General features: G+C 45.2%; 1 protein-coding gene across 2 annotated transcripts; it reads left to right on the top strand.

Moving 5' to 3' along the window:
• Nucleotides 1-28,397: 28,397 nt before the first annotated feature.
• Nucleotides 28,398-129,077, top strand: GATD1 (glutamine amidotransferase class 1 domain containing 1). 2 transcript variants are annotated; one of them, XM_085644865.1, is made up of 8 exons: nucleotides 28,398-28,683; nucleotides 40,154-40,230; nucleotides 63,979-64,084; nucleotides 67,733-67,840; nucleotides 72,160-72,254; nucleotides 79,417-79,510; nucleotides 111,956-112,067; nucleotides 128,704-129,077. In XM_085644865.1, exons 1-8 carry the CDS (start codon nucleotides 28,587-28,589, stop codon nucleotides 128,852-128,854), a joined length of 840 nt encoding a protein of 279 aa, XP_085500991.1. In that variant the 5' UTR covers nucleotides 28,398-28,586; the 3' UTR covers nucleotides 128,855-129,077. The 2 variants fall into 2 exon arrangements, with proteins under 2 accessions (XP_085500991.1, XP_085500992.1); XM_085644866.1 differs by lacking the exon at nucleotides 128,704-129,077 and adding an exon at nucleotides 116,450-118,129 and having other exon boundaries at nucleotides 28,485-28,683.
• The last annotated feature ends 15,102 nt before the right edge of the window (nucleotides 129,078-144,179 follow it).

The raw sequence follows: 144,179 nt of genomic DNA, 5'->3' as shown, positions 1-144,179 counted from the left end.
ACGTGTCAGTGGATGGCAAACCGGCAGGAGAGCATCCTTTGACATGAAGACTGCTCGAGGGTATCCAGATGGTCAAACTCTCTTGTCCCAAGTATTCAGAGTTATGGGATGTGTCCTCCGTCCTGAGATTCTTGGATGCCTGGCCTTACAATAAGTATTTGTCAAGAAAATAGCTATCTGATAAATTGACCGTGCTACTCTGCCTAGGATCATGCAAAAGGGTCTCAGATGTCCGCGCTTTAGATCTAGCAGGTTGTAGGTTTTCCCCAGAGGGTGTGACTTTTGCAATTACAAAACAGACTAATGTAATACCTCTTCAATATCTTACCCAGCTTTCCCTAACAATCCTAAACTGTGTGTGGTACAGTGTTTAAAAGATTATGAGGTGAGTACCGCTGAGTTTCGGCAAGACATGAGGGGTCAATTGTTAATTGCGCTGGAAAAACCCTTTCGTCCAGTGACTCCAGCTACCTTGTCTAGATGGATGCGTTGGCTCATGAGTGAAGCGGGTATTGATGTTTCAAAATTTGGAGTCAGCCTCACAGATATTATGAATGCAGCTGATAGGTCAACTGAAACCACGTTTAAATCCTTTTACAATAAGCCTATTGCAGATGTGGCATCAGTAGTGGTGGCTAAGCTTTAAACAAGCATAATCGGAGCCTCCAGTCCTGACATAGAATTCAAAATTTGCGAACATACGTGACAAGAATTTTCAATTCTTTTAAGGACACGGAGGCGAGGATTATCCCAAACCAAAGACATGTATTTTACATTGTAAATTGCTCTGTATGGCTATTTGAGTATCTTCTTACTGCATACATGTTCTTATGTTTTCTTTTTCTTTTCTGATGTATTGGTGAGATATCAGAGGGTGAACGCTGTTACAGTCTTATCCTTTTCATTTCAGGTGCTGATCTCAAGTAGAGCATGATGGTCCACATTATTGGAAGGTCTTCATGTTTCCACGGAGGTTAATGTGACGCGTTGGTTCAGGAACCAGGTCTGGAATAAGGAGCCCCGTTGGGCTGCAAGTTATCTCTGCTAGAAGAGGTTCTTCTACGTTAAGGATGGTTCTTCAAGATCAAGTTGTTGTTTATGGATTTAACTGTTTGATGTTTTATCAAAGAAAGAGGATACGGTCAACAGGACTGGAGATATTATAGGGGATACTCTGTATGGTTGGTCATGTGACCGGAGGTGTATTAATGGGTATTGTAGTATTATTGGTTACTTTGTTTTTATTGGCTGCTGAGAAAAAAAACAGTAAAGAAATGAGAAGTATAATCCTCGCCCCGTGTCCTTAATAGAATTGAAAATTCTTTGTCACGTATGTTCCCAAATGTTGAATTCTATGTCAGGACTATGCTTTTCATTTCTTTACTAGGAAATGCTCAGCAGACAATCAGCTTACAGTAAAAAATAATAATACTACAATACCCATGAACACTCTGGGTATCACCTGACAACCATAGAGAATCCCCTATAAAGGGACCATAAGAGAATACTACATCCTCTTCCTTTGCTGCTCCACAGCCAGTTAAGTGCTTTACCTTACTGCTATATTGTTCTTGAGATTTGCATTTATTCACTTTATTGAGATGTATTTGCTTTGAGCCGCTTCCTGTATCTGTTTCTGCGCTCTGTTCGCGCTCTGCCCGCTGTGGTGCTGTTTGGGATTCGGAATTGTGCCATTTGCGCTCGTCGCGCTTTCCCCATTTCATTTTTTCCTCCCTGGCGCATACTCCGCTCGTTTTGTGTTCCTCTTGCCCTTGTTGCAGGTAGCGTGTGTTCGCCTCCCCGGTTCGGGCACTTGGCGCCCGCGCTTTTACTTTGTGGAGAGGGAGAGAGGGGCTGAAAGACTATGCGTGTCGGTCGCGTAGTCATTTCTTTATTGTGATTCAGGTGGCCGTTACCGCGCATGCGCGGACGCCATTTTGTTTGTTTATTTTGTAGCGAACATTGCGAAATTAAGCGCGGGAGCAGCGCTTTCCTTGCACTTTGCCCACGGCCTGTTTCTAGCCCCATTTTACGTCCGCTGACATAATATTCAGTTGGGCTGTATAATAGAGCATAGGCTTTGCCTAGAGTGGCCTCTTTATTGGCAAGCCCTCCCTCCACACTTAATTGACTTCTTTTTTCAGGTTACTTTGTACCTGTTGTGCTGGCTTGCCTTAGGGGTTTTGGCACTTCCTCATTATACTTGCCTTTGGCATATTTGATTGACAGTGATTATTACTTCTTCTTGTGGGCATTATTATCACTTTGGTGTAGCTATGGCTGATTATTATGAGGAAGATGAATATTATTATGATGAAGGAGCCTCTGGCTCCATGGAGCAAGATTTGGTTGAAGCTCTTGACGTGGGTGTTCAACATTCAGTGAATAAGGCGCTGATTCATGCTATTGAACCCTTAAAGCATCACCTGTCCAATTATGCTTTGCAGCAGGGCTGGCTGCCTACGTCTTCAGGGCATTTTTCAAAGTCTTCTAAAGTTGCGAATCCTCATAGGTCTGACTTTGTGAAGCTTGCCAAGGCTCTCTCTACTGAGCATTCCTATGGTCAGTCTTCTAAGGAGGCTCTGGCCTCTCATGCTCGCCAGACAGACGATGGTGACACATCTTCTACCTCGTCCTCAGATCATAACGTTTCTCCTCCTCCTCCTTCTAAGAAGACTCATAAGGAGCATTTTGTTGATACGCCGTCACATCCCCAACTCCTTACTTTTGATCCTTCAGACATTGTGCACCCTAATTCTTCCTCTTGGCTTCCGTCTCCGGAAGTGGCGGTGTATGTCCAGACTCATATTCGTCAACCATTTGACAAGGACGTGCGGACCCGTCTTCGGTCGGAATGTCCACGACCTGATTTAGCGGACAAATTGGCTGACACTCCTGAGGTGGATCCAACTATGGTTACATATCTTAAAAAATATACTAAGGATTCTAAAAAAGGTATAGATAGAGCATGGCGCTCGTGTCAAGACAAATTGTTGGACTTACTGGGTCCTCTCAATTCTGGACTTAGGCTTTCGGGCCAAGGAGTCTTCCACCGCCGTTGACCCGGATGAATTGATTGGGTGGTCTCAGAGGGCAATTTGCCAACTGGGAAACACCAATTGTGCCATGTTCTGTGAGCGTAGACGCTCTATCCTGTTGAAATTGGACCCTAAATTGGCAGAGCTGTCCACTTCTGAGTCTAGCCCTTTGGCTCAGGGTTTGTTGTTTGGTCAACCTTTCCATAAGGAGTTAACTAAATTTGTGGCCACTTTTAGTGGGCTTGACAAGGCTCAGTCTTCCCTTAGACGGGCTTTTCGGACGGTTTTTGGTCGGGCTGGACGATATAGGGGACGATCGTTCGGCCGTGGGTTTAACCAGAACACCCAGCGTGGCTATCAGTCCCATCGTGGAGGAGGTCAGGATTCTTGCTACAACAACAATAAGTCTTCCTTCTATCCTTCCCGCAAAGGAAGAAACCAATTCCGGAAGGGACGCTATGGTGGTAATCAAGGAGGACATCATGATTCCTCCACTTCAGTTGTGGTTGATCTCGGCTTCAGAGGTCGTGTTGGGGGTCAGAATTCAGTTTTTCCTTCCAAATTGGCATCTGATCTCGAGCGATGCATGGGTGTTGGAGACTGTCAAAGGTTACAAGATGGAGTTCTTCAGTTGTCCGAGTCAACCCCATCCTCCTTCTCCCCTGGTTTTTTCCCTTCACGATCAGACGGTAATTTCCGCGGAAATAGCTTCTCTTCTACGAAAAGGGGCCATAGTCCGGACTTTTCGTCATCCTCAGGGTTTCTCCAGCAACGTCTTTCTGGTCCAGAAAAAAGGGGGCGGTTCCAGATTAGTTCTCAACCTCAGGGATTTCAACGGCTGGGTTGTATACCACCACTTCAAGATGGAGGGCATCCATCTTCTAAGGGATCTTCTTCAGGAAGGGGACTGGATGGTCCGTCTCGAACTGAAGGATGCGTATTTGTCGATTCCCATTTACGGTCCTCATCGCCGGTTTCTGCAATTCCAATGGCAGGGAGCCTGGTTCGAGTACAAAGTCCTCCCTTTCGGCCTCTCGTCAGCACCTTGGTGCTTCACGAAAATTCTGAGGCCTGTTGTGGAATCTCTGTGAGTCTGGGGTGTTCGTCTGATAATTTATCTGGACGACATTCTCATCATGGCTCATTGTCCTTGGCTGTTAATGATCCATTTGGAGTGGTCAATAGATCTATTACAGTCACTTGGATTTCTACTGAATCCTCAGAAGTCTGTTTTCCTTCCCTCTCAATTGATGGAATTCCTGGGTTTTCTCATCAATTGATTTTACACAAACAGCTTGTGTCGTTGAGATCTGTAGCTCGGATTGTCGGTCTGTTAGCTTCCTCGATCCAAGCCATCTTCCCAGGTCCTCTCCATTACCGAGCACTTCAGCGACTAAAAATCCGCCATCTCCAGAAAGGCCTCCGGTATTCAGATCAGATTCCTCTCTCAGAGGAAGCGAGGTGGGAGATGTTGTGGTGGTTAGAACACATGGAGTCTTGGAATGGGCGAGCCCTGTTCGGAGTGTCCCCGGAGGTGGTGATAGAATCCGATGCCAGTCGGTGGGGATGGGGAGCCCGTTGCGGTGAGATGTCCACGGGAGGCCGGTGGTCTCAGGAAGAATTGTCTCTCCATATAAATTGTCTGGAGCTTTTGGCAGGGTCTTTTGCAATTTGTTGTCTGTCTCCACGCATGACAAACTGTTGCATACTCCTCCGCATGGACAATGTGTCAGCGGTTCGGTATGCCAACAAATTAGGGGGGACGAGGTCCAAGATTCTGGCAGAAATGGGCAAGGATTTTTGGCACTTTTGCCTTCAGAGAAACATCACAGTGATTGCAGAGTATCTTCCGGGTCACAGCAATCATATTGCAGACTGGAATTCTCGTCTCCTCCGGGACTTCAGCGATTGGAGGCTTCATCCTCGGGTATTCAGGTCCCTGTCTCGGTTATGGGGTCAATGCCATATCGATCTATTTGCCTCTCGCCTCAACACCCAACTTCCAATGTTTTTCAGTTGGCGTCCGGATCCGGAGGCTCTGGCCACTAATGCATTTCTGCAGGTCTGGCCGTCCCATCTGTGTTATACCTTTCCCCCGTTTGTAATGGTCCCCAGGGTCTTAGCACGCACGAAGCTTGATCAGTCGGAGTTGATTCTGATCACTCCTCTGTGGAGGGCTCAGGCTTGGTTCCTAGTTCTTCTGGAGATGAGTTGTGCATTGCCGCTCCTTCTTCCCCAGCGGTGGAATCTGTTGCTGGACCCTCTCAACACTCCCCATCCACTGATAGAGTCAGGTCAACTCCTTCTGGTTGCCTGGCGGGTTTCGGGGATCGCTGGCAAATCCCAGGCCTTTCGCGAGACGCTACCAGATTTATCAGCGAAGCTTGGTCTCCCAACACACACAAACGTTATGCCGCAGCCTGGAAACGGTGTAGTTGGTGCGATCAACGGGAGGTGGATCTTGCTTCAGCGGATGTATCTTTGATTGTGAATTTTCTGGCATCAATTGCTTCTTCCGGTCTCGCATATAGGACAGTTAATAATTTTCGATCTGCCATTTCTGCAGGCCATATAACAATCAATGGCAAACCTGCTGGTGAGCATCCTTTGCTTTCTAAGTTACTCAGGGGTATCCGGTTGGTCAAACCACCTTGTCCAAAGTATGTTGATTTATGGGATGTTTCTATTGTCTTGCGTTTCTTGGAGGCTTGGCCTTCCAATAATTCTTTATCCCGCAAACAACTTTCTGTAAAATTGACTATATTATTATGTCTGGTTTCTTGCAAACGCGTTTCTGATATTCGTGCTCTGGATCTTGCAGGTCGCAGATTTTCACCTGAAGGAGTTACTTTTGCTATATCCAGGCGCACTAAGTGTAATACTAACTCGGTTACTTACCTGAGTTTTCCCTATAATCCGAAACTTTGTGTAGTACAATGTATTAGGGATTATGAGGTAAGTACTGCTCCATTTCTACAAGATATGCATGGTCAATTGTTGATTGCTTTGCAAAAGCCTTTTTGTCCTGTGACCCCAGCTACTTTGGCAAGATGGGTGAGATGGCTCATGAATGAAGCTGGTATTGATGTTGCCAAATTTGGTGCACATTCAGCGCGTGGAGCTATGGCTTCCAAAGATTTTTCAGTGGGAGTGAGTTTAATTGACATTATGAAGGCAGCTGATTGGTCATCTGACTCTATGTTTAAGACTTTTTATTATAAACCTATTGTGGATATTGCATCTGTTGTGGTGGCGCAGCTTTGAACAAGCATAATCGGAGCCTCCGGTCCTGACATAGAATTCAAAATTTGCGAACATATACGTGACAAGAATTTTCAATTCTATTAAGGACACAGAGGCGAGGATTATCCCACCCATTGTTTCTGTCTTTCATATGATTATTTGCATTATCTGGTTTTCTCGCATATATATATATACCATGTACTATGGATGTATTCCTTGTTTTTTCCCTCCCCTATTACTATCTTTTCTACCATGAGGGAATGGTGTATTACGACTCTATGTTTCTTTTCAGGTTCTGATCCTAAGTGAGGCGAGTTGTTTTACCTCTATGGACTGTCTTTTGGATGCCTGCAGTTCCTGTTTCTTCTCCTGATTCAAGCATTGATTCTTCTATACCAGCCCGTTGGTCTGCTGTTTCCGTGATCGCGCTGTTTGGCTTTACAAGTTTCTTCAAATGTTGGACTGTGTTTCTTCCATTAACTGTTACTTACCAAAGAAAGAGGGTGTAGTATTATCTTATGGTCCCTTTATAGGGGATTCTCTATGGTTGTCAGGTGATACCCAGAGTGTTCATGGGTATTGTAGTATTATTTTTTACTGTAAGCTGATTGGCTGCTGAGCATTTCCTAGTAAAGAAAAATGAGAAGCATAATCCTCGCCTCCGTGTCCTTAATAGAATTGAACATTCTTGTCACGTATGTTCGCAAATTTTGAATTCTCCAGAAACATTTTTCAAAATTTCCCCTTTCTAGTGTCAAAATGTTGACATGCATGCAAACGGCTAGGATTTTTGTCTCAGAAATGCAGCAACTCTTGAAGGCAAGATGGCCGCTGGTGGTTTGCAGTGAGTAGTCGCATCTCACTCCTCCTCCTGACTACAGAAGAGATGGGATAAAATCCTCCCAATACGGAATGAGAGTCGGGTACTGGCTAGGAGGAATTGACCTCAAGAACACTTTGGCTATATTTAAAAAGTATGCTGTGGGCGGATTACCTTGGAAGATAATTCGACTATTTCGGGGGAAGCCTACGACAGCGACAGCTTCTCAGTGGTACAAAATGCCTCCCCGTATCATCAAAGGGAGTGATGTAAGTAAAGACAGCAAAGACAGCACGACGAAAGAGCAACCCAACCGGGACAAACATGAGTTAAAATTAACAACTGGGGCAGCATCGCGAGCCAGCAATGCACTTACCGCAAGGAGACTAGCTGGAAAGAAGACTGGTGAGTTGCAAGGTACTGGTGAGCTGCAAGGGAATCCCGACGGGTCGACTGTCTCTAGCGATCCTCGCGACTCGAGAAACCTGCGATCCAACAAGGCGGGGAGAAAAGAAACGCTATTAAGGCAACCCTCGGTATCAGAGAGTTTCCCGTTAAAAGGTACGGGTCGCCAGGATCGAGGGAACACCGATAAGCGAGTCAAAGAGAGCGGCGCTGAGCCGTGGAATCCCCGCGAAACAGAGGTCGCTAGGCAACCGGACCAAGCGTCAGTGCTGGAACTGACGTGCACTGCTGTGGGCGGCACTACCGAAGAGGAGCAGGCAGAGGTCGAACGCCTGGAAGAATCAAAGGAAAAACCCAACTCGGGCTATGAAACTCTATCGACAGAAGAAAATATTAATATGAGTCAGCATCTGGAGGCCATGGAGATTCCTATAATACAAGGACATGGTGAGTTGGGGGATAAACAAAATATAAGACAGGAAGCGGGCGCTGAATCTGAGGTATCTCTGGAGGAGGATACTCCAGTAGACTTGCTGACTAGGGAACCAGTCGGGGGGGGGTGCTTCACCAGATTATTTTTCCTCAGTCAATGAGGACTCAGAGCCTATAACTCAAAGTGATGATAGTTTTGATGAGACCTCCGTCTCAGGAAGTAGTTCTGCGCCCCAAAAATGTACTTTAAAGAAACGGAAATCACGTAGGAAGCTGAATTCCCTAGGAAGCCCACCTGACCCCACGAAAAAACTATCATGGGACTATTCAGCTACCTCACAGACATACCATGAGGCTACTAATATGGCTGCTCCACCTGTGGGGGAGGAATCACATCAACCAAAATCACAAGAAACCTCAATGGATTTGCTATTCAGTACTCTTAAAAGTATGCAGAATGAGGCAAGGGCTGAGGCTCGGAGGTCGAGCCAAGGGCTGAATAAAATCCATAACTCACTAAGGAAAATGAATAAACTGTACGAGGAGGTTTCTGAGAGAGTCACGCAGGTGGAAGAAAGAACGGGGAGACTTGAAGACGGTTTGAGCAGTATACGGAGATTTAAGGAAGAGCAAAGTAAAGTCTCTGAGGACATGCAGTGGAAGCTGGAGGACTATGAAAATCGGCAGCGCCGCAATAATATAAGACTTTTGGGGATGGAAGAGGGGATTGAAGGCCAAGATGTCAGGATGTTTGTGGTCAACTTGCTAAAAGGCGCTTTTCCAGAGCTTTCTGCATGGCAATGGAAAACCGAAATTCAGAGAGCACATCGGTTTCCTTTAGTGGTTAGGAAAGACCAGAATCCAAGACAGGACATTAGACCTAGAGCTATACTTTTGTTTGTAGGCAATTTTTTACTAAGACAACAGATATTGGAGAGAGCAAAGCCAGATTCTAAGCGCACATTTAATGGTGTAGCTTTTTTTGCAAGGCCTGACTTTTGTCACGTCACCGTAGAGCGAAGATGGAGGCTGAGGCAGTTGATAGCACCAATACAAGCCTTAGGCTCAGAAGCTTACTTACTTTACCCCGCCAAACTAAAGATAATCACTAAAGGCCAGATGAAAATGTTTTTCTCTGAAATAAAAGTTAAAGAGTATATGGTAGAGGTTTGGGGTACAAGGACAGGGGGGGTCAGTAAAAAAAAAGGGGGATAAAAAGTCAGATTGGGAGGACATGAATATTGATATTGGGAGGAGGAGGCGACAACTGCATACTTAAGCGATCACACATAGGTCATGGTTGACCTATTTGCCTGTAGGGGGGGAGGGGGGGATGGGGGGGATAGGGTGGAGGTGGGTTGGAAGGGGGGGCACACGAAAAATACAGCATATTTGGTCTTTTTCAGCACAGCATAGGTTGCTTTTTGTTCGGTTTGATTATTTCATTAGTGGTTAAGATAAGATTAACACACGGGGTATTCTAATGACATGCAAAATAGCTTCAATTAACATTTGTGGCCTCAACGATGTCCATAAAAGATTACGAGTATCGGCCCTACTGAGAACAATGAATTTGGACTTAGTATGTCTCCAGGAGACACATATAGAGGGGGGTAGGGGATTTCTGTTGGAGCTGTTGGGGTTCTTTTTATTGGCTAACACTAAGCAGGGGACTAAAACTAGGGGGGTTGCGGTGTTGGGTAAAAACAGGGACATGATAATAAACAGAAAAAGAGAAGATCAGTGGGGCAGATGGGTGATATTGGAAATTATATTTAGAGGGGAAAGGTTCACGCTGGTCTCAGTTTACGGGTCCACGGAGGATGATCCTGAAATGTTTCAATTCTTAGATACAGAACTAGCTTTGTGGCCGAACCGATTATTTGCTGTGGTGATTTCAATATTCATTGCCAGGTTGGGGCAACGGGATATACTGGTAGGAAAAAAAAATCCTATAGGGCATTAGAGGACTTGACAAAACATAATTCATTGACAGACCTTTGGGCCACTGCTTATCCTTTTAAAGACGGTAGCACATTGTTCTCCGCACCTCATAGGGTCTTGGTCAGATTAGATTACTTTTGGAATTCTAATTCTTTGGTTAATAGATCGCAAATAGAAAAGCATCCTCGGATTGTATCTGTATTGTATTGTATTGTATAAAATATTTGTATAGCGCAGCTATCACCCCACGGGTATCCTGGCGCTTAGAGACCATGGTGACATAAGGCAAACAACTCGATTAGGCCGCTAAACAGGAAACCTACTAGCTGTTTCTGGCAAATAGCCAGGTCTTAAGGTTCCTCCTAAACATCAGTAATGAGTCGACTTGTCTGAGGCTTAGGGGAATTTCATTCCAAACACAGGCTGCTGCCGAACCAAAAGCTCTGCCCCCCAGCTTTGTCGAATTCACTCTGGCAACAGACGCCAGGCCTTGGCTGGCGGACCTGAGGAGTCTTTTGGGCGCATACCAGGTAAGCCGTTCTTGTAAGGAGAGCGGACCTGAGTCGTGTAACGCTCTAAAGACAAGGCATAGGGATTTAAAACTGACTCTATCCTTGATAGGAAGCCAATGTAGGTCCCTCAGTGCCAGCGTCGCGGAAGAGTTACGCTGTCTCTTAAGGGCCAATTTAGCTGCCATAGACTGGACTCTTTGCAACCCCTGTAGAATGTACTTGGGTGCACCTAAATACAAGGAGTTGCAGTAGTCCAGTCTACTCATGATGATGCTGCGGACCACCAGTGGTCTCACTTCACTAGATAGTAGAGGAAGGATCTGGCGGAGGGCTCTCAATAGTGCAAAACATATGTCAATTGTTTTATTGGCCTGGGTTTTCATTTGGAGGTCTTCATCAAACATGACTCCCAGGTTGCGAACCGTCCTGGATGCCACTATAAGGGCATCCTCTGGTCCGAACCTAAATTCACCCATTAGTTGTCTGGACAGTCTCGCTGCACCACAGTACAGCAGCTAGGTTTTCCCCGCATTGAGCTGGAGAGAATTAGCTCCTAGCCAGTCTGAAATCTGCCCCATACACGCCTGAAAGGAACTCATGGATACTGCATGCTTTCCTTTGGTGGAGAATGACAATTGAATGTCATCGGCGTAGTTGACAACGTCAATCCCAAAAGATTTTATGATGGGGATCAAAGGGCTAAGGTAGACATTAAAAAGAATCGGGCTGATTGCTGAGCCCTGGGGTACTCCAGAGCATACTGGGGACCAAGAGGAGACATATGGCCCCATACTGACCGCCTGCTGTCGACCTGACAGATTAGATTGAAACCATTTCAGGGCACATCCCCTCACTCCAATGCTCTCTAGTCTTGCCACCAATACTGCGTGATTGACCGTGTCAAATGCGGCCGACATATCCAGTAGGACCAACACTGAAGAGGTCCCACTGTCGGCTCGCATTCTCAACTTGTCCATCACTGTGATCAGAGCGGTCTCCGTCCCGTGTCCTGGACGGAACCAAAACTGGTCCCTGTCCAGGAGAAGATTCTCCTCTAGGTAACACGACAGAGACCTACTGACCAGCTTTTCCAAGATTTTAATAGGAAAAGGCAACAGGGATATGAGGCGAAAACTAACTGGCAGCGAAGGATCCAGAGATGGCTTCTTCAACAGGGGGGTCACCATCGCTTGTTTCCAGGCACCTGGTACCGCTCCTTCTTTCAAGGATTGGCAACATATGAGCCGTAAGGCCGGAAAAAGGATGGGGCCGTACTCCTTCCAGATTTTATGAGGAAGGGGGTCAAGAGATGATCCAGATGAGACCTCCAGTGCTAAGCTGTTGAAGAGATCGTCTGTGAGGGGTTGGAAATGTTCCAGTGAGGTGGTAGATCTGTTATCCTTAATAGTTGGTGGTGATCCCTTAGTGTCAATATCAAAGCCCCCCACAATTTTGGCTACTTTGTCAATAAAGAAAGTGGCAATCTCATTGCAGAGACTTTGTGATGTCTGGATTCCATTAGCCGTACACCCAGGGTTACTAAGGTCTTTAACGATTTTGAAAAGAACCTTAGTACTGTTGGGCGCCTGTAAGATGGAACTGGCATAAAACTGTGCCTTGGCTCCCCTGATGGCTTGATTATATTGGGCTTGGGCTAATCTAGACGCTGTTTTATCTGACTCAGAGTATGACCTCCGCCATCTTCGTTCTGCCTGCCGGCGGACAGAGCGGAGCTTTCTCAGCTCCTCACTGAACCACGGTGCAGAAGGTATAGCCTTGATTTTACGTCTTTTCCTGGGAATGCAGCCATCGAGAGTGTTGTTTATGAAATTGCCGTAGCTAATATAGTTCTCCTCTACTGAGACATCAGGGTCATATTGATATTGCTCAGTGAAAGGAGGGACTAGACTCTCTTTTGACAATTTTGACCAATCTCGGCCCCTCCGAAAGGAAGTTTGTTTTTTCCCTATCGGTGAAGCTCTGGGTATAGTAATCCTAAAGCATATCAAGAAATGATCTGTCCAGCTTAGCGGGGATATGTTAAGCACCTCAAGCTCAGACTGCTTGGCGAAAACCAAGTCAAGCACATTGTTGTATCCTTCCTTATTTCCCACCTTGGTACCTTCCATCCACCCCCGCACCCCTTCTCCCCTTGGTATCACCTGAAGCTTACCTTAGAATGTTGACAGGCTACTCGCCAGTGCGAGAGCGGTTGGTTTGATTAAAGGAGTTAATCTTCACCTCGGCTTCTGGCTTCATTATTACACTGGCGACGATTTTCCTGCGTGGGGGGCAGGTCAAGCCAATTCCCCTTTCCTGTGTGCTCTCGAAGTACTGTGCAGCAAGAAAAAGCGGAGCAGGAGTGGACAGCACGGAAGGCAGTGGTGTCTTTGTCATAGCATACGGTGTTCCATCTCCGGGTGAAGAGAGAGCTGCTGACGACTAGTATCCTGATAAGCGTGTTGTACCTGTCACCCGACAGATGACGTGAGAGGATTGAATTTCTAGTCAGTTTCGTCGTACAACGAAACCGCCTCTCGAAGACCTCTCAGCTGACAGGATCTGAACCCTGTCAGTTCCGCGACGGATGGTGAACGCCTCCTCACAAGCTGCCTTTCGAAGACCTCTCAGCTGACAAGGATTTCTCTCTGTCAGTTCCGCGTCGGACGGCGAACGCCTCCTCACGCCCACCAGTAGGCGGAGTTCGCAGGAAGTGCAGGACGATCTTCTGGATTGCTTCCACACGCCCATAACGGGCGGAGCTACCGTGTGGTGGGTGACGACGGAAGATTGGAGGCAGTCTGCGTCCAGTCAGTTCATTCGCCCACCTGCGGGCGGAGTAATTACGGCACCGTAGGATCGAGCGACAGCTTCCCCGAGCTTCCAGTGGTAAAGTATCGTGGTTGTCGAGTTCTGTTGGCTGTCGCTGCTGTGAGGTACCAGTTGCCACTGATGCTCGCTTCTACAGGCGCTGACGTACAGCGGGAAACAAGCTAGGAGCCACGCGGATTCAGCTGGTAGGAGATCTGCAGTGGGCTGGAGGTGATCGGTGCCGCACGGGAGGAAGGTGTTGTCAGTTCCTTCCTGTTTTTGGGGCATACACCCTCGCTGCTGCAAGTATCCTTTATATTTTGGTCCCTGGCTTCTTTATGTGGTGGTATAAATTACTTCACCACTTCTACTAATCCTGCATTAGCCATTCCATTACCGTACTACTGTGCTTTATTGCGGAGCTGAGGCATCCGCCTCCCTCCAGCAGTACTTTTTCTGGCCAATCATCGGGCTTTACCTTCCCAAGGTATTGACAGTGGTGGCATGACTACTAAGTAGTGCTACATATTAAGTACTTACAGCTGGTATCTATATTCATTTGCTTGCCTTGGACTCCCGAGGGCCATTCTTTGATAACAGGGGCTGCATCTTATTCCTAGCGAAGCATGGGTACTCCAGGAATTTGCCAACCTCCCTCATTCCTAAATGATAGCGGGGATCCCGAAATTCATTGGAAGGAATGGACTAAATTATTTGAATCCTACTTGATTGCAATGGGTGGGGAGAGATTTTCTGCTCTAAGGAAACAACATCTTCTCCTTCACAACATGGGTGTTCATGGGCGCAAAGTGTATGAAACCTTGCCAGAGCCCGAGTTGGAGGAAGACGATGACCTGGATGTTTATGACATAACTATGTTAAAGTTAGGCAATCATTTTGGGGACAAAATAAATGTGGTCCTAGAACGTCATAAGTTCTTCAGTAGATCTCAAGGGAAAAGTGAGTCTGTGAAAAACTACATAGCAGTGTTGAGGGGTCTTACCCAAAGGTGTGATTTTGGAGATCTTAACGACTCACTCATACGCGACCAGTTGGTCAGGTGTACAAGTAACTCTAGGATTCAAGAGAAATTGTTATCCAAAAACCCTTCATTGGAAGAAGCTATTTCCATAGCTCAGTCAATTGAGCACACTGCTAAATGTATGAAGGAAATTAAAATTCCTGAGGAAGTGGTTGCAGCGATACAAGTTGATGCGTCTAATAAGAATGGTACTAAAGTTAGACATAGGGGAGAGTCTTCTACTAAGTTCCCTAGAGAACAAAATGATCTCAAATGTTATAGGTGTGGGAGTAGTAATCACCTAGCTAACAACCCCTCATGTACGGCTCGCAATGCTCATTGTAAGAAGTGTAACAGAAGGGGACATTTAGCTAGAGTGTGTAGGGACAACGACTCTCACCAAGTTAAAGCCATCAATGCACCTAGCGAAGACCAACCTAGTTTTGTGTTCCAAGTAAAGAGTCCGGCTGGTAGCAATTCTAATGATTACCCTAAATGCAACATTGTAATCAATAGGGAGACTTTTGAAATGTTTGCTGACTCCTGCTCACCATTTACTCTGTTAAATGTGAATGATTTCAGAAAGATCGATGGGGAACCCAACATGGTTGTATCTACACCTGACATTTCACCCCATGGATATACTAAAGATCCTATTCCGTTGGTGGGGATGGTGGAGACACAAATACATTTTAAAGGGAGGTCCACGGTGGGTAAAGTATACTTAGTCAGCTCTGGATCCAACCTCCTAGGGTGGCGTCACCAAAGGGAACTTGGCATTATCCTTGACCCCAACAGTAAGGAACAAGTCAAAATAATTAAAGAAGTTGCAGAAGTGTCGTCCCTCTGTGAAGAATTCCCCAAACTTTTCTCTAATGACTTGGGATTGTTGAAAAACTATCAACATAAGATAAAAATTAGACAAGGGGCCAAACCTATAGTCCATAAAACACGCCAGGTTCCCCTACTACTAAGACAACCTTTGAAGGAAGAACTCGACAAATTGTGCCATTTAGGGGTCATCTATCCTGTAGACGCATCGGAGTGGTTATCTCCTATCGTGATAGCCTCAAAGGCCAATGGACAAGGCATTCGTCTTTGTATTGATTTACGCAGCCTTAATGAAAACATTTGGGTAGAACGGTTCCCTCTCCCCAACATTAATGAAATGTTGAGTACCATGGGGAAGGCCAAGTTCTTTTCGGTGATAGATCTCTCCATGGCCTACTATCAAGTTGATCTTCACCCTGATTCTAGGCCACTAACAGCATTTTCTACTCCTTTTGGTACATACATGTTTGGTAGAATGCCTTTCGGTTTGGCCTCGGCGGCAGCCGTATTTCAAAAAATGATGCAAAGGGTACTGGAAGGAATCCCTAACAGCATGTGCTTCCAAGATGATGTGTTGGTATATGGTGCGGATGAAGAGGAACATGATTCCATTTTTAGGAAGGTGTGTTCCAGGCTTACCATTGCGGGACTCACTGTAAAAAAAGATAAATGCAAGATCAAAGTTACTGAGGTGGATTACTTGGGTCACAATCTTTCTTTTGAAGGAATAAAGCCTAAACTAAGTCTGGTTCAAGCTGTGGAAAATGCCCCAGTACCCACGAACAAGGAAGAGTTGAAATCCTTTTTGGGTCTTGTCGAGTACATGGCGAAGTTCATCCCCAATTTTTCAGAAAAATGTGAGTCCTTACGAGAACTGCTGAGGAAAAATTGCGAATTTATTTGGGGAAAAAATCATTCGGAATCTATAGCTAAGTTAAAAAAAGAAATTATCAGTTCACGGGCACTAGGCCCGTTTGACCATAAGAAGAGAACCATTCTATGTACTGATGCATCCAACAAAGGTCTAGGGGCCACTCTAACACAGAAGGGAGAGGGTGTAGAAACCATCATAGCTTTTGCTTCCCGCACCTTAAGCCCACCAGAACGGAACTATTCCGTAATTGAAAGGGAAGCTTTGGCATGCTACTGGGCCATTAACCATTTCAAGCTTTTCCTTTGGGGTTGTGCTTTCACGGTCCGCACGGACCACAAACCTTTAACACACATTTTTTTCATCCAAAAAAGTATTGTGTGAATCCCCTAGGATAGCTAAATGGGTCCTTGGGCTTGAGAAATTTAATTTTCGCATTGAATACCTCCCTGGTCAGGACAATGTCCTTGCAGACTATTTATCCAGATCTCCCATTGCAGGGAACAGTGAGGCTGACCCGTTAGACACTCCTGTTCTTTCCATTCTCACACCTTCCGTTTCTAAGGAGGAATGGGATGAGGAAATGGAGAAGGACCCCAGCATGAAGATACTCAAAGGTCTTATAGTAAACGGGTGGCCAGAAAAGTGTGGTGAGGTCATGGAGAGCTTAAAAGGGTTCTGGGAAGTCAGAAATGAGCTGAACATCCATGGGAACAAAATTTATCGCAATTCAAAAATTGTGCCACCTGTTGCCCTCAGAGATAAGTTAATAGACCTTGCCCATGAAGGCCATTTGGGAAGGAGCCTCACCAAAAGTAAAATGAGGAACAGTTTCTGGTTCCCAAAGATGGACTCAATGGTGGAACTGAAGGTTAAGGACTGCTACAACTGTGCCAAAAGTGACAAGGTAAAGTCCACTCACAAGGTTCCTCTTTCCCCCGTGGAGGTACCTACTGTTCCTTGGACAAAAGTGGCCATGGATATAATTGGCCCAATGGATGCCCTAGGTCCACAAAGAAGATTCATGTTTGTGTTGGTGGACTATACTTCTCATTGGGTGAACGTAAAATTTACTCCCTCCACTACGACCAAGAACCTCATCGCTTTTCTAAAGTCAGTATTTTCCTATGAAGGGGTACCTTCAACGTTAGTGACCGACAATGGGGTACAATTTACTTCTGAGGAAATGGTATTATTTTTGAAGAACCTTACCATCAAGCATGAGAAAACGGCTCTCTACTGTCCCAAGGCCAATGGGTTGGTGGAGAGGATGAACCGTATGATCAAAGACCATATCCAACTGGCAATGTCTAATGGTTACAACGTAGACAATTCTCTTAGAGACTGTTTGTGGGCCTACCACACGGCGCCCAATTTAGTGACGGGTATATCCCCTTTTGTGGTGTTGAGAGGGAGAGAACCTGGCACAAAGTTGTGTCCCCTGTGGCTCGAGGGGGGTAAGTCTGTTGTCTATGACAGAACTGAAAGTCAGGAAAAAATTCAGCAACATCAAGCCCGTTACAAAGAGTGGTATGACAAGAAATATGGTGTGAAGAATTTAAAAGCAAATGTCAATGATTCTGTAGTGATAAAGAAACCCACTAGGGTACCTGTGGGACAGAGCAAATTCCTCCTTCCTACAAGAATAAAGAACATGGGGAGAAATGTGGTGGAGTTGGAGGATGGGCATGTATGGAGCGGGGATCGAGTTGTGGTGTAATTCTCTCCTCGTACTTTGTTCCGCCATTTTGGGGGTAGGAGATGTGTTGTATCCTCCCTCTTCCCGGTTTCCACCCTTGCTCACCTTAGATTCTCGCCACCCGCTAGCTTTAGCGGAGACAGTGTATTGTGTGATTCTTTTTGCCTTGCTATTCGTTATGTTGGGTAAGGAGATGTGTTGTATCCTTCCTTATTTCCCACCTTGGTACCTTCCATCCACCCCCGCACCCCTTCTCCCCTTGGTATCACCTGAAGCTTACCTTAGAATGTTGACAGGCTACTCGCCAGTGCGAGAGCGGTTGGCTTGATTAAAGGAGTTAATCTTCACCTCGGCTTCTGGCTTCATTATTACACACATGTCCTCCCTGATGAGTTGGCTCTTGGATGTGTTGAAATAGGCCGCAGTTTTCACAGGTTTGACTGAGAGCTTGAAGTTGATTCCCCAGGCTCCCCGTCTCCCAGAGATTGAAATCACCAAGTATTAGCAATCTAGAATGTGTTAGTGCTAAGTCGGCAATGGTGTCGAGTAGGGCCTGTTGTTGATGATCAGGGCCCGGGGGTCTGTAGCAGACCAGGCCAGTCAACACTCTCCCTTTGGGTTCTTGTAAAGTAAAACCCAAAAGTTCGTGCCCAGCTATCTCGTTTACCTGCAGCGATGCACAGTCCCATTTCTCTTTGAATATTAACCCTACTCCTCCTCCTCTCCCCGTTAAGCGGGGTTTATGAAGAATTTTGTAGCCTGGTGGGCAGGCAAACCCAATTTCCACCAGGGAGTCTGGGGTTATCCAGGTCTCGGTAATGAATAGGAAATATAGGTTCAGATCTTCCAGCAGGTTAAAGATCTCCTGATGATGCTTTATCAGGGACCTGCTGTTGATCAAGCCACTTATCAAGGTCAATAGAGATCCCCCCCGTCCAACCTTACCGATATTGAGCAGACTGTCCCTCGAGTAACAGATCCGACCTATACTGGTTAAACCAGCGTGAGGGGCGCTTAGCGCGACCGAGGCGCGGACGGGCGCAGACGGGCTTGCCTCTGGCGCGCCTCTGGCGCGCCATCGGCGCCCGATGCACGCGCGCGCTGCGCGCTTGCATTCCCCTTGTTAAAATAGGGCCAGCCACTAGACCGCTAACAAAAATGACGTTCGGTGGATGGCGCGTTCCTCGGCCGTTCCGTGACTGTCTCACCAAGCGGTGAAGTGAGTAATCTTTTTTAGTGTGCAAGTAAGTGGGCAGAACAGTTTATTTATATTAAAATGGCAATTCTCAACAATTAAACCTGTGTCACTAGCCTGGAATAGTGATGCCAAGCGTCGCGCTAAACAGCCTGCCCTCCGTCAACAGGGAAGCAGAGCGGCAGAGCAACAGCTAAGTATGAATTCCGGTAGAGTGTCCTGCAATCTGCACCCTCCGTTTACCTTGCTAAACGTCTCTGATAGTAGCGCTGCGTGCTTGCATTCCCCTTGTTAAAATAGGGCCAGCCACTAGACCGCTAACAAAAATGGCGCTCGGTGGATGGCGCGTTCCTTGGCCGTTCCGTGACTGTCTCACCAAGCGGTGAAGTGAGTAATCTGACCATAACCCCCTGACTCTAACTGTTAAAATGGGCCACCTGCGGGGAAAGGATTCTGTTTGGACATTTGAGAGGGCCCTGTTAAAGGAGGAAGCATATATTCTTCATATGAAATCCTGGATTAGGAATTTTTGGGAAATTAACAGGGGGACGGCAGATCCTGGAATGGAGTGGGATGCTTTTAAGACAGGTATACGAGGAGAAACGCTGAGTTACTCATCACATAAACAGAAAAAGGAGAGGGCAAGGCACAACAAAGTAATCATGGAGTTAGCTAAAGCGGAGGAAGAACTATATTTAGCGATACTGGCTCATCAGTTAGTGGAGCAGCAGGGTTTAAAAATAGTTAGCTTAAAAGCGAGAGTAGTTGAGAACATTGCTAGCAAGGCGGCAGCCAGATACTTAACAAAGAGAGAGGATGCCTATGAGTTGAGTGAGAGAGTGGGGCATATATTGGCTATCCGTTCTAGACAAAAAGCTTCGGCGGCAGAGATTAAAAAGATTACGGATGCTCAGAGTAATATGGTCACGGAGCCTGCGGGGGTAAGAGAAGTGTTTAGGCAGTTTTACGAGGACCTATATAGATTAGATAAGGATTTAGCCTCGGGGGAAATTTTAAACTATCTTAATAATATTAGGCCAACGCTTCTTCCTGAGGAGGACAGAGATTTGTTAGATGTACCAATCAAACTGGAAGAAATGATGGGTGCACTAAATAGTCTTCCTGCTGGTAAAGCTACGGGTCCAGATTTGATCCCAGTTGAATTTTATAAAGTATTCAAGGAAGTAATAGGCGCTGAACTCCTATTTATTATGCTTCAGGCACAGAAAGGGGATTCTATTCCTAATTCATGGGGGGGAGCCGATATTGTTGTTATTTTGAAAAAGGGTAAAAATCCATTGGCACCATCCTCATATAGGCCCATTACCCTAATGAACTCAGACGTCAAGGTCTATTCTAAAATACTCGCGATGAGATTGGCGGCTATAATCGAGACTCTGGTTAGCCCTATACAACATGGCTTTATTCCGGGTAAGGGCATGACACAACATATTAGGCAGATACTTACGCTCTTTGACGCCGTGGAGATCCCAGGAGATCCTATGGCGGTACTGTTACTGGACGCCGAAAAAGCGTTTGATAGGGTCTCCTGGGAATTCTTATGGTCTGCCTTGAAGTGGTATGGATTCGGCGAGAAATACATTAGAGCCATTCAGACCCTATACAATAAACCTTCGGCTAGAATTAGGGTTAACAGAGGTCACTCAGCTATAGTGCGAATAGAAAGAGGGACAAGGCAGGGGTGTCCATCTTCCCCCCTTTTGTTCGCGCTGTATATGGATCCTTTTCTGCGTAGATTAGAAGCTAATGCTAATATCCCACCGGTAACAATTAATAACTTGGAAATTAAGACGCAGGCATATGCGGATGACGTCGCAATTATTACAGCTAACCCCACCCTCGCTATGAGTGCAGTAGAATTGGAAGCTCAGTATTTTGGTCAGGTAGCAGGCTATAGCCTCAATAAAACAAAAACACAGATTGTAAGGAACTCACATGTATTATGTGATGATAATAGGGTAGTTAGCTGGGCAGTATATCTGGGAATAGAATTATCGGCAGATCTGGAGAAAGTAGTCGAGCAGAATATAACTCCCCTAATGGCGAAAGTAAAATTAGATCTAGATAGAATGAATAACCTACATCTTTCTTTATTGGGGTGCACGAATGTTATTAAAATGATTATACTGCCCAAATTTCTCTACTTATTTCGCGCAATACCATTGTTTTTTGGGGCAAAATGGTTTCAGGCTTTAGAACTGCTGCTAAATAGATTTATTTGGGCCCATGGAAAGACTAGGAGGGTGTATAGATTTATGACTCTTCCAAGGGAAAGAGGTGGGTGGGGGGCTCCTGACTTTAGGTTATATTATTTGGCTACAGCATTGCAATATATGCAGGGATTGATTGGCGGCGGGGTACATCCTAGAATTTCTAGAACGTCAACCGAGGTGTATGCAACAGTTTTGGGGGCGGAGGCCGAGAATTGTTTTTTGAACTGCACGGATTTCTCTTATTTTAAAAGAACGAGGTTTAAGACAGTCATTGCCGCCGTTAATATCTGGACAGCTTTCCTGAAAAAATCTGGGATGGGTAGATATAATAGATATACTTGTTTGTTTAAGAATAAGTCCTGGCCAGGGGACATATTCGCAGACTCGGTCTTTGCAACTTGGGAACACAAAGGGATTAGAAGGATAGAGGATATTGTCGGGTCGGAAGGAATTGTGCAGTTTGCTGATTTAGTACCTAAATATCAAATAGACAGTAGGAGTATTTTTAAATATTTACAGGTGAGACGTTTTCTAAATACTAAGCGAGGAGGGATTATAGGGTTTAAGAATAATGAAATATTGGATAAGATTGAGAAGGGGGGAGACTGCAAGATACGCAGTTTCTATGCATGCCTCGCAGCTGGTAAAAAAGATGATCTTGATAAATATGGTAACAAATGGGCTATGAAGTTGGGTATTGAGACTGCTTGTTTTCAGGAATCATTGGATCTGGGACATACAGTGCTCTGCTCGGCACCATTACAATCACAGCATTATAAAACCCTATACTGTCTGTATTATACACCAGCTAGAATAGCACAATGGGGTGGTACTTTAGGGACACAATGCCCACGGTGTAATCAATCACAGGCGGATTTAATTCACATTTTTGCTACCTGCCCTCAACTTTCTACATTGATTAGGGAGGTGGGGGATTTCTGGTAAGGCACGTAGGAATTCAAATTACAATTACACCTACTGTGGCTCTATTGGGAATAATAACAGAGAGTGAGGCTACTAGTCGAGAGTTTATCTTTGTCGCTATGGCAGTATTTTGGCTTGTGATAGCAAGAGCATGGCTTGATAAATTACCTCCCACAAGGAATCAATGGTTGTCTAATCTTCTGTCAGCCTATAATTTAGAAAAAGGGATTTATGAGCGCAAAGGTCGAAAGGGTAGGCAGTTGGGCTTGAGAATTAAAAATTTGCTAACATTCGTGACAAGAATTTTCAATTCTATTAAGGACAAGGAGGCGAGGATTATGCTTTCTCATTTCTTTACTAGAAATGCTCAGCAGCCAATAAAACACAGTATAAGAAAAAAACTACAATACCCATGAACACCAGGGTATGACGTATAACCATAGAGTCCATTGTATATATAAGGCAACATGGCAAGCACAACATCCTCTTTCTTTGTTAAGGAGAACAGTTCCAATAGTAGAAGAAACAGATGAAGAGTCACAACGACCAACAGGAGGGACCACCAGCAAAGGCCGCAGGAGTCTGTAAGGCAGAACGCACATCACTGGAGGGCGACAGGACTCTGGTAGCCAGACGCCATCGGATGCAGATGAAACCAAAGGATGCAGTAAAATTGTCACTTCGGGTCAGAACCTGAAAAGAGACAGACTGCCGTAAAATACATCCAATATAAGAAAAAATGTAACAAGGGGGGGAAAAATATCAGAGAACAATATAACAGCAGAAGATACATAATACATATGCAAACATCTGTGTAAATGCAAATTAATACATGAGAAGGAACATAATGGGTGGGATAATCCTCGCCTCCTTGTCCTTAATAGAATTGAAAATTCTTGTCACGAATGTTAGCAAATTTTTAATTCTATGTCAGGACAGGAGGCTCCGATTATGCTTGTTCAAAGCTTATCCACCACTACTGAAGCAACATGATCAATAGGTTTATAATAAAAAGCCTTAAACATGGAATCAGAAGACCAATCTGCGGCCCTCATAATGTCAGACAAAGTCACACCCAAGGAAAAAGCTTTAGAAGCCATAGCTCCTCGTGCAGAATGAGCCCCAAAAATAGATACATCAATGCCTGCTTCTGACATAAGCCAGCGCACCCAACGAGCTAAAGTAGCCGGGGTAACAGGACGAAAGGGTTTCTGCAAAGCAATCAACAGTTGACCCTGTAAATCAGAACGTAAAGAAGCAGTACTTACCTCATAATCTTTGAGACATTGGACCACACAAAGATTGGGACGGAGAGGAAAAGAAGGATAGGATATCAATGAAGTATTCGTCTTGGTACGACGAGAAATTCGAAAAGTGACACCCTCAGGGGTAAAACAACGACCAGCCAAATCTAAGGCCCGAACATCAGAGACTCGTCTGCACGAGATAAGGCAAAGTAACATGGTCAGTTTGGCTGACAGCTGTTTGCGGGAAAGCAAAGGGTTGGAAGGCCAGGCGTCCAAAAAATTCAAGACAATGGAAACATCCCATAAAGAAGAATATTTAGGACAAGGGGGAGTCGTTAGGCGAATACCCTTGAGCAATTTAGTAATCAAAGGGTGCTCCCCAGCAGGTTTACCGTCAAGAGGAGAATGGCCTGCCGAAATGGCAGAACGGAAGTTGTTAACGGTCCGATAAGCTAAGCCTGAAGAGGCAAGAGACGCCAAAAAATTAATAATTAGAGAGACATCCGCTGTAGCGGGATCAGCTTCCCGTTGAACACACCAATCACACCATCGTTTCCAAGAACCTGCGTAGCGTTTGTGAGTGTTGGGCGCCCAGGACTCGCTGATAAATTTGCAAGCGTCGCTTGAAAGGCCTGGGACCGACCAACGGTCCCCGAAAGTCGCCAAGCCAGAAGACGGAGAGAGCCTGACTGGATTAGGGGATGCGGATTCCCTAGAGGGTCCAGCAACAGATTCCACTTCTGGGGAAGAAGGATCGGCACCGCACAACACATTTCCAGAAGAACTGGGAACCAAGCCTGAGCCCTCCACAGAGGAGCAATCAGAATCAGCTCTGATTGAAATCGCTTTGTTCGAGCTAGGACTCTCGGAATCATCATGAATGGAGGAAAGGCATAGCACAGCTGGGCAGGCCAGGTCTGGAGAAATGCGTCCGTGGCCAGAGCCTCCGGATCCGGTCTCCAACTGAAGAATCGGGGAAGTTGCGCGTTGAGGCGAGAGGCAAAGAGATCTATGTGACTCTGCCCCCAAAATCGACTGAGGGAACGAAAGATGCGGGGATGAAGTCTCCAATCGCTGAAATCCCGAAGGTGACGTGAATGCCAATCCGCAATCAGATTGTTGCGGCCCGGAAGATATTCTGCAATAACAGTGATCTTCCTTTGCAGACAATAATGCCAAAAATCTTTGGCGATCTCCGCTAACAATTTGGACCTCGTGCCGCCCAACTTGTTGACATAACGAACCGCGGACACATTGTCCATGCGGAGAAGAATGCAACAATTGGCCTGAAGAGGCGTGAGACAACGAATCGCAAAGGAACCCGCCAGGAGTTCCAGACAATTGATGTGAAGAGACAACTCCTGCGGGGACCAACGACCCCCCGTTGAAATCGGACCGCACCGGGCTCCCCAGCCCCACCGACTGGCATCTGACTCTATCACTATCTCCGGAGAGGAACCGAACAGGGCTCGACCATTCCAGGCCTCCATGTGGTCCAGCCACCACTGCATCTCGCATCTCGCCTCGTCTGACAGAGGAATCTGATCGGAATAGCGAAGACCCTGCTGAAGATGACGGATCTTCAGCCGTTGTAATGCCCTGTAATGCAGAGGACCTGGAAAGATCGCCTGAATTGAGGACGCTAATAGACCGACTACACGAGCTATAGATCTCAATGACACAATCCGTTTGGAGATAATCGACACCAACTCTCGTTTGATATAACGAATCTTCTGAGAGGGCAACAGAAGTTGACAGGTGAGTGAATTGACCTGGAAACCTAGAAACTCCATCACCTGTGAAGGAAGGAGGACAGATTTTTGAGGATTCACCAGAAACCCTAAGGATTGGAGAAGATCGATCGTCCAATCGAGTTGCAGGATCAATTTGTGAGGACAATCCGCCATGATCAGAATGTCGTCCAGATAAACAATCAGGCGGAGACCTCGCGCGCGTAAATGTTCCACCACAGGCTTCAGAAGTTTCGTGAAGCACCATGGGGCCGACGAGAGGCCGAACGGAAGGACCTGGTATTCGAACCAGCTCCCTTGCCACTGGAACTGAAGAAAACGCCGATGAGGCTTGAAGATTGGGACTGACAGATAGGCGTCTTCGAGATCGAGACGAACCATCCAATCTCCTGCTCGGAGAAGATCTCGCAAAAGATGGATCCCTTCCATCTTGAAATGTCGGTAAACCACTCCGCCGTTGAACTCCTTTAGATTGAGGACGAGGCGAGAACCGCCCCCTCGTTTCGGAACTAGAAACACCGAACTTACAAACCCTCTGGGATGGCGGGTAGTTTGAAGAATAGCCCCTTTCGCGAGAAGAGAAACGATCTCCGATGAGATGATCTCCTGATCCTGAAGAGAAAAGATCAACGGGGTAGGAAGGAGAGGTTGAGGCACGGGCTGATAAAATTCTATTTTGTAGCCCTGAACAGTTTCGAGAATCCAGGCATCGCTGGAGATTAGTTGCCAATTGTGTAGAAAAAACTGGAGCCTTCCCCCCAAAACCACATCGGAAAAAGGAATCACTCTCACCTGAAGTATTGGAGTCGTGATGACCTCCTTGTTGTCCTCCGAAGCGACCCTTCCGGAATTGTCCCCTTCCCTTGCGGGAGGGATAGAAGTTTGAACGGGTGGAGAAGCCGGGATCCTGTCCACCGCCACTGTGGGACTGAAATCCTCGTTGAGAATTTTGCTGTGATCCGCGGCCGAACGAACGTCCCCTGAGACGTCCGGCCTTAGCGAAAACCGGCCGAAACGCCCGCTTCAGCGAGGCCTGGGCTTTGTCAAGGCCACTGAAAGTGGCCACAAAACTAGAAAGTTCTTTGAGGAAAGGTTGTCCAAATAAAAGCCCCTGAGCCAAGGGACCGGCCTCAGAAGAGGAGAGCTCCGCTAACCTGGGGTCGAGGCGAAGAAGGATGGAGCGGCGTCTTTCGCAAGAAAGCGCACAATTGGCATTACCCAATTGACATATGGCTCTCTGAGCCCATTGAATGAGTTCATCCGGGTTGACAAGAGCCGATGATTCTTTAGCCAGAACACCCAAATCTAACATCTTCGTGAGTGGGCCCAATAAATCTAAAAGTTTATCCTGGCAGGACCGCCAAGATCTATCCAAACCCTTTTTAGGGTCTCGTGCATACTTCTTCAGGTAGGTGACCATGGTAGGATCAACCTCCGGAGTGTCGGCCAAATGATCTGCTAGATCAGGACGGGGACATTCAGATCTCATACGTGCCCGGGCATCTTGAGGAAAAGGTTGGCGAATGTGGGATTGGACGTAATCCGCCACCGCTGGGGAAGGTAGCCAGGAAGTGGAATGGGGATGCATAATCTCTAAAGGTTCAAATGTAAGAATGGGAGGAGTGGAAGGCGCGTCAACAAAATGCTCTTTGCGAGCCCTTTTTCTAGGAGGTGGTTCAAATTCAGACGAAGAAGAATGTGCATCATCACCGTCAGGATCATGGGAGGATGAAAAAGAAGTCCCAGCCGCCCCTGCAATAGAAGACGTGTCCGAAGACAGCGTCTTAGCCAATCTTTGAAAATCAACCTTGTGAGGATTGACAGGGGACTTTGACGCACGGGACGGTAACCAACCCTGTTGCTGTGCATACAGAGACAAATGTCGCTTCAGAGGATTTATTGCGCGCACAAGCGCCTTATTCACGGAGTGCTGCACCCCTTGATCAAGAGCTTCCACCAAGTCCTGCTCTAAAGAGCCAGAAGGATCCTCCTCATAATAATATTCCTCCTCATCATAGTATTCTGCCATGCTGACACAAAGTGTAACAGTAGTCAAAGCCCACAAAAACAAATCAATAGTGGCCAAAGGCACAATGCAAGGGGGAGTGAAAAACCCCACAGCAAGCCGAAGTGTAGATAAAACTAAACACTTCAAGTAAATAAAATTCAAATGTGGAGGGAGGGCTTGCTGGAAACAAAAGCTAGCACTCTAGGCAAAGCCTATGCACAATTATACAGCCCAAAACCTTTAAATAGCAAAAATGGGCGTAAATAGGGGGAAATACTGAAGCAGTGGGCTCTCGGCGCGTAGCGACCGTTCTGACAGGCGAGACACACCTGTTGTCAACAACAAATATGGCCGCCGCGCATGCGCGGTAACGGCCGCCCAGTATTTTCAAAAAACGGAGCCCTCGCAGTCACCAGCGCGAGTCTCCGAGCCCCTGACTCCCTCTCCACAGCAGTTGAAACGCAGGCGCAAGGCGCCCGGTAACGGGAGGTGAACCACACGCTCCCCGCACCTGTAATGACACACGCGGCGAGCGAAGGTTACGAAAACAACAGCGCTGATAAAAGAGGCAGCGTAACCATGACAGCAATGCGCGCTGAAACATAAAGCGTGGCAGCGTACAAGCAATAAGAACAAAGCTGCAACAAAGTTACAAGAAATGCAATAAATAAAGTCAAAAGCACTTAACTGGCTGCGGAGCAGCAAAGAAAGAGGATGTTGTGCTTGCCATGTTGCCTTATATATACAATGGACTCTATGGTTATACGTCATACCCTGGTGTTCATGGGTATTGTAGTTTTTTTCTTATACTGTGTTTTATTGGCTGCTGAGCATTTCTAGTAAAGAAATGAGAAAGCATAATCGGAGCCTCCTGTCCTGACATAGAATTTGGGATCCAATATGGAGATGGAAAGACCAAATGGTGTAAATATTTTGCTATGTTGTTTCGATTACCCTACTTGAAAGAAAGATTGAGGTATCATTTAAGCTATTTTCTATAATAATCGCATCTTTTTTTTTTTCTGTACATTTGCCCTTCTTTTTTTGTGGGTATTAATTGATGGATTCTATGCTGTGCTGTATTGTAATATCCGGTATGGAGTTTTTAATAAAAATATTTTTTTTAAAAAAGAACCAGGACACTTCTGCAAGTAATACTGTCGCGGAGTTACGCAGCCATTTCATTACATTAGAAGTGCCAGCTTTTCTCTTGCATGCCACTGCGTCATAATGTTTGAGTATGGACATGCTAGATTATGAAACATGCCCTCAGCATCCCATAGCAGTGCAATACACGCACTCTTTTGGCAGAGCATAAACGTTCTGGCCGATTTAATGCGGTCCTCACGTCCCATCAACATGTGGATGGAGCGAAACCTCCTCTCTTAAAGCTCTTTCCTCGGGTTACCACATCATATATCACAGCTGTCAAACCAGACCTAAAACGGCCACCAGCAACAGAAATGAATGTCAAATCGTCTCTATGGATCCCTGCGTGATGACGTAATACTGGCGCGCAAGGGCTGTGTCTCTGATAATAGGAAAGGAGGCGGAACCCGGAGAAAGGAGTCGCGGCTTCTAGAAGGCTGGTACTGTCAAGATGAAGAAGCAGATTGGTCCAGGGTCAACGGTGGCCGCGGACCGGCTCAGTGGGGCAAAACCAACCTGCCTAATTGTCGCTAGCGCCGCTACTGAAGGTAAGCCTCCTGTGGTCACGTGATATAACGCCCGCAACCGTGGATTGGACGGAGAGCGACCGGGTTGCTCAGTAACTTAGTTAAAGATATAAATGACGGACTGTCTCACAGCCTATCTCAAACTAAAAAGATGGACTATGCTCAAAGGATTTCCAAAAACATCATGCTCAGATATAAAGAGCCAAACATCTCTGTAGTGCACAGTTTCACGGCTAGAATGTCGCGCATGTCCTTTATTAGACTTCAATCTCTTCGGAAAGGCAAAGGGCTGCCATCTTAAAAGCCAAATAAAGCAATTATAAAATATGATGTAATATTTCTACTTAATAAATTGCAACAGACCAGATTCATGCAGAAGACTTCCGATTTTTGAAGCCAAAAATATCTTGATTTTAGCTGCCTCCCGCCTGAAATTTCCTCTGCTTCACACGAAGTCTATGGGGAAAATCAGTTCCTGCATGTACACTGTGGACGTGTAAGGTAGATGTCTGCGCTCTCAAATTTCCTGGTTTCATGTGAGCAGTTCATCCAGTCCAGATTTTTCCTCTGGGATTTGTAGTCCTGCTGATCCAATTGTAAAACCAGGACTCCAACTCCCAGAATACAAAGAAGGAAACTTGACTGGCTGATATACCTAAACATGGTCCGGGAAACGTGAGTTCTCTGGTTTAATGTAGAAGAAAACTGCGTAGGCCAGTTTACGCTCACCACCTAAATGAACAAAAAAACACAGTGTGCAGTTATATTAATAATGCGTTTTCTTGATGTCACTGAAAAGCAGAACATCTTTTTTTACTGATGTATGCATCATTGTATTTGTTATGTTATCAGCAACGTTTCTCCCCCAGTTGCCAGGTAAACTAGGTGTAATGTGTCCCTTTTTCAAGACATTGAACACAGAACAGTACTTCTAGGCAAGTCGCAAATTCTATTGCACCAAGTTAAGTTTTTGCAAACTGTCTTTAGGGTTGCCACCTGGACGTGTTTTTGACCTACGTGACCAGTATTTTAATGTCCCAGCCAATACAAAAGCGAGGAAAATTACTAAAAGGCGGTATTTCCCCCCCTTATCATAGCACATGCATTAAACAATAAATTTAAGATAAAACACAAATGTGTTTCAGGGTTGCCTAATAATCACTGACTAATAATTAAAGTAAACAAAGGAATAAAGGCCATGTTAAACGTGAACAGATGGTTTTACATAATGTTCCTTCTAAGTATCATGTCGGGACCTTTGCAGAATCTTAAAACATGAATGGCAGATATTTTTCTCTGGGAAAGACGAAACCCCTTCCTGCTTGTCATTTTGCAGTGTGTCCCATATATTAACAAGTTGCATCACAAAATTCCCATTCTCAGGGGATCGCAAAATGATCTGCCTAATAAATTTGGCGTGTAGCTATGTGCGATTAGCTGTAAATAAAGGGTGGGTGCCTATGTGAAACGGTAGACCCCTCCTTTATGAGAAAGGGGCTGCTTAAAAATGTTTTCCATTTGGTAATACATTATGGGAAGCTGGCTGCGGCCCCCTGGACCACTGACTCCCTCCAGAGAGAGGTCATCCAACACAATTCCCAGAGTGAAAGCGGTCCTACAGGGATGTCTTTGTGATTGTTATCTTTATTGTTACTGTTATCTTTAAAGACTGCAGTTGCGGCCACAAATTGTCGATACATTTCATTATGAATTGCACTACAGAGGTAACACCTCTTTCACTCCTCCTCCTAATTGTGCTTCAGAATGAGTCGTAGAATCCCTTTTGTGAGTGGGAAATCCTTTTCTGACTCGCAAATGTGATTCTGTACATTGTAAAATACACTTTTGTAGTCACAACCCTGCAATGTTGCAGAACATAAGATTTGTGACAGCAACAGTGTTTTGTACATCAAGCCATTATTAATCACACGAATAATACCTAATTGGAGAGGGGCATGGTAGTACTCATTCTGTATATTAATACACAGATATATTCCAGGGGGGAGATGTCTCTGCGTATATCTTATATGTTTTATTTCTCAGCCTTCCAGGCATGTACACCAGTTCTCTGTGCAATCATCATCTTGAATGTACATTTAGTTCATACTGAGTCGCATGCCCAAGCGACAATGCCAAGGGAGGAAGCGCACCAGAGGCAACAGACCAGCATATTACTTTTTCCTAAGAGGCCTGGCTTATAGCCTACCTCCTTCATCAGTGACAGCAATTTCTCTTTTGTATAAAACACTGCTTAATAAAATTCCCAGAACATTGGTGAAACTGAACTTGATTTAATCTTCACCTCCATTTTGAAAGGGAACTGCCTTGCTTAAGTGTAGTATTCACACCTTCAGAAGTCTTCCCCTACTCAGTGGACATTAATTGAGTTTGACAGGAACCATGCATTTGCAGCGTAGCCCACCAATGGCATAACAGAGTTAGAATTGAAAGATCTATCTAGTTGGCATACCCTATTCATGGAAGATTTTGCCACAATCATTTTGGTCTTTATAAAAAGTATGCATGATAGCGTCTTATCAATCTCACTCCCCACCCCCAAGTATTTGTATTTAGATGTCGCCTCTAGGTTGCACCAGTATACAATATATTTCAAGTTTATTCTTAATCAGATATTGATATAATGCTTTCAATATGAGCTACAAATCAGTTGATGTATGTTCTATAGCTACCACATCACGTGCTGTAAAGCATGCATACTCCTAGCTCCTTGTTAGGTGTCACACCTCCTGTTCTTTCTAGCTCGCTTATTAGATAACAAATGGAAACTGGAAAGAGCAGGGAACTATTTTCAATAGCATCAGTCAGGAAGGGCGTGAAGGAAAATATGGTGCAAACATAAAAGATAAAATACGTCAAATAACAAAAGCCATCTTTACAGATTTATTGGGAAGGCCCAATATAAATGAAACTCTGTGGAGTGATAAGGGTAATATTAAGATTGTAGTACTCAAATTAGGTTTACTTCAGAGATATCAAAGTTATCAAGTTGGGGTTGAAAATAAAATTAGCTTAGTTCCTCTTCTGATGGAAGTGTGCAAATAACTCGGCTTGCTGCTCCACATCCATGCCTCAGTTGGGGTTTAGAGGATTGAAGGAAGGACCCCCCCCCCCCGCCCTCATCCTCCCACCTCCACCCCACTCTACCATGTGGTGCAGAATCGAGCATGTAGTGATGCAGAGACCCTGAGCACAAATGGTGGTCCGCGAGGTAGCTGGGAAGGTTAGTGACCTGCTACTCCTGCTGAAGTGACTGAGCTCTACAGCGTGTGGGCTCAACAACAGAGTGGGTGGCAGGGTGGTGGTACATCCTCAGAGTTGCAGTTTGGGGCCACAGGTCCTTGAGGCTTGAGCACATATCCAGGAGCACTAAGAGCAGGAGGAACCTGGAAATAGGAGTGTGGCAACGGGGATAAGACTGCATCATGAGCCCTTTAGAGAGCGCTCCCTTCCTTTTGAGAAGGTGAAAGCTAAGCCCCATAAAGAGAGCTCACCATCTGAAATGGCTGCAGCTTGCTGAAGACATTAGGCAACTTTAGACTGAGTATTGTAATGTAACTTATAAATGGCCACTAGATGCTGTACATCGGATCATTCTAAGTTTTAGGTTTACTTGTATAGAGTACATCCACAGGAGCATCTTGGCACTTGAAAACCCACAGCCACCTCCTAATGAACGAGACAAAAGTAAATTATAATAAGCTAGTTTTCAGAGATTTCAATGAAATTATATTGACATGAGAACAAAGAGCAAGGGGAAGGTCATTCCAAGTTTTGGCAGCTGGAACTGAAAAAGCTATAGCCCCAAATTGACAGGTGAATGAATTAGGGATAGTGAGACAAAAAGCAGACCTTCAAGACTGGTGGAGCTGAAGGTAGATTTTGAGTAATCGCTGGTCGTGGGGCGGCTGTGCTCACGTCGGACATGGGTCGAGGTAACGCGGAGATTAAGCTGGTTATGCAAACCCAATAAATCGAAATAGTGGAATGCCAACTGGAATCTAGTAAGTAATTTGAACAACTTGTGCATGCCCCCCATAGCATAGGGAGAATCACATACGCATTCTTTACTGGTGAAATGTGAAGACATAGAGAGCAGACCCAGGCTCGGAGGGTGACATCTGTGTATGCCTCCCTGACATTTTCCGTGGAGGGTTGAAAACCAACCCAGAAAGCCAAACTGGATTGTAAAAGCACTCGGGGTAGGGAAGCATTCCAAAGAACCAGTTGCAAGACTGAGGGACATTGTAGTTGAAATATGAGTCTATAGGCAAAAGGAAGAAATCCTGTCTCAGGCCAAGCAAATCAACAGCTTTCACCATTGAGGGATAAATGTTGTATTCTTCCAAATCCTCTTTATTACAATACCTCAGAATGAAGAGAATTTTAGCTACCTACCTCGAACTAGCCAAGATGCAAGTAAGATTCGGTTGGACTTGTGACAGGGTAAATAAAAGACGATTCATGAGTTCAAAGAGGGTGTTCGGCTACTGAATCTGAAAGAAGTGACTGCTGCACAGACCAGGCTTGATGAAAGATGTCGAGCACACAACAATGGCAGTGTATATAGAACAGTAGCAGGGAGTTCTGCATGTGAGGCATTACAGGGCTCAAGTATTTAATCAATATCGGCTCCATCCACAAGGGCCCATCGTTTTGTTTTAGAAAATGCTGCAACAATTTTGATATAAAAGAAGCATTATTTGGGACATTACTAATTTGTGAGGCTATTAGGGTCTTCGGTAGACTGCTCTGTGAGGAATAGTGGGGAATGAAAATTCCCAAACTCAGCTTTCTCCTTGGACTCATAGAACTTAATATCCTTCTATGCACGGTTTCATTGACACTAGTTGACATTCATCCACATATGAGCTCTGATGGGTAATGTTTTTTATTCATACAAAATTCCTAATTGGTGATCTTAATTTAAATGTGGGCATCATCAGCATGTCATTGTGTGCTGAGGATGAATCTGTTTAGAAAAAAAGCCTATTTATAAGGACAGGGGACATAGAAGGAACCATTGGTACTCCACTGTCAAAGGTCATACTTTCATATAGAATTATCAATCAATCATCAGATAGCTAGGCACTGCAGTCACACTCCTCTTCTTAGCCAAAGTTCTACAAAGCAAAATGAACTCAAAATGGTGCTCAAAGGTAGAAAAAAGAGGCCACCTAGAACTTCGAGAGACTTCACAAGGATTCCTATAATAAAAAAAGAGATCCCCGAGCGTCGTTACCTATGAAAAACGTTCATTGTCAAGTCCATAATAATCCTGAGTTATTTATTGCGATCTTCAGAGCAGATGAATGGCTTCTTGTAGCCAAAGCCCACGTTACTCCATATCCACATTAAGTCAACACATGTTTCGTCGTTGCAGCAATTCACCTTACAATTCATCTGGGTTACAATCAAACATAGAACTCTTTAAATAATTTCCTACTTAGTCAATTTCATCATCACTACCACAAACTCAAAATAGCGCAATAAACTATGTGGTTGTTGAGAACATGCATAGCACATTCAATAATTAACGTCCAGGGAAAACCTAATATACACATGTGTAAAGGGAGCAAAATACTTGATAATGTTATTATTATCCAATAAGATACCCCTAATTGTTGATACTCCTCAACTCGAGACCCCATCCATTCATGCTCAGAAATAAATAAGTTAATTAGACAACCATGTGTATATGTATATTGTTCGTTATCGAAACCAAAATACCTTATTCAAATGCGATCTCAGTGCAACTTATACCTCTGATTCAAAGTGAGAAGATTTGAAATAATATTAATCTAACGATTCAGCCGGTAAGTGTCACATATATGAGCTCCACACATATCTAACAATACGTACCTAATCATTATAAAAATATCTTACTGTTGCTATTCGGGATATTAATCAGCAGTTAAATTTGATGATTGGCTACAGAAAGGTTTTATATGTGAGGTGTTCTATTGATATTTTAATTATTAAAGGGATTTAGGTGTTAATCGTGTTTACACGAATTACTGAGTTATCATTCATCTACTGTAAAAGAAACCCTGAGGGATGGATTATTTTCATAATGATAAGGTACGTATTCTTAGAGTTTTGTGGCTCAGCTTTGAATAACCATGTTCTACATTTGTTATGAAACTTTCAGAGTGGAGGCTTACTTCGATAAAGCAAAGGTATGGCCTTCATAATTTTTATGCTATGTCTTCTGGAGGCTCTTCCTCCGCCGTCTCAGCAGCTTAGACTTAGAAATGGTGGACAAGTGATTGTGGACCTAAAGAGCGACAAGAGGCATAGCTTTGTGAACTTGTTTATCTTATATCTTAGCCTTTGGTATTGGAAAATATAGTATATAAATCATTGAACATTATTTGTTTCTTAAGTATGGCTTGTACTGAGCTCCAACCGTATGAATATCAGATTCTAAGTATGGTTATTCACAGGGATGTGAAATTCCTATAGCCTGGTGCCCGGGACATATTGTTTGGGGTCAAGGGCAACAAGTTTACATGTGTATTTTGTCCTTGGGATTAGGCCAAACCCCCTGCAGCCCAAACCCTTTGGCTGCCAGTTTGCAGTACGACATTATGGATCAGGGAAGGGTACTGTCTGCAGTTAATGTAGTATTTTTATCCACATGTTAATGCTGTTCAAACTTGTATTTATGGTTCATCAATCGAAAGCCTTTATTATTAGGGTGAGTGCTCTAAGTAAATGTTGTAAGCTCTGGCTGCACTACTGACAGTCGTTCCAGTATAAAAATGTATAAACACGTTTTCAAAGTTTTTAGCAATATGCGGCTATTCATAATGTTCTCAGAATGCTCTCTGATTTGGTGCAGATATTTGCAGAAGCTTGAAAGCAAGATTGATGATTCTTTGCTTTCAAAATACAATGTTGATAAAAAATGATAGCAGGAAAAAAATATTTAGCTAAACTACTTACAAAATTCAGGTACATTTCTTTGCAGCATCAGTTAATAACGTGTTGATGCATGCTAGTATTTCCCCAAAAAATTCATAATGGAAAATTAGTGTAACCAGTTTCAATTAGATTAAGGGAAACAAAAATAAACAAGCTTTGGCAAAGCCAGTAGGTCTGAAATTGGTGGTCAGTTTTTAGTTTTGTCAATGTGTGACTTGTTTTGGCATGGTTTTTGTAAAATCTTATTGGTGTGGGAGCTGCCGGGTCATCACCATTATAACAAACATTAACAAAAGCAAAAATTGTTTTTGGTCTTAAAAAGCAGACACTGCCACAGTAGTTACTGGCACTGAACAAAACTACTTTGTGTGGCGATATGCTCCTTGTGAAAGAGCAGAATAATGTCACTCACAGTGAAGCCAGCAGATACAGAGAGAGAAAGACAGAATTTAAAAAAAACGCAAAAGGTCATGGTCAGCGCCAGACCAAATTAGGGGCCCAATTATTGAAGAAAGTCTCAAAAGTGCACCCATGGTATATGTCCTTGCATTAAGTGCAGCTATACGGCTTTCATAATTTCCCAAGCATTTACAGAAGTAGGACAAGAAATAGTACTCCTTGTAAATATTTGTGAACTGCATTTTAGCATGAGCAAATATGAATGTGTAGATTTGCTTGCGAAAATCTGAGTGTTTGCAAGTTCACTTTCGCTCCAACCACTTTTTCCCCAACTCTGGAAGAAGGTTTACGTCTGCCATTGTCAGGAGTAAATTTCCAAAGTTTCTTAGTATGGAAAAAGATTCGAGAAGAGTTATTGAAAATCCTTAAAACATGCAAGTTAGTAGGTTTGCACAGATTCAAAATGGCTTTCTAACCCCGGAAATACTGTTTACCACTACCTTCAGCCCCAGTATGTAGATCTGTGGAAACGTGGCAACACAAAGGGATTGCAAGTATTCAAACACTGCTATGGTATGAGCCCTGGCATAAGCAGAGAGGCTACAGCAGAGCTCTTATATAATGAGATTGCTGCCATAATATGTCGCCACACTAAAGGCTCCAAAGGGACAAGTGGATTTTGTTACAGGACAAGTAGATTTATGAAGCAATCTGTCCCATGGACAAGTAGATATTTTATTAAACTCCACACCCTTTCTTTTTGCATTTAGAACATTAAGGTGAGGCCATGTTTTTTACGGCTAACCATGTGTCGCTTTAGAGCAGTTAAAAGCAGGGACAGATGATCAGGTCGATATGCAAACATTATAGATGGGTATAAAGTGAATAGCGAGGATGTTTTTATTCTTGGGTTTCTGAGTGGCATCTTAGACTACTTGAAGTTCGCGCTTGTTTTTCTTTGAAGTCATTCACAACCCGGTGGTGAAAAAACATCCCTCAATATTTACTGTTGCTTATCAGTAATTTTATTTAAAATCCAGATTAACCGGTAATCTCTGTATTAAATCCCACCTCTAATTTTCAAATTGCTGTTTAGTTGTGACGTGGCAAGTCACCTGAAATACAAAAATGACATATCTCCACAATTGTAATAAATTATTATAGTTGAGTTGTGACGACACAATTCCTGCTGCCAGATCAAAGAGAAAGTAGAAAAGGTCGTAGAGCAGATTGTCAACTGGTTTTTAATCAATGAAAACGATAATAAGCTTTTCGGCTCTTCTGACCTAGTTTGCTGAAATAAGGTCATTAGCAGAAAGGAAAGACTTATGACAGCATGTTTATTTTTTGCACAATTGTTCATTACAGGAAAACAGGGATCTCTCTATTTTAACGACAATTTATTAACTGTCGTTAAAGTGATTTACATTAAACTGCAGTAAATTATTAACTGCTTATAGATGCATTTAATATCATACTACAGATTCTGTATTTCAACGGCATATTTGCAACCATACTCAGTAGTATGAAAGGGAAAGAGACCAAGAATTTAATCCTTTTGAGGGAAGAATAACCGTGTGTGACTATGTTCTATGAAAAAAATAAAATATCCTGTGCTGTACATGAAAAGAATATTGCAAGTTACGTTGGGGTTCCATGACTGTACAAAAGTACTCTGGGCCTTATTTAGAGTTTGCCGGACGTGATACTCCATCACAAACATGGCAGATATCCCGTCAACCGTATTGTAAGTGCCATATGTTATAATGCACTTGTAATATGGCAGACACAGTATTCTCCATGTTTGTGAACGAGTTCTCAATCCAACAAACTCCAAATAAGCCTGCTGTGTTCTGCCTCTTTCCTTCATATGCTCATGAATCTCCTTGGTGACTCTCCATATAATCCACTGCTGCGGGTACTTTATTAACCAACAGCCCAAATACGATAACATTTTTTTAGACTTCCCAAAATCAGATCAGTGCAAGACTGTATAAAAGCATTGATCTTCATTACACTGTGAGGGACGGAGAGAAAGTAGCGCACTCAACCCAAAACCTTACATGGTAAAACCAGATTTTTCCTGTAAAGCGATCTGATGCGAAAAGTTAAGCACAGCATCAAATAATATGCCCAAGTTCCTGAGAGCCTGGTCTGGCTGAGGGTAGAGACACAGAGAATCTTATCTGGCCACAGTCTTCAATCTCGTACATTGGAATGATGTTTAGTAAACATGATCTCCAACTTTGATTCAGTTTTAAGTCCTTTAATGTCATCCTTTCAGGAATAACTTCACATGTTGTAGAGATTTGGGCTGCACCACAAGATCCTCTCTGGGTGTCTCCCACATCCTCTCTGGGTGTCGTCAGCAGATAAAGGAAACCATGTCTTGAACTGGTGAAGTTCATTGGCTAGTGCTTGGAGATACAAATGTAAAATCAGAGAGGACAATGAAGATCACTGTAGAACTCCCCAGAAGAGTATTTTTGGGTGAGAAGTGAAAAACAGCCATCTGGACTGATTGAGTTCTGTTACTTATGACGTGTCCATTTCAGAGCATCAGATTACTCTGCCAATATTTTAACCAGGACTGGTATTGTGTGAACATCAGTGAAAAGAAATGGGAAGATCCGTAAAATCTAATTTATTTCTCACCACAATAAAAGTAGAAAACATAGAAATGTCTTTAAGCTGTTATATTTACAGATTTAACAGCTTTTTATAGCACTTATAAGTTTAAAAAGTGGAGCAGTGAAGGATTCAACTACATGAGTGAACAGGAGCAAATCGGAACGAGGAATGCCAATAAGAATAGCTGACATGAAATAAAATATAATTGCGAGATACTCCAGTGATAGACCACTTCTGGTTGAGGGACTTTTAAAATTCACTTAACTATTAGTAAATCTTCACTACTTAAAACAGAGCCAGAATTAATTCCCATGGAAACATAAGAACAAGAGGTTTCGAATTAATTTACAACCCTTTAGCCCTTCCAGAATTTCAAAATGGAAGCAAATGAACATGAGTTTTATTTTTCAAAGAGGCACCCCTAAAGCCACTGGTATAAAATGCTTATTTGGTGAATAAAACTGATGGGGTAGATGGCTGCTGACGTCTTTATGCGTCATGAAATATAAAATACCTGGGAGCAGGCGGAAAAACACTTAAAGCCGGTCAGGCCCCACACACTAGGTGTCTACATAGTGCTAGAGCAGTAATTTTGGCGGTGACACACGCTAGGTGTCTACATAGTGCTAGAGCAGTAATTCTGGCAGTGACTTGAGAACTATGAGCAAGAGTATCTCATGAAGCAGAGACCGGATTTCTGATGAATGAGCCAACACATTTGAGACCAGAACCAAGGCCGATCAGGGGACTTCAGTCATTTATGTCAATGAATTGTGTTACATTGATTGGATGGCATTCTTTTGATACTTAAAAATACAGATGGTTGAGATGTGAATATACCTTAAAATACTCAAATCGCTGGTGCAATTGGAATGACATTTTTTTCAGGTATAATTCTATCAATAAATAGTTCTATTTTCAACAATCACTGAAACCTATTGACATTACACGTAGGTGCACATTTTTTTGTCTTGCGTTCTAACAAATTAGCGTTATGGTTAAAAGTAGATTTTAGTGCCTTTGATGTGACATTGTAACATTTTGTGGGCAATTTTAAAATGGCCATCTTCGTTTAATTTTTTGGTTACTGTAAAGTGCAAGGTCTTACAAGGTATACATAACTATATAATTAAACTATCCAGTAAAATATGTAATAGGTATTATAATTTGTTTTTTATTTTATTTGTGCCACCACCTTAGTCTGTGCACCTAGCCCTAGTGCTCTACCTCTAGTGTCACTGACAGTTGTTACTGCTTGTGGCTTCTTTTAACCATTACATTTATGGGATCTAATTTTGCCTTCATTGATGGATGATAGGAATTCATAATAAGTCTGTACTCTGTACCTGCTTACTATTGTCATCAAAACCTTACAGATGGGATATTGGCATACGGCGTTAAACTACCAAAATCTCTGAGTGATTTTTAACCCCCAGAAAGTGAAAAAGAACAACTTCCCCAGTCAGAAGCTACAAACCAGCTCCTTTACTGATGTTTCTCCTTGTTTGATTTGTAGGTGTGTCTGCACAGTCATTCCTGAATGCCTTCACTCAAGGAAGTTCAGTATTCAATCTGCAAGTGGCTACACCTGGGGTAAGTGACCACATGAGAGTCACTTCTTAATATGCTCATCACTTTGGGATCACCTAATTCTGAATCCTGCATAGATTTCATAATTTTAATAGATAAGGGAATCAAGACACCTATAGATAATGTGATTTGCCCACAGTCTTACACATATTCATAAGCAGAAGAGCTGGGATTAGAACTTTAGTCAGGGGAATTATAATTTATCCCCTTCTCAGAGCCTTATTCTTTTTCATATCTGATGCTAGTTCCTTAATGTCAAGCTTTTAGAAACGTTGCAATTTTTATTCTTCACCCGGCACGTCATGTCTTAAATATTCTGAGTCTAATTGGAGAAGATTTTGTATGATTAAAATCCTTGTTTCTCATCATAAATGAAATAATACCCCCAAAACAATGTATGTATTTTATTAAATCGGTTTTAGTCTCACTGTTTAATACAATCTTGAAAACATAATTTATGTAGTACAGTAGAGCAAGTTTTTTTATACATTAGTTTAGCATGGCACACTCATAAACATCTTTAGGTTCTTGTGTATGCGTTTTTGAATACTGTACATCTGGTGAAAAGTTACAAACTAAGAGCATTTGAGCCTAAACCTAACGACAGCTGTGTTCAGGAGGGAGAATATGAACTTTGTGACTAAATTCCAGTTTTAATACATGGGTTTCTCCTGAGAATGCTAAGAGGGTACTTGATGCCAATTGTGATAGGGTATTTGTATAGTTTCAGAACCCTTTGAGGCATACAACATCTTGAAGGAACTGATTTTTGAAAGTGCCAAGCCAGTTCACACCCAGTCTACCCCATCCTTGTACAATTCCTAATCAGCAAAGTAACAAACATCAACAACAACAACATTATACACACTTTTCCCAGCTCCTAGGGTTGCATCAACCATGTATTCCATACTCCCATCATAGTCAAGCATCTGAAACCATCATCTATGGCTAATAATCCATGCTATTCCCAGACTCGTGGATGTTATTTGCCAAAATGACAGTGGAAAATGGAGTTCATGGGCCCTTTGACTCCTAACTAATTCACAGTGAGTGGAATAGCATGATTTGACACCTATGACATTACAGAAAGAGATGTGTGTCCTTTTACCCTAACACAGAATGCTAAAACAACTTCAGTAAGTGTCATGTTCATATGATAACTAGAAAGTAATGAAAGCGGAATCTAGTGTAGATGCAACCTAATGACTAGATCAGACGCTGTAGCCTTATCTCAGACACTAAAGCTGCATTGCGTGTTCTGAATGGGTTATGAAACAAAGCATGGCATCTGTGAGTCAAGCTAATTTAAGATGGAGACTCAGTATCTGTGGCCTGAAATATTTGGATTGTTTTTGTATCCTCTAGACAAAGGGCTTCTTTGAGAGCGCGAACAGCAGCAACTGTATTGTAACAGGACAATACCTGTTGATCTTTGTTTTTGTGCTTGGACTCTGAAAGTCATGATATATATCTATGGTCTGGGCACAAGCTGGTTTGCTCCAACAGTCTTGTAAAAAATGTCCATTCAGCTCTATCAAACACTTTCTCAGCATTAACTGAGAGTAGTGTCAAGCATGTATTGGTGCCCTCTGCTATATCAGTCGCAGTTACTGAGAGGCCAGTATTGTCTATTTTAACAAAGTCTGACCTTTCCAGATGGGAGTAAGGTGAGTCATTAGGATATTTGTAGATTTCTTTCATCTTCATTCAACAAGGCTCTTTGTCTTTGAATCTCGGTCGGGTTTCATGAACAATATCAACGTAGACTCATAGACTGCACCTATATGTAGGATGTGATTGAAAACTTAGGCCAGAAGAAATACAAGCAGATTTTGACACTTTTTATAGAACAAGGTCTGGACTTGAAGCTTTGTTGCCAGGCAGCCTCTTTTTGGCTTCCACATCTGAAATAAGTTATTCAGATTGTGAAACAACTTCAGTGTCGATTGGAGGAAATTCTAAATCTGCCAAATAGTTTGCAGGGTTGCACCCTTAAGTTGTGTTCAGGAAAATGTAGTCATGGATGCTTTCTATGATATCTGACATTGACCCCATCTTATGCTATTACCATCAACAATACATTTGATGTAATTTGTTTGCACCTTTTTAGGTTTATGTGCAAGCAGATGATCTGCCTTATCTCCCCTTTTGTACTATATTACCCTTTCAGGGGGCTTTATGAGTTGCCTACCTACAGTCAGTTTTGTCATGACTGTAGGTATTGGGCTTCCAGATCTTCTTACTTTCCTAATTGCACGATTGTCACTATACATGAAATCTATGCCCACCATCCTCTTTGTTGCATCCCAGACGATATTCCAAGATACCTCATTCTCAACATTTTCCTGAAAGTATTGGTCTAAGGCACCTCAGATAGAGGCTTTCATACTGAGTCCCGAAACACAGTTTTGTAAACTTCTCCTGGAGGCTTTGAAGCTAGGATCTGTTGATTGCAGTCTAATCTTATATAGACTAGAGTATAGTCTGATAGGATTACTGTACTGTTGTGGTATATAGAACTATCACAGCCAGTGAGTGATTGATCAAGAAGAGTTCTGTTCTTTTTTAGAATTAATGCACATTTGAACAAAATTTGTAGGCCCTGTCCATTCTGCCACATATGAACCAAAGTCAAATCCTGTATACATTGAAACAGAGAGATTGGTGTTGGCAGTGAGTGTTGTCTAGAGTTTCGAACGATCCAAGTCAGGATTTGGCAAGATACTGGAGATGCCTCTCAATGCGAGTTCCTCTCTGATGAAGAAAGGCACAGTTGAAAATAGAGCATTATAAACCTCTTCCCTCCCGTCGTTAGGGGTGTAAATCAAAAACAGTGTAATCCTTGTCTGATTAAGGACAACCTGAAGGCCCATTTTAATATTGTGCACCCAGAGAAAAGGAGATGTCTCTTTGAAATAGTATCCAGACTCCATTGCTCTTGGTAGAGGCATGATTGTAGAGCCAATATGACCAGCTACTCTCCCAAAGTCATGTTCACAGCCCCCCATGTGACAGGAGTCCGAGTTCCCCACTTGCCACGTAGTGCTGCCCACATACATCCCTTTACAAATAGTTTTTCCTGCAAATAGATGCTAAAATAGTGAATTTCTTCAATATGTATGCAGACTGAGAAGGGGTGACACAGTCAATACAAGAAACAGATATTGTTCTAATACACAAACCGGTAAAGACCCTGAAGTATGTGCATCATACAGGCCTTTCTCCCGTCTTAATTTAGTAGTTACATTTTTCACTCAAATCTTTACCACCAGATCAGAAACCGTAATTTGTTTTCTAATTGAACAAGACCTACTGGATTTTATTAGAAGTAGAAAGAGGAGGGTGGAACATCTGTTGGAGAAGGCAACAAGAAAGTACATACCAATTCTTTTGATGGCATCAGGTACATAGAAGTTGTTCAGCAGCTTGAGATGGCCTTGTCTTAGAGCAGTCCTCAAAGAGACAGGATTGGGGCCAACATGTTGGTTTAGGTACTGGCTAGCTACAACATTCTGAGTGTTAGAGTTAGTCAGTGGAAGCTCATCAGACAGCTTTCTCCTGACATGAGGGTTGTGGCAGTGATCCCCACTTTCACCCCAGGTATCCGTTGTGGCGGTGGCATCATTAGCTATAGCACTATAGGATACACACCCATAAAAGGGACGGATTTCAGCAGAGAAGCATACAAAATAAGCCTCTACACTGCGGATATATTAATCATGCCGACAGAGCAGGAGCTGTTCACACCCATATTGTTGGGCCTAGCAATTAGGTTGTATTGGCTGCCAGAGAACAGGCTTAAATATCATAATGCAACCCACCTTCAGAAAATAGCATATTGGTCTGCTAAAGAAACTGAGACAAATGACTGTTGAAGGATTGACCTATAATGGCCAGGTGGCTATGGGGTATAGCACGGTGGGGGAAAAAGGCATAGACCACACAACACCTGTCTGGCCATGCCAGTGAATACAGAACTAGAGGTGTCGTAGAGCTGACATTGCTTCCATCGCACAACATATTTATCCTCAACAACCTCCACTTCTTGGCAGCAATAGCAGGGGACTCTTTAAAAACTGGAAAAGGGGGAGTGCAAAAAGGTATCATACTTCATCCCTCAAGCCAAAATCAAGACATTTTGAGAATGCAAGTCTCATTTCATTGTCACACAACTTGATAGACTACAATATTTACAGATGTGCCGCTGGGGCCTTTATCAGACGAGCAATGAAACTGCAACCAGACAATTAGCTAAATATGAAACTTGCATTAGACAATACGACGACTCTACAGACTTAATATCAGACATGTACAACATTCTTCAAGACAGTCAGCATGTACACACTTATGCATATCAAGAAAGATGGAGTTATATCTGGCTAGTCCTCCCAGGGTTAAGGACTGGTCTCAAAATATGACATTATTCCATGCATGTTTAGGAGCATATAGGGAGCATATGGGGATTCAGCTTATAATATTATGTACCACTCATACCTAACCATGTCTGTATAGGATCTTTCCTTCAGTGTCTGACAAATGCTGGAGATGTAATTTTAGGGTGGGCACCTTCCCTCACCTATAAAGGTAATGTACATACAATCCACTGTTTCGAAAAGAGATTCTTGGGCACATCAGGGTGCTTTCCAATACCAATTGATGCTGATCACTTTCAACTGGAAGTTAAAGACACCTTGAGCCATAGCACAATTGTTTTTCACACACTGGCAGTTGATGGAAATGGAGAAGCTTCCTCACAGTCTCATGGATACAGATACGAAATGTGGAATCCATTAATCACACATTGCATGAAACTGAAACGTTCTTGTTTTGCTCCTGTAGACCTGAAAGCCTTTCAGATATTCTTGTAGCCACTTCATGAAAGAAAATATAGTAATGAATCTGAGCAAGCTTCAGATATAGGCCTTAAAATCTTAAAAATAATGCTAGACCTGCAGATCAAGTGACTTGAACTATCTACTCAACCTAACTGCGATGCACTCGACCCACGAACTGGTCTCACAAAAGTTCTTCAAAACATTTTCAGCACCACCAATCCAAGAAACTGTGGCCCACAATATTGCAGGCATTCCATGTTAATTGTAAATATAACTCTCTGTACATTACATGCTATAAGCATGCATACCTCACATTCTTAGCTATTTCAAGAGAGTGTACCTACATGGCTAGTTACCCAGTCAAAAATGTTTGATAATGAGCGTCAAGCAACTGTATTGCCAATTTTTCAGGCTTCGGTAATACAAGAGGGCATTTTTCCCAGATCAGAATCAGCAGTGGCTAAATTATTACCAGTTGCACTGAAAGGTCACATGGATAAGAAGATTGATGTCACATTACTACTGCAGCCTCAGGTTGGCTACATATTTGGTGGATTTCACACCCGGTATGGCTTTTGGGTGGTTGGGAGAGTCAGTCACATGTTGGACGACTCCAATACCAGTTCTACCAATGATTCAGAGGCATTAGCCAAAAGCTATTTGTACAAGGCATACATTTTCACACAAAGAAGAACGCCTTCATAAGCGCTGCAAGACCAGCAGTCCAGCTGGTTCAGATTTGCTTTATATATTTTTAAGGCCCAAGCAGCGTCGCTCATGAGGCACTCCCTCCAGATCACCCACCAGACTCCAGACCAAACAGAACTCCGCTGCCAGACTCATCCTCGACCTCCCCAGACGGAGCCACATCAACCCCACCTCAAAAAACTTCACTGACTCCCCATTCAAAAGAGATGCCAATTCAAGCTGATGATCCACGCCTACGAAGCACTGCACAACCAAGGACCAGCCTACATCAACCATTGCCTGAACTACAATCACCCTACCAGACAACTACGCTCTGCCTCCCTCTCACTCGCCCTCACCCCCGCATCTACCGAAGCAACAGCAGAGGATGCTCCTTTTCCTACCTAGTGGCTAAAAACTGGAACGGCCTCCCTCTGCAGCTATGGACCACCACCTCTCTACTGGAATTGCAGAGAGCACTCAAGACCTGGCTGTTTGAGTCCCCTGAACCATCAAATCCCCCAAGCACCTGGATACGCTCTTGGGTAATGAGCTGTGCTATATAAATCCACTTGATTGATTCCCTCTCCCCTAAGGCTTATCCACTTTCTTAGGAAGTTCTACCAGACATTAGGTGGTGCAGGCAGGGTCTGTAATTATTCACACCTGCCACTTCAGAGAGTTACCAAAAACCTCACCTTGGCTTTGTTGGAAAGCAGAAAAATAACAGGAGCTGAGCCATCATATTTTATCAGTGGGAGCGTTGTCTCCTAATCATTACCACCCTAGGGATGGTTCAGTAAACCCCTTGCACCCTTTTTATTAGTGTAGTAAGTAAAACCTCACTTTCCAATGCCTGACAGGTGCCTATTGGTACATGACATAAGAAAACAGTTGCGCCAATGGCACCCATGTGGCTTTTGTATAATGAAAAGGTTGTCTGAAGCTTCATTAAGAACAAAACCTGGACTACATGGGGGTCAGCAGTACAAGGTCTCCTTGCACACCCGCACACACACCCTACTCCTACCCTTCAGTAGAAGCAATACAAGTTGCCCCAAACACAATAAATACAGCACACATAGAATGTTTCCAGTCCAGGGAGGACCTGACCTGGCAGTTCGGGCTGGACTGTTCCCATTGGACGCAGGGTCAAGACTGATTTGCATATGGCTGGGTCCAAACTGGAATGGCATGGTGAGCAAAAAAAAGCGATAGATTTAGGCCCAGATCTCTATACTGGGGTGAATTACATTGTTCTGCATTCTGTCCATCAATTCTTCTTTTTGCATTTGTCACCTGAATGGGACGGGTATGCCCAGACGTGGGTCCCGTGCTCTCCATGCCACTGGAGTCAAGCTATCCTGGCTGACGAGGGCTGAAATCCCGAAACCGGTCCTAGGATGCTTGTTTCCAGTCCAGGGAGGACCTGGCCCGGCAGTTCGGGCTGGACTGTTCCCATTGGGCGGAGGGTCAAGACTGATTTGCATATCGCTGGGTCCAAACTGGAATGGCAGGGTGAGCAAAAAAACGATGGATTTAGGCCCATATCTCTGTACTGGGGTGAATGTATGACATTGTTCTGCATTCTGTCCATCCATTCTTCTTTTTGCATTTGTCAAACCTGGGTACAACGCAATAAATTGTTCTTGGTTAATCCACCTGGAAGGCAGAGGAACCAGAGGTGCCGACGAACACTCGCACCAGGGTCAAGGCGCCACTGCACCCGCTGCTCTATAGCTGCACCCTTGGATAGAACAATTTTTTTTGTGTGCCCGAATATGCTTGCACAATATGCGAGAACGTCGCCCGCCCCACCATTTGTGCCCTGTCAGTAATCATTAGGTTGGTTTAAATAAAGTGTGTGTGAACCATATTGGCATGGCAGGTTGCCCCAGAACAGAGATGACTATATAGGAAAGCCACAGCAGAGAGCTAGCAACACCCGAGATGTATTGCTGCTATCAGTTGACAACATCTATGGGGAAACAGTGCATTCTCACATATAGGAACCTTCTGATACGTGCTTGCAGCGTACAGAAACCTCTCATGTTTAATTTTTAAAATGTTGATCCAACTGTAATATTAATCAAGTCCACATATAGGGTACACTTGTCAAGCAACCTAGCACTGAGTGTTAACATCCGCAGAATCACCTATGACCAAGGGCGTAGTCTGATCAAAGTTTAAATAAATTATTACAAGTTATGATAAAATCTATAGAGACAAATTGTTAAAATGGTTAGAGAACCATGCTGGACAGTTGATCAACCAATGACTGTCTCCATTTTGGAGACGGGTTAATATAAATATTCATAAGGAAGACAACGTTGTTTAATTGGACAACGTTTTTAATACCAATATAGCTTTGACAAAGGAAAAAGAAAGCTTTATGTTTGTTACTTTAAAACTGTGTTTTGTCGAATTGCAGGATGCCAGGCCCCAGGCTGCCCTGAGAAGAATGTTTAGAAGCAGGTACTTATAAGACTCAAAGCCCCAAAAGGTGGAAGCAGTTGTTAATCACGTTTCTTGCAAACACAGAATGTGACGTTTTAGAGAGGTGGTGCAAACATCACTATCGAGTGTACGTGTTTCGTGCTCTTGACATTACACAAACATAAGAGAAGCTCGTGCCCGCATGTACATGGTCATTCCTCAGAGCTGATTGAGCCCCTGTAGGCTGAGCCAGATGACAGTCTGGCTCAAGTTGAGGTCCTCCTCCAATCACAAGCCAAAAACAACCGAGATTGAGTACAGAGAGAGTGTTTGTATGCTGTGTGCGTGACTGTATGTGCGCGTGAGTGAGAAAATCCACATAATTGTGTTTTATATGACTCTTTTCCATCGCTACCACTTGTGATATGAGGGCTCTGCAGTCCTTAGCACCATCGCCGCAGGCTCTGTTTGAAGTCCTGTAGAGAGGGTAGCCCTGCCATCGCATACTTGGCTCAAAGACAGCTCACTGTTGTACGCAGGCTAGATCGAGGTATTCCTCAGAGGGTCCACTGGGGTAAGGGCGTGTACAGTGGTTACAGGGAAACTATTTCTCTAATAGCATTGCCATAAGGCTCGGGGTAGAGTGTTTCTCATCAGGGCATTCTTAAAAACACTCACTTTTACTCTTCAAGTAACTGATGAAGGTGAAACAATTGCGCGTGTTAATGAAATAAACATTCTTGAATTTCAAAGGCACGTTCTAACATGATGTTTTTTGCATTATTTCATAATATGCCAGCTGTTTTAGCAGAGGCCACCCGTAGGAGGCCTCACGGGCCAGCACAATAACAGTCGTCGGGGACCTGAAAAAAATGGTTTGGGCTGCTTCAGTGCGCCCAACCGCAAGGGAGGGGGGGAATATACCCCTCCCTGGGAAAGTGCGTGCACCACAGGTGGCACGAAAAGACCTGGCCAATTAGGTGATGTTTTGAACTCACTCCCCTCCCCCCCCCCCTCCCTCCAATGGGGGAAGCCGCCGCATGCCAGAAGGGGACAATGTGAGGCTATAAGCGCACCGGCATCCCAGCAGAGGTTACTTTTGGAAGCTGGGTGTGGTGCGCTGAACAACTTTCGGGAACGCTGTTTATCACCCTGTGAGTGATCGTGTGTGGACGTGCGAGGTCCGATACGTCTGGAAGTCAATACCTGGCGCAGGACTTTCTGGTGTTTTCTGTGGATGATGGGAGGGCATGGCAGCTAAGAAGGGGTACATTTGTTGGTGAGGAGGCACACCGGCAGGGTGGTGTTCAATAGGAAGGCCACTCAACTTATGGCAGGGTGAGTAGGCCGGAAGGGGGGAGCAAGCGGAGACGCCACTCGCAGCCCAGACCCGCCGAATGGCTGGGCACAAAATGGACAAACAAGGTAGCGAGTTCGGGCCTAACTCCAGGGAGAGGCTATCCCCCCCCCCCCCCCACGCAATCAGCATGAAAACCAACAGGGAACTTTACGACCCCATAAAACAGCATGTATAATGGCCTGAACAAACTATGATGTGTCACAAGTATGGTAGACAGATAACAGAACATGATTGTGATATGTCAGAAATGATTTATGAACTGTCAGCCATTGTCAGTTATGATCTGTCACGTGATTTGCAAGCCTGTCAAACTGATTTATGACTGCTAAATAGATGGATTAATGAACTGTCATGTCTATGATTTATTAGCTTGTCAAAATGATTTAGGACATCCCGTGACGTTGGTTCATGGCCTGGTCATAGCGGGTTATGACCATGGTTCTGTAACGCAAAAAGTAATTCGTACATGTTGCAAAATAAACTGCGGCCAACATATACCACAAGAAACAAGACACACACATGTTGGCAAACTTTATTGGAAAATATATGTGAAGAATGACATGTATAGCAGTTTTTGAGTGGGCCCAGTGTGGAGGATATAGCAGAGGCCACCCCCGAAGGGGGGCTCACGGCCGGCGCCATAACGGCCGCTGGGGACCGGTGAAAACCGATTTGGGCTGATTCAGTGCGCCCAAACACAGAGGGGGATTATACCCCTCCCCGGGAAAGAGCATGCACCAAAGGTGGCATGAAAAGACCTGGCCAATAGGTGCCCAGGTGATGTTTTGAACCCTCCAATAGGGGGAGGCCGCCGCATGCCAGGAGGGGACAATTTGAGGCTATAAGCACACCGCCATGCCAGCACAGGTTACTATTGGAAGCTCGGGCCGTTGTGCTGAACAACCTTCGAGACCCACCCACCCACTGCGAGCGGCTAAGAATGGGTACATTTGTTGGTAAGAAGGCACACCGGCAGGGCAGTGTGCAGGAGGAAGGCCACACACCTTGGGATGCCTTACGGCAGGGTGAGTAGGCCGGAAGGGGGGAGCAAGCAGAGACTGCGCCCGCTGCCCAGATCGCCCGAATGCCAGGGCTCAAAATGGACAAACAAGGTAGTGAGTTGGGGCCTAACTCCAGGGAGAGGCAACCCCATCACGCAATCAGCGTGAAACCCAACAGGGAACTTTATGACCCCATAAAGCGGCATGTATGATGGCCTGAACAAACTTTTAGGTGTCACAAGTATGGTAGACAGATAACAGAACGTGATTGTGATATGTCAGAAATGATTTATGACCTGTCAGCCATTGTGAGTTATGATTTGTCCATGACGTTGGATCATGGCCTTGTCATAGCGGGTTATGACCACGGTACTGTAACGCAAAAAGTAATTGTATATGTTTTAAAATAAACTGCGGCCAACAATTACCACCAGAAACGAGACACACACGTGTTGGCAAGCTTTATTGGAAAATATATGTGAAGAATGACATGTACGGCAGTTTGGGAGTGGGCCCAGTGTGGAGATTATTGGCTCTGCTCGAGCATGGACTCTTCCAGTCCGAACCCACCATTGGCTCGCCCTGTTAATTTGTTGGCTTGCCCACCTCTATGCCCTGGGTCCTTCTGGTCTGGAGCTGCAGGGAGGCGGCCACTGTCTCAATGCCCAGGAGGAAGAGAGCGAGTTGTGGCGGCTAGTGTGCTGCTGTGGATGACTGTTGCCGGCATTATCGCCACTTATGAAGTGTGACACAACTGGAATATGGCGCTGTACGATGCTCAACCAGTTTGAAACTCCACCACAAATCTGTACGTTAAGGTGACCAGGCGTCCATGTTTTTCAACAGTTGTCCCGTCAGATTTTATTAAAATTGGCTCATGTTCCGGTTTTTTGAGAGGGTAAACTGAAAACAGTGAGAGGCACTTCTTCAAGTGTGTCAAAGCACGGCTAGTAAGCAGCTGTTATGACTAAGCTTTTTAATTAACAGGTATGATGCTGTTTTAAAAAATTACATTTTATTTATTTTCCTAGTGCCTCTTCTATGTTTCTACGAGGATGAGGGCTGTCATTCTTTGCCACTTTAATAATGTAGATTTGTAGTCCTTCCTCTATTTTTGCAAAATGTCCCATTTTTTGGGTCGCATGATCTGGTCACCCTACTATACGTGGTTCTGGAATCACCAAACACAAGCGCTGGTAAAGGCAATTTACACGCTTCTCCTGCTAAATATCCCGCTCTGCTTCATTGTAATAGGCCAATCAGAAGCATGTAAGAATGCCTTTTTAAAGAACACTTTATCCACAAAGGAGAGTACAACTGTGAGCTGTCATATTCAGGGCCGTCTTAACAGCATTATAGGCCCCTGGGCAAAGCAGTGTACTGGGCCCTGTCTACACAACCACTCAGGAATAAAACTGTTTAACGGAAAATTAGTGTTAAATTCTGCATTTGGCCCCTATGCTTGTGGGCCCCCGGCAACTGCCCAGCGTACCCATGCGTTAAGAAGGCACTGTTCATATGGTAGGCTGATTGCAACGGGTTCAGTAGCCTGAGCCACGCTGAAATTACCCAATCAACACATTGTTCTTTCCCACCCTTCAAAGTTTTAATTATATTTTTACCCTGCTGCCTCCCAGACCCTTACCTGGCACTACACTAGCTGCAGTAAGTTGGCTATAGGTGAGTAAGCATGAAAACGGGCTCGTCCTGAAAGAAATTGGCTCGCCATAGCGAGTGAGCGAGAAGATTTTTGGAGGTCTGAGATACCATCAAATGGCAACTGGCGCAGTGAATTTTGGAAATACATGTCAGTTATGCTGTCTCAGTGGAGGGGCTGTGTTGCATTCAAGGGATAGGGGTGCACTTGCAATAACTTGACAGAATGATAGCAGCATGTGTAAAGTCGAAACTTTGATAAAGAGAATTTCCTGAAAAAGTACATTTATTGCCAACAAAATCACAATAAACAAGTATTGGCAATGCCAATATGTCTGGCTTTTGAGTGAAAGTGCCTCTTATATCACTGATGCGTGTAGACATTCAATAAGTCTTCATACACACAGTCTGTCACTCATTTTTGCACTCATGCATCCATTCAACAGTCCACTGCCTCATTCTTCCATCATACACAACCACAATAAATCACAAACAAACTCAACAACACGTGCAAGATAAATTAAAAGAATACAAGTAGAAAAAAGAAAACATGCTGACTTCTAAACACGGTGGGCATCTGTTTGCAATAACAAAACTAAGCATATCAGTGGATGTCTATCTTGGAAAGGTATTGTAAAAAGTAAAACAATCCTACACCATAGTTATTTAATGATCTCTTGGTTTAGATGGAGTGCCCATGTGGAATGTGGTGCACTGCAAATGAAATAAAGGGCAAGCAATTAACTTGTTAGCACTGCCTACAGAAGTATTAGACTAAAAAGAGAAGCAAAGAAATGAAAGGGGAACTATAAAAGGAGAAAAAGTACAACTAAATTACTGGCCAACCAGTCCTTTACTGAAGCACACTAATTTTCAGGTTGATATACACACGTGATCAAAAAATGCCATTAATCACAGGACAAAAGAGCCAATGACTGATGCAGACTGAACCATCACCTCATGCAGTTCGCAGTCATGGATGGAAGCAGAGGGTAAATGGCACTGAAACAGACCAGTAGCAGAACAGAGTGGTACCAAAGGCCTGTTGATGTTATCAATCACTTATCACCATAACCAACTGAGGGCTCCTGTACTGAGCATAAGCTTTCCCACAAGACAACTATTAGGCATACAGTCATAAAATGACATATTATACAGAATTACCGTTGGCAAAGCAAAATGCTCCTAAAGGGGCCTAACACGGATTCTGTCATTATAAATTATTCTTTTGTCAGAGGGGGTTACAAGCACCAAAATGCTTCCCTACTATGGTAATCTGTGAGATTCTGTGTATGAAAATACCAATCTGTAGGGCTCAATACAGATTAATAACAATCTACGCTAAAATTACTATTGACTTTTAACATATGTTTTTCACATTCAGTATGTCAGGCCTATTGCTTTTATCGTAACCTTTCATTATAAAGACTAAAACCTTTATCATTCATTGGCTTATCACCATAAGCAACTCAGACCTATTGTGTTGGTCCATAAACCTTCCCACAGGTAATTAACCATCAGGTTTAAAATAATGACATTACCAATTTGTACAAAATACAGCTGTCAAACAATACTAAATCCCTACAAATAGATCCTAATAAGGATGGCCATCGTACAAGTCATGTATCCACATTCTTTGTTTAGGTAAGATCACCAGCATCAAAACCCTTGCCCACTACAGTAATCTGCGAGATTCAATGTATCACAGTGCCTTCCTACATGCTATAGCACAGTGTAATAACAATCTACCCTTAAAAGCTGATTGCCTTTAACACATACTTTTCAGAGTAAGTAAGACCTACTTGCTTTATCACAACTTTTCATTTAAAAAGATCACGCCTAAAGAATCTGACCTAACTATTTCTCAGTGTACCGATACAGCCTGAACCTTTTACCAATGACTTGACACTATATACAGCACTATAGAAGTGTGCAGAAGCTGCTAACCATAAGGCATACATTTATAAAATTACTAATATGTACAAAATTACAGTTGACAATCGGATTCAGAATTGTGTTTATTTAAACCTTGCCCTATAAACCATCAACATAGTTGTATACATAACGACATCCTAAAACATAGTAAAAAATAGTTAAAAACACTACATCAATGTGCATACAATTTACAATTGATCAAAAGACTCATGCCACCCCACTAGTCCCTTGCATTTTAGTTGGGAGCTCTCTGAAGGACTCCTCTAGTGCGATTAAAAAATCCCTCTAATGCACATACCACATTTAAGCAACTCGTGTTTATCAGCAGAGTGATGGCTTGATCCCAATTAATAATTGTATTGCTGCTAAAAACTGGCTTTAAAAACTGTTCTGTTCATCTAAAAACCACAATCTGTTAAAACATGTAGCCCATTAAATTTTACTTTCAGTCCATATGTGCATAAGCCCTGCTCGTCTACATTACTGCTTTCGTCTTTGTATCTACGTAACACAAATTGAGCTCAACTCTAAATCTGAACACGGCATTCCTTAGCTTGGGGCTTGGAAGGGCCTCCATATAAGGAAACACATCATCATTACTCCAGCCCATGACCAAAAACTGGGTACAGGACCTCCTCCAAATAAAGCAGGTCCTCCTCTCTCGTGCTATTCCTTATAATGGCACGCTTAGGGATTGATTGCCCTTCCTTCCACCAATCTGTTTCCAGTGACAATGAAGCACAGAGCTTCCCTATTATACATTTAACTTGAAGGGTCCAGTTCAGTTATGTTTTTCGCTATCTCTTTTTTGCAAAGGTATGATATTTTTTTAGAATTACCTTCCGCATTCAATCTCTGCCAAAAGTTTAGCATAGCTTGCAGCACCTGGTAGCTCCAGGCTGTAAGTTGGCATTCTACCCTTATGGCCTTTATCGTTGTTGACGGTGGGAGAGAAAGGAGCCGTTTCATACATTTACTTTCCTCAGAATTCCAGTCCAGTTTGCCACCTAGGGTTAGCACTTCCACCACATACTGGAGTTGTGGCTGTATCTTTGCATTAAAAGCCGATAGTCTGGGGCGTAGGGACGGCCCTCCATATTTCCGGCTAAACTGTTTTAGGCCCCAGACCAACCATAATGCGGTTGATTTTAATGCTCCTATGTTGTCTTTCCAGTTCAGCTTGGTATCAAACCACATGCTCAGATATTTATATTTATCAACAGCATCAACTTTGTCTCCACCCAGGTGCCAATTAAAGACCTCCTTTCCTTTCTCCAGTCAGTTTTTTTCTTTAAGCAATAATTATGGAAGATATCCAATTTAGTTTGGAGTCCCAACTCTGTCATATCCTCTGTCACCAGATTGTCTGTGTATAATAGGCAAGAGTAATGGGTACTGCCCGTCTTTGGCCATAAGCATCCAGCTTTGCGTAGTGTGTTTGGTAGGTCAGACAAGAAAAGGCAGAACAATAGAGGGAGCAGGACACAGCCCTGCCATAGGCCATTCCTTATCTGGATTCTCTTTGATAAGGTCCCTCAGATATCTATGATCACTTGGGTCCAGTTCTGTCTGTACAATTCTTGGATAACAATATACAGTATCTTAAAAGGGTCTAACAACAATCATCATATTGAAATTGTACTCCCAAGGTTTGTCAGATTGGGTGACCAACACTATAACTCTTGCCTACAATGCTAATATGTGAGTTTATATGCAATCAAATATCTTTCTAGGGCATGTAACATAACGTTACAAGATTACAGTTTTAGATGCCCTTTGGCTTTATCATATGCTTTTCAGAGTAAATAAGCCAGGCCTTCTGCTTTGTCATAACGTTTCATAATGAACAGGCCAGATCTATGGCATGAGGCATAATATTTCACTGCACCAAACAAGCCTATAGCTGTTAACCACATAGGTTACAACCTTCCTCATATATATGCTGCTGCCAGAGAAAAACACTGTAAATTATCTAGTTATCTAAGTCACTTTATTAGCAATACAGTGTCACGTGTGTCCCTGAAAGTTAAAGCTCAGGCAGCTGGATAAATAACCAAAATGATCACAGCTGTGTGGAGGGCAAACACTTTTTCTGTGGAAGCATACAACGTCAGCCCGATCAAAACATGTACCCCTGGCTCCCAAATGTGGGAGGAGAGAAACCCCCTGTCCTGGTTGTTCTCACATAATTGGCGACATCTGCGTGTCAAGCCAGACCATAAAAGTGCTGTCCAATGAAAGACTAAAAAAAGACAAGCATTTGCAATGCAATAGGTCTTGCATTATAAAAGTGTGAGCAGTAGGCATTGTTAATATTAATGCAACACTAGCTATTGGCATTGTAAATGATAATGGCATTTATTTATGTTTGATAAAATAGATTAAAAAGGCATTGTCATGAACAATGCCAATAGCTTAAACTTTTGCAAATGCGAGACCTAGTGCATTGCAAATGCTTATTTCAGTACTGCAGGCTTTCTTTAAAAGTTTTAGTCACTACTCAAAATGAAATCCATTTTATCAGCGTTGCCAGTGCTCCTTTATGTTTAATGCCATAAATGAAGCACAATGTTCTAAGCAGATTGCTAAATATCATCTCCAGCCCCGATCACAATGTCTCACTTCATGCTGGACAGTGGGCACCCTGTTTTCATGCCGCGCAAAGACGGGGTGAGCTAATGCACAGACTGAGGTCTGTCAGCCTCCGAGGCTCAAAGCATTCCTTGCAACAGTCCGCTGTGTCAAGGTATTGCCATGTGTACAGCACACACTCTGCAACAGCAAGTGGTTTCAAAGTTGGGGGTGACTTCCCAAACTTTCCCGCGGTGTTCATAGTGTTTGGTGACAGCGTATTTATGCTGACAGCCCAAAAAACTGTTTGTGGTTGTGTGTGTGTGTTGTGTGTGTGTGTGTTGTGTGTGGTTGTGTGTGGTTGTGTGTGTGTGGTTGTGGTTGTGTGTGTGGTTGTGTGTGGTTGTGTGTGTGTGGTTGTGTGTGTGTGCATGTGTATGTGGTTGTGTGTGTGTGTTTGAGGTTTTGTGTGTGGGTGTGTGTGTGTTTGTGGTTTTGTGTGTGTGTGTTTGTGTGTGTGGTTGTGTGTTGTGGTTGTGTGTTGTGGTTGTGTGTGGTTGTGTGTGGTTGTGTGTGTAGTTGTGGTTGTGTGTGTGGATGTGCGTTTGTGTTATTGTGTGTGTGTGGTTGTGTGTGTGTGGTTGTGTGTGTGGTTCTGTGTGTGTGGCTGTGGTTGTGTGTGTGGTTGTGTGTTTGTGTTATTGTGTGTGTGGGTGTGGTTGTGTGTGTGTGTGTGTGGGTGTGTGTGGTTGTGTGTGTGTGTGGTGTGGGTGTGGTTGTGTGTGGTTGTGGTTGTGGTTGTGTGTTTGTGTTATTGTGTGTGTGGTTGTGTGTGATTGTGGTTATATTCGATTTGATGAGAGTTAAGCAGAGATGTCTGCATTCAAACCACTAGCGAGTAATTGTAACTTTGCATCTACACATATCCCTTGTAATAAATACAAGAGGAACATTTACGAGGCTGGTAAATAAGATATACTTTCGACAGTAAGGTACTGTCATTTCTTTCCCAGTTAAATAAAAGGTGAGTACAAATATGTGCATGTTATAAGGCAAAACTTAAAGGCCAGATACAATTGGGAAGCAATCTGGTATATTTTGGGAACCAAAGGAATTGTCAGAGTATTCCCCGTTTCCTTGAATGGACAAAATAGATGCACCATTTTTCTCACGATTGGATTTAAAAACCATTATGCTTGCGACTTTGAATCTAGATAACCGTTGTTTTTTTCTTAATTGCAACAAATTGTAAGATGTCATTAAGGAAGCTTTTACGGAGAGGTCAGGGGTTCGAGAGTAAATCCACATGCAAACAAGCATTGGCTGCGCGGCTCACTGAGAACATCAAAGTGGCCGAAAGGGGAGAAAGGAGGGGTGAGTGCAAGCCGAGGTGACAAGAAGGGCTGGGCGAGAAGGGAGGGGTGAATGCCAGCAGCAGAGGAGCCTGATTAAAGCTGACGAAAAGGGAGGGGGAGAAGGGAGAAGGGAGTGCGAGCAGCAGCTGTGCACGTGCAAGCCATTGTGTACTCAAGATTTAGGCCTGGGTAGCACTTTGAAAACCTGTATACTAAATGCTCTCCGAGCAGCGCATGCGTGCTGGCTCAGCGAGACCTAAAAAGCTATATCAACTTGAAGTGCCTCTACATTGATCATATAGAACAGCCACAGCTGCGAGGCTGTGGCACCAAAGTAATATTAGTAATAAGCATCACCAACGCAGCATGATTTATCACTCAAATGTCAGCTTTAAATATATTTTTGCAATTAAACCATTTTTCTCCTAACATCTGCATTTGAGGTCTGAAAATACACATTTTGTCTCTAAGATACTCTTTTCAATTATGGTGTACATATATTATTTAACCAAGCTAAAGCTTTTAATTTAGTGGGCTTGGCTACACACAGGAGAGCTACATACAGGTAGCTGGAAAGCTATCAGTAGCTCACAAGCTACTTTTTGGAGAAGCCTGTTTTACACAAACTGTTTTACTCTTGGTGATAGAAAGGGCAGTGTTCATAAACTAGCGTACCTGTGCTTTAACTGAAAAATAGATTGACGAAGTCAGAGAATGTGGTGGATTATTTAACCTTCAGCACAGTATGTGCTGCATAATTTGTATTTCATTGTGGTATAATTTAGTGAACCCCACACATAATTCGACCTTCTACTACCGCATAATTCCAGTGTTCCCAAAAGTAGGCTATCCTCTCTATACAAGGTGTACCTTCCTAATTGTTTAGGTGTTTCTTCATGTTCACAATAGGAAAATGATTATAGAACAGTTACGTATTTTATAAACACAAGTGCTTAGTTTGCATTAAATAGCTGCAAAATTTTACTCTGAACTTTGCACGCAGTGTATAAGATGTGCTTTGGTGCCATGTTTAAGACACTAATATAGCTTCACAGCCCGCTGCCGCGGGCTATACCACTTGTTAAAGGCCCTGAACCCGAGTCACACGCCTGAGCCGCAACTGAGGGCCTATAACAAGAAAGAGGGCATTTAACAACCAGTATAGCCCAAGGCAGAAGGGCTGTAAGGCTATTAGAACATTCCACCCACTGAGGATAGAATGTTCCAGATTAAAACAGAAAGACAAACATTGGAATGTTGGAGCAGAAGATTTATACCAGCCATTTTAAGTCCAGAGCTACTCCATTGGTTACAAAGGTGCTCTCAGCATTCCAATGTTCTAATGCCCCTATATTTACTTTATTGCTTTTTGAAAAGAGTGTAATTAGAAGCTTGACAAATTGAAATCTGCTTTGGGGTGAGGCGCACAACCAGGCCTCCTTAAGTGACCGAAGTGGTGCTGAGGTGGTGCGGGGAAGGGCAAGAAGCAGAGAGATCCTGTCGACATTGTTTGGGAAAAATGGGCTCTGTCGCTTGGCTAATTGTAACCATCCATGCACGTGCGCTCGGCGCATTTGTAAAGCGTGCTTGTCTTGTTGAATTCTTGAGACTTTAACCTCTTGGGATCAACACTTCAGATTTCAGTGGGACAGGAGGAGGGGAGGCAGTCGTGAGGAGCAGCCTTTCCCATTCATTCCCTTCTAATCCCTCATTACACACTACTTTGCCGCCTGCAGCGCCTTGTGTGATGCCTCGGGCAGCCTTCACCAGAACACAAGAGATTACATTGAGCTAACTTCACATTTTTGTGTGGGGGATGAGGGGGAGGCAGGTGTCGGAGTTGAAGGGAGGTGGTGAAGTGAAAAGGTGAATTGCTTGAAAACGTGAACGAAACACTTTCGCCTCAACACAGAACAAGCGCTCGCCATGACGTTTGGCTTTTTCTGCCATCCCACTTGGACGGCCGCGCCTGTTAAAAGGTTTCTTATCTTTATGGGGCCATGTGTTTGTCCCCATAAAGATAAGAAACCTTTTGCAGCAGAAGGAAGGCAGGCGAGCCCGTCCAAATGGGACGGCTCAAAAAGCAGAGCAAAAACGTCACCAACAGCTCTTTCCCAATGGCTGGCCGCTGTTTAGCATAAATGGTGACGCCGGCCAATGGGAAAGAGGGGCGGGGCTCAATGCCCCTTACTAAAAAATCCCATAAACATTCAATCTCGCCAGCGAGACTGCGCATGTGCGCAGCCTACGCTAGCGAGACCTAAAAAAGCAGCCAAATCATGCTACAAGTATAAGCAACAAAACAATTGAAACATTAGTTTCGCATATCTAAGTGAAGGGAACACCTCCCTCAGTGTCTTTGGGGCCCCCAGCGTAGCATAATTGTACAGAACCTAGGCTCATAAATGTGAAGTCGCAACAAGTGGTGCTGTGTATCGCTTAGGTCGTCTAATGCTCCTCCAGTAGCCTAAGCAAGAAGCAAACCAATACAGTTGGCTTATTCAATTAGGGAACCAGGACAACTGCCCCAACCAAGAATACTTATCAGTCTTCATCAGATAGGCATGGAATGGATCCTTTACTTGTCTTCTCTACCATGGGTCGCTCGCTGTTCTCTCTGTATTTCCTACATTCAGATGTGCCTGTGAGGTATAGATTGTTCCATGGCTTGATCGTCGTCTTTCAGGAATAAGATTTGTTTTACCCCCTACGCAGGTCGAGCTGACTGTGCCTTTCCATTAAGGGAAACATTATGCGGAAGGAAAAGCCCCACGTGTAGTGGATCTTTATGCTGTACAGGTGTGTGGGGATCAGTTTCACTTCTCAGTGGTGTCACCACCTATACATCTTGATAAAGGGATATTATGATCAGCAGTCAGATATTTTTCAATTTGAATATATCGGCAGACCTTGTGAGCGAGGCCTGGAATAATGTTACTATCTTCGATGTCCTGCAAGATATGTCAGAAAAGCTGTTGGACATAGGATGTCAGGTCAGCATTGGGGATTTCATATTTTATTTCACAAATGTGGCTGTTATTGTGTCTAATCTTGTACTCTCCGTTATGAACCCTCTCCAGGAGAAACAGATGTTTACTTTTCAAGTGCATTGCTCACTGTGCCAGTTTGTCTTGGGAATGATCCTGTTCACCCATGTTCGTTTCCACCTGATCTGAATGAGTTTCTACTTCTTCCAGGAAATGATCATGATCTTTCAAGGATTTATTAGTCCTGTCTCATGGCTAGTAGTGATTTCTTGAATTCCTGCATGATGAACTGTATATTCCCCTACCGTGAGGGTGCTTGTTGGTGTGGGGTTTCACACCAGAGAGCAGAACAGTCCGCCTCAACTCTCCTATTGGATTTCAAGGATTATAAGTGAATTTTGATAGATGTATCTCAGAGTTTTGGACTTGCTAGCTGCTATTGTACACCCCCCAGCTGTGAGGTGAGTAGAGGGTCAATGTGCAAGCAACATCAACTCGTGGATCCCTAGTGAGGTTAGCGATCTTGGGCCTGCGTCAGAACAACCCCTCCAGGAGCACTCATTACCACAGGATCTGGCTATAGAGAATTACATCTGAATTGGGGCTCTCATTCGAATTATCAATGTCATAGGTTTGCCAGGAATTAATAAACTAGCAAGCAGCGCAGATTGAGCCCTGACCCACTCTTTGTAGAACTGCTGTAGTCCAGTTGCTAAATTATAGATGGTCTCATCTCGCTCTTTCAGCCCCATGGAAGGGGGGGGATTCATGCTCCAGGCGTGAGCTTCAGGCCTTGCTGATCTTCTCTCTCTCTCTCTCTCTCTCTCTCTCTCTCTCTCTCTCTCTCACTAGTATCAGTCATGAAGGATGGACCATGAAAAATCTCCAGAGCCACCTCCCAGTTGGTGATGAGGCAGCACACCACCAAGCGCAATCCGGCTGACTCCCACAAGCTGCAGTCGTATTTCGCTATTCCCCAAAGCAGTGGGTGAGGCCTTTCCCAGGCAGGGTTCAAAAGCTAGATCCATGGGAGCACTCCCACCACTCCTGCACACCTTCACATGCCACTTCGTTGGTCGAGGGTGCAACACATTGAATTCCAAGCCAATCACTCAAAGTGGAGATGGCATCGCTAGTGGCAGTTGTGCTTGGTCATCTCGGGTTCAGCGAGCCACATGCCAGGGCGTGGGGGACCTGTGCTTCTGAAGATCCCTGTGAGGTTTTTGACTCATCCCTTCCAGCCATGGTTTCCACTGGATCCCATTCGCTGCCTTATCATAGCAGAGTAACAGCTGGCATCACCAGATGAAAATTATAGGTAAGAAACAGCCATGCCGGCAGCCCCAGCTTGGAGCTCTGCAGACACATCTTGCACTTGATAATGTTCACCTATCTCCACTCTGGAAAACCTCAGCACTTTCAAGCTTGACAGCACACAGTTCTTCCTAAAGCTAGTAAAACAATCAGACACGGACACGTCACAACTTACCTAAAGCTTGAGGGCAACAGCCACTTCGCATTCTCCAGGGTTCCAGCCTCTAGAGCTCTTGTGTTGTGAGGACACAACTATGCCAGTGAGCTTTACATTTGGCTCACAAGACACTTATTCAGCAAATTACAACGGATGCAGAATGGGGCAGCAAGACAAGTGCTACTGTTTGTCGGCACAACCAACCCCTTTTTGTCTTCAAGGCCTTGCACTGGCTCTCTGTTACTAGAAGAATCTCATTCAAAGCTTTCTGCATTGACTATCGGGCGCTCCAAAGAAAGCAACCCATCTCTCCTCAACAGACTTGCACGCCCTGGAACACGCTGCTGAATAAAATAATGATAATGAGCAACCAGCTTGAGATTGAAAGGTTTATAAAGATCTAACAGTCTGCTAGTCTGTACTTAAACTAGTCAGTATATGCACGTCTCTGTTCTATTTCTCACACTCTTTTAGCTGCAGCCCCTCCCATAATACTGCTCTACATTACTTCTCAACATGCTTATGCACAGTAGTGTTCAACACACCGTGCCTACACTGTATCTCCAAACCTCACCAAGCACTTCCCATAGAGGTCAAACTAAAACAAACTCACTATTAACCATGCACTCCGAAGGGCACCCAGGAACCCAATACAAATTAGAGATGTTCACAGCTTTGGCAGGAATACAAAGCATAATATAAATCATACAATTGGAGTAGCTGCTTACGTGACCATCTAAAATGCATTTTGGTCCTGCCAAGGGGTGAGAAGACGCTATACAAATACCAATAAAGTATAATGCACACAGCTCATTCAAGCAGCTGGGCTCTGCCTTTTTTCAGCCCATAGTTGGGACTTTTGTCCCAAAAACCATTGTGCAGCTACACATTACATTTGCAAGGTACCTTGTGAGATGACTCGCCTAATGACAGATTTAGTACTTCAGTGCTAACATCTGGTTCACTTGGCAGTTCAGCACTGAAGTCTGTCCAGCAGTGTAACATTGCTTCTTTTCAGTCTATGTGGTGTTTTCCCCACATGGTACTGGAAAGAAGCATTTAACAAAACCTACACTCACTGTTTTCATTTATGGTTAGCTTGCACAACAGTCAAATAGGCTAGTTATTTAGCCAAAACTCTTACTATTGTTTAGGAAAAGGCACCAACTGTGTTTAGTGGTCCACCTGCCCCTGGGTCCAAAACTCCCGCTATGTAGTTAAATCAGTTAACTAGGGGTACATGTGAAAAAGATTGTTTTCCTACAGTCATACTTTGCATGTCATAATCCTCAGATTATCCTAAGAAGTCTGTTCTCTTGGCCCCTGTGCATCACTAAACCTTATGTCCATCAGCAGGCCTTGCTTTACATTGGTTTAGCATGAATGTGTTTGGTTGGAGTTGAAAACTGTTGACATCAAACATATCCGTGTGTGTCTCTGTTTATTATCCTTTGTAGGGAAAGCCAATTGACTTTGTGGATGTGAATGAGGGCAACTCACGTTGGATCCAGGACTTCCAGCTGAAACCATATGCCAGCCCAGCCAAGTTGGAGTCGATTGATGGTGAGTAGTGTATCAACAGTGCAGACTACCTTTCTCTACCCCTCGTGGTTACAGTGAACTGCCAGCATAGCAGTGTAGCATTTGGCCTAGGTAAAGGGGATATCCCACCTAAAGTGAAATCAAAACAGGCTTGAGCACCTTAATGGGCAACCTGTGGGTTAGAAAGACGATCAGCCTAACTGAACCCCCAGCGAGCGGGGGGCCTTTCATTACTCTGCTCTGAAACAGAGAAAGCTCTTGCAGCGATGCAGATTTTTTTCTGTGAATATTTCCGAAGAGAGCAGTGCATGACATTCCATGTTTCTAGATAATACTAGAAATATGTATTTATAAGATGTTGTTTGCTATAACTGTGCAGAAGTGAGTACTAGAAGTCAAATCAGAAATGAAAGTCTTTTTCCAACATCCGCAGCCAAAATACATACTGATGGCTAATGTATTTTCTCAGGTATTGGCAAATCATTTTGTTACATCACAAATTCATTTGTCCAAATAGTAAACCAAAAACAATTGCACCGTCACTTTTAATGTGGTTACCCCAGTTGACTGTAAAGTATTGTGTCCGACAAGCACAGTCTTGCTCCGTTCACTCTTATGCTCTGAGTTTCAGTCGACAGCACTCTGCCTCTCCCTACCTACTAGCAGATGCATTGGCAAAAAAAGTGATTGAATATTTACTTGATTGCGTTGGGAAAGTAGTTTTCCTGCTCCTCAATGCAGCGCATGCGTGTGATGTCAAACTTTGAAGGTCCTAGAACATAACTTGAAGGATGGCGATATGAATGGTGTTTTGTATGATGTTTAGAAGTTGTGTGTACCAGAGCAAATGTTTGGTGCAACCATTAGGGTTGCAGTGTTGCTCACTTAGATGTCTTGGTTATTCTCTGTACCAAAATGTCCCTGTAACACCAACCATGCCTTTGGCAGGCGACCTCTCATCTGTGTTGGAAGGATCTCTGTGGGATGTACACGAAAGGCAGAAGGGGGTCCATTGGTGTCTCTTACACAATAATAGGTGCATTGAGGAGCATTGCCTCAAGCATACTGTCTGTTTCACTAGTTATTATTCTAAGAGTGATGCGTTTTAAATTGTTACTTATATCATGATGTCCCTGTTTTATTACAGTTATCTCTATATTGTCGTTCTTAACACTCAAAACGGTGTAGGCGTCTTGCTTCCATGCTTCGGTTCCCTACAGATTTCCTCCTTTTAAAAAACAATATATATCCTTTTTGGTGTCTTCTTTTCATCGTTGAGATTGCTCAATATGAGCATTTATTAGGCAGTGTAGCTATAACCCCTGATGTCCAGGTATTACCTGGTCTCCCTGTCTTGATGGCACTTACTTCATTTTCATGGAGAAGCGAAGGGTCCTCCTTTTATCTGCGCCTTACACATTTGTCATAATTTTACTGTACCTTTCACGCTCTGAGCAGGTATAATTTGCATTAAAAGGGCAATTGTTCATTTTCCTCATCAAAACTGTTTTCGCCAAAAACGTTAATGGCTAAACATTGTCTTTCTACTTTTTTTTGCTGTTTATTTGCATTCATTTTAGTAATGTTTTCTTTAGGATAAATGTAAGTATATTTGACAGAATGACAACAAAGTTGTTATCAGCACAAGCCCTCCAAAGTGGCCAGACAAATGTTTTCTGGAGCTGCCTATCTATGCCACTGGGACTCCACCAGAGACACCACAGACGTTTTCAGCAAACCGCTCCTGGAGATGCTCAGTGTGCCTCTGCACATCTTGCCTCGGGGTTCAGACCTGACCCCATATTCAGGGTACCTGCAGACCTCTTCCAGAGGCTGTGCCTATCTTCCCTACTTATTACCTGTGTTTCCTGCCTCTTGCCCAGGGGTTCAGACCCCATATTCAGGGTACCTGCAGACCTCTTCCAGAGGCTGTGCCTATCTTCCCTGCTTATTACCTGTGTTTCCTGCCTCTTGCCCAGGGGTTCAGACCCCATATTCAGGGTACCTGCAGACCTCTTCCAGAGGCTGTGCCTATCTTCCCTGCTTATTACCTGTGTTTCCTGCCTCTTGCCCAGGGGTTCAGACCCCTTTATTCAGGGTACTTGCAGACCTCTCCCAGAGGCTGTGCCCATGTTCCCTGCCTATTACCTGTGTTTCCTGCCTCTTGCCCAGGGGTTCAGACCCCTTTATTCAGGGTACCTGCAGACCTCTTCCAGAGGCTGTGCCCATGTTCCCTGCTTATTACCTGTGTTTCCTGCCTCTTGCCCAGGGGTTCAGACCCCTTTATTCAGGGTACTTGCAGACCTCTTCCAGAGGCTGTGCCCATGTTCCCTGCGTATTACCTGTGTTTCCTGCCTCTTGGCCAGGGGTTCAGACCCCTTTATTCAGGGTTCCTGCAGACCTCTTCCAGAGGCTGTGCCTATGTTCCCTGCTTATTACCTGTGTTTCCTGCTACTGAAGTCTATGAACCCCAGAGCCAGACGTCACCACGTGAGCCAGAGAGTCTTTAATTATTTAAGACCCTGTCCCATTGTTCAGTCAAAATATAAATTCGTTCTCCCAGAAAAGAATGTGCCTCGACCACTCCACAAAAGTAGGCCCAGTGACATTTAAATTATATTGGCAGAATTTGTGCAATTTTGGAAATTTCGCTTGTTATGCCAAATGCCAGCATTTACTAAAGTTGCGTAATTACCCCTCCATTTACGGAAAAAATATAGTGCAGGAGTATAGGAACAACACAGATAGCCAGAACATGAATGGTTGTTCGCCGGAATTGTTTTTTGAGCTTTTTACATGAAATGCTTCCTCACAAAACTGACATAAGGGCACATTTAGGGTCAAATATAGTGCTAAATGATGTGTTTGCAGTCCACGTAATTTTGTGTCATTGCCATGAAATTTTGTGTTATTCCCCAAAATCAAACTACACAAATTTCACACATTCTGCCCAAAATCAGGATAAGGAACACCATACTCCCTCCGCGCAACTCTCAAATATAATTTGAACTGGTCTCTAATAATCCCACCATATTGTGCATTTGAAATGCTACATTCTAATTTGTCTTTGACAGTTGAAACATTTTCAGACCATGAGATTCGAAAACCATGTAAGCAACAGAATAATGAAATTTTGTATTCTACTACTTATCTCAAATGAAAAAGCTGAGCTTTTCTGTTTCTGTGACAAATTTCTGTCCTATTTCGTCCTACACTCTTCCCTGCATAATAGTCCTTGTAATCCTTCTGTATTCGAGATGCTTTACTATTCCATCATATGTGCCTGTGGTATTCTTGGTTGTAGGTACTAGGTAAAACTCAAACTGTTTGTAACAATAGGATTATTGGCAGTGACGAAGTGCCAGAGTAAATTAGTATGTTTAGACGCATTGAACAAATGGAAATCTGCAACAAAAAAAAGGGTGTATTGAATGGGCATGCTTGTCCTTCTACTGTTACCCGATATCAGGCTAATGTGTGGCCATTGGACGCTGCTTCTTTTTGCAGTTTTGCCCATGCTACAACAATTAGACACACGTTACAAATGTTTTGAACTTTTTCTGCATAGAGTTTCAGCGTAAGGCCCTATGAGCTCGCTGTTCAGTAGTTCAGATCTTGCTCACTGTGGGAAGAGACCTGCTTGTGAAGCATTTTCTGCTTTCTTACTAGGTGCCCGGTACCATGCTTTGCTGATCCCCAACTGCCCTGGTGCCATGTCAGATCTGGCAAACAGCGGCAGCCTTGCACGCATCCTGCAACACTTCAGCACAGAGAAAAGTAAGTAACCCATTTCCATCTGGTTTATAAGGAGGAGATGAAAGAGGCTTAATGGATCACCCCTAATGCAAATATTATTAAAACTTGCTTCCCTTTGTTATGTACCAAGTATTACAAGTCTTTGTTGCTTCTATTAGTGTACTGCTCGAATCTTACACACACTGCCTAGTGTAGTACGTCAGTAGTGCACGATCACTTATCTAACTAGAAAAAATTTACTTAGGTGGTTTTGCTTTTGCATAATTGAATATAAAATGTAGAAGCTTTATATCTTTATGGACGTAGCTACTTTTTAGGTCTTGTCTTTGTAAGACATTTTGTTTACAAAACAGTGGGTTTACAGCCCACCCATAGCTTACAATTGGTTAGTTTTAGCGTTGCTCTCATTTGCTTCGTTCTTGCTCCCCCACCCGCCCCTTCCTGGTTAATCTTCCTCCACCGGCCCCTTCCGGTTTCATCTTCCCCCTCCCTGCGTCAGCTTCCCCATCCCTGTTTCAGCTTAACCCACTCATCCCTGTTTCATCTTCTCCCCCTCTCATGCCCCGTTTCAGCTTCTTCCCCACCTCCCGTCCCTGTTTCAGCTTCCCCCGACCAAGGGCCGGACTGGCCATACTGGGCATCAGGCGTTTCCCCAGTAGGCTGGAGGCCAGGGGGCCGATTTCACTTAAGGGGTCCGTTTTTCACTTTTCAAGGCCGCTCCTACTGCAGGCCAGCAGTGCAGTGCATTGAAAATAACAGCCTCAGTGCAGCCGAACGGAGCTGCCTGAGACAGACTATGCAGGGAGGGGGCTGGTCTGACAAAATTTGCCAGCGCTGCTTTTGGCTCTCACTCCTGTCCCTGTTTCAGCTCCACCCCCCAGTCTCCTTTTAGCTCCCTCTACCAGGCCTGCCCTGTTTCAGTTCCCCCCACCAGCCCCATCCCTGTTTCAGCGAACCCACCCCCCCACCCGGTCCCTGTTTCAGCTCCCCTACCAATCCATCCCTTTTTCAGCTGTCTCCACCCACCCATGCCCTGTTTCAGCAATTGCTCCTGTTGCAGCAATCGTCCCTGTTTCAGCTCCCGCCCACCTGTCCTGTCCGTTTCAGGAACCACCCACCCACCCCATCCATCCCTGTTTCAGCACCCGCCCATCCCTATTTCAGGACCCGCCCGCCTTGTCCCGGTTTCACCTCCAGCCCACCTGCTCCGTCCTGGTTTCAGCTCCCGGTTTCACCTCCAGCCCACCTGCTCCGTCCTGGTTTCAGCTCCCGCCCACTTGCCCCGTCCCTCTTTCAACTCCTGCCCACTCGCCCCGTCCCTGTTTCAGCTTCTGATCTCCCGCCCCTCCCTGTTTCAGCTCCTGCCCACCCGCTCCTCCCTGTTTCGGCACCCACCCCTCCCTGTTTCAGCTCCTGCCCACCCGCCCCTCCCTGTTTCAGCTACCGCCCACCCTCCTGTCCCTATTTTAGTTTAAGCCCACCCGCCCCATCCCTATTTCAGCTTCCATCCCTCCCTGTTTTAGCACCCGCCAGTCACTGTTCCAGCTATGTCCTGGTTTCAGCTACCGCCCACCCACCCCTGTTTCAGCTCCCAGCCACCCAGACCCCGTTTCAGCAACCTCCCCTTCCCTATTTTAGCACCCACCAGCCTTGTCCCGGTTTCATCTCCAGCCCACCCGCTCTGTCCCGGTTACAGCTCCCTCCCACCTGTCCCGTCCCTGTTTCAGCTCCAGCCCACCCGCCCTCCCTGTTTCAGCTCCCTCCCCTCCCTGTTTCAGCTACTGCCCACCCGCCCGTCCCTATTTTAGCTTATGCACACCTGTCCCATCCCTATTTCAGCTTCCGCCCCTCCCTGTTTCAGCCGCTGCCCACCCGCCCGTCATTGTTTCAGCTATGTCTCTGTTTCAGCTACTGCCCACCCGCCCCTGTTTCAGCTCCCACCCTCACAATCCCCGCTTCAGCACCTGTCCTGTCCCCGTTTCAGGTAACGCCCCACCCGTACCCGTGTCAACGCGCAGCGTCGCCCGTTTCAGCTAACTTCTCTGTTTCAGTTCCCGAAGTCCCCGATTCAGCTCCCACCAACCCATTTCAGCTGCCCACCCTCCCCGTCCCAGCTACCGCCCACCTGCCCCGTCCCTGTTTCACGTCCCGCCAAGTCCCCAGTCACCCACCCTCCCCGCCCTCATTTCAGCATGTCCCTGTTTTAGCTCACGCCCAACCACCCCATCCCCATTTCAGTAATCGTCCCTGTTTCAGTTACCGCCCACCAGCCCCATCCCCGTTTCAGTTGCCGCCCACCCGCCCCATCCCCGTTTCAGTTCTTGCCCGCCCGTCCCCGTTTCAGTTGATGCCCACCCGCCCCGTTTCAGTTACCGCCCACCCTCCCCATCCCCGTTTCAGTTCCTGCCCACCCGCCCCTTCCCGGTTTCAGTTGTCCCCGTTTCAGCGTCATCCCCATTTCAGCTCCTGCCCACCCTTCCGTCCACGTTTCAGCTACCATCCACCTGCCCCGTCCACTTTTCAGCTCCCGCCCGTCCCTGATTCAGCTCCCGCCCCATCCCTGTTTCAGCTCCCACCTACCCCATCCCTGTTTCAGCTCCTGCCCACCTGTCCCATCCCTCTTTCAGCTACCGCCCCCCCACCCCATATCTGTTTCAGCTCCTGCCCTCCCGGTCCCTGTTTCAGCTCCTGCCCACCTGCCCGTCTCTGTTTCAGCATCCGCCCACCCAGCACATCCCTGTTTCAGCATCCGCCCACCCTCCCCATCCCTGTTTCAGCATGCGCCCACCCACCCAGTCCCTGTTGCAGCAAGGTCCCCCTTCCCTGTTCATATGCCCCCACCCTCCTGTCCCCATTTCAGGTCCCGCCCACCCACCCCACTCCCCGTTTCATCTATTGCCCACCCGCCCCATCCCCTTTTTAGCAACCACCCACCCGCGCCGTCCACGTTTCAGCTCCCGCCACGCCCTCGTTTCAGCTGCTGCCCACCCGCCCTGTCCCCGTTTCAGCTGCCGCCCACCTGCCCGTCACTGTTTCAGTTCCGGGCCAAACACCCTGTCCCACTTGCAGCTCCTGCCCACCCGCCCATCCCAGTTTCAGCTCCCGCCCGTCCTCGTTTCAGCAACCGCCCATCTGACCTGTCCCTGTTTCAGCTCCTGCCCATCCGACCCGTCCAGGTTTTAGCACTTGTCCCTGTTTCAGCTACCGCCCACCCGCCCTGTCCCTGTTTCAGCTCCTGCCCTCCCGCCCCATCCCTGTTTCAGCTCCCGCCCTGTCCCTGTTTCAGCCTCCGCCCAGTGCCTGTTTCAGCTCTCGCCCACCCCCCCTGTCCCTGTTTCAGCTCCCACCCACCCCGTCCCCATTTCAGTAACCTGCCCACACACCCCATTTCAGCTCCCACCCTCCTGTCTCCGTTTAAGCTCCCGCCCCTTCCCTGTTTCAGCAATGTCACCATTTCAGCTCAAGCCTACCCACCCGTCCCGTGTTTCACCTTAGTCCCAGTTTCACCTCCCACCCATCCACCCCGTCCCGGTTTCAGCTGAAGGGTCACCGTTTAGCAACTTCCCCGTTTCAGCACCCGCCCCCTCCCGTTTCAGCTGCTGCCCAACCGCTCCATCCCCGTTTCAGCTCCCACCCACCTGCTCTGTCCCCGTTTTTAGCTCCTGCCCCATCCCCATTTCAACTCCCACCCACCCGCCCTAACTTTCATCCCCTCCTGTCAACCACGCCAACCCGCACGCCCGTTCGCCACCCCAACACGTCATCCCATTCACCACCTCTAACCGACTGACAAAGCCAATAGCTCGCCCATAGGCGAGACCTTGGCTTTGCTCATTTTTGTTTAAGGAGAAACTTGTTTGTGTACCTGTTCTATTGAATTGTACGACTGGTCATATGGCCCTCCCTCTGCAAGACTTTGGGGAAGATCCTAGAGAAATAGTCACTAACCACTGATAATAGACTGAGAACGTTTATGAGTTTTGAGTTCCTAGAAATCCTTCCAGTCAGTCCTCATCTGGTCATCACTTTGGGGTTTCCAACTTTCACCTAGATAGCTGGCAGCATATCAGGATTTCATTTTCTGGAAATGACCAGGGGTTGCTACTATTTCCAGTTTCCCTATAACTGGTAATAACCTTTAAAATGCCAGATGGATAAAATAGAACCCCTCCCCCCCCCCACGGCCCCCCCCGTTTATGTAACCTCATCTATATGCACAAGATAATTGGCACCACTTCCTCTGTAAGCAGAATGACAGCCAGAAAATAGGCAACATCTAGTTTCTGTCATGGTGTTTATATATGATTTACAGTCCTTTTTTGATCACCTTCTCTTCTCAGAGCCCATGTGTGCCATTGGACATGGAGTCGCTGCCTTGTGCTGTGCAACAGATGAGAACAGGTCCTGGTTATTCCAAGGATACAGCCTGACTGGGGTAGGAGATCCCACCAGCAATGAGTCATTACTTTAGGGAGAGTGCGCCATTATGTTGACTCTGTAATCAGGGAAATGGATCAAGACAGGCTGATGGCTGTTTCACTTTAGACTTCTGTAAAGTCTTCAATACCACACCACTTGGAAGACTTCTGGGAAGCTGGGTAATAAATTGTATTAGAAATTGGCTGAGCAAAGTGAAGCAGACCATGTTGTATTAAGTCTTTTTAGAGGAAGAAGAGGATAAGAGTGGGATGCCACGAGGACTGGGTATGTGTTTAGTGCTGCTCTTTGCATTCATAAGTCACGTTGACAAGTCACTGTTAAATTAGGTGATTGTTTTTTTTATAGCATTATTTATTCAGGTTGTGGGTGTGACTATTACATCTTAATAAGAAAATCAATCTTAGTAGTTCAGTACAATTAGAAAACCTGGAATAGATCTCTAGAAGATTGCAAAATAGGTTCAATTAGGCTAGTGCTAAGTGGAGTATTTGAGGAGCAATACAAAAGGGTCAATGAGGTTTTAAATAGCATACAGCAGGAAAAGGATATCGAGGCTTTAAAACCAGATGACTTCAGAGTGGCAACAGTGTATTTTAGCGGTATCTACTAAGACTGCACTCCATCCACCTGTATTGATCTGAAAATGTACCCAAGATTGAAACCACCTGTTTGTGCCACTACTTCTGCTGTGGTAAGCTCTCCATCCACAAACAGACGTGACATATTTTCTGCAACCACACTGACAAATCTCATTTAGATTAGATGAACTTTACCCACCTTGAACACTTCTTAATTCAATGTGTTTATAGTGATACATTAGCCACCTGAACAAGGGGTAGCGTCATTTGAGAAAAAAGACGATTAACAGATTGCCTCCTTCATTGATATGTGTCATACACATGTCCCGTCTAAGATATCTGATTTCACAGGAACTTATTTTCTCTCAGTTCACAAATGTAATCCTGTCAGGTGAGGTGAAGTTGGGAGAGGGTTACAAAGTAAGGTTCCTCTTTATCCGGAAAACTAATTGCGACATACGATATGTAGGATGTCCACTGTTCTAGAGATACAGAACATGAGGAATGCACTGGTAGGCTATGGGACAGGGAGTTGATTGCATGGTGGCATCTGCTGAGGAATGACGATTCTCAGATTAACATGAAAAGAGAATCAGGATTTCATTAAAGACAAGGAGGCTAACATTATGCATACTTTCTTTTAATGCCACTCCTGAGCAGCTCCTTTAAAGAACACAAAGTACACAACAATCCAGAATTAGAACCACACATAGTCCAATAAATGTCTCCTGCACAGAATGTTCATCCTCTTTTAAATGCAATCCTTTGGAAAGAAATCCTCTTCTTCTTCTTAACTTCAGTAACATCAAATCTTGAACTCAGTCTGCCCAAATGAACATTAATCTGAAAATAAACAGATACTTTAAATCTTATAACTGAATAACATTTTAAACATTTCATTCTCATTTTACCATTCTCTTTTCTTCTTAAATTACCCCTTTCTTTTTTTTTTTTTTTTTCAAACATCAAACCATCTCCTCCTCTTTTTATGGGTGAGGAGGGAGGGATAATGTTAGCCTCCTTGTCTTTAATGAAATCCTGATTCTCTTTTCATGTTAATCGGAGAATCGTCATTTCATTTCAAGACAGGAGGCTAACATTATGCATGTTGAAAGCCTCTTAAAACAACATTTGACATATGCTCTACTGGCCTAAAATAATGTCTTGCAAATGTATCTGCATTTGACCAATCTGCCGCTTTCATGATACTCTCCAAACTTGCACCATACAAACAAGACTTACTTGCCATAGCACCTCTAACTGAATGTGCTTTGAATCTTCCAAAATCAACACCTGCCAAACTCATACCACATCTCACCCATCTTGAAATCGTAGCAGTACTAACTGCCCTAAATGGTCTAACAAATGAAATCAACAATTGATATTCCCCATCTCTTCTCCTTTCCGCGACTCTACACTCATACTCTCTTAAACAATCCACCACACATAATTTTTTACAATCCTCATACTTCATACTTTGGATAGAACACAGATGTCGACATCGTCTCAGTTCTTTTGAAAATTTCAAAATACACCCCATCTGGTACAAAATGTCTATTATTTAACTCTAAACATTTCACATCAGAAACTCTTCTGCATGAGATCAAACACAACAAAGTTGCTAATTTTATTGAAATATTCTTGTTACTCAAATATTTATTTGATGCCCAATCACAGAATAACCTTAAAACCAAATTGACATCCCACAAAACATCATAACGTGCCCGAGGAGGTCTCCTCAATCTCATACTCTTTAACACTCTACAAACCAGTGTATTACTACCAATAGACCTACCTCCTACCATAGCATGGCCTGCTGAAATTGCCGACCTATAACAGTTTATGCTCCTATAACTCAATCCTCTCTTAAAATGTTCTACAAGAAAATTTCTCAAATTCTACAACAGGGGCCTCCACGGGATCCAAACATCTCTCCAAGCACCAACCCATCCATATTCTCCAAACTCCCTTATATCTCCTCCTAGTCCCTGTGGCCCATGAATCCTCGAGCAACTCTGTAGCCTCATTCGAAAGTCCCTCAACACAACCGGATCGCCTGACACCTTCCAAACAAGAAGGTCTAATCCCCCATTCAAAATTAGAGGATGAACCTCTCCCTCTTCGTTTATCAACAAATCCTCCTCTGTCCTTATCAAAAAAGGAACGTCGCACACCAACTCCAGGACCGCTGGAAACCATGCCTGAGTAATCCAAAAGGGTGTTACCAACACTATTTGACATCCTTCTCTCCTCACTTTCAATAATACCCTCTGAATCATTGCAAAAGGAGGAAAAGCATAACCCTTCAGGTTCTTCCATGTTTGCTGAAAAGCATCCGTAGCCAGGGCTTCCGGATCCGGCATCCAACTAAAAAACTTCTCCACCTGTCGACTCAATCTCGTCGCAAACAGATCCACCTCTAATGGACCCCAAACCTCCCGAATTTTCCTGAAATATTCCTTCCCCAACATCCAATTGCTGAAGTCTCTCACATTTCTCGAATTCCAATCTGCCACCACGTTTTTTATACCTGGAAAATATTCTGCTCTCAATGCTATCTTCTTCTCCAGACAAAACAACCACAGCACTTTTGCCACATTCGACAGTTCCTTTGATCTGCATCCTCCCAAACGATTTATATACGCTACAGCCGAAATGTTGTCCATCTTCAGTAACACAGTCCGACCTTTCAAACTCACCAAGAAACTTTTCAATGCATACAAAGCTGCAGTCCACGCTAAACAATTTATGTGCATCTTTTTCTCTTCCTGTGACCAAGCACCACCTGTCTCCTGATGCCCTAACCGAGCACCCCAACCTATCATACTCGCATCCGTCTCTAACGTTAAGTCCGGAAGGCATCCAAAAATTGCCCTTCCATTCCATACTTCCAAATTTTGCATCCACCACTCCAGTTCTTCCTTTTCCTCTTTGTCCAACACTATTTTGTCCCCATACCACAATCCTCTTCTCAATGCATTTGCCTTCACCCTCTGTAATGCTCGATAATGTAGGGGACCTGGAAAAATCGCCTGAATCGACGATGATAACAAACCTAGAACCCTTGCCAAATCCCTCAAGGTCATACACTCCTTCCTTTGTGCCCTCTGCACCTCCTTCTTTATCATCTGTACTTTCTTCTTCGGCAACCTTAATACCTCTTCCTGTGTATCTATCGTAAAACCGAGAAAATCTAAACTCTGAGCTGGTTGAAACACTGACTTCTTCTTGTTTATTATGAACCCTAAATTCTCCAAAGTATTCACAACAAAACTCAACTGATTTTTTAACTCTTCTGCTTCCTGTGACATCAACAATATGTCGTCCAGATAAACAATTAACCTGAATCCTCTTTCCCTGAAAAAAGCCACAACTACTCTCATTAACTTGGTAAAACACCACGGGGCAGAAGACAGCCCAAAAGGAAGGCAAACAAAGTGGTACAACTGTCCTCTCCATCTGAACTGAAGATATTTCTGGCTGCCCTCCTCCATTGGAACAGTGAAATATGCATCTTTCAAATCCAACTTCACCAACCAATCCCCTGATTGTAACATGTCTCTTAGAAGATGAATCCCTTCCATCTTGAAATGTCTGTATACTAATGAATGGTTCAGACCTTTCAAATTTATCACAGGTCTCCATCCCTTCTCTTTCTTTTCCACCAAGAAAATATTGCTCACGTAAACCCTTAAACTGTCTTCCACCATACAAATTGCCTCTTTTTCTATCATCTCTTCTACTTCTAAATCTACAATTTCCATCTTTTCTTTGCAAAAAATTAATTCCTTTTGGTTCTGAACTCTGAACAGGTTCCCTTTCGAAATCTATTTTGAATCCCTGAACCACATCCAAAATCCATTGATCTTTTGTAATCCTCCTCCATGCTTCTACAAAATACTTTAATCGGCCTCCTACTTTTCCGAGGGAAGAACCAGAAATTGTCTGCATACTCACCTTTTGTTCCTTGATAGGTCTGACTTCTTCCTCTTCCCCCTCTATATCTTTGGTATCTTCCTCTTTGTGGAAAGAACCTCGAGGATCCTTGGAAACCCCTTCCTGATCCTCTACTTGAATAATTATATTGTGAGCTGAACTGGGACCTTTGAATTCCTCGGCCGGCATACTGTCCCCGTCTGCCGGCCCCTCCAAAAACACCAAACACCTTTCTCATGTTTGTCTGAGCTCTATCTAGCGCAGTAAAAGTTGCCACATGTTTCCCTAAACTTTTTACAAATCCTTCCCCGAACAACAAACCTTTTGCGTCTTCACAATGCTCTTTGTTCACCAAATCTCCTAACTTTGGACTTATCTTAAATAGAACTGTTTTCCTTCTTTCTGCCAACAAACTAGAGTTTGCATTCCCTAGCAACACCATTGCTCTCTGACTCCAACCACGTAACAAGTTAACATCCACATCTTCTCCATTTAAATATGCTTCCTCTGTCATATCTAAAATCTTCCCCAATGGACCTAGAACGTCAAGTAGACGATCCTGACACAACTTCAATGAACGCTCTAAACCCTTTCTAGGATCCTTACCTAACTTAAACAGATAGGATATTAAATCTGGATCCAGATTCGGGGTCTGACACACCTTATAATCTATCTGCGGCCTTGAGCACTCTGCCCTCAAAACACTCCTTACCTCTCTATCTAGAGGTTTTCTTAACCAGTGTTTAATGAACTTGGCAACATGCTCATGCGGCCACCAGTCTGCACTTCTTGGATGCCTTATTTCGAATGGATTGAACATCTCCCCTCCTAAAGGGTCTTTAATAACGACTTTTGAAGTTGAAGGAAGATTATCCTTAATATCGTCGTTTAGATCATCCTCATGATCCACATCAAGCACATGTTCATCATTGTACTTATTATCTCCTTTTTCAACTCGGTCATCGACCTCCATTTCATATTCTTCATCTGAAATCTCTTTTGTGCCGCTATGGACACCTCTATCTTGCGTACCGCCAAGGGTACCACTCTTTCTCATGGTGTTTAAACCATCTTTTCCATCCTTATTCATGTGCTTAGTCTTTTTCACCTTTTTATAACCGTTTTTCTCTCTTACATCTTCCTCCTCTTCCAAGCATGACCAAAAATCCTCATCTGATTTATTTTCCGTCCTCTTCCTATCCATCACAATTTGAATAACCTCCCTCATTGAACTCTTCACCTCAGTCTGTATCAATCTTCTTAGGTTCTCCTCACTAACTCTCCCTTCAACCACACTAACATTCTTTGCTACACTAACCTCTTCTGAGTCCATCTTTCAAATATCTATAATCCTCCTACTGCTACTCTTAAATCAACTCTCCTATAAAGCATCAGCTGATTTCAAATCACCTCCATTAATCTGCCCTTCGTTTTTTTATTTTGTTTTTTATTTAACTCCTCGCGTACAAAAAACTACACATTTCCCATTCTGTCTATTGGTTTTTGCCCAATCCAATATGGCCGCCCATATCTTGCGAGATCTCGGCAACCAATTGCCTCTCGTAATACTCTCCTGGCTCAATACTGCCCGTTCAACTGAAAACAAAGCCGCGCGCTTCCTCGCGCCAGCCTGCTGCCTCCACTACAATGGTACCGATACACGCGCAAGCTTAACCGCGAGCGCTTCCTCGCGCAAGCCCGCAATCGACTGCCTCTCGTGAACCAACGCCTCACTAAGGTACTGTTTCACGCGCTAGCCAACTAACATCACGCTCCAACCCCTTAAACCTTTTTGTTCGTTTTCTCTCGCACTCGCAAACTTCTTAACGCGATAAACTTTCCTCACTGGGACACACTTTTCTTTTTAAAACCCCCTTTAAATGAGTCCTCATAAACAGCAAACTTACACTTCTTCATTTCTCCTTATTTACTTTCATACCATACACCACTTGCTTCTCAAGCATTCCGCTTCTGAAAATTAGAAGCTATACAATCCTCTCTTCTTTCATACACGCTCAAACAATAATATCCTTTTAAGTTATGATTAAAAAGTCAGCTTATCTGTTCAGGAGCAGCATTTAAAAGAGGATGAACATTCTGTGCAGGAGACATTTATTGGACTATGTGTGGTTCTAATTCTGGATTGTTGTGTACTTTGTGTTCTTTAAAGGAGCTGCTCAGGAGTGGCATTAAAAGAAAGTATGCATAATGTTAGCCTCCTGTCTTGAAATGAAATCCCCAGCACATACAGTCATGAAAGCAGCCATGATGTAGCAGCACTCCATTTTCTCTTGTGTACGGAGCATTGTTCAGCTGATCTTCTAAACTGGTTGTAAAATGTTTGATCCCTAATATTCGATGTATTTAGAAAGTTGAAATCTGGTGTAGACCCAATTAATAACAAAAGGGTCTTCCTGGTAAAACTCTCCAACATCCCTGGTAATGACTTGTGGTGGCTGACACCAAGCAATGTAACTTGAGAGAAACCAAAAGTGACCTGTCTGTATTTGCAATATGGACTGTTGTACACTGTGCAATACATTACACTTGTTAAGAAAGCATTATTTTGTGCCCTTTATATTGTTGGCTTTTTATGATCGTGATAAAAAATGTATATAACTGGTCTATCTCTCCTCTTCATAGCCATCAGTGTATGAACTTGTGCGAAGGCCAGATTTTGCCAGCCTACCTGTTATTGTGGAGGACTTCGTGAAAGATTCTGGTGCCACCTTTAGTGGTGAGTTGCATTCTGCTGGGTGATAACTAGATCTTGATTGTGATGTCTGAGGGAAGGTGCTTTTATACAACTCTTGAGGTTGCTTCTGATATATAAGACAACTACATACTACTGTAATAATCATAGGATGGACATTTGGAGGAAGGAAAAGTCCTTGTCAACTGCTTATGCCTCTAATGAATAAACATTAGGGAATTTGACTTCTGTCTCATGCTAACCATGCGTTGCATTTTCTTCTGCACGCTCTTAGTCTTGCCGCTAATCAATTGGTAGGTAACATTCAATGGAAGAAGTTGCAGTCAGGAAACGAAAAATTATCTGGTCCGTCTAATCCAATTGAAAAACCAAACTAATATAGATTCTATTTTAATTAGTAGCACCTCAGCCGCGTAGGGATATCTCGCAGGATGGCCATCTTGAATTAGATCTTCAGGTGGGCTTGTCGAATTCTTACAATTTTATTCAGATAGAGTCTTAACCTTGTTCATTTTTAAATTGTTGTGCCAGAATTGACGGACCTATGAGTCTTTTTTATCAATTTATCATTTATTGTGCTTATGTTACGTTTGTGATCAAGATGTACTTACCTACTTTTGTGTTAAAATTCATGATTTTATAATTTCTATGATATTTTTGTGCTGTACTTTTATGGTTGCTTTTGTAGCCAATATATCGTTTTTGATACGATTGTGCAGAACCGTATTTTGTAACCGGTTCATAGTATGTAACTGGTTTCCCTTTCTTATGTTACTTGGTTTGACCCTTCCGTTCATTGGCAGGCTTCTTTCCTTCTTTTTAAACCTCTTTCTCTACTGCTTCTTTTTTTTAATATAGATTTGGCGATTTCTACATCAGATTTCATCTTATTTCATGGTTGATTATGGTCTCTACTGCTGTCTGTTTTTTCTGGGTGGCTTCTTGTGGTGTGCTATCCTTTTTGCGGTCCTGTGTGCCTGCTTGGCATTTGTCTAGAAATAGTCTTTCCCAAGGTGCCATTCTGTATTTAAAGTTTTTTGTAATTGAATTTCACAAGAACCAAGATAACAGCATGGCTCATTGTGTACAGTGGATGATGTCGGAAACAATAAAGCAAGGGTACATAGCAACGATCAATTACCTAGTAAAGACCCCAAAGACATTTAGTGTCCTTCTGCCTCCTGTAGCATTTGTCTTCCCAGGATAGATTGTAGGGCACCATGTCAACCAAGGAAAGAAAAAGCTTTGAGTTGAAGTAGAAAAGGAGGAAGGGGGTAATAGAAAAGGGGGGCAAAGGCGCCGATTCTCGCGAGCAGCCGCGGCAGGCTCACCGGACTGATAAAGATCAGTACACTTTGTCAATGTTTCTACTAATGGGGGCTCCCCTAGATCAGGTGTTTGAGATTCCAGATAACTTTGCAGTGGTCCTTCGGTCGCGACTGTGCAGGCATTAGCTCCCAGTAATCGGACAGCTGACCGTGGTGGAACGCCGCATCTTGAAGCCATTCAGTCACACGCGGGCTATTCCTGCGGCCCCAACAGACTGCCACCCTCCTCTTTGCTAGCAATAGCAGCATAGCCACCAGTCTCCTGTGCTCTGCAGCTATTCAGCGCACATACCCCAACAGGGCCACTAGAGGGAACATTCATTTCCTCATCCGTAAATAAAACCAGTACCTCAAACACTTGTTTCCAATACCAGGTCAGATGTAAGAAGGAGGCCTCTGGGGCGCAGCACCGCACACATCTTGCCACCTCACTCAACCCACTTTTCTGCAGCCAGACAGGGGTCCTGTACAGCCTGTGGATGAACTTGAAGTGGATAAGCCGCAGTCTGTAATTGAGTGACATTTCATTAATTTGCGCGCAGCAGTAAGCCCACATGCTCTCCACCAGGGGACCGCCCAGGATCGTCTCCCAGTCGCGCTGCGCAGGGTGGACACATACCGGCGACTCGCGCTGCATTCCCGAATACAGGTAATAAGCTTTCGCAGCGAGGGGTTCGCTAATAATTCCTCTAACACTTGTTTGTTTGAGCTTTATTTCGACTAATATAGCCATAAAAGCAGGAAGTACATAAAAAGACATTTCCAACAATTATATACAAATACCACAGACCAAATATTCAAATACATACAGTGGGGCAAACAAACAATTAATCTACATCAACGATTGTGCAATTACTGCATTAAAAATTCAAAACATACTTTTTTTTTTTTTTTTTTTATTTCAAAAGTTTTTTATTGGTTGTTACAGCATAGACATATATAAAGCAAGTCCATTAGTGTAATATGAGTCATAAATTTACGAATCAAAATTACTGTACGCTACAGTACATCATAGTAAATGTCAGTACAAAAGTACAACAGTAGAGCACGTATCACATACTCACAACAATTCAGTAACAGACATTGTATTTCAACAGCATTTTACTCATTCATTAAGGACAATTATTTACGGTGGCTAGGAGTGCAATGAAGGCAGTCGGGCAGCATATGTTGGTGAGTCGTGGATGGTGTGTGGGCCCATCTAAGGTGGCTTACGTGTCGTGAAGTAGTTATCAAGAGTCGACCATAGTTTTCTCGTGGCAGGACGCCACGGTGTCTGAAGGAGTGTAATATTGTCTGCTCCACGTAAGCTAATTATCCAATTTAACCACCCTGCGTAGTTGGCCTTGCTGGTATCTTTCCAGTTGCTGAGGACTGTCTTAACTGCAGCCGAGAGGAGGAGGTCAAGTAATGCCCTATCATCTGCATCAAGGGATGGGTTCTGGGTGAACCCGAAAACTAGGTAAGGGAGCTCTTTCACCGGTGAGATGTGGAATAGCTTTGAGATCAAGTCGAATATATTCTCCCAGAATTGCGCCACGCAGTCGCATTCTAGGATGATGTGTGATAAGTCACCCCCCGCGCGTTTGCAATTCCAGCAAAAGGCATCTGGGGAGAGGTTGTGTGCAAATAATCGTGCAGGGGTCCAGAAGGCTTTGTGTAAGAGCCAGTATTTTGTCTGTGATAGTGTAGGGCTGATTTTGTGTCTCGTGCAGGATATCCATGCGTTGGTCCAATCTGAGTCTGTGATTGGCCTAGATGAAAGGTTATTCCAGAATTGTGTGATTGGGGCAGTAAGGCCAGATTGTTGGGGACGGCTGAGTTTATAGAGAAAGGAAACCTGGTGTCCTAGTCTGTTTAGTCTGGCAAGGTATGGTGGGAGTGAGGGCGGTGTCGGGGAGAGTTTGAGTTTGGACAAAGCCGTTTTTACGTTTAGGAAGTGTTAGACCTGTCAGCCCTTTGGGTGGTCCCTCCTCATCATTATTTATTTTGTCCCACTTTTGCCTCAAACCCTGTTTGAATTTTTCCTTTTTGGGAACCACCAGACTTTTTCGTGTTGCTGCAGATTCAGGGAGCCATTTTAGCTACCCCTGAAACTTCTGTCTGAGGGCCTGAAGCACAAAATGGTGGCCACCTGTGACATCACCAGCATCCACTGGAACCTACCAGCACCTTCCAGAACATTCCAGAACCCTGTGACAGTTGGAGGCGGTTTGGAATGTTGGGGAGTTAAGAGAGAGAGTTGGCAGTTGGAGCTGGCAGTTGGCACCTGACTGGTGAAGAGTGAGCAGCAAAAACGTGGAGGAGGAAGGAGTGAAGCAGCAGGGGTGGAAACTTGTGCCTGGAGTGGGGTCCATAAACCCACCCTTGATACTAGTCCCTACTGATGGATCCCAGCCTGTAGCCCTGTGTGGGAAGAAGCCAGAAAAACTCATCCTAAGGACCTGGACAGCAGGAACAGGCCTTAGAAGCAGAAAGCAGCAAGATCCTGACCTGGAAACTGGTTTCCCTGGAGTCCGGCGTCGAGTAGCCTAAGACCTGGAGCCCGAGGTGGAGAAGCGGCGCTGACTGAAGAAGCAGACGTCGTACCCGGAGCCGCCTGAGGTCGTGAGAGGGCGCCGACGGAGGTCGTGGGGAATACCAAAGGTCGAGGAGGAAGTTAACCGAGGTCGAGTGAGCGGCGTCATCGGAGGAGTGAAGTCCGCCCTCCGGAGTCGTCGGAGACCGAGGTGAAGTGTACCGGAGGTCGGGAGTGAGGATCGCACTCCGGAGTCGCCCGGAACCTGAGAGGAGGAGCACCGGAGGTCGGGGGTGAGGATCGCACCCCGGAGTCGCCGGAAGTCGACATCGAGGCCAGGCCGGCCGACGTCATCGAAGCCGAGAGCGCCATCGGACCGGAGCCGCCCGAGGTCGACATCGAGTAGAGACTGCCCGACGCCGTCGAATCGGAGGTCGAGATCGAACCGAGGCCGCCGACATCGGACCGGAACCGCCTACCGGCGTCGTCTAGAACTGACATTGTGCCGAGGCCGCCGAGACCGAACCGGAACCGCCTCACGGCATCGACACGACTCCAGCGGCGTCGGAACATCAGAAAAAGGGCAGTAAGTGGAGTAGAGGGCGCCTAAGGCCCTGTGGAGACCTGAGAGACTGTTCTAAGGGGCTAGGGAGGTGCTGGAACCAACCTGACTGTGCCAGGGGTGAACTGGGACTAATCTAGAGAAGTTGTGTGGAGAGAGAGAGCCAGGTCTCTGGTATTTTCCCCCTTTATCTACCTCAGTTTAGGCCTCAGCCTTGACCAAGCCAGGGAGTAGACACCCCCAAGCCTTCCACATCCCCACAAGCTGTGCCTGGGCCAAATCAGCCCTTAGGAATCAAAAGTGATCTGATTCCATGAGTGTCACTGTCAGCTTTTAAGTATTTATTAGGGGCACTGTATTTATTGTATTTAACCTATTTATTGTTCCACTGTAATTATTGGTCCACAGTATTTATTGATGCACAATATTTATTGGTTACAGTATTTATTGCCTCAGAATATTTAATTGCCTGTCTGTATTGCACTTTTATTTATGCCTTCAGTATTTATGATCACCCCTATTTATTGAATCATTAAGCCAGTATTTATTTGACCTGCACTTTCTAAAAAAAGTTTGTATATTGTGATTGTTATTTATTTTCTCCAATCAGCAACTAAGAGAAAAAGAAGATAAAGAAAGTTATTTTCATAATTTTTACGGTGTAGAGTCGTTTTTGGAACGGATGCACGCATGGTTATTGTTTGGGTATGTTGTATGCTTAGCACGGAGCCTGATTCCTGACCACTCGAGCCAAGCTACCACAGTGTGTCCGGAAGACCACCACCACCCCTTCTAGTGTGGGAGTGGTTTTCCAACATAAATTGGTGTTCAGTGGTGGGATTGAGCTGTGCCTACGCATACTCAACAATAACTGTGGGTAGTCCATAGGCCTACACCGGGAGTTTTCTCAAGAGCGTCCTTCCTAATTGTGGGTTTTTGTTTTTTCCAAATTTACTCTGGTGGTGGGAGGAGGTATTATTAAAGGTACCCCCCTGCATAGTTACTGCACAAAAACCTGTCCTCTAACCTGAGTGGGCAAGATGGAGTTTGTACTAGAAAATCTAGAAACGTACACTGTGGCCCAACTCAGGGAGTTTTGCCAGCGGGAGGGGGTGTACTGTCCCCCAGGAGCAAAGAAGGGTGCACTCCAAACCAGCTTAAGGGCTTGGGGGGAGGCACGCCGAGAAAGCAAGGCTGAGGAGGAAGACAGGGATGGAGAGCCTGACACTGAGGGGGCTGAGATGTACCAACCTGAGGTGGGGAACCTGTCAGCAGGGCCCAGAACCATTTCAAGGAAGGGCAGCAGTGCCTCTAGCGGTGGCTTGTCTGAAGTGGAGCTAACAGACCGGAGGGAGAAAAGACAGCTCACATGGGACTTAGCAAGGCTGGAGAAGGAGAAGGAGGAGCAGAGGATGGCCCATGAATTACGACTGAAAGAAATAGATCTTCAGATCTTGAGAATCGGGGCACAACCTGTTCCTAATGGTGGCAGCCAAACCCAAGAGATCACCAGGGAACCTAAACCATACCTGCCAAAGGACATAGTAGCTAGCTATGGAGTGGGCGACGATATCGCCAAGTGGCTAGCGGCCTATGAGGTCTCGCTGAGAGCCCATGGGGTTCCAGAGAAGTACTGGGGAGGGGGATTGTACAAGTACATGCCTCCAGCTGGTAGGGATGCTTTATTGGCCCTCGAAGAGGATGAGCAGACCCACTACCCCACCATGAAACTGGCGCTCATCAGAAAGTTTGGACTAACACCTGAAAAGTACCGACAGAAGTTCAGGGGTAGTCACAAACTGGGCACGCAGAATTGGGTGGACTTCCTGGACTATGCAAAGAAGGCACTGGAAGGTTGGATTCAGGGCAGTGAAGTGAGGAACTACGAGGAGTTGTTTGACCTAGTACTGAAGGAACACCTGCTCGAGAAATGTTTCCCTGAACTGCGGCAACACCTGGTGGATAGCAAGCTGACCAGTCCCCGGAAGCTTGCTGAGGAGGCGGACATTTGGGCTAGTACCCGGGTGTCCACAAGGGGGACTGGAGGGGATACTCAAAAGGCCGGACAGGGCGCCCCCCAGAAGAAAGAGGGAGGGGAAAAGAAAAAGGAGTTCTCCAAAGGCCCCCAAAATAACTTCCAAGGGAAGGGAACAGGATTCACCTCTAAGGCTAACCCACCCAGAAACCCTAATCCTGGCCAGAGTCAGCAGCCAAGGGTTGTCCATTGCTATGAGTGCGGTGGCGTTGGACACTATAAAGGAGATCCGAAGTGCTTGAAACGACCACCCCCTCCCACTGGAGGAAAGACCCCCGGAGTAGCTAGTGTAGTGCTCGGGGAGGAGATGCCCTTAACTAAGGGAAGGGAGTGGGCGGGTGTCACTTTAGTGTCCCTGCGAGAACGGGAGATGGTTCCTAAGATCCAGGTGCCCGCAAATACCGCAAAGTATGGGCAATGGGTCACCATCAACGGCCAAAGAGGGGAGGCTCTGAGAGACACAGGAGCCAGTATGACTATGGTGCGTAGCCAACTGGTGTCTCCAGAGCAGGTAATTCCCGATGTACTCCACCCAGCCGCGATGGCTGACGGCAGAACAGGCCACTATCCAGTGGCCGAGGTTCCCTTTGAATGGGGGGGGGTTGCAGGTTCACTTCGAGTTGCCGTAAGCCCTGCCGTGCCAGTCGATTGTCTGCTGGGGAATGACATGGAGCACAACGCTTGGAAGGAGGTGGAATACCGGACTCACACCGAGATGCTGGGTACACCTGACTGGGCCTGTGTTAGCACAAGGTCCGCGACTACCCGAAGAGGGAGTTCATTTCGGCTGGAGCCTGGAACAAAGGCCCAGCCAGCTGCCAGTCAAGGGAAGAACCGAGGACAGGAGGAGCCTGCCTCGGCGTCCCCACCCCGTAGGACGGATAGGCCACCGGAGGTGGTGGACCAGGAGTCTGCGGTGGGGGACGTTACCAACCTGGAGGACCTACCCATCCCGGCCGAGTGGCACGTGGAGGGAGGCCCGTCCAGGGAGGAATTCTGCCAGGGCCAGAGGGAGTGCCCTACCCTTGAGGGGCTGAGGCGACAGGCCGAAGCCCAGGCAGCAGGGAACGTTGAAGGGAACTACAGTGTTTACTGGGAGGATGGCCTCCTCTACAGTGAACCCAAGGCACCCCTACACGGATCGTCACGAGCCTTGGTAGTCCCTCAACGTTATCGAGCCTTCCTTCTGGAGTTGGCTCACGAGATACCATTGGCAGGACACTTGGGGCAAGACAAGACCTTCGCCCGTCTTGTCCCACACTTTTATTGGCCTCAGATGAAAGTGTCGTCCGATACCTACTGCCGGACATGTGTGTCTTGCCAAGCCAGTGGGAAAACAGGGGTGAAGCTGAAAGCTCCCCTGGAACCACTTCCTGTCGTTAGCACCCCCTTTGAAAGGGTGGGCATCGACATTGTGGGTCCGTTAGATCCGCCGACTACAGCTGGTCACAGGTTCATCCTGGTCCTGGTGGATCATGCCACACGGTACCCAGAGGCAATACCTCTGAGGACCATAACAGCACCTGTTGTGGCAAGGGCCCTGATGGGAATCTTTACCCGAGTGGGTTTTCCCAAGGAAGTTGTGTCCGACAGGGGGACCAACTTCATGTCAGCGTATATGCGGGCAATGTGGAAGGAGTGTGGAGTGACATACCGGTTCACCACTCCTTACCACCCCCAGACCAATGGTCTGGTGGAGAGGTTTAACAAAACCTTGAAAGGCATGATCAGAAGTCTGCCTGAAGGCCTGCGGAGGAAATGGGACGTCCTCCTACCCTGTTTACTTTTTTCCTACAGGGAAGTGCCACAGAAGGGAGTGGGCTTCAGCCCCTTCGAGCTTCTGTATGGGCACCCTGTACGTGGACCTCTCAACCTGGTGAGAGACGGATGGGAAAGAACTCCCAGAAAGCTTCCCCAGGATGTGGTGAGCTACATGCTGGCCTTCCGGAGCCAAATGGCTAAGTTGTGGAAGCAAGCTTCTGACAACTTGGAAGCCAGCCAAGCAGTGATGAAGGCGTGGTATGACCACAATGCTCACCCGGTGGAGTTGGAGCCTGGCCAGAAAGTGTGGGTGATCGAACCGGGAGAGCTTAGTGCCCTCCAGGATCGCTGGTCAGGACCCTTTGAGGTGTTGGAGAAGAAGGGTAAGGCTACCTACTTGGTGGACCTGAAGACCCCTCGTCAGCCCCTGCGGGTGCTGCATGCCAACCGCCTCAAACCCCACCACGAGAGGCCCGAAGTCATCTTGATGATGGTGACTGACGGAGGAGAGGACGTGGAAAGCGAGCCTCTCCCTGATCTGTTTGCGTCTCAAGAGAAGGATGGGTCGGTGGAGGGAGTGATTCTCTCCCCATCTCTAACTCCTGAACAGCAGGAGGACTGTCGCCAGGTCCTGGGGCAGTACTCCTCGTTGTTCTCCCTTGTCCCGGGTAGGACTCACCTTTGCGTCCATGACGTGGACACAGGAGACAGCCCACCTGTGAAGTCCAAGATCTACCGGATGTCAGACAAGGTGAAGGCCAGCATTCATAGTGAAGTCACTAAGATGCTGGAGCTAGGAGTGATCGAACCTTCTAGCAGCCCCTGGTCCAGTCCGGTGGTGTTAGTACCAAAAGCTGCACCACCGGGTGCCCAACCAGAACTGAGGTTCTGTGTGGACTATCGGGGACTGAATTCAGTGACCAAAACTGATGCTCATCCGATCCCTAGGGCGGATGAATTGATTGACCGGCTGGGAGCTGCCCAATATCTAAGTACCTTTGACCTTACTTCAGGGTACTGGCAGATCTCTTTGACTGATGGAGCAAGGGAAAGGTCAGCCTTCTCCACGCCCAATGGCCACTACCAGTTCTGTGTGATGCCCTTTGGGCTCAAGAACGCACCTGCCACGTTTCAGCGCCTGGTAAACCAGATCCTCACCGGAATGGAGAGTTTCTCTGCTGCTTATCTGGATGACATAGCCGTCTTCAGTAACAGCTGGGAGGATCACTTGCGTCACCTGCAAGCTGTTCTCCAGGCCCTGAGACAAGCTGGATTGACGATCAAGGCCAGCAAGTGCCAGATCGGGCAGGGGTCGGTAGTGTACCTTGGACACTTGGTGGGTAGGGGAGCAGTGCAACCCCTCCAGGCGAAGATCGAGGCCATCATGGCCTGGGAACCCCCCAAGACACAGACTGAGGTCCGAGCATTTTTGGGCCTCACGGGATACTACCGCCGCTTCGTGAAGGGGTACGGTACCATCGTAGCCCCCCTCACGGAGCTCACGTCCAAGAAACAACCTCGACGGGTAGTCTGGACGGAGGCTTGTCAGCAAGCCTTTGTGAGATTGAAGAAAGCCATGTGCGAGGCCCCGGTCTTAAGGGCCCCAGACTTTTCCAAGGAGTTCATTGTCCAGACAGATGCATCAGAACATGGCATTGGGGCAGTGTTATCGCAACTCAACGAAGAGGGTCTGGATCAACCCGTGGTCTTCCTAACCCGGAGACTACTTCCCAGGGAACAGAAGTGGAGTGCAATAGAGCGTGAAGCCTTTGCAGTGGTATGGGCTCTGAAGAAGTTGCGGCCATACCTGTTTGGCTCGCACTTCCTAGTTCAGACCGACCACAGACCCCTTCGTTGGCTGATGCAAATGAAGGGGGAGAATCCCAAGTTGTTGAGGTGGTCTATTTCCCTACAGGGGATGGACTTTCAGGTGGAACATCGGCCTGGAGTGGACCACGCCAATGCAGACGGTCTCTCAAGGTATTTCCGCCTTAGTGATGAGAACTCCCAAGGGGTTGGGTAGCTCTCCCCACTTTCAGCTGGGGGGGACGCGTGTTAGACCTGTCAGCCCTTTGGGTGGTCCCTCCTCATCATTATTTATTTTGTCCCACTTTTGCCTCAAACCCTGTTTGAATTTTTCCTTTTTGGGAACCACCAGACTTTTTCGTGTTGCTGCAGATTCAGGGAGCCATTTTAGCTACCCCTGAAACTTCTGTCTGAGGGCCTGAAGCACAAAATGGTGGCCACCTGTGACATCACCAGCATCCACTGGAACCTACCAGCACCTTCCAGAACATTCCAGAACCCTGTGACAGTTGGAGGCGGTTTGGAATGTTGGGGAGTTAAGAGAGAGAGTTGGCAGTTGGAGCTGGCAGTTGGCACCTGACTGGTGAAGAGTGAGCAGCAAAAACGTGGAGGAGGAAGGAGTGAAGCAGCAGGGGTGGAAACTTGTGCCTGGAGTGGGGTCCATAAACCCACCCTTGATACTAGTCCCTACTGATGGATCCCAGCCTGTAGCCCTGTGTGGGAAGAAGCCAGAAAAACTCATCCTAAGGACCTGGACAGCAGGAACAGGCCTTAGAAGCAGAAAGCAGCAAGATCCTGACCTGGAAACTGGTTTCCCTGGAGTCCGGCGTCGAGTAGCCTAAGACCTGGAGCCCGAGGTGGAGAAGCGGCGCTGACTGAAGAAGCAGACGTCGTACCCGGAGCCGCCTGAGGTCGTGAGAGGGCGCCGACGGAGGTCGTGGGGAATACCAAAGGTCGAGGAGGAAGTTAACCGAGGTCGAGTGAGCGGCGTCATCGGAGGAGTGAAGTCCGCCCTCCGGAGTCGTCGGAGACCGAGGTGAAGTGTACCGGAGGTCGGGAGTGAGGATCGCACTCCGGAGTCGCCCGGAACCTGAGAGGAGGAGCACCGGAGGTCGGGGGTGAGGATCGCACCCCGGAGTCGCCGGAAGTCGACATCGAGGCCAGGCCGGCCGACGTCATCGAAGCCGAGAGCGCCATCGGACCGGAGCCGCCCGAGGTCGACATCAAGTAGAGACTGCCCGACGCCGTCGAATCGGAGGTCGAGATCGAACCGAGGCCGCCGACATCGGACCGGAACCGCCTACCGGCGTCGTCTAGAACTGACATTGTGCCGAGGCCGCCGAGACCGAACCGGAACCGCCTCACGGCATCGACACGACTCCAGCGGCGTCGGAACATCAGAAAAAGGGCAGTAAGTGGAGTAGAGGGCGCCTAAGGCCCTGTGGAGACCTGAGAGACTGTTCTAAGGGGCTAGGGAGGTGCTGGAACCAACCTGACTGTGCCAGGGGTGAACTGGGACTAATCTAGAGAAGTTGTGTGGAGAGAGAGAGCCAGGTCTCTGGTATTTTCCCCCCTTTATCTACCTCAGTTTAGGCCTCAGCCTTGACCAAGCCAGGGAGTAGACACCCCCAAGCCTTCCACATCCCCACAAGCTGTGCCTGGGCCAAATCAGCCCTTAGGAATCAAAAGTGATCTGATTCCATGAGTGTCACTGTCAGCTTTTAAGTATTTATTAGGGGCACTGTATTTATTGTATTTAACCTATTTATTGTTCCACTGTAATTATTGGTCCACAGTATTTATTGATGCACAATATTTATTGGTTACAGTATTTATTGCCTCAGAATATTTAATTGCCTGTCTGTATTGCACTTTTATTTATGCCTTCAGTATTTATGATCACCCCTATTTATTGAATCATTAAGCCAGTATTTATTTGACCTGCACTTTCTAAAAAAAGTTTGTATATTGTGATTGTTATTTATTTTCTCCAATCAGCAACTAAGAGAAAAAGAAGATAAAGAAAGTTATTTTCATAATTTTTACGGTGTAGAGTCGTTTTTGGAACGGATGCACGCATGGTTATTGTTTGGGTATGTTGTATGCTTAGCACGGAGCCTGATTCCTGACCACTCGAGCCAAGCTACCACAGTGTGTCCGGAAGACCACCACCACCCCTTCTAGTGTGGGAGTGGTTTTCCAACAGGAAGTTATAGAATTCAATTGGTGCAAGATCGTATTTGATTTGTAGGTCGCTGAAGGGAATAGGGTATTCCCCCGCGTACAGCTGGTGTGGGAACAGTATGCCTTTTTTGATCCATGTCTCGTTGTGCATGGGCTTACCCTTGTACAGAATGTTACGGTTGTCCCAAAGGGATTCCCATCGTGAGCCCCGGATGTTGATTTCTAGGATTCTATCAAACTTTAGGAGAGCAGATTTTGTGTTATGAAATATCGATTTAGAATGGGTCAGTTTGTTCAGGTTGGATGAGAGGGCCGCGCTAGGGGAGATACCGTTAAGAATTTCCTCCTCAATTTCTAGCCATACTGGGGTGTATTCAGGTGAGGGAGCGAGCCAGTGGGCTCCTTGTTTGGCTAGGAAAGCGGTCTCATATCTCTTAAAGTCTGGTAAATTGACCCCTCCCGCGGATTTGTCTAAGCGAAGCTTTTTTATGCTGATTCTTGCCCTTTTCCCTTTCCATAGGAAATTAGAGATGGCCATGTCTAATTTGTGATAGAAGTCTGGTGTGAGGATTAGTGGGAGCATAGATATGAGGTAATTAACTAGAGGTGAAATCATCATCTTGATGGTTTCCACCCTACCCCACCAAGTGATGAAACGGGGGGACAATCCCTCTAGTTGCGTCTTGATTTTATTTAAAGTGATTTTTTCATTTCGATGGAGGGTCTCCATGAGGGAGTCACCAAACTCGATACCTAGGTACTTCACAAACTCTGGTTGCCAACATAGCCCTGAGTCTCCCAGCACCTCTTTGGTGGTTAAAATATTGAGTGGTTTGACCTCAGATTTATCCCGGTTGAGTTTGTATCCTGAATGGGAAGAGTAACTATCTATGGTGGACATTAGTGCAGAGATTGAAGATTCTGGTGATTCCGTCACAATCAGGATATCGTCCGCATAGGCGGCGAGTTTGACGCACTTATCCCCGAATTCCACACCTTTGATGTTATCATTTTTTTTTATATGTGCAATTAGGGGCTCCATTGCCAAGAGGAAAAGTGAAGGGGAGAGGGGGCAGCCCTGTCTAGTCCCTTGTTCTAAGGGAAAGGCGACCGACAATGAACCATTTATAGCAATGCGTGCGGAAGGTGACCGGTATAGGGCCATAACCAAATCAGTGAAAGTTTCTCCCAGATTAAAGGCGGACATGCAGCTCTTGAGAAAAGACCAGGAGACTCTGTCAAACGCCTTCTCTGCGTCGAGGGTAATGGCTACGGCCGGGGCTGCGAGCATTTTGGCTTTTTCAATGACGTGACAGAGGATCCTCGTATTATCGTTAGACATGCGCTGTTTCATGAAGCCTACTTGTGATGTGCTGATTAGCTTTGGGAGTTGTAAATTTAGACGTGTGGCGAGGATCTTAGCATAAATTTTGCAATCTAAGTTAATTAGGGAGATTGGCCTGTAATTTTTGGTTAGCAGAGGGTCTTTACCATCTTTAGGTATGACTATGATGGTAGCTTCACTCATGGAATTGGTAATGCTTTTTGTTACGCTAAAGGATTGGAATAGTTTTAGGAGAGTTGGGCTCAGGGAGTTTGTGAGTTCTTTATAGAAGCTGGCTGAGAACCCGTCAGGACCCGGTGCTTTCTTACATTTAAGCGTCTTAATGGACGCTGATATTTCCTGGAGGGTAATCTGAGAGTTCAGTGTGTCCTTATCAGTACCGTTTAGTTTAGGAAGACCCAGTGAGGTTAGGTACCTGTTACACTCTTCCGAGTCAAAGTCTAGGTTATTTTTGTACAAGTCTTGGTAAAATGATTTGAACGTATTAAGAATTAGATTCTGCTTTGTTTGGATGGCATTGTTGCTATCTTTAACTGAGGCAATGTTGAATTGCTTATTTTTATGTTTTAGATATGATGCTAAGATCTTCCCAGCTTTGTTGCCCTCACATGTTCTTAGAGCCTTAAACTTATTGATCCAGACCCCTGCCCTTCTGCTGAGTATCGAGTTGTATTCATATTTGAGTTTGGTGAGGTCGTTTAAAATATTCGAGTTTTGGAGATCTGCTATATGGGCGGTTTCCAGCTTTTTGATGTTGTCTTCCAGAGTGGACAAGTCTTTGTTTAGTTTTTTGTTAGTTTGAGCACGGATGCCTATTATTACTCCTCTCAAAGTGGCTTTGAGTGCCTCCCAAACACTCGCTATGTCTGAGTCGGGGGTGTCATTATGTTTGAGGTAGTCAAGGATGGCCTCCTCGATTTTTCGTTTGTTTTCTGGCTCGGAGAGTATTTCGTCATTGAATCTCCATCTTTTAGGGGGGAGAATGGAACTGGAACCCACTAGTTTGGTCTGTATGCTTGAGTGGTCGGAAATCAATTTAGGGGCAATACTGGTTTCTTCGATGAGGTGGGTGAAGGGGCTATTAATGAGGATATAATCTATCCTCGAGTAGGAATTATGAGGAGGCGAGTAGAAGGTGTAATCACGGCCATCAGGGTGTTGGAGTCTCCATGAGTCGTGTAAGTTGAATCTGGAGCATAGGCGGTGTGAACTAGTATGTGAGCGTGTGGGGTGGTAGGCGCAATTCGAGTGTCGATCGGTGATTGGGTCTAGTGGCAGGTTGAAATCGCCTCCCACAATTAGTAGTTCTCCCTGGGGAATACAATCTAGGGTCGGGGCTAGTGAATCCCAAAACTCTGGATCGTCATTGTTGGGGCCATATATGTTTAAGACATGGATATGATCTTCGTTTCTCTGAAGGTGTGCCATGATGAAGCGGCCGTTATCATCGTGAGTGTGTGAAACTACGGAGATGTTGGATTTCTTAGCTATTAGTGTGAGAACCCCCCTTTTTTTGCCAACTGCTGGGGAGCAAAGGTTGTGAGATATCCAATGTTGGTTTATAAAGACAGCGTCATCCTTTGATAGTTTAGTCTCCTGCAGGAGTAGAATGTCCCCCTTGGATTTTGCCAGATAATCTAGAACTTTTCTCCTCTTGACCGGATGGTTGAGACCTTTGACATTGAGGGAAACAATGTTGAGGCCCTCCGAGATGGATGTATTACGAGTCATTGGTTACTATGGTGTCGCTCTAGTTCTGGTGTATTATTGTTGAAGAGTACGTTAGAGGGTGGTAGGTGTGTGATGAGTATGAATGAGTAAGCTGCTTCATTGGATCTGTTCTGTCTCGCGTGTAGTGCTGTTACAATGGTGATGTTAGAGCAGACGCATTTCGGGTTTGTAGTGAACATGGTACTGGAGGCTATTGCTGTGGATAGGCTAGTAGCACAATAGGTTAGGTCACCGCATGTGTACTGCGAGGGCCCCCATGAAATATCGGAAAGCAGTCCTTTTGCTGACATATAGTTGAGAAAGAGCATTAACCTCAAATAGAAAAAGCATGCTGAAACAAACCAGATTTTTCCTCCCCCTTCCCCCCCCCTTGCCCCCTTCCCCCTCCCTCCTCCCTCCCTCCCTCTACTACCCTCCCCCCTCCCCCCTCCCTTCTCAACAGAACTTGGGAACTGCGACGGCATTGCCATCCATCTGCAGCGCAGGAAGGAGTTAGACTGATGGATGTAATAGGGAACAGGTAATTAACCATATTCGGTAGCTGTAAGTAGTAAGCAGTATATAGTAGTGTTTGATACACTGATAGTTTTTGTAAACATAAAACTTAACCAAGCAGTGAAGTTTAAGAACATATTCAAAAAGAGTAATGACCATTTAGCCACGCACACCGTGTGCATTCATGCGTGTAAGACATGCATAAACAAAAGGTATGCGCAAATAGAAGACAAGATGACATGAGGGGATTTTCTGCAGATACATATATAGATAGTCCCTGAGGAACAGCTGATTCCCCGGTATGATCATGGTGTAGAGAGTGAAGGAGCAGAGCATATGCCCCGATTTCGGATTAGAGAGCATCAAGCAAGATCCATTCTAAAACACTTGTTAAGGATATTAATGGATGTACAGGTGACCACGGTATGAACACTGGGCGGTCTTACCTGACGGAGTCGATCAGAATCAAAGCATCAACAGAAACTGAAAACAGAAGAGACAGCAGAAAGTTCGGCTGCTCAGGGGTGAAGATTATTTCAACTAACTATTTATCATAGGTGATACTGAACAATGAGAACATTATGCACTTCAAATTAGAGGCTTGAAATTGTTCCGTTAGAGTCACCCATGACCAGAACCCGAGTTTATATTTTCTTGCGAGTTGGTCTTCCGTTTGTTTGAAGAGCCATTGGACAAGTCCATGTTCTGCGGTGGAGAGTCACCGATGAATTGCGCCAGTGCATTGGGGTCCGTGAAGAATTTCGGTTTGCCCTGTATGGTGATCCTGAATTTCGCCGGGCCAACAAAGGAGTATTGAATGCCTTTTGATCTAAGTTTTTCTCTCAGGGCCAGGAAGCCTTTCCGGACTTCGAGTGTGTCCTTTGAGTAGTCCTGGGTGAAAGTTATATTATGGCCTTCCCAGGAAATTTTGTGATTGCGTCTTGCGAATTGAAGTATAGCTTCCGTATGTTGGTACCTCAGTGGTTTGCATATCAGTGGACGCGGGCCTCTGTATCCATGAGGGATGTAGCTAGGAACTCTGTGGGCTCTGTCGAGTTCAAACTCATGGTGGAAGGAAATCCCTGTTATCTTCGGAATCCAAGCTTCTAGAAAGTCCACGCAGGAATTCGCATCTTTCTCCGCATTCTCTGGGATTCCAAAAATGCGCACGTTGCCCCTTCTGTTCCTGTCCTCCAATTCCGCCACCTGGCGTCTAAGTTGGACCGTTGATCCCTGGAGTTGCTGTATGGAAGTGGATGCAGTATTGGATTTGTCTTCTAAGTCACTAATTCTCTGTTCCGCTTCATCTATGCTTTTGTGTACAGAGCTCATGTCAGCTCTAATTGCAGTAAGTTCCAGCTGCATAGAGTCGGTGTTGGATTTGGTTGATTTTGCTAGGTCGTGTACCTCTGCCAGTTTTTTCAGGATTACCTCTAGGGTACTGCTGACATCTGCCCTCGATTTAATAGGAGAGTCTGATAATGAGGGTTCCGGTTTTACCTTTTTGTTGTTCTTCTTCTCATCCCTGTCCGACATTTTGCAGGCGGGTCGTGTGAGGAGGACGCTATTGCGACGGCCTTCCAGTTTGCGAGAAAGGACAGGGTGGTCTGAAGGATGTCAAAGCGCTGGTCGAGTTAGGTCGTCTAACAGAGATCTCAATATTGTGATCTTAAAGCTCCGAGATCTAGCAGATGGTGTCGGTGCGTTCAAAATAAGGTTTGGGACACTTGCGCTGGACCTTTGGCTTTCAATTTGAACGTGCAGAAAGCTATCAGCCTCAAATGATATAGTGACTAATGCTGGTTAGTGTTCATGTGTCACGCTCTGCTTGTGGCTGTATTACCATTTGTGGCTGCAACTCCAAAAGATAATGTGACATTAGATTATGCCACCTTGGGTCTGCAGGACTGATTGAGCAAACTTCCCATTTGTTTAAAGTGCACAGAGCACTATTATTGCATCTCTTTCCCGTTTTTCGCGCCGAAAAAAAGGTGGAAAATTGAACAGAGTCGCCATCTTGGGGTCAGGCGCCAGTGAAGGAAGGTTCTCACTATTTTCGGCTGTATCGCCGCTGAAATTGCGCTCTCGCTACCAAGCGCACCCCTCAGGAAGGCGTAGGGCAGAGACACTGTGCCATTTGAACATTCCGCTGGGCTTTAGCAACTGTATTAGCGCTTTTGTGGAGATTTACTTGCAAGGTAGCTGGCGGGCGGCCATCTTAGGGACAGGCAGGCGGACACACGGAGTTACTGGCAAGCTCGAACCAAGCCGATAAGCTCACCAATTTAAAAAAAAACTGTGAGCATACATTGACCGGCGCCTCCCTCAAGGCTCACCTTCTCTCCGTGTGCGAGTCTCTTAGGTCCGCCGCTTTCCGCCAGGAGACGTGCAGGCTGACAGCGCTCCGCTCCGCTCCGCGATCAGTGTCGTGGCAGCATGTCAGCAAAAAGGTGCGTCCGGCCGATATTAAGAGCCGAGTTTCGCACCGAGCGTGCCTTAGAGGTTCTAAAGCCCTGCTCCGCGGTGCATACGGGTGAAGAGGTGTTTTTCTGCCCCCGAAAATTGATGAGATCGCTCTCCTGCACGGCAGAGAACAGGCTAGGCGGCCATCACCAACGCCGTCCAAGCCACGCCCCCCCAAAACATACTTTTTAAATTAATTTAAAAAGCCAGATTTTAAAACCTTTTTTTTTTATTTATTTTTTATTTATTTTTTTAAAACACGTTAAAAGAAGGAATCAGTGCATTTTATACTAACTATACAGGGCTAAGGGAGACTGCAGACCACAACAGTACATTACAACTTACAACCAATCTGTTTCCTAATGAGGTACACGTTGAATAAAAACCTACTTGTACAAAACACTACCAGTTGCGAGGTATTTGACTTGATTATACGTTCTGCCTCATTGTAGGACCTAACCCCCATGTTTTTGCATAAGTGTTTGATCCAACGGTCCCTCAATTTTTTATAGACTGGACAAAAGAACAATAGATGGACATCATCTTCTTTTGCCTTTAGAGAGCAGAGGGTACACAGACCACTGTCATTTTTACCCCCCCACCTGCAGGTATTTGCGGTAGTCTGTAGGACCCCATATCTGAATTGCAGATATAACGTTTTTACTAGTGGTGGTCCTATCTCATCCATGAATTGTTCAAATTCAGGATTATCCTTTATAGTCAAATATTTCTGAGTCAATGTGCCAATCGATGAGCTATGAAATAATTCACCATTGACATAAGACCAGAAAGTAGACTTTACGAGCTTTTTGAAGGGCGGCGTCATGTTCTGAAGTTCTTCCCATAAATGGGAGAGCCCTAACCTGTTATACCACTGGAAAATGTGCTTTAACCATGCAATTTTCTTATACCCATCGATCTGAATTATTTCTATCAATCCACTCTTGTAATCACTCAACTCCGGGGTTGTCCATAACCTAACCCAATACAGAAGTGGTCTTAATATGGCTTGATAGTCTGTCCTTTTAAGATTAATATCCAGGAACACTGGGACTAGGGGGGTTCTAATTGGTATTTTAAGCAACCTACGTATAAAGTAATTTTCTTCCTTTTCAAAGTTGCTTTTACAGGAATGCCCCCATACCTCAGCACCATAAAGTGCCGCTGATTGGGCCTTCGCCTTAAATACCTCAAGTGCTGGCGTAATGGCTTTAGAATGACTACCGCCGTGCACTTTTAATGTTAATTTACTTTTTTCCAACTTCCCCTTCCATGAAAGGGTACTATCCAGCATAATTCCTAGATAATTAAAACTCCCCACGTACTCCAGTTTTTGATTATTTAAGGCCAAGTTCTTCCTGAAAGACTTCTGAGGATTTATGGACATATATTTTGTTTTAGATGAATTTATTTCTAACCCCTTCCCTACACAGTAGCTATAGAAGGAATTCACCAAATTTTGTAGACCCTTTGGAGTCTGTGAGATGAGAATCGTATCATCGGCAAAAAGTAATGCCGTGATCGCCTCATCTCCTAACTTCGGGGAGTCATGGTCACAGTCCCTTAAGTAAATAGGTATATCATTGATGTATAATGAGAAGAGTGTAGGCGCCAACACACAGCCTTGGCGCACACCCCGTCCTACAGGTATGGCCTTTGAAATTTCACCACCCTTCCCCCATCTGACTTTGGCGTAATTCCCTGTATGTAATCTGATGAGTTCTTTAAGTAGCTCACCAGGGACCGCCATATTCTTAAGTGTGATCCACAACAAATTACGTGGAACGAGGTCGAAAGCGGCCCTCAAGTCTATGAACGCCACGTAGAAACTGCCCTTCCTTATGTTAATGTACTTCCAGCAGATGCACGTGAACCTAAATACCTGATCAACCGTGCTGGTTTTTGATCTGAACCCTGCCTGGTATTTAGTTAATATCTGAGTCCCCTCTATCCATTCTAAAAGTCTATTTAAAATATGTCTGGCAAAAACCTTTTGTAAAAGATCTATTAAACTTATAGGGCGGTAATTGCCCGGATCATAACGATCAGCTTTTTAAAAAATTGTTACAATTTCTGCCCCTTTCTAGGTTTCGGGGATTGGTGTTCCGGCCACTATGGAGTTACATAAGAAATTAATATAGGGCCCCCAAACTTCCACATCATGCTTCAATAGATCGCCGGGGATCTTATCGGGACCTGGGGCTTTGCCCATTTTGACGGCCTGTAATACCTGGGTAGTCTCCTCTAAGCTAAATCGCAAGGTAGCAATACTCAATGCTAAGTTGATCTCTTGATCCCCTATGGGCAACCCCTCATTGTCGTTAGAACAAAGTTTAGAAAAATGGTTGCACCATGTTTTTTCATCTAGGTAAATATCCTTAGGTGATCTGCCCTTTATATTTCCCTTTGAAATTAAATTCCAAAAAGCGCCCTGATCTCTCAGTTTAGCCATATTTAAAAGATCATCCCATAAGGCATCATCCCAAGCTTTTTTTGCTTGGGTCAGTGTTTTATTATATGCCTGTCTACTATCTCTTATACCCTGTGGGTTCTTAGATTTGACAGCCTGGATCAAATGGGACTTAGCTATGCGACATTCCTTGTTGTACCATTGATTAGCTAACTCTAAATAGTTTTCTTTTCGGTTCTTGTCCCTTTTGTAAATTTTACTCAAGAGGGGAGTTAGCGCGTCTACCAATTTAAAGTGCAGATCTAAAACAACCTGGGTGCCCAATAGGGGCATCTGGCATGCTACAATGGTATCAGCAAATGTATTATAAATATTTAGCATCGTCTCTTCTTTAGCCAGGATATAAGGCCATCTTAGAGCACGCCTATTATTTGTTACCTGAAGTTCCCCAAGAGAGCTATTTAACATAGCTTCTCCAGCTAATTTAGATATAAAAGGCTCAGGGTCTAACCATAGTTGAAGTGGAAGATGGTCACTCTCTGTCCTATGATCTATTCTAAAATCAATTATTAAATACCATAAGCTCAGAGAGACCAATATAAAGTCTATATGTGACCTACAGTTGCCTTTACAAAATGTTGGGGCCGATGGTCTGTCGGACTGCAAACGGCCATTGCATGCCCTTAAATCATGGCCCACGGTCAGCTGTAAAATCTGAATAGCAGCTATAGTGCTTTTAGCTGACCCAGTGGAATCCAGAGACAGGATATTATTTGCAATATCCTGCTCATCGAATAAGTTATCCAGGCCCAACACTGGTTCGTATTTACAATTAAAATCCCCTCCGACTACTACCTGTACGTTTGGTCTTAGTGTATCTAAAAAAGAGTCCAAAAGCTCTACCACCTTGGATTCCTTATTAGATGAATGTGGTCTATTATATATATTTATTAAATATATGGCTCCTTTTTCCCTGGTCACCATTTTTAATCCCAATAAGTCGGGAGAAGAAATCGACAATTGGGTAACATCTATTTCTAGAGTAACTCTTACCCAAATCACCAACCCCCCTGACGCTCTCCCTCTTACTGACGGGATTGCATCACAACAAAATGTTTTGTACCCTAGCCTATGCGGCGTTTCTACGGCCCAAGTCTCCTGAAGGAGGATGATGTCATACTCCTCAATATAGGAGCACCAAGCTACATCCCGTAGGTTCCTAGCTATACCTGCTATGTTCCATGATGTTAATCTTACAGGTGGATTTCCTTCTGGGCAAGGTGAAAATACATTCACCAATCTATCATGCCTAGCTGAACCATCTACAGGGCTAATTGAGGTATTTATTCCATCGACTGGATTATTTTCAATATTATCTCCCTCTGCCTCGGTGCTCCTAATACAACACTGGCCAGCCTCACCCATACTAACATTGCTAGCTCCTACACTATTTGGGAGCTCATCTGTTACCACAACTTTAAGAGTCAAGGCAGATCTAGATCTAACATCGTAAGATAATGTGGGAGCCTCCATCCTTAATTGTTCAAACTCTACGATACTCGGATTTAACTTTCCAGCCTGAGTGTCTGCAGTTACCTCTAAATCGAAATTACCAACCGACAGGAGTCAATCATTCTGATCCAATGTGCTCAATGCCAGATATCTATTGTTAGTAGGAATCTGAAAGATTGGACATCTGCTGGGATTCTGAGGCCTGCTTATAGTGTTAACCTGGGGGACCCTACCTAGGTGACTATAAAAATATCCCAAAGGGTGCACACCCACACTATTCTCCCCCAGTGCCAGCGATGCCGCTCCAAGTAACACAGTCGCAACATGTTGGGGATGTCTAAAGTTTATAATTACACATTCACCCCTACAGGTTTTCCTAGCAGTGCCAATCCAAGAAACCCGTCTAGTAGATAATATCTGGTCCGAATAATTTGTAGGAAACCCACAATTTTTGTTCAACCAAGAAATTGTTTTTCGTTTAAGTGAATCATGTGATTCATGTCGTGAATTAGGTAGTGAAGAGTCTAGAGGTGGAACATTTGAGAGAACGACAACATATGGCTCACAGTCTGGTGGTAGGTTAATGGAGCGTATTTTTCTCACTGGGACTGGAGACCACACTGTGCTAATTGAAGCCACTTTAGTCTGAGAAATATTGCCGTCCGTTCGGCTTATCTCCCTGGGATTAGATGTACTTACTCTCTCTATCAACGGCATCTGTACAACATTTCCAGGTTGTTCCACTATCTCCCTCTGTATTAGACTGTGGTCATTGATTATTTGAGTTAAGAGGCCACCCAGTCTAGTCACTTCGGCTGTCAATGAATCTATCTTTTCCACAAGTGGCTTAACAACAACTTCTAATTTAGCTTCAAGTACCTTGGCTATATGACACAAAAAATCAGAATTCATATCTATACTGATGCCACAATTGTTGGTCATGGTCTCCTTATGGCCAATAGTACTTCTCTGTACTGATTCAGATATTAGCTTATGGTGTGCACCCCCCGCTTAATCTGCGTTTTCTTACACTTCCTTACCGCTCTCTTAACAGGAGAGCATAGTATTGAAATGTCCATGGAATCATCTGGTGGGTCCTGGTCTAATACATCCTGGTCTACGACCGGTATTACAGGAATCTCCACTAATAAAGCATCAGTGACAAGAGGTGCAACAACATTTGGACTACTTCTATCGTCAGGGGGAGAAGATGATATTTCCGGGAGGCTCTCCCGGCCCAGTGATTTCCTTCTATCATTATTAATCTTACTCACCACCTTGACTAAGTAATTATCCATGGTTGATTTGTTTTTAGCCATTAGTGGTACACAATAGTACACTTTTAACCCTCAGTACTATGTAGAAAAAACCTCTAGAAAATACTACCAAAAGCAGTGTTTAAGCAGTGTTTAAGCCTTACAAATACTTCTTGAATAATGTCCCAAACAATGATCACAAGTTAAAATAAACAATCGTATTACTGTGTCCAATGCGTACTTAAGTAGCGCAACAATCAGGGGGGTAGCCTCGGTCTGCCCGAACTGCAACAGACTGCCCCTCCCTTCTCCCGGGCGTGGTGGGTGCAACTCAACTTAAAAAGTGCCTCCGGGCGCGATCAGGGCGGGAAAGTGAAAGTGCCCGCAAAGCTCTCTGGGAGCTGTAGTCTCCGGCCGCACGATGGTGCAAGGAAGCGACAGGGAGACCAACAGCGTCACCCCCCCAGGAGCTGGCCTCCGGTTCTGCACGTCTCTCAGCAGCAGGTGGGTCCTATGTCCGCAATATATGCCTTGTTCCTTTTATAATCTATTCCGTTTTGCCGCTTTACGCCTTTCTACTCTAACCACTATCCTCCTGGACCGTGGCTGGACACTTCATGTGGTCTCCTGACCGAAGTGCTCTCCGCTGTTCTCCGCGACCCGTCCCCTCGTCTCTCCTAGTCTCCTCTGAATACTCGCCCGTCCCCTCCGATACTCGCCAAGCAGGCTGGCCACTTTGGCTCTCAGTCCACACTCCTCGCCGTGCCGGGGGGGGAACACGCAACACGCAATCCGCCCCACACGTCTTCCCGACGGTGGATCCCCGCGAATCCCAACAACCGAAGGTGCGGCACAGTCGTCGGGCGGCTATAGGATCTCTCGTCGTCCGTGAACTCCTCTCCATGCACCACTAGTTATTACTACTGTCAATATCACCAAATACAATACAATAACCTTAGCTCAGGGCACGGGGGGTGGCCCAGCCCATCGTCTTCCGGACCCTGACGGGCAAGGACTGGCCCGCCCTTGGCCCGGGCTTCGCCCGGGCACGGCCCGCGCGCGTCCCGCGCTGCGGTGGTGACAGAGCGCTTTTGAGCGCGGTTTCGGCGGGATTCTCCTCCCTCCTGGGCGCGTGGCAGCCCGGGAGGTGTAGTTCGTGAATCCAAAGTGCTGGTGCTTCAAAACAAGTATGCGCGTCCCGTGCTGCGGTGGTGACAGAGCGCTTTTGGGCGCGGTTTTCGGCGGGATTCTCCTCCCTCCTGGGCGCGTGGCAGCCTGGGAGGTGTAGTTCGTGAATCCAAAGTGCTGGTGCTTCAAAACAAGTATGCGCGTCTAACACTTGGAATGTTGGTGGCGCTACCGGGAAGGATTCAAAGTGTGCACGCAGCACCGCCCTTAGCTGATAGTATGTCAGTCTGTCCAACATCCCGGTGTATTCTTCGCCAATCGCTTCTTCTATTGTAGCGAACACCCCATTCGGGAATGCCCACCCCATCGTATGGAGCTGGAGTTCCTGCAGTTATAATACAGTTCCATATCAGGGGCACCCATCCCACCCTGCTCAAACGCAGCATTAGGACTTCCCACGCTTCCTGGGGTTGTCTGCCTGCCCACGCCAGTGATATCAAATTTGAGCGTAATCACATTTTAAATGCAGCTGTGAGGGAAAGCCATAGATTAACAAACACATATAAAAGTTTGGGGAGAACCACTATCTTGGCGATTGCCAGGCGGCCCGCCAACAAGAGAGGGAGTGTTTTCCCCCTATTCAGTGTGCTTTCCAGCCAGTCCATGAGCTTGCCATAATTGTAGCTCCAGATTTTGTCTAAGTTGCGACTCACCATATCCCCAGATATTTCACCAGGGAATCCGCCCATTTAAGTGGGAAACTCCGACTGGAATGGATTAGTGGCCGGGGTGAGCGGGAAAATGATAGACTTCCCCCAATTTATGTTGATGCCCGATAGGCTTCCGAAGCGGATGACTTCCAGGATGAGTGGGTCCAGGTTCTGAGCTGGACGTTGGACATATAAGGTCACATCGTCTGCATACATAGAGACCAAATTCACCATAGAGGTGAAATCTAATCCATGTCGTGCATGTTGTTGCCTAAGTCTGGCCCCTCGCGGCTCCGTTGCCACCGCAAACAAGAGAGGGGAAAGCGGACACCCCTGTCGTGTTCCCCGGGTCACCGGGATAGGGGGGGGATACCAGGCCATTGACTCAAAGTCTCGCCGATGGGGCCGAATATAGCAAGGCGATCTTTTTGAGAAAAAGGGGGCTGATGCCGAGCAGGAGCGCGGATTAATACAGGCATTCCAAGGTATCAAAGGCCTTGGTTTCATCTAAAAACATGGCCGCGGCGGTGAGAGAACGATCTACCTCCTGCATGGTTGTGAAGAACATGCGGAGGTTGTGAGATGTGCTCTGTCCGGGAAGAAAGCCACACTGGTCGGGTTACAACACCACAGGCAGCAAGGGGAGCAGGCGCGACACCAGTAATTTTGCGAGTATAATCCAGATTTATTATTGGCAGTGGCCTATACGACTAGCATAATAGCGGGTCCTTGTCAGGTTTGAGAATGGTGACGATCAACGCCTCCCGGAGGGAGAGGGGTAGTGTGCCCCATTCCATTGATTCCTCCTACATGTTGAGGAGGTGGGGAACAAGGAGCGGCAAGTATTCCTTATAGAACGGGGCTGAGATGCCGTCTAGCACGAGGAGCCTTGTTCCCTGGCATAGCAAGAATCACCCCAATAACTTCCTCCTCAGACTCATCAAGATGACGACACTGTGCATCGCTCAACCAGGCAAGTTCGATCGATTCCAGAAGGTGAAGCAGGTCTGGATGCGCCTCCATCTGCCATGCAGAATACAGAGAGGTGTAGAATGCAACCATTTCTGCTTGCACCGCTTCCTGGCCGTCGATCACCTCTCCACTACTGCTGTGCAGTTCGCACAAGTACTCACTAGCCCAGGGTTTTATTAAGAGGCCTGCCAGTGTATTCCTAGCTCGATTTCCCCCTCTCTGTATTGGTACGCACGTGTCTCCCTCCCAAGGTAGTGCGCCTCTTTTTGCACAGCCTCCTCGAAGTCCACAATTTTCCCCTTAATGCTCCAAGGGTTGCCGGACTGTTAGATTCAAAGTACTCCGATTAGAGTTCCCGAATTTCCCCCTCCAGCCGCCAGAAGCCGCCCCTAAGTGAACGCAGCACGCCTGCCTGCTTGGCGATGCACTTACTCCGGATTACCGCTTTAAAAGCCTCCCATAATACCGAGGGCGAATCCACAGACCCACTATATACCTCGAAGTATTCTATAATATCAGCACAAATTGATTCTCTAAATACCTGGTCCCTGAGTGCACCTGAGGGGAGCCTCCAACTAAAGAGCCTATGCGCCGCATCCGGCAACGTACATTTTAGCAGCACTGGGGCATGACCAGATAGAGATCGGGCCAAGTTAGTAGCGGTGAGTGTCCATGTGTCTACATCACAAGACGCAAGCCAATGGTCCATTCTGGACCAAGATGGGCCCCGCTGAGGAAACGCAAGTGCCCTCCTGTCTGAGTGGGTGTTGACGTCACCAGACGTCTACCAGCTCATGGTCCTTCATAATAGCTCGGAGCTGCTCCGCCGCCCATGGGTGAGGCCTATTAGAGTCGCCATATCGATCCATGCTTGCATCCATAACCACATTGAAATCCCCTCCCCCCGCAAGATGGCCCCAGTACCGAGCGATTCTGTTAGCCTCCAAACCTCACTAAAAAATTGCGAGTGGGCCGGGTATGCCCAAACGTGGGTCCCGTGCTCTCCATGCCACTGGAGTCAAGCTATCCTGGCTGATGAGGGGTGAAACCCCAAAAGCGGTCTTAAGATGCTTGTTTCCACTCCAGGGAGGACCTGACCTTGCAGTTCGGGCTGGACTGTTCCCATGAGGCACAGGGTCAAGACTGATTTGCATATGGCTGGGTTCAAAGTGGCATGGCGAGCAAAAATACGATGGAATTAGGTATTCAGCTCTTCCTGGATCCTCCCATCCCAGAACAATTGATGGACAGAATGCAGAACAATGTCATACATGACCCCCAGTACAGAGATCTGGGCCTAAATCCATCGTTTTTTTGCTCACCATGCCATTTCAGTTTGAACCCTTCCATATGCAAATCAGTCTTGACCCTGTGCCTCATGGGAACAGTCCAGCCCGAACTGCCAGGCCAGGTCCTCCCTGGACTGGAAGCAAGCACCCTAGGACCGGTTTCAGGGATTCTCCCCTCATCGGCCAGGATAGCTTGATTCCAGTGGCATGGAGATCACGGGACCCACGTCTGGGCATACCTGTCCCACTCGGGGTGACAAATGCAAAAAGATCAATTGATGAACAGATGCAGAACAATGTCATACATTCACCCCAGTACAGAGATCTGGGCCTAAATCCATCGTATTTTTGCTCGCCATGCCACTTTGAACCCAGCCATATGCAAATCAGTCTTGACCCTGTGCCTCATGGGAACAGTCCAGCCCGAACTGCCAGGTCAGGTCCTCCCTGGACTGGAAACAAGCATCTGAAGACCGCTTTTGGGGTTTCACCCCTCATCAGCCAGGATAGCTTGACTCCAGTGGCATGGAGAGCACGGGACCCACGTCTGGGCATACCCGGCCCACTCGGGGTGACAAATGTAAAAAGAACAATTGACGGACAGAATGCAGAACAATGTCATACATTAACCCCAGTACAGAGATCTGGGCCTAAACCCATAGTTTTTGGGAAACCGAAACCGGTCCAAGGATGCTTGTTTCCGGTCAAGGGAGGATCTGGCTTGGCAGTTCGGTCTGGACTGTTCCCATGAGGCACAGGGTCAAGATTGAATTGCATATGGCTTGGTCCAAACTGGGGTGGCGTAGTGGGCAAAAGCACGATGGATTTAACGCAGATCTATTGACTGGGGAGAATGCTTGAATCATTCAGCATTCCATCCCTCATTTGTTGGAGTTACACTTTTCACCTTAAGTGGGATGGTTATGCCCAGACGTGGGTCCCTTGCTCACTGTGCCACTGGATTCAAGCTAGCCTGGCTGATGAAGGGTGACATACCCCGAAACCGGTCCCAGGATGCTTGTTTCCGGTCCAGGGAGGACCTAGCTTGGCAGTTCGGTCTGGACTGTTCCCATGAGGCACAGGGTCAAGACGGATTTGCATATGGCTAGGTCCAAACTGGGATGGCGTAGTGGGCAAAAGACGATGGATTTAACCCAGATCTCTTGACTGGGGGAGAATGCTTGAATCATTCAGCATTCCGTCCACCATTTGTTGCAGTTACACTTTTCGCCCTAAGTGGGACGGGTATGCCCAGACGTGGGTCCCGTGCTCACTTTGCCACTGGATTCAAGCTAGCCTGGCTGATGAAGGTGACATACTCCGAAACCGGTCCTAGGATGCTTGTTTCCGATCCAGGGAGGACCTGGCTTGGCAGTTAGATCTGGACTGTTCCCAAGAGGCACAGGGTCAAGACTGATTTGTATATGGCTGGGTCCAAACTGGGGTGGCGTAGTGGGTAAAAGAACAATAGATTTAACCCAGTTCTGTTCACTGGGGGAAAATGCTTGAATCATTCAGCATTCCTTCTATCATTTGTTGCAGTTACACCCTCTCTCGTCTCAGCAGCCTAGTGGCGCCGCTCTTCTCCGGCCTCAGGACGCAGGGTACCATCTTGCTTCCCCGGGCAGAACCCGTAGCGGCACTTCTCCGGGTCATTTCTTGCTGGAACGACGTGTTCCAGTCTCCAGGTTGCAACCACCGGTTGCCGGAGTGTTCCAGTGACTTTTCCGCTAGTTTGGGGCCTGCGGCGCTCCGCCCGATAATTGCCAGATATTGGGTCCAGCCTGCAGAGCCTCACTAGGTGGCGGCCACTTTGCATCCGGCACTCTAGCCCCCCCCAGGTGTCATTCTTAACATCCGTTCCACATTAGATTTCCTTAACTATATATTCCTTTTTTTTTTTTTTTTTTTTTTTTTGAAAACCTTTATTGACATTTCAATCAATTACACATATGGGCCTACAACCCCCAGGGCCGGCCGCTAAAAAATCAGAATAACAGAAAGCAGGTCTATCAAAGTCAGTACCTCGGGGAGCAGAATCTCGACGCTAGCATTCTCTCAGTCTCTGAACAGCCCAAGTAGGAGACCAGGATAATAAAGGTTTACATTTTATAATAGAAAAGGATGGAAGGATCAGGTGCCAAACAGTTTCCCAGCAGCGAAAAATGGCAGGCAGAACGATGAACGTAAACAATACACAGCAGTCTATCTAAGCAATGGCGCTGAAACAGGAAGTTCAGGATGTAGAGGAATGACACGGCCATTTGCGCCTGCAACCCCCTGCCCCAAGACCCAGGAAACTCCACGGAAATTATGGCACTCCGGAAACAGCAGTGATTAACAACAAAGGAGTACTACCATGCTGATCCCAGAAAAAGACAAAGAAGAATAAGAGAAGAAAAGGAGGCCATAGAAAAAGGAGATGAAAGACTAGAGGATCCCCCCCCCCCCACCCTGCACCTCTGCAGATGAGTACGGCCCCCCCCCAGCAGTGTGCCTGTCGCCCCGGAACCAGACCCGAAATATAGAAGAAACAGAGAAAAGAAGTGGGAAAAGAGCCCCCACCAGACGGGGGGGTAGAGAGAATATTAATAAACTGGAGGAGGGCCTGCAAAACACGCCCCCGGCTTCTCCCTCCCGCACCACACGGTTTCCCATAAAGCACACAATAAAGAACACAAAATCGACCCTGTCAAAGAGGAGTAAGGAGCATTACGCACTTGGTACACTAACAGTTATGCCGTGAGAGCACACAACTCCCGAGCCCGCCCGCCTAGTAGGTGACCACCTCGGAAGGGTCAGCATCATCCTTGGCCACTCTTTGCAAACCCACCCATGCATACCCCTCGTCCCAGTGCCATGTCCAATGTTACCAGAAAGAGAAGTGTCCAATAAAACTCAGGAAGCGACACACACAGGTAGGGTAGAGGGCTCTGAAGATCGACACAGTCAGCTCTAGGAAGGATCGTCTTTCCCGATGCCGAGCCAGGATTTACACTGCACACCAGGCCCAGGAAGGCGGAATCAGCCAGGGCGGGCGACCGTTGCTTGGACGTTGCCTGGGTCGTCGGAGACCGCGCACGGGACAAGGCCACCACCCCCCATTCAGGTCCGAAACCTCCGGGACAGACCAAATCCACAGCCAGCTGATCGCACGTTAATATACTGTCCGGAGAGTCCAGGCGTGCACTATTCACAGGGGCGGCCACGACACTGTCCCCCCGTGCGCGGCGTGAGAAGTCCCAGTGTACCTGGGGATAGGCAGGCGGCAACTGTTCCGACGCTGATGTCACTCCATCGAGCTTGCTCCCCAACACCCAGGCTCCGTGAATCAGGGTGGAGTGAAGGGCACCGAGAGCCTCGAGAAGGTCACCGTACCCCAGTACAGCTCCCGGCGCTCGCTCCGCTACGCTCCTCAGAGTCGCACCCTCCCAATCCTGCTGCAACCCGGTGTACAGGATGGTGGACTCAGGCATACCAAAATGGCCGCTGGGTAGGTCCATCCCAGATCGGGGCCGGGGCTCAGACACAAGCGCCTCGGGTTCCATGGCACTGGTAACTGGGTTCCGAGGGCAGGCAAACAATGTGTCCGGTGTGTGGTCACGGGCCACGGTCGTCCCCACCACGGACCAGCGCCCGCGAAAATCCGGGAGCAGCCCGCAAGAATCGGGACACGTTACGGGCGGCGTCCGGGCAGCTCACCGGCGAAGGCTGAAGCAATCACCGGAGAGTCTTGGAGTTGCCACCACGGGCACGCACTCGTTCAGCTACGCTTAGTGGTAGGAGCGACCACGGCGAAGCGCAGTCCGACATTCGCACCACTCCGGCAGTCCGACCACACCCAGTCACCAAAGGCCGTTGTTGTTGCACTGCCGCCCGGCCACGGCGTTCACTCGAGGTCCCGGCTCCGGGGCTGCACAGGCCGCAAACTTCAGACGGACATTTCTCCGGCGGTACCGCTGCCAGAAACTTCGGGGTCACACGGCCGGTTGCCGCTCGCGTTCACCAACACGGGTAGATGGCGCAGGCTAAGGATCTCGTGCAGGATATCTGTGCGGGGTGCGGAGGTTCACGGAGCCGGGAGCCTACGCTGCCGTCCCGGTCGCCATCTTGGCTCCTCCCCCTATATATTCCTTTTGATCCTGTTCTTTAGTGCCTTCATTTGAGCTCTTAGCCTTAGAGCCCATGAGTGCTAGCATAAGGAATCTGATACTTAAGGCACGTTTTCATTGCTGCCTTTATGAGCTATCACTGTATAATTGCAACGGGAGATTTCGTCAGCAGACCAGTCCACGTATTTGATGAAGACATTAACTTCAACTTAAAGGTTGTAAACCTCAAATAAAAGCAAAATATATCAACGCTGCTTTATTTAGTTTTCACAGCGCCTTTAGTTTTCACATCTTACTTCATTCCTACAGATTAATCACATCGATATAAGCTATTAATTTTGGTATTACAGTTTTAACTGTTTCATTTTTCAGGGAATCTTTTGGAATGAAGAGATATGTTCAACTTCTCGAGGTCATACATCTAGGGTATTTCTTTATAACAGTGGGTCTCAAATAATTAGGGAGAAGTCTAAGAGTGTGGCGTTTCTTTGCTTACATTCAAGTAGAAAAGCAAAAGCATCAATAACAGATTAAATTATCATATAAATATAAAGTAAACCTCTAGAAAATACAGGCAAACAACCCACCATCACAAAAACATCAAGAAATAAGACCAAAAAAATCAAATAAATGTAAGAAATAACGGTAAACTTTACTATTGGCATTTGCATTTTGTGCCTACCAGAAACAAAAAGGTATTTGTATTTTTGGATTATGTGGCAAAAAGTGCAAGAATGTCTCAAAATGCAAAGTGTAATTTTAGAGTCTGCTGGAAAAAAAAAGCACTGGAGGTCCTAGTATTGCCATGCTGTATAACATTTTGTAACTGACTGTTCTTGCTCCTTTGTTCAGCAAGCGAACCAGACGCTATGCATGTCGTATTGGACAGGCACCTTGTGACCGGGCAGAACGATAACTCGACTCTCCCAGCCATCCACAACCTGATCCTACTCTGCAACAGCAGGTAAGAAGTTTAGTTATACTAGAAAGGCTGCGGTTGGTTGCACACAAACTGATAAAATGCAGAGCTCCCCGGAATGTGCCTTAAATTTTTGAAGGGCCTCTAAATGTTCAGATTATCTGATTTTTTTGTTGTTGCTTCTATTAATGTGGGTGTCCATTGAAAAGACTCTCTTTGGTGCTTGATCATGTTGATAGTGACGAATATCATCCTAGGGATTTTTAAGATATCAAAAACTCGACAGCTTCGCTGAACTAAAAAAAATGTATTGAAATTTAGGTTCACTTATTTATTTTTTAGAGAGGAGTTTCAATTTCGAAAAAAGTGAAATAAAGTTTTTGGCCAGCATTATAAGTGTTGGTGTTTATTCCAACTGAAGCAGTAATTTCAGGAAGCAAAATGGCCTGGGATTCAAAAGCTGCACTCTGTGGAATAGGGAATTATTATTATGGAATTGTTCTTAACGTACGAATGTCCACTAGAAATAGCCACATTCTAGTCCTTTTAATGAGGGCATGTTCCAACAGATTTGACCTGGTGACTGTGTCCTCAGAAACACCCAAATGAATTTGCACATAGCAATGCTGCTTACAGAACTTTCCCATTCCCCAGAATTCTCCTGTCCCTGCCTAAATCAGGAATTTTGAGCAAGTTAGCATGAAGGCCCTACTATTTATGCCTGCGTACTGAGCTAAGTGCAATGCCATTTACAAATACGAGTGAAAAAAGTAGTCATGAGTTTAGATTACCCTCTAATTGGACTGACTAATTTGATAAGCATTTAGGCATATTTATTGGGCTTCCTTTTGGATTGATTTTAGTCTAGTTATGGTTTAGCTGAATACCTGGCCATGCTTTAGTACAAATGCAGTAAATCCTTGACTGCAGAATGCTTCATTTTAAAGATTACCTCAATCCTAATTTAGTTTAATATATTAGGGGGCTCCCCTAATCTCAATTTCCCTACACTAACATCACTCCAAATACTGTGTCCGTAATCATATCCAAATTAAAGTTAAGTGTACCCATGGCCAACACCAAGACATAGTCCTTGTACGTCTTTACTATGCTTACCTTTATTTCTGTTAAGGTGTTTTATATTTTATGCTATTTTCCTCGCAGATTCTAAAATTTGTTCTGGACTTTAAGATTCTGGTCAATACAGACGTATTAATTGCTTATGTTTCTGATCTGTCCCATTTACACTGCCTATTTAATCCATATCTACCGTAATACTGTGAACCCACTCGAGGGCTTATATTGTGTTCTGTACTACAGTAAATACAAAGATGTGGTACTAATGCAGTGGAAATGGTCATGTACTATAAATTGCCAAAAAGTAGTAATTGAGAGTAGTACAGTGTGAACCTCTGACCCAGAATCAGTCCTTGCATAAACATTCAATCCACCTTCACTCTGCCCCAGGCTTCAGCAAAATGGAGACATGTGGTATGGTTGGATAAAACCAGCCCATCTTGCTGTGAAAATCTGCAGCCTACCAAGAAAACAGCCAGTCGGCCTTTCAGCCTGCCTTCACCATCAGCGTTTCAGAATGTTTTGAAATCTTCCATTTCGTTTAGGTGGAAAGGGCTTTGGAAGTATAAGTTACTTACTCTTGGACAGCCTCTGAAATACCCACCTTCCACCATCACATTTATTTTGAATCAATATAGACAGAGAGAAATGGGGGAGAACTTAAAATGCGATCACAGGAAGGGAAAGGATGTGCAATGTACGGAGCCGAATTGTGGGGGTCGTCTGAAATAGCAGGCTTACAAAAAGCACATAATAGGTTTCTTCGCTGTATCACAGGCCTCCCACAATCTACACCACTAATACCTCTTCGCATGGATCTGGGGTGTCAGAGTCTAGAAAATATATGTAGATTTAGACCAGTTGCCTACTGGAGAAGACTGTGGGTTACCCCTGAATTGAATCACTATGCGTTAGCACTTTTGGAGACGCGTAATATGGATACTGGGGAAAAAATTCCTTGGTTCAGAAAGGTAAAAATCCTTTTAAAGTCCTTAGGAATGGGGGATCTTTGGGACAACCCACAGGGGACATTATTTCCTACTAAACAAGAGTTGAAAGAGGCTTACTGGTCACATATATCCCAGGTGGAGTTCCAGTCACACACAGATCCATCACATACCAAGGTTTTTCTGGAGCTGAAACATTCTACTGGGTATGAGATGTACTGGGATTTGATCACATTGCCTCTTGATAGGAAATTATATCATCAGTTCAGGGTAGGTACTCTTCCACTGAACACGGTCACCTGTAATTGGGCTTCCAGTAAAAACGATCAAATGTGCCCTTTTTGTAAAAACTACCGTGAAACCATAGCACATATTTTGTTTATCTGCCCAGTATATAAGGCCCCCCGCCTAAGATGGATAAGAGCAGTCTGTATTCAAAAGGGTATTAGGACGGGGAGCACAGGCACTGAGAATATTTCAAACTGATAGTTCTGAAATAATAGTGATAGCCCTAGCTAAGTTTCTGAAACGGATGTGGCTAAGTAGAGCTGGGAAACTGAAAGCCCTCCAGCCGCCCTAAAAGAAATCCAGTATAATGGTGGAACTTCTGTATCCTTTTAGCTTGTTTTTATGAAAGTTAGATATTTATTTTTTTATCTGGTCGACTAGGAATGCCATTTATGCAGTAAAACAAATCATTTTGCTCCTAGATTTAGTATCATGAATTTTATTTGTGTAGCCTAAACTGGAAACACTTGATGATGAAATGTTTTTTAAATGTGTTTTTTGTAAATGATGGTGAGCTTTGTTTTTAAAATTGTCTTTTATGACATGAAGTCGAAATAAAGACTGTTTGATTTGAATTTGACCCCGTCTACTTGCATTCAGCCTGGATGGTGAGAGAGGTCTGTCTAGCAGTACATGTGAGACAGTTGTGAATCATTTTTATTTTTTAATTTGCCTGTTCTATGTTCATGTCATTTTACCTGTTTGTAATTAGCCACATGAGCTAAAAAAAAGTGATAGGATGCTGCTCTAAGAATTAAGGTGTCTCTTTTCTTGATCCTTCAGAAACTTTAATTATTTACTGTTTCTTTCGATGTAGAGCAAACACTCGGCGCTTTAGAAAAAGATTGCAATCTCATCTTATTTCAAAGGCTTGTTCTTTTGCTGAAGGACTGTCTTTATGAATACTACAGAATTTGTTGGATCACTTTGATGTGTTTTGATGCTGTTCCTTTTGGGTTCATCTAGAGTCCTTTTGTAAATCTGTGATGTTATGTGATAGGCACACTACCACAATTGAAAGGCGGATCTTGCCTGTAGATTTCGGGTTCTGTTGGCATCAGACTTTTGCTTTTTGTAACTGGCCACAGATTTTACATTCTTTGATGCCTAATCCATAACTCAAAATCTGTGTTAATGCAGGGAATGTGTGGAAATCCGATTACAACGCATTGTAGATTTTATTGCAGCAAACTAAATGAAGGCCTTTCAATTATATAATATTATTTACATGATGAAGTGCAAAACTAAAGGTTAGGAAAATCAAATCTATGTTGATAAAGTTTTTTATTCAAACAGTCTGATGCAGCTTGTTAGCCGAGTACAATTGTCTCATATAAAGTTGAGTTCCCAATGAAATCGCCAGGAGAACCAAAGAACTGTACAAAAGAGTTTCTAAAAATTTGAGCAAGTTCTGTGCTTTATTTATTCAAGTTAGTAATAGCTAGCAATCAAGCCTCACAATTATAAAATACACGGAATAGAACACCCAGAGTAAATAAAGGGTTCAACAGTGCAAGTTAACAATAAACCAAATATAACATGGATTTACTAGGCAGCAGGCCCTGCTGCGCTTGCCCACACCATTGCAGTCTCTTCAACAGTTATGCTGAAAAGCTATGCATCGTAGCCCAGTCACATCACCTTCGGTATCCTCTTTGCATTCAATCTTGGTGAGCTCACAGTTCATTTACACTTTTATATGACATCATACACATTATTCAACTCTGCATAACCCAAACAGATAGTCTGCATTGATGCTGTATGCATAATGCGGTGACCACATACAACCCCTTACTGAATCTTACCGGTTTTATATAGAATGCTCTATTGTCTTAACCTTGCTAATGAAGAACAATGTAAAACAGACCAAAAATAAAAAATTATAAATGCATACTTGCACTCATTCAACCACTAACTAACAGTTGTCTAAATGTCTGCCTGCAGGAAGATGCTCAGTTGTGAGGACAGTATCTAATCTGTTGAGTCCACTGATCTCTTTTTGAGATAATTTGTGAAACTGTTTTGAAAACCTACACAAATATTCTATTTCCCAAAATAACACTTGCACTTGTTTTCATTATTTTATCATTGGGTTGATTGTGTTTGTCTTTGCAGGAAATAATACACCACTTTGCTGTCGGTCACCGTTTCCAACAATGAAAAACTGCACAGAAAGTCCCCTAGGAAAGTGGTCCTGAACCTATGAATACCTGTGCAGCATTCAACCATTGCCTGTTATTCATGCACGCTAAGATATGACGACTGCCCCCAAAGCCTAGTGTCCGACCGGATGAATTATAGACTAAGGTCCATTTATTTTGGCATGGAGACAGTAGCTGAATCTGAGATGAGAATCTGAGAACTAGTCATTTGTTTGCTATATCTATTCGTTTTGAATTTGTATTATATGACATAATCTGTAGATCCAACCTGGCATACATTGTTTATAAAATATGTTTGGAAGTATGATCCTAATCGTTTGTATAAACAAAATTAATTTGAAACTGCATATTTGCAGCATTTTTCTGTTGTATATTCACTTGCTGTGCTCTTTCCTTCCATGTAGTGCTGGGTCTGGATTATTCTAATATGTTTTCCGTTTTGCTGAAACACCATGCACCAGGACATGTACTCCACTCTAAATTATTTGGAAGTGAATTTTTATGCTCTGTATATAACATTAATGTGAGCGTTTATTTGTGCACCGATACGTAACCCAGAATGAGGTCTTTGCCGCAGCACGAGACAAGACTAGTTTATTCCTTCCTACGAGGCATGTAATCAGGTCGAAAGGGATATGATGTTAATGAAGAGTGCCTCTTTCACGTTTTCGTAGCAGTGCAACACCCACCATCCCTGGAAAAATGTACAGGAGTTCTGCATTATGTGTTGGCTCAGGGATCTTGCCGGCTCTATGTTGTGGCATGTCAGGCCTTTAAGTGCAAGAAAATCTGAAAATTTAGAAAAGAATGGTGCTCGACTCATTACACCATGTTCGTGCCAGAGGCCTCAAACAAGGAGATTCATAGAAGAACTTCATGGAGAGTACTTATTTGGATCTAAGTGGATGAAGATTTAGAAAGAAGTGAAGACACTGGCCCTGCCAATACCATGGGATTTTGGAACACAAACACTCCTATTTTTACAGACCACAAGCAAGACTGCAAGCCACTGATCTCCACCCACCGTACAAAAGCCATCAGTCAGAAGTACCACAGGAGCTGCTTTCGGGTAACCCAAGAGCATAAACCAGAGAACCTCGTGGTCAAAGTTCCTCTGGCAGCCAATGACTCAGCTGCCCTTTCCATGACTGCACAACAAAGGTTAGTGGAAGGCGGTAGAAATCCAAGTAGATCTATGGGTGATAGCCACCACCAAAGACTTCATAGAAATTTCATGTTTCTACGCAATTTCCACAGATTATTTTCACTGTGGTATTTGGAGCCTACCAAAGCGCTTCGAGCTGCAAGTGCCATTTCATGATACTGAAAATCAACTGTGTATTTAAATTGGCATGCTTGACATTTTCGGTTAGTCAAATGTAATTGTGCAATCTGTACAAAAGTCAAAGTCCAGAAGTAAGCCTGCAGAGAACATTTTGTTTTCTTACTCCTGGAACTCAGACTGAAATTTGCTTAAATAAGACCATGCAATGCTGTTTTTCGACTTAAAAGGCCAGATTTACCACTCTAACTCTAAAAAGTAAAAGTTATGCACAGCTGCTTAGCATTTAAATCTGTAAAGTGAAATGCATGTTCTATTTGCAACAAATAAACGATCTTGTCTTAGAAGCAATACTTGTGCAAGCAGCATTACTAAAGTAACATTTTGGATTAAAACCCATTTCTTCTGTCCTTTGCTAGAAACGGCGTCGGAGTTTCTTCTTGGCGGCACATAAGTAATTAAGTAAAATCAATGGGCACTGGATTTTATTATCTATATTGCTAAAACATTTTTTTGAAGTTTTCACCTAATCAGTCTAACTGTTTATCCAGTCTGGTATCTCAAACTTCCCCCTGTCCCAGCCTTCTTTGGTTTAGAGGTAATTCCTGTTTTCACACCTTCTCTCTGAGGGGAAGTGATATACTGGCAAACTTCAAATCCCTCTCCATACAATGTCCTTCCTGTCAATGCAACTCCCTAGTCATATCTCCTATTTGAGAAAGTGGAACTGTGACATTGTTTTTATAGTAAGGGACCTTTGGAACATGATTTTAATTCAGTAACACCAAAGCAAAGACTGTGGTGGAATTTTTGCTGGATCCACCTAGATACTTGTATCAATTACAGCTGAGTTCACCTTTTGAAACTGCTTTAACTCACCTTAGCTGATCAGAAGAGAAGACTGCCTTCTTGTTAAAAGGTTCCCCATCTGTCTGGTGAAGGACTGTCTGGAAGTGTCTTCAGTTTACCCTGAATGTATATGTAGGAAATCTGCCTTTTCTGTGTGGTTACCTCGGATTTGTTTGCCTTTTACCGGACCCTATATTTTTGCTGGCTTTCGAACTTTATGCTCTTTACCTCTGTTAACCAGTAGTAGCGTGCCTGTGCTCCCCATTTAAACATAATCTTATTGCATACTCCTAATTGGTATGTTGAACTTGCCTATAACTCCTTAGTATGTGGTACGAAATGTACCCAGGGCTTGGAAGGTAAATGCCACTAGTGGGCTACAGAACCTATATTGTCAACCACTACTGTTGCACGGCAAATATGGCTTCAGGACTACCATTTTTCCTGATGACTGTAGTACTGTAAAAACTGCAATTTGACCTGTCAAAATAAAGGGAGGTCAAAACCTCCCTTTTACACACTAATAAGTCACTCCTTTTTGTGCTCTGTAGCCCACAAGACAGTATGCATTTTTAAAAGTAGGACATGTAGAAATTGAATGTTTAATGTTAACATGTCCTTACAGTGACAAACACCCAAAAGGTATATTTCACTGTGACAATTTTTTTAACAGGTATTAAAAAATCCAATTCCATGGTGAAGTTGGTTTTGTTTTATAAATATTAAGGAAAAGTATCTTTAAAAGCTACCCTTTTTTACCCTTATCTTCCTGAACTGTCGAAAGGTTCATAAGCATAATCCTCTTCCAGCTCCCAGACAGTATTTAGCTTTTAATAGGGGTGATATAGTTGTGAAATGCCTCTCAGGAGCCACTAATAGGCTGACCTGAATTGGCAGAGATGGCTCCTCTGAGCTTGGCAGTATATGCAGGGTGGGGCTGTGGCCCACCTTTTGACAGCAGTGTCAAATCCTGCGTGACCCTGTGAGTCAAAGTGCCTCCGTTGAGGTCCTGGGGGCTTTAAAAGTGTACTCTTGTGGTGGATTGTGACATAAATGACTAAACCAGAAGGTAAAATCATTGACTAGGATGAACCTGGTTTATGTATCCGACCCGTGCTCCATCTTGGTCAGCCTCAAATTAAACCTAGGCTCTAGTCTGGGGCGACCATTGACTACCATTGGCATTTTATGCTTCTTGACTCTATTCCGACTTAAACCATTAAAAGATCATATCTTCAGTTCCCCTTATTGATTTTTTTTGGTCATTATGTTTATTAAATGTTACTCAATTTTCTGATTCAGTTTGGGATTTGTATTGTTTTGCAATTTGACTTCATTACTGTTTTAGTACTGCATGAACACTTTACACACTGCCATACGTTAAGCCTGTTAGTTCTGTGACATAGCTACTAGGGGTTGAGCTCAGGTTAATTTGGTGCCTTTAAGGGTTCACCCTGACAACGGTTGTGATTATTCCTTGAGGAGGGTAGTCTCCCACCCCCATTAATATTCCAGTTTCTTACTAAGACGTTGCTCCAAGTGCCATGGAAGCTGGTCCACAGGAGCTGGGATAGCGTGGAAATCGTGAAAAACAGAGACCACTGTCTCTACCTGGAAGAAAGCCATAACACAGAAGCAGCTAAACGTTTGGCTGTGGCAATGTCTGGAAGTTGAGAGATGCCTTTCTACAACTTGAACTTCTAGTATGATGTCCAGAAGGAATACCCAGAAAGTGTGTGGACTTTTGAAGGGCCATGGCACAAGCAGCAGAATGTTCTCTAAATATGCCTGTACACCTGGTGATGATCTTAAACACTTCTGATCTGATTCATATCCGGTGTAGGAACAAATGTCTGCCGTTACCCCCTAGCAGGTAGTAGGTCTTTTTTTGCAGGTAACATAGAGGCTGTTGATCCTTATGTGTTCCAGGGAAGTTGTGAAGTGTTAGCTGCATAAGAAAGGGGTTTAAACAGGAACTAACCTGCTGTTGTAAGCTACTCAAAATCAGTCTGTAAGGAGATCCCATGGATTCCCCACTCTGTGTACTCCAATATAATGCAGTTACAGGGTCTTGTGGCACCAAAATACTATAGGAGTGCTTTATGCACTCAAATCCAAGATGACTAGAGACACCTTTTGTGGTGACAATGAATGCTCTTTCAGGTCCTATCTATACCCATTAAGGAACAGTTCAGCAAAGTGTACTTGGAATGGTTACCAAGTTTGCCAACACTAAGCCAGAAACTCATGTCCATTGGAGACTATTTCCACCAGAGACCTCCTCTTGAAAAGAACCAAATGTGGTCTGCTCTATTCACATATAGTGTCCAGGCCTTACACTGGGATCTCATTGTCTTCACTCATCCTGGTCATTGTGTCCTACCTTTTAAGATTGGAGCACGGATGTTTTGTAGGAAGACTGTCATTGGTTGTGAGGTGAAATTCTATCTCGGCAAAAGTGGGCCATGAAAAGTTCAGTCAAAATATGCATTTTTATAAGCCAATGTCGTTGGATTAAGTACACAATATTCCATATCTCGGAAAACAATATTCAATAGGTAACTCAAATCCGTTTTAAATGTTTTAGGCAACAGTTTATCTGGAATACAAACTGCCTGCAAAATGTGCTAAGTATCAGTTATCTTGCACCCCACAGTTTAATGACTGACTGGACAGGAGACCACCATAAACTAATGTTGCTGACTTCTAAATGGTTAGTTATTAATATTTGGACAGCTCTAAGAGTCTTGACAGGACTATAGTAGAAGGAGCTGAGCAGTGCTGCATACTGTTTTCACAGAGCAGTATCACAGTCATCCTTGCACAGCAGAGGTAAACTCTAGCGTTACCAATCAAAAGGAACAGGGAAACACAAAGTCGATGAAAGTTCCTTACAAGATGAAAGAGCAGAATGTGTTGGCTGGTGGAGCTGACACAGGGCCTGATTTACTATTCCCATTTGCAAACCAGGGATGTGCAATTTGAGCACCAACTGGCTTGAGAACTGGAATGCAACTTGCAACGTAACCTATATACTCATAAGTTGTGTCGCAAATTGTCCATTCGTAATGGGTCACAAAACAACATGACTAATGAATATTAATAAGGCAAGGGCAACAGTCCAGTACACAAAGGGAGTCACTGTTCCTTGTAGAGAAAGAAGGGAACTAAACTTTTGTCATGTGCTACTCTGTGTCTGTTGGGGACAGAATGTTCTCATGATAATGCCCTCACACACCCCGAAGGATGTCATGCTTCAACATTTGGGCTCTGCTCCTCGTTGGGCCGGCGCTGCAATGCCCTATGGGTCCCCCAAAGGGTCTCTTTATCGGAGATCTTTTGATGAAAAGCCATTTGGGTGCGTGGGTGTAAGTGGCAGTGAAGTCTGAAGTAGTGTTAAAAAAAATTACTGGAGGGAGTGAGTGCTATTTATTAGGGTGATCCCTCTGTCATTTTTTAGGTCTCGCTGAGTCAGCGCGCATGCGGTGCTCGGAGAGACTTTAGTAGGTGAGTTTTCAAAGTGCTACTGGCTGGCCTAGCGTTTGCGTTCACACGAGCGTGCACGCACGCAGCTGCCAGCCGCACGTCTTTCGCTTTGATCGCGATGGCGATCACTTTTGTTTTTACGGCCGCGCGGCCAATGCTTGTTAATACTTCTGATAGCCAGCTTTGCAATTTACGATGCTGCCAGCGGCGGAACATTGTTTACTTGCCAAGTACCGCACTTTCTTTGCCTCTTTAAAATGTAATGTATTGTTAAGAAAAGAGCGGGAAGAAATGACATTTCGTTAAGTGATATTGGTTCACGCTGAATTTCCTCATTAAAAGAACAGTGATTCACAAGTGCTACCCACATGGTTTTGCTGGCTACAAGCTTGCGTGCACGATGGCGTGCACGTGCACAGCTGCTCCCCGCATTCCCCCCTCGCTTCTCGCCCAGCCCTTTGATGCTCTGCTCGCAACTCCCTCCTCCCTTTTTGTCAGTTTCATTGTGGCTCCTCTGCTCCTCGCATTCACCCCTCCCTTTTTGCCCAGCCCTTTGATGCTCTGCTCTCATCTCCCTCCTCCCTTTTCGTCAGTTTCATTCTGGCTCCTTTTCGTCAGTTTCATTCTGGCCCCTCACATTCCCCTCTGCTCCTCGCATTCCACCCCTCCCTTCTCACCCAGCCCTTTGATGTTCTGCTCGCATCTCCCTTTTCCCTTTTCGTCACTTTCATTCTGGCTCCTTTTCGGCAGTTTCATTCTGGCTCCTCTGCTCCTCGTATTCCCCTCTGCTCCTCATATTCCCCCCCTCCCTTCTCGGCCAGTCCTTTGATGCTTATAACATTGTGTTTCATTTAGGGCATTAAACATAAAGGAGAACTGGCAACGCTGATAAAATGGTTTTCATTTTGAGTGGTGACTAAAACTTTCACCACACACACAACCACACACACACACACACACACACACACACAATAACACACACACACAATACATACATACAACTTCACACACAACCACCACAACCCACAACCACACAACCACACACACACACACCCACAACAACACACACAACCACACCCATACACAACCACACACAAGCACACGCACACAACCACACACACAACCACAAGCACACACACACAACCACACACACAACCACACCCACACACCCACAACCACATACAACCACACACAACCACACCTACACCCACACAACCCACACACAACCACGCACAACCACACCCACACACCCACACCCACAACCACCCACACAACCACCCACACAACCACACACACACAACCACACAGACACAACCACACACAACCACAACTATACACAACCACACAACCACACACAACCAGAGCTGTGAGCTGATAAAGCAAAACTTAGAAGTGTGCGTGTCTGTGTGCGTGCTTCTGTGCGTGCACACGCCCTGCGTACTCCTCTGTTTGTGGGAGTTGATTGCATAGCTCCCAACTTCCCTCCAGTGCACAGATGTCATCCGCTTTTTTAATAACTTTCTCAGTAGCCCTCCCAGTTCACAGGAATTATTTCTAAAATGCTCCTCTGACGGTTCACGTGTTCTTTTAGAGTTTTCCAAGAGGTAAATGAATCTTTTCCTGCCCCTAACAATGAAGTCTCTCAACACTATTTACTTTGCCTCCTTTTATTCAGTTCCCGAATGCCCTCACTGATCTCATGAGGTCCTGACTCTAATATTAAGGGTTGAGAAACATGATATATTTTACAATAATCAATACACCAGTGTCTCGAGGTTTGCCATCAATGGTGAGGCCCACTTTGCTGTATTATTTACCTAGACGGCTATGGTTCATATACTTACCTTATGAATGAGCCTTTTTATAGAGTCACAACCTGGATACTTTATCTATGGGTACTGTATGAACGACAGAGTAAATGTATGAATAAAGAACAACACTGGCACAAACTAATCATTGATCTTATACCTATTTAGGTATGTCTGTCACTATGCTGAGAAAATCGTTTTATTACTCACGTCACTGTTATCATACATGCACCTATGCCAACCTATAACGATAATGGTCACGCTAAGGGTAATGCGCACCAGGCCCTCCAATGGATGACCTGGACAATATATCCTACCATGAAAAGATATTATTGTTACTATACTTTTGTCTTATATTTATTCTTTTTCAGAAATGCTACTCCCTTCTACAAATTCGGCGGCACTGGTTAGTTCAAGCTGCCACTGATACTAAAATTCACTTCATTTGGTCCTGAAGAAGCACTTTGGATCTCCTTCTGAGGCCACATACAGCGCAAAACATGTTGACAGTTATATATGTCCATTAGAGATATATACCCAGCTACTGAGAGATATAATATCCCCTAGAAGAGCACAACACACTTTGTTTTAACAATGACAGAGGGATCACCCTAATAAATAGCACCCACTCCCTCCAGTCATTTTTTAACACTATTTCAGACTTCACTGCCACTCACACCCATGCACCCAAACGGTTTCTCATCAAAAGATCTCTGCCGTAGGGCATTGCAGCGCCAGCCCGACGAGGACCAAAGCCCAAATGATGAAGCATGACATCCTTCGGGGTGTGTGAGGGCATTATGATGAGGACACACTGTCCCCAACAGACAGAGTAGCACACGACAAAAGTTTCTTTCCCTTCTTTCTCTAAAAGGAACAGTGACTCCCTTTGTGTACTAGTTACTTTTCAGGAGCAAGGGTCACTGGACCTAATAATCAGCTCCTAGTGTCCCCCCTCTCTATAAATAAGGGCAACAGACCTCCAGCCATGGCTATGCATTACCAGACGAGAATCTTAAAAAAGAAAAAGCCACCCAAGCTCATTAAAGGAAAAGGTGTGCTATTAAAAAAACAAGCATTGCAAAGCCAATAGGTCTCACTAATGGTTTGTAGCCACGCTGCACAGCGTCTGCAATGCTGTGCAGCATGTAATTTTGCGTGGCTGCCAGCCTCATTGTGTAGGCACCTGCATGTTTGTCTACAAAATGACACGGACACTCTGTTTTTAGTTACTTATCCAAGTAAGATCTGTAATTAAAAGTAAAACGTGCAAAAGAGTTTAAAAAATACTTTTAAAGCAATCCGGAATAGAAACAACAGGTAGAGCAAGGAGTGAAGCAATGAAGGGGAATCATAAGCAACAGTGAGAGGGCAGGGGCCTCTGAACCATGTTTGGAGCAAAGATGAGGCATGGTTGCTTGCTGTGATGGCAAAGGGGTGGAGGGGAGGGTCAGGTCTCAGTGACGGCATGTTCATAGAGCAGTAAAATGTAAGCGCAGAGCATCCTAAGCAAAATGACGTCAGGTGACAGTTATGTCAGACTTGGGAGGGACTTATACTCCTTGTCTCGTGTGGACGGAGAGTCTTGGTTTTACGTGGGGAAGAGTGTAACATCGGCATGGAAGGCATCTGTCACAAATTTTTATTTGTTTTTTTTTCAATGAATTGGGCCGAAGCCCCACATTGGCATAAACGAATAAGTGGACAGTATATAGAGCCGAATCTATTACCACAATAGTAATCAACACCTGCCGAACATACAGGGAAACAAAGATAAAAAAGACACAGTTTGCAGGCAGCGGTCAAATCATCCAATACAGTACATGATGCAGCATGTTCCCTAGAGTCATCCCAAAGAAATAATAACGTAATTAGACCCAATGGTTGGAGGCGTTGCAGGACGGGGGGATCCACCCCCTCTTTTGTGTTTGCATATGTTGGCATTTATGTTTTCAGGTTAAAAAAGCGTAGGTACTTGGTTACAACAGCACTTTCACCACCAAAACATAGGATGGGAAACATCCGAGAGACCCTGGCAAGCACGAGATGGCACGTCAACCCTGGGACTACTTGATAATGTGAGCTTTGGAGTACAGGCTGCAGCAGCAAGAGGGGGCTTTGGTCTCCAAGGGAGCCTAGTGCACACTCAGAAGCAGCCAGAGCAGAAAACGGGGCAGGATGGATGATAGGTGTGGTGTGCTAAGAAGAGGCTAAACCCCACTGAAAGGAGAGCCTTCACAAGGAAACTGAAAAAGAAGTGTGATGAGATGTAAGGTAATAGACAGAAAAGCAATTGTCCAATCCAAAATACTTTATTTCGGCAACGTGTCATAAATGTTCTCTCCATCATAGCTCATCGCAAATTAGCAAAGCAATTGTACATGTACCATGGCCCATTGCCAGGGACTGGAACCACCCACCCAAAGGTGGGACAAACGTGAAAATCAGCCACAGAAAGTAAGGGGTTTTTACAAAGCACACAAAGGAACCAATGGGAAGCAAGGGGCGTGGCCAATATCCATAGAGGAGCTACACCGTGCCTTCCAGAGCAGCGCATGCGCGCTGCTAGGCTTGACATAAAAACATTAGAGGGGAGAGCCCCACCTAGTACCGCTGACACAAATCTCCTTTGTCAATCAGTCACTATCCCACCTTGGCTGTCAGTGAATAAGGAGCAGCACAGATAAAGACAAGATTGTGAAGGGGAAAAGTTGAAATGTGGGGGAGAAGGAATGGTTGATGAGAAAACACATACAGTAGACAAAGCATAAAGGTACTGTTTATTAAAAGCTATCTCTTGATGATGTGGTAGTTCGTGAAGCATGTATAGTTTATGTGAAACTTCTCAATGTAATTTAGATCTGATTACAGAAAACAATAAAAGAGTAAATGTAGTCTCAAAGTAGACCTGTGGTCCCTTAACCAAGTATTTTGTCCATGTGTACCAACACCACGTTAGGTAGGTCAAAGCCTCAATTTCACCTGAATGGGTGCATTGTTTCCACCAAGGCATAGACTCCGCCATTGTTATGCCATGACTCTGTGTGGGGTCAATTACATAGGTGTCTGTGCTGAGACATGAGCTTGGCAAGTCCCCTAGTGGAAACTCTGCCTGGCAACAAACTCTGAACCCAGCGGTTGAATGCACTATGATAATCCTTAGGAATAGCTTCCATTAAATTGGTAAGCACCAACACAAGGAGAACCCTAGGTATTCCCTTACCTGTAATGCACATCCATTTGATGTCCGCAAGAGAATTTCCTAGATTCCCATATTGCTGGGTGATCATCGGCCACACCAGAAAATGTAAGGCTAAGAATTACCATGGCCCCATAGGGCAAAGTGGTGATGGGAGAGGTCTTCCCGTACCTGGGGCTATGGAAGTCAAAGGTTATTACATCCAGCTTACGGTGCATGCGTGTATGCCAGGACAAAAACATTGATGTGGATTCTCTCAGCCCAGTGGAGAGTGAGATGGTGTGCTACTGCTAGGTCTTATCCACCGCCATCCTTCTCCCTGCCATGTCATATATCAAAGGCAATGAAGCAAAATTCTCCACCTCATTGTTACATGCCAGGTTTGTGGCAGCCTCTGGTGGGGTCAGAAGCAGGAATACTGCCATCTGATTGCAGGTATTCCTGCCTCCCACATATCATTTATGGGTTAGTTCTAGTACCTTTTGCAGAGAGAGGGCTGCTGCATGAATCTACCAAGTTATAATTCGTGGTAGTATGATTCATGTAGCTTAAGATGGTGTCGTTTTCAGGTATCTCACTCACATTCAGAAAGTTTCTTTTGAGCTCGAGAAAGACCTTTACAGGGACTTATAAACATTTCACTGTCTTAATTCGTTAGAATATTACACTTCTAAGCCCTACTTCACATATCTCTGGGTTTAAATATTCAAACATTTGCTTCCCTTCGTGAATCCTTACGTTGCAACATATTTTTAAATTTTATGGTCTTCACAATACATGGAATACATCTGGAAATGTAGGCCAGTCGTAGATTTTCAAGATTAATTACATGCCTAAAATGTACCTATGTAGAACCAGGCAGACATATTCTGCACACATAAAATAGGTTAATTTTTGTTTCTCCAGTGGGAAAATAATTTCCCTAAAGAAATCCCAACCGTACACCGCCATTAAATATTGGTGTGTTTTCTCCCTTTCCCATGATAAAAAACATACTTACTCATGCATTTAACAAGAATATATTTGAGTGTATTTATCTGCAAGTGGTATGTGGATACATACAAACGTGTGACTTTCCTTATGGTCACTTCTCCTGCACACGCTCCCATAAAAACTCCTGCCTCCAAATGTGTAATTTCACCATATTTGAGGTATGCCACTTGCTAGAGCAATGTAGTGAAGCTTGTAGATGATAGTGCTTGACCTATAAGATAATTATCTGTGCTTGCTACACTGTTACAATCAGTTATATGACAAGAAACAAAAGGGCAACAAGGAGAAAACCTATCAAAACCTGGTGTTGAGAGCACAATGAAACCGATCCTCTTTAGTTGTTGCAATTTTTTCCTTGAGTGATACTGGCACCGGTGAAGCGCATATCAAGATAGATGGTAGGATTTTTGCTAAATTAATAACTGCTAAATTCCTTCTTAAGAGATCTGTTCTGTATCATCTATTACGACTTAATTTTCTCCATTTTGGATCCAAGTGTTCTTTTGACAGATTACCATGGTGGAAAGATTTTCTTTTTGGTACCCCAAAGAGAACTGAAAACCTGTTATCTCTTTTTCCATTCCACCCAGGACCATGACAAGGATACATAGAGTGATCCAGGGCTACACTGCCACTGAGGCGTGCCTGACCAGCACCCCTACAAAGGACAGTTTCACCAGCAGCACCACAACCCACACCACGGTACCTCCCAGCACAATGCAAATCACCAAGGCCGAATAGTTGCCAGCATCTAAAGGGAGAAGTGGAAAAGATGATCAGAAAATAGATGAACTTCAGTATTAATGGATATTGAGTGAAGATTGAGCTCCTGTCTGGAATTTGGAGAGAAGATTAAGCATCTAAAGCGTTCTCTTTGTAAACTGAGCAAACACGAGAAACTGTAGCAACAAACACTTTAGATTGATTTGTAGTTTTCAAATGCAAATAATACAACCTGTTTTCTAAATATTCAAGTCTATTTGAGTATTAACATGAGCGTCAAAGGTGGCAGCATCTGCAGATTCAAAGGGACACATATTGAATCCTCATCTAACCAAGGTATTGTACAGTATCACCTATACTTTGCTATGCTTGCTTTCTACATCACCAGTAATCACCCAGTCCATAACCATAATTAATGGTGTATTCAGTAATGTCGATTTGGGAAAAAGGGGGGTGGTGATGGACAGAGTTTCTGAATGATGCAGAATACTCTTACCAAGTCAAGAGATCATGGTTTTAATCCATCACCGTTTTTTAGCTCACTGCACCATCCCAGCTCAGAACCCGGCTACATGCAAATTAGTCTGTACCTGTCCCAGTGCATGATGGGAACAGGGCAAACCAAACTACCAAGCCAATTCTTATACTGGGAAGGAAACAAGCTTCCGGGGACCGGTTTCTGGCATCACAGCCTTCATCGGCCCGGCTTGCCTGAATCCTGATGGTGCAATGAGCAAGGGACTCACGTCTGAGCATACCCTCCCACACTGAGTGTGGATAAAATCGATTTGGGAAAAAGGGGGGTGGTGATGGACAGAGTTTCTGAATGATGCAGAATACTCTTACCAAGTCAAGAGATCATGGTTTTAATCCATCACCGTTTTTTAGCTCACTGCACCATCCCAGCTCAGAACCCGGCTACATGCAAATTAGTCTGTACCTGTCCCAGTGCAGAAACTCTGTCCATCACCACCCCCCTTTTTCCCAAATCGATTTTATCCACACTCAGTGTGGGAGGGTATGCTCAGACGTGAGTCCCTTGCTCATTGCACCATCAGGATTCAGGCAAGCCGGGCCGATGAAGGCTGTGATGCCAGAAACCGGTCCCCGGAAGCTTGTTTCCTTCCCAGTATAAGAATTGGCTTGGTAGTTTGGTTTGCCCTGTTCCCATCATGCACTGGGACAGGTACAGACTAATTTGCATGTAGCCGGGTTCTGAGCTGGGATGGTGCAGTGAGCTAAAAAACGGTGATGGATTAAAACCATGATCTCTTGACTTGGTAAGAGTATTCTGCATCATTCAGAAACTCTGTCCATCACCACCCCCCTTTTTCCCAAATCGATTTTATCCACACTCAGTGTGGGAGGGTATGCTCAGACGTGAGTCCCTTGCTCATTGCACCATCAGGATTCAGGCAAGCCGGGCCGATGAAGGCTGTGATGCCAGAAACCGGTCCCCGGAAGCTTGTTTCCTTCCCAGTATAAGAATTGGCTTGGTAGTTTGGTTTGCCCTGTTCCCATCATGCACTGGGACAGGTACAGACTAATTTGCATGTAGCCGGGTTCTGAGCTGGGATGGTGCAGTGAGCTAAAAAACGGTGATGGATTAAAACCATGATCTCTTGACTTGGTAAGAGTATTCTGCATCATTCAGAAACTCTGTCCATCACCACCCCCCTTTTTCCCAAATCGATTTTATCCACACTCAGTGTGGGAGGGTATGCTCAGACGTGAGTCCCTTGCTCATTGCACCATCAGGATTCAGGCAAGCCGGGCCGATGAAGGCTGTGATGCCAGAAACCGGTCCCCGGAAGCTTGTTTCCTTCCCAGTATAAGAATTGGCTTGGTAGTTTGGTTTGCCCTGTTCCCATCATGCACTGGGACAGGTACAGACTAATTTGCATGTAGCCGGGTTCTGAGCTGGGATGGTGCAGTGAGCTAAAAAACGGTGATGGATTAAAACCATGATCTCTTGACTTGGTAAGAGTATTCTGCATCATTCAGAAACTCTGTCCATCACCACCCCCCTTTTTCCCAAATCGATTTTATCCACACTCAGTGTGGGAGGGTATGCTCAGACGTGAGTCCCTTGCTCATTGCACCATCAGGATTCAGGCAAGCCGGGCCGATGAAGGCTGTGATGCCAGAAACCGGTCCCCGGAAGCTTGTTTCCTTCCCAGTATAAGAATTGGCTTGGTAGTTTGGTTTGCCCTGTTCCCATCATGCACTGGGACAGGTACAGACTAATTTGCATGTAGCCGGGTTCTGAGCTGGGATGGTGCAGTGAGCTAAAAAACGGTGATGGATTAAAACCATGATCTCTTGACTTGGTAAGAGTATTCTGCATCATTCAGAAACTCTGTCCATCACCACCCCCCTTTTTCCCAAATCGATTTTATCCACACTCAGTGTGGGAGTGTGGGAGGGTATGCTCAGACGTGAGTCCCTTGCTCATTGCACCATCAGGATTCAGGCAAGCCGGGCCGATGAAGGCTGTGATGCCAGAAACCGGTCCCCGGAAGCTTGTTTCCTTCCCAGTATAAGAATTGGCTTGGTAGTTTGGTTTGCCCTGTTCCCATCATGCACTGGGACAGGTACAGACTAATTTGCATGTAGCCGGGTTCTGAGCTGGGATGGTGCAGTGAGCTAAAAAACGGTGATGGATTAAAACCATGATCTCTTGACTTGGTAAGAGTATTCTGCATCATTCAGAAACTCTGTCCATCACCACCCCCCTTTTTCCCAAATCGTATTCAGTAATGTCACCATGCATTCTTGAGGCCTAAACACTGAGGAGGCCAATTCAGACACATGCAGGTTGAGACATGCATAATCAATGCTTGCATATTGTTAGAATTTATGAGGTTACACTGTCTGTAGACAGACCAGACTTGTGTGTGCACAACTTATGCATGCCATAAAGTATGCACTCCAGTTCGTTGGTGTGGTTTCTGACACGTTTTGCACCTCTTTATTGATCCCACATAATTGTTATTATTTTGCTGTTAAAAAGCCTGGGGCTTCATCGTTAGATCCTTAGAAAACCAAAAGCATTTGTTTCATTGGCCAATATTTAGGAAAGCAATGGTTAAGCATTTAAAGGCACCCCTGGAGGAAGCATCAATGTGGAGCCCTTTGTTAGCTCAGCTATGTCCTTGTCTAGCTATCGGAATATATAATAACCATTATAAATCTTATGATTTTGAGGTAAAAAGTATAATTTTTGTTAATAGTTTGCAACAAATATACTGCTAACATTTCTTACACAGCCTTTTCCTTCAGAGCCCTATCTTTATTCCGTGGCCAGATTATCTTCTAAAATGGGATTTGTCTCCATGAACAATCTTCTCAGCAAACGCGCTATACCAAATGCTGTAATATTTTGACTTTTGCGTATGGATGTTTAGGGTGTAAAGTTTCTGGCGCAGTAGCCTTGTGCCACCCTGATCCTCATTTTCTTTCTGTCCAATCTGGATTGTCATTAGCGCCTTCCTGTACCTCTACATGTTTTGGATATTGCTGAATAGCAGATTGGTTTGCCAATAGCAAGGATGGGTAACAATGTCAACATGACCGGGCCATGACATAATACATAGTGGTGGCTCATCTGTAGAGGGGGGGTACAGACCTATCTGCACCACTGTGAGGAGACTACCCACAGGTTCCCAATGCTTAAATATCTTTAGTCTGTCATTACTGGAGCCTCATTTGCACCGGAGTGAAAAGTGTGTGCAAAGTAGTGCTTGGAAACAAGAGGGGGCGGTGACCTACAGTTGTCCTCCTGTATGTATGTAGACCCTGTGTTTGTAGGGTGCTTCAAAAGGTTTAGGTGGAGTCAGAGCTGCTGCCTCCCATTCTCTGCATGGCCCTCTGTGCTACTGTGCTTCTACCGTGGCTGAACACATTGTGGAGCCAAGTTGATGTGCAGTTTCTAGTTTTAATTCACAACCTTGACTGGAGCAGGAAGGCTTCTTTGCATTCACCTTTCTGAATACAGCCAGTTGCAGCAGGTCACCTGTGTCATGAGAGGTGCAACACCTGAACAAAGACCTGGGGGCAAGGCTATGACAACTGCTGTACACTTTCACAAATGGGGTGCCTGCCAAGTCCTCGCAACCTGTGGAGAAGCAAGCAGCAATCAATAGTCACTGGCCAGCGGCCGTCTGATTGCAATACAGAGCATCAGGTGGACTTTATGGGGTGCCTGGCAATCCCAAGAACACCGAATGACAGTCCATCTTTTGTAGCTTGTAGCCATGGAACTAGGAAAAATCCATAGGAAAATGTACTTCGGGAAGATCGTTTCCCTCTAAAAGTTTGGGGATGTGGGTGCAGTCTCTCAGATAATCTGCATGATTGGGACGAAGCGCTCCTGTGGAGATGGGGATGGGGATGGTGTTGTCCTCAAGAATAGATGAGGAAATGCGCCCCTAAAGAAAGGGTTCAAAACAGCATTTCAATGCAGTCAATAAATAAGGACTAACAAGACATAGAAATCAATTGCCATAAGAAAATAGACAATAGACTAAGTCCACACTGTGCAGGAAATCAATGGAAAATCAGACGGCATCCTTTATGTTCAGTGAAGAGTCTGGTTCACCCCTAAATTGAGGGACTCTTATAATTTTATTTTTACTTTAGAAGATAATCGAAATCACACAGTCAGCATTAGGTGAGTAAATGTATCAGTATAACATCAAATCATAATGCAGCATTATAACACATCATATGAAACCACCATCCCAGCACTATTCCCGTTATTTAATAATAATATGCCCCTTCTGACCTAATGTCATCCGAGATTTCAGAACAAATCTAGTTACATAAACAATAAAAGGATTCATAAATGAATAACCTGCCGTGAGTGACAAAGAAGAGCCTTAAAAATTAACTAAAGGCTTGCTCCAGAGTTCTTCAAGGCCTACATGTCATCACAAAACAAAGAGTACACATTTTGCTGCATACGATATCAATGAGAAATACGCACAAAATGAATATTATGGGTGATCCAGGGACAAAAATGGAGTTGAAGCCTTGCCAAGAAAAATATAGTTCTATACATCATGGCTTTATTATTTTGATTGCAAAGGATTCATGTTAATAGACGGATATAATTCTAATTAGAAAATAAAAGGGAAAGCTTTAAATCTGAGGCCCTCATTCTAATTTGTCTGGTAACACTGATTCAAGCACAAATTAAACTTTGCATTTGAATCTGAATTACAACTTGTACAATATTCCTGTACCGACCCAGTCTTTTTCCCTGCATACATTTCTCCAGGCAATATCGGGCAAACTTTATGCACGTGGCAGGTAGTGGGGCAGGGAGCCACATTTTGTAGCTTGGAACAAGGGAAAATACATTAGTTACCTGCAACTTCAGTTGTCCAGCATTGGTATGTTTCATAGATTCATTCACATGCATGAATCATTCCTTTCAACTGGCTGGGAATCCTTAATAACTTTAAATAGCAGTAAACCGTGTTAATAGCCGTAGCCCAACAACAGGTCTGTTTAGCAGCACAACCCTCTCATTTGAAACAACCCAAACTTCAAGTGCAGTGGAAGTGCTCAGCTTCCTACCTCCCCCTAGAAACCCCTAATCCACAAATTATGAAGTATATTCGACACAGAAATGAGACTCTGACTGGGGTGGAGGGATGATCACAAATACATTTATGAAATATATACATTCTGGAGAACTATAATTACAGGTAAGTGACTAATTTCTCCGGCATAGATCCAGATGCTTAAATCTGAATAGTAGGCAGTATAGAAATGTTGAATAAAGTTGGAAGCAGGCTCACCTTTCCTAAACTGGTTATGCAGAACTGCTTGTCCCACTGATAAGTTGGCTGTAGCATTCATATCCAGGCAGCAGGCGGGCAACTAGAGCCAAATTTCGGGGGGGGCTGAAAAAGATTTCGGGGGGGGCTAAGTCTTCCAGCCATATGCAGAGTGGCTGTAAGAAGGGGCGAAAACGCAACAAAAGCCTCATTAACGTGTAAATGGTCTTTTAAAGACCCGTGAACTTCGTGAAGTACTCAGGTGCGGCTGTAATTAGACGGACGCCAGCCCGCGAGGCTGTCTCAGCCGGGCTGACACATGACGGGGGGGCTGAAGCCCGGTGAGCCCAATGGGTGTTGCGCGCCTGCCAGGCAGTAATACTTGGTGAAAGTTTACCTGCATTTGCATGTGGCTGCACAGCAAACGTCCTGTGCACGCACTCCAGTACAGAATGTAGCTGTTGTCATCATGCTTCTGGTAGAATGTGCTTTCAATCTGCCCTGGTTCTTTGGTGTGACAAAAGGTGATGCACGTTTACAGCTAACATGCATTCCGTGCCTTCCAAAAGGGCAGCCTCTTCCTGAGTGGCCGAAGGATACAAATAACTGGTCCAATGTATGTATGTACTTAGTTTTGTTCATGTAGAACCTGGTGCACCTGCAGTCATTTTGTAAGTGCAAAGGTCTTTATGTTGAAATGGATGGGTTTGGATAAAATAATATAAGGATGACCGGTTTGTTTAAATCAAAATCTGATGGTACTTTGACATGAATTTCGGATGTGGGCAAGATGAGCTTGTCTTTGTAAAATGAAGTTGGTACATTTGTATAGAATGCCTGCAACTCTTTGACCCTCTTACCTGAGATTAGAGCAAGCAAGAGTGGAGTGTGCCATGAGACGAATTTCATTGGTGCTGTGTGGATGGGTTCAAAAGGAGTCAGCGTCAGCTGATTTAGTACGGTATCTAGATATTTCGTTTCCATGGCACAGGAGGGCGCCTTATCAAAGGGAAAAGTCCTATCATGAATTGTATATGTATCCTCTGGTAGAACCAACATGAGGAAGACTTTTCAGTTCTCCTACACTCAGCCTAATGAACCAGACTGAGGAATATTTTGAGGGCACTCATTGGCAGGTCATATAAATATGGTAGGATCCAATGGGGTTCATTGATATTGCATTGAGTTCTTTGACTTTGTACCGAGTGCAGAAATGCTTCGCTATGTAGGGTTTTGTTGTTGTTACTGCACGTGACTGTGCCAAAATATCTCTGTAATCCACTGGAATATCAAAATGGTCATGAGCTATGCCCTCAGGCTGAGTAACTTGAGGTCATGATAGAGAATATCTCCCTTCTGTCTGGAGTGGAGCCTGGGATGTTTCTTGAGTTGAATTGTCAGGTGTTCAGAGATTCTCAGTAGGTCATTTTACCAGAACTCACAAGACCATGCTGGGGCAATTAGGATCATAGAACATTGACCAAGTTTCTCATTCCTCAGCACTTTGGGAATGAGGAGTAATGGCGTAAATCGGGGAAAGAGGAAAGATCGCCTGCTATGTAATCGAAAAGGCATTGCCATCAGACCCCATAGCACTGGCATTTCTTGTTTTCATTGGTGGATAAAAGATCAAGCGTTGGCTGCCCAAGTGCCAAAAGATGTATTGCATTTGATTCTGAAGGAGCTCCCATTCATGGCAGTCTGAGGGCGTCTGCTTGGTCGTTCTGACATCCTGGGAGATGCTCCTCAGTAATGTCCACTTAATTTGTGATGGTCAAATCCCAAAGCATATGTGCCTCTTCCAACAGAGAACAGGACCATGCTCCTCCTTTCTGTGCTATCTAATACTTTAAGGTTGATTAGTTCATACTGATTAATACAGCTTAGACTGCTAAACTCGGAAAGAATGCCTGCAGATCTAGAATGATCACTTGTAGCTTCAGTTTGTTTGGTAGGAACACTCATTCTGCTTTTGACCTGAGCCCTTTTTTTGACAGTTCTTGAATGTGAGCCCCAAATGCTACCATTGACACATCTGTCTCCATAGGCATTTTGTCCATTGTCGGCTGAAGTGGGAGACCTGTGCTGAAATTTGTTGCGATTCTCCACCACAAAAATGCTTGTTTGAGCCTGCTGGTTATCTGCACGGTCATTTCATGAGCCTTTCGCTTTCTTCCATTGCTAAGTTAGTCCTTGTTATATTGGTCTCATCTGGAGCCTGCAGAGGGCATTAGCCCAATGCAAGATGACATTAGGCCCAGCAGGGATTTGTAGGTTCTGGCAGGAACTGTTTGTTTGGGGAAAAATACCTCACCAATGTCTGCTGTTTCTTCACCCTCTCTGTTGTAGAGAGGGGTTTCTCCAATTAGGTAGACAGGGTGGCGCCTAGAAATCAGAGTCTTGTGACTAGACTGAGGGAAGACTTTTGGATGTTTAGAATCAGTCTCTGTGGCAGTACAAACCTCTTTCTCTTATGGAGCATTGACAATCCGAGTACAGGTGCAATTTGTGCATATATTTGCATAGGAAGACCCCTACTGGTGACAATTTGTGATGCTGATTTCAGGCTGGATGGAATCGCATTGTATTGGTGGTGCTGCTGCGCCACTGAGAATTGGAAGTGGTATCAGGTGTAATGGAATATGAAATATGCACCCTAAAGATCCAAGGATGTAAGAGAGTCTTCATCCTGAAGCATAAGATGGACTTCTTGGAGGTTTACCATTCAAAAGGATTGTATTTTCAAGAATTTGGTTTAATCTCTTCCATAGAAAGAAACTAACGTAGAAACCACAATTCCTCTGGGACTTTGGAACTTTTTCCATGGCTCTCCTCTGGAGGGGGAAGCATAATTTCCTATTGTAGCTCCCGCAGGTGATGTTTCTTCCTGGGTGGATGAAGAGGTGGCATCTGTATAAAATCTAAAGTGTGTCCAGATTGTATTATTTGAAGTACCCAGCAATCAGTTTCAAGTTCATGAGTTCATTTTCCAAGTGGGAGCAAAATGGCAAATTCTACCCCCGACTGGATGTATTTGGGTTGGTTGGGGGAAAGGGGAAGCTTGGAAAAGTTAAAACTGTCTTTTGATTGTCTTGATGGCATGACCAGGTAGCACCTTTCTTCATTCCCAATGCCTTCCTTTTGCATTGGCATTGCCTTTTCAAGAGGAGAAACCTTGGTCATATCTGTGTCTCTAGGAGGCAAATAAGATATTTGTTTATCTTTTATTGAGTAAAACCTCTTCTATATTCGTAAGAATTTCTGTAGCTATTGACCATTGTACAGCTTCTAGAGAGCATGCAATATCGGTGTCCATTTCATATTTCATAAAGCATTGTCCACATGCTTGCTGAATAGCATCTAGCCATCCATTGGCATGCCAATGATTTTAGCCTGTACCTCTGGGCGGAAGGCCATAGATTGAAGCTATTCCGGCCTACACTGGACTACAGCTCCTGTCAGTTGGCGGAACCTCACATCAGATGCACCCATTACTGCATCAGTGATGACAGCTGACATGATAGTACCCTCCCTAACAATAGCCTTAGCGTCTTTTCGTCTGTCTTCGGATATGAAGTTGATGTGAGGCGAGAGGTCATGCAATATATAACGATCATAACGACCTAGGGTGACCAAAGCATTTGCAGCATTAATTAATGTTGCTGCCATCAAACTGACTCTCTGGTCTAAATTATGTGCATGTATGACATCCCTGTCAGGAGAGGTTAAATCAGGAGTGATAGGATTTTTTGATCTCCTTTAAGCAGCTCCCACAATAGCAAATGTCAGGGTTTGGATGGCCATTAAGACTTAGGCACCCTCTACTTTTTCTACAAACAGTGTACTGTTGCTTGCACCATTGTTTAGGGTCTGCATTAATTTCAGGCCTTCAGGCCAAACAAAGAGTAGGAGTGGGGTAGACATTGTTATTTTATCCGTCTGCTTCTTCAAATCATAAGCACTGCTGCGCCACCGATATGGTAAGGTACAATTTTTTACCTGCGGTTTCTAACAAGGCATGGAAACGGGTGTTATCCGGGGGTAAGCAAAGCTGTGTAGATGTGTTGTCACCATCGTTAGGTAGGAAGTGTCCTGTTTCCCCATGTTCTCAGTTGTTTGTGCGACAGGGCCTGGAGTTGGCGTTCTGGGCATGGTGAAAGTGGAGGAAGAGGCACTTCCAACTGTGGCAGTGGTGAAGGAGGCGAGGGTGTACGCATGGGAGGTGTGGCATCAGTAACCCAGTGGACTCACTGATGGGTGAAAATGTAGTTGCCGAGGAAGCAGTCTCTGAAATGAGCCCTTTATTGCTTCACATAAATGCTACAAGTACCTGCATCATTGATGGTTCTTTGTAGTGATGCCTTTGACTATTAGGTTGATCATAACCCCTTGGATGACTTTTAACCACAAAAGCTTAGGGTATATGAGCCCCATTTTCTTGCTGATATTCTTCTTCCTCATAGGCCTCCTCCTCATTCATCCAGTTGCGCAGTACTGCATGGTTTGTCAGATGCCTGCTACTTGTCGCTGACATCAGCCTCTAATTAAGATTCGAGAATATGTACAGGAAGAAAAGGCACTTCTGCGATTGATTGGTCAGTCATTGAATTGATCATAGCCGAGAGAAGTACTGGAACTAAAGTTGGTGTGGTCATGAATGGAATTGTTGTAGATGGTGTCGTGGTGTTCACTGAGAAACTGTTGATGGTATTGTAGTTGAAGAGAGTTTTGTCAATGGTGTCATCGTCATCAGGATTTCCTTGTTTGTTGATAATGGGACGCTGCCCATAACCTTCACTGCTGAGGTGTCTATTGATGAAATCGTCAGCTATGGGATCTGCTTATTCAGAGATGGTACTTTTGTCGATGAAGACTTGGGCGGAACGTCTGACATCAACAATTTCCAGACAATTTTTGTCCAAGTTTTTTCTTGCCCTTATTTGACTTCTTTTGTGAAGGTTTTGTCTTTTGAGAAGGTGGCTGTAGGTGCTTCTGCAATGAATTCCACCCACGGAAGCTCCATATGCCTCCATTTTTGCCCCGCCTTCTTGGAAGTGTTTGGAGGGGCAGTTTTCATGAAATCATCCCCCCCATTAGAGGTTGGTATGTTCTTTCATATAAAGACAATAAATACACTGATCATTTGGATCATCCCTGTGAATCAACTTCTGTCCGCAGTCAGAGCAGGATGTGAAAAGGGATCCTTTTATTACCGGCCACATTGGGCGCTTGTTATTGCAAGTGCTATTTGTTTGCTGTTAAATGTAACACCTCATTAAAAATTATTGGAACGCAAAATCATAATGGTGAAATCATTTTCAAATAAACTCACTTCCTTGCTAATCGATCTGGGGTTATTTGAAGACCGCTGTGGGCCTCTGATCCCAGTGGAATCTGTTGAATTACTACCAGCCTGCTGCTAAATTGTAACGCCCTGAACGTCTCAGGATCGTTTAACAGACACGATAATGAGAACGCAACCACTTGTGAAGGTTTAGTTATTTTAATGAAGGCAAAAATAATACAAGGAATAAACAAAGGTTATAGTCACTGGAATCCTCCAGGCTAAGTACGTTACCAGCCCACAGCACGGATGGTCCTAACCGTCCTCTGCATATACGCCGATCCCGGCGTATGCCAACAGAGGGCAGAAATGAAATGGCCGACAATGCCAATCGGTAGGCTGTGAGGGGCACGAAGAGTGTTGGGGAGAATCGAGGAGTCAGGGAAACACCCAGCCGGGGTCTCTACCTGAAGGGAGCAGCCGCTCAACCTCTTCCTCAGACTGCACCGGGACGCGGAGTCACCTCCTGGTGATGCGTCACCGATACCCCAATCACAAGCAAAGAAGACTGAACCGAGAGCAGCCGCTCGATCGATCCTGTGGACTTCCGAGTCTGTAACGCGGCAAACACCTCCTGGTGTGCGTTACAGCTGGCAGTCCCTGTATCTCTGGTCGGGCTGGGAGTTACGACTCCAACCAGCAAAAGCGCCACTGCGCTTTGACTCAGCCGAGTCAAAAAGCGAAGCTCAATGGTTATCCGGTAGAGCTTCCGGGTCCTTCACAGGTGACGATGGGGCAAGACACAGCCCAGGGAGTAACGACTCGACCTACCTCCGTTCTTGCCTTACTGGAGCACCACTCCTGAACACTGCTCTTCACTAAGCAGGTACGTCGGTGTAAACACAATATCCGACAGCGTTGTACCTCCTGGTTCCTCCCTTTATAGGGCGTTGTTTTCCTTGAGTTATGTAACAGCTCTCCTGTTTACATAAGGGCGTGTTTTCCTTGTGTTATGTAACAGCTCTCCTGTTTACATAAGGGCGTGTTTTCCTTGAGTTATGTAACAGCTCTCCTGTTTACATAAGGGCGTGTTTTCCTTGAGTTATGTAACAGCTCTCCTGTTTTACATAAGGGCGTGTTTTCCTTGAGTTATGTAACAGCTCTCCTGTTTACATAACCTCTCAACCGCTAAGCATCCTGGGAGATGTAGTCCGTTTTCGCTGGTTACCGTTTTCCTCCCCTCGCATGACAGGAATTCTTGACAGTACATCCTCCCTCTCAGCGGCTCCCCACGGGTCCAGCGCTGGCAGGAAAACGCCGATGGAACAAGGAGACCAAGCGCGGAGCATGAACCCCTTCAGCCGGTTCCCATGACTGCTCCTCCGGGCCATAGCCTTTCCACGCAACCAGGTACCACAGCTTCCCCCTGCGCCATTGGGACGCCCGTATGCCCGACACTTCATACTCCACCTCCGACTCCACGCATACCGGCCTAGGTGTCCCAGACGGCTTGGAGGGTGCTGGTTTGAGCAATGATACATGAAAGACAGGGTGTATCCGCAATGACTGGGGCAAGCACACCTTCACGTTCACGGGACCCATACACTTGGTAATTCGATAGGGGCCCATGTACTTGGGATGGAACACACTGTTCTTTCGAAACCTCATGTTTCTTGTGGATATCCAGACGTAGTCTCCAGTGCGGTACAGTGGCCCGGGCCTTCTCTTCCTGTCTGCCGCAGCCTTGTATCTTCTCTTGGCCTCTATTAGGACAGCCCTTGAGCGCATCAACGTGTCTTTTATGTGTGCCACCCTGTCCGCTGTGGCGGGAATCCTGTCCTCTCTGAACGGATGTAGAAATGGCAAGAACCTGGGATGTTGGCCATAGTTGCTATAGAACGGAGATGACTGTGTGGAGCTGTGAGTGGCGTTGTTATAGGCGATCTCTGCAACCCATAGCAAGTCGACCCATTCTTCCCTGCCCTGGTCCACAAAACATCGCAGATACTGTTTGAGCGTTTGGTTCAGGCGCTCGGTTTGGCCGTCCGTTTGAGGGTGGTAGCTGGTGGACAGGGCGGTCTTAACATGCAGCGCAGTGCACCAAGTCTTCCAGAATTGCGCAGTAAACTGCGACCCCCGGTCCGACACGATCACCCCAGGTAATCCATGCAGTCGTACCACATTCTTTAGGAGTAGTGACGCCAATTCCCCGGCCGTAGGGACTCTCTTGCAGGGGATGAAGTGCCCCATTTTCGTCAAGTAATCCACCACCACCAGTATTGCCGTCATCCCCTGGTCTACCGGTAGGCCCACCACGAAGTCCAGTGATATGCTATCCCATGGTCTATCCGGGGTCGGAAGTGGATGTAAGAGCCCTTGGGTTCGGCCATGGTCGGCCTTCATGGTAGCACACGTAGGACACTCCTGTCCCCACCTCCTGACATCCACTCTCATGGTTGGCCACCAGAAATGCCGTCCCATGCTAGCCACCGTTTTTTCAAAGCCCAAATGACCTGCGCATGGAGAGTCATGGCACCAGATGAATGCTTGTTTCCTTAGCCTAGGCGTGGGTATCAATAGGCACCTGCCCTTCAGGGGTATCCCGTCCTTCAGCTGCCATTCTCTGTGACTGAGGAGCCACCTCCGCCATGCGAATGACCTGATCCCTCTCTTTATTCCCCTCAGGAAAGTATCCGGTTGGATAACCCCAATACCATCCTCGGGGAAATGATGGAATGCTCGGTCGCAGGCAATGGTTCCTTAACTGCAGATTGACGGGACAGGGCGTCCGCCTTCCGGTTTTCCGTCCCCGGCCGATATGTGATGCGGAAGTTGAACCCCGCAAAGAAGATCATCCACCGCAGCTGTCTGGGAGAAAGGTGTCTTGTGGCCGTCATGAACTGTAGGTTCCGATGGTCCGTGTACACCGATACCACATGTCTTGCCCCCATCAACCAATGCCTCCATTCGGTGAAGGCGTCCTTGATTGCGAGAAGCTCCTTCTCCGCAATATGGTAGTTGCGTTCGGCATCGTTGAGTTTGCGGGACATGTACGCAACGGGATGAAGCACCCCTGTGTCGTGGTTGCGTTGGGACAAGATAGCCCCCAGCGCCACATCCGATGCGTCCGCTTCCACCACGTAGGGGAGATCCGGATCGGGGTGAGCCAACACCGGTGCCTTACCAAAGGCGCTTTTCAGGGCCTCAAAGGCTTTGTTCGCTTCAGGGGACCAGACAAACTCCTTGGACTTCCTCAGTAGCTGTGTGATTGGGGCCACCAATCCTGAAAATCCATCTATAAACCGCCTGTAAAAGTTGGCGAAGCCAATGAAACTTTGGACGTCCTTCACGCTTTGGGGCACCGGCCATTCTTTCACCGCCTTGATCTTTCGTTCTGCCATCTCCTGTCCCTCTGGACTCAGCATCACTCCGAGGAATTCCACGGATGTGACGTGGAAGTCACACTTGCTGAGTTTACAAAACAGCATGTTTTCCCTCAGCTTTTGGAGCACAGCTTTGACGTGGTGTACGTGCTCCTCCACACTGGACGAATAGATGAGGATGTCGTCGATATATACGACCACGTAGATATCCAACTCCTCTCTGAATACCTCATTCAAAAAGTACTGAAAGGCTGCCGGGGCGTTGCACAGACCGAACGGCATGACGAGGTACTCAAAAAGGCCAAACCTGGTCTTAAAGGCGGTCTTCCACTCGTCTCCGTCCCTCATGCGCACCAGATGGTATGCCCCTTTCAAATCCAACTTGGTGTAGATACGAGCTTTCTTGACCTGTTCCAGGAGTACACTGATGAGAGGCAAGGGGTACCGATTCTTTACGGTTATCGCATTCAATGCCCTAAAGTCCACACAGGCTCTCAGCTCCCCATTAGCCTTCGGGATGAAGAAGAGTGGCGAGGCGGCCGGAGACTTGGACGGGCGGATGAATCCTAGCTTGAGGAGTTTATCCAGGTACCCCCGGAGATGCACGTTTTCAGGCTCCGTCAGGGCATACAGCCTGCCGCTGGGAACGCTGGCACCAGGTCGATCTGGCAGTCAAACTGTCTATGCGGTGGTAGCACTTCCGCCTTCACCTCATCAAATACATCCTCAAAACTGCGATAAGCCTGGGGGAGAGCCACATCTTTTTCTGCCGCTGTAGCCACCGTCTGACTCCCGCTCTCATCTGCGTCAAGGGATTCCGTTCCTATTCCACAATGCAGGATGCAATACGGTGACGTCAGTTCGATGCGATGTGTTGGCCAATCCACAGA

This window comes from Triturus cristatus, chromosome 3_1 (genome assembly GCF_964204655.1).
Source record: "Triturus cristatus chromosome 3_1, aTriCri1.1, whole genome shotgun sequence".
NCBI classification, from domain to species: Eukaryota; Metazoa; Chordata; class Amphibia; order Caudata; family Salamandridae; genus Triturus; species Triturus cristatus.
Note: the sequence above shows the minus strand (reverse complement) of the source record. Positions and strands in the feature narration are given on the sequence as shown.

What these genes read in the sequence shown, in the direction of transcription:
- GATD1 (XM_085644865.1), top strand. Translation starts at nt 28,587, where the DNA reads ATGAAGAAGCAGATTGGTCCAGGGTCAACGGTGGCCGCGGACCGGCTC. An exon ending in CGCTAGCGCCGCTACTGAAG is followed by an intron (nt 28,684 to 40,153) that starts GTAAGCCTCCTG and finishes TTTGATTTGTAG; the next exon opens with GTGTGTCTGCACAGTCATTC. An exon ending in AAGGATACAGCCTGACTGGG is followed by an intron (nt 72,255 to 79,416) that starts GTAGGAGATCCC and finishes TCCTCTTCATAG; the next exon opens with CCATCAGTGTATGAACTTGT.